Source organism: Saccopteryx leptura, chromosome 3, assembly GCF_036850995.1.
Source record: "Saccopteryx leptura isolate mSacLep1 chromosome 3, mSacLep1_pri_phased_curated, whole genome shotgun sequence".
Lineage (NCBI taxonomy): Eukaryota > Metazoa > Chordata > Mammalia > Chiroptera > Emballonuridae > Saccopteryx > Saccopteryx leptura.
In genome coordinates this window covers 81,099,445-81,241,311 of record NC_089505.1, presented here as the reverse complement: position 1 = coordinate 81,241,311, position 141,867 = coordinate 81,099,445, and the positions used below count along the sequence as shown (strand labels likewise).

General features: G+C 50.2%; 3 protein-coding genes across 8 annotated transcripts; 1 reads left to right on the top strand and 2 right to left on the bottom strand.

Annotated features, from left to right (window-relative positions):
* Positions 1-21,054: 21,054 nt before the first annotated feature.
* On the bottom strand, positions 21,055-33,630 carry ZNF444 (zinc finger protein 444). Of its 3 annotated transcripts, XM_066374717.1 has the most exons (5): positions 33,527-33,619; positions 31,678-31,792; positions 29,259-29,609; positions 24,279-24,363; positions 21,055-22,350 (listed from the first exon to the last, which is right to left on the bottom strand). In XM_066374717.1, the coding sequence occupies exons 3-5, from the start codon at positions 29,568-29,570 to the stop codon at positions 21,746-21,748; spliced, it is 1,002 nt and encodes a 333-aa protein (XP_066230814.1). In that variant the 5' UTR covers positions 29,571-29,609; positions 31,678-31,792; positions 33,527-33,619; the 3' UTR covers positions 21,055-21,745. The 3 variants fall into 3 exon arrangements, with proteins under 3 accessions (XP_066230814.1, XP_066230811.1, XP_066230812.1); XM_066374714.1 differs by lacking the exon at positions 31,678-31,792 and having other exon boundaries at positions 33,527-33,630; XM_066374715.1 differs by lacking the exon at positions 33,527-33,619 and having other exon boundaries at positions 31,686-31,792.
* Positions 33,631-50,223: 16,593 nt separating this feature from the next.
* Positions 50,224-69,733, top strand: ZNF787 (zinc finger protein 787). Of its 4 annotated transcripts, XM_066374693.1 has the most exons (4): positions 50,224-50,490; positions 62,453-62,541; positions 67,359-67,456; positions 68,020-69,733. In XM_066374693.1, exons 1-4 carry the CDS (start codon positions 50,425-50,427, stop codon positions 69,087-69,089), a joined length of 1,323 nt encoding a protein of 440 aa, XP_066230790.1. In that variant the 5' UTR covers positions 50,224-50,424; the 3' UTR covers positions 69,090-69,733. The 4 variants fall into 4 exon arrangements, with proteins under 4 accessions (XP_066230790.1, XP_066230793.1, XP_066230792.1 ...); XM_066374696.1 differs by lacking the exon at positions 67,359-67,456 and having other exon boundaries at positions 50,376-50,490; XM_066374695.1 differs by lacking the exons at positions 50,224-50,490; positions 67,359-67,456 and adding an exon at positions 50,990-51,205.
* Positions 69,734-77,703: 7,970 nt separating this feature from the next.
* On the bottom strand, positions 77,704-125,967 carry NLRP5 (NLR family pyrin domain containing 5). The gene is made up of 13 exons (XM_066372609.1): positions 125,875-125,967; positions 119,659-119,782; positions 107,870-107,947; positions 105,876-105,932; positions 99,976-101,575; positions 96,905-97,075; positions 94,531-94,698; positions 93,664-93,834; positions 90,371-90,541; positions 87,738-87,908; positions 84,547-84,717; positions 80,138-80,308; positions 77,704-78,630 (listed from the first exon to the last, which is right to left on the bottom strand). The coding sequence occupies exons 1-13, from the start codon at positions 125,965-125,967 to the stop codon at positions 78,498-78,500; spliced, it is 3,279 nt and encodes a 1,092-aa protein (XP_066228706.1). The 3' UTR covers positions 77,704-78,497.
* Positions 125,968-141,867: the final 15,900 nt, after the last annotated feature.

Here is a 141,867-nt window from a genome sequence, read left to right as displayed (position 1 = left end):
AACCGTCTGAGGAACTCGCTCAGCTCAGGGTTGATTTCATGTCAGTGCTTAGATTTAATGAGCTGCGTTGTCCTAAGCAAATCCCTTCACGTTCCCAGAATGACAATTGTTCTCATAATGTTGGATGATAAAACCCACCCCTTAAATTGAGGATAAAATAAGAGGGTACAGGGTGCTGATAATACACCTGGCATACCATTATTGAGTATAGTGACTAGTACCTAAAGCAAGGGTTCTCAACCCAGGGGACCCCTAGCCCCAGACACATTGGACAATGTCTGGAGACAATTCTGGTTGTCACAGCTGGAAATGCGGGAGGAGTAGGCAATGCCAAGTACCCTATGATGCACAGGACAGACTCTTACACCACCTTGCCCAAATAAAAAAATCTGGCCAAAAGCGTCAATATCCCTGAGAGTGAGAAACCCTAGTTTAATACCATGAATATATGACCCATCGGTTAAACAAGAAATCAGTCTGACCAGGTGGTGGCACAATGGGTAGAGCGTCAGACTGGGACGCGGAGGACCCAGGTTCGAAGCCCTGAGGTCACCGGCTTGAGTGCAGGGTTGCTGGCATGAGTGTGAGATCATAGACATGACCCCAAAGTCCCTGGCTTGAAGCCTAAGGTCACTGGCTTGAGCCCAAGGTCTCTGGCTGGAGCAAGGGGTCAATCGCTCTGTGGTAGCCTTCCCCACCCCCCCCCCACCCCCGTAAAGGCACATATGAGAAAGCAATCAATGAACAACTAAGGTGCCCCAACAAAGAATTGATGCACCCTGGCCGGTTGGCTCAGTGGTAGAGCATCGTCCTGGCGTGCAGGAGTCCAGGGTTTGATTCACAGCCAGGGCACACAGGAGAAGCGCCCATCTGCTTCTCCACCCCTCCCCCGCTCCTTCCTCTCTGTCTCTCTCTTCCCCTCCCGCAGCCAAGGCTCCATTGGAGCAAAGTTGGACCGGGTGCTGAGGATGACTCCATGGCCTCTGCCTCAGGTGCTAGAATGGCTCTGGTTGCAACAGAGCAACGCCCCAGATGGGCAGAGCATCGCCCCCTGGTGGGTGTGCCGGGTGGATCCCAGTCGGGCACATGCGGGAGTCTGTCTGACTGCCTCCCCGTTTCCAACTTCAGAAAAATACCAAAAAAAAAAAAAAAAAAAAAAAAAAGAATTGATGCTTCTCATCTCTCTGCTTTCCTGTCTGTCCCTCTCTCTCATTCTGCGAAAAGAACGAAGAAAAGCAGTAAAGAAGGAAAGAAAGAGAGAGAAAGAAAGAAAGAAAGAAAATCGAAGAGAATGGGATACAAGAAAGATCCTTTGTTTTCTTCATTTTATTTTTTTTATTAATTTTAGAGAGTGGTAAGGAGAGGGAAGGAGAAGGAGGGAGAGAGAGAGAAAGAGATCGCCTTGATGTTCCACTTATTTAGGCATTGGTTGATTCTTGTATCTGCCCTGACAGGATTGAACCTGAAACCTTGGCGCCTCAGAAGAATGCTCTAACCATCTGAGCTACTACTCTGCTCCACGGTGATCCCTTGTTTTCCCAAGGCCTCAGAAATAATGCACAGTGAACAGCAACCCAGGCCTTTCTGAAACCAAGCTCGATCCATCCTCACTTCCACATCCCCCGGACCTCGCAGCCGTCCCTTACCTTCTCCGCGTCTTCTTACCGTTCGCCTCCCGAGTCCGAGACTGGAGAACTATTGCCTTGAACTGAGATGCGTCTGTTTATATAGCAGCCCCAGTCCTCACTTTCGGTTCCCTGCTGGCCCGGTGATTGGCTTAAAACCGTGGAACCACCCCTTTCTCATGATCCGGGGTTGATTAAATTTCCTACTGAAATTCCACGAAAGAGAAAGACTCATCTTCCATTTGACCCCATGTTGGTTATGTGGTCTAATTATTTATCGTATGTCCGAAGTGTTTGGAGAAATAAAACATAGATCCAGAAGTGGGTTTTTTGTTTGTTTGTTTGTTTTGACAGAGACAGAGGACAGACAGACAGGAAGGGAGAGACATGAGACGCATCAATTATTATTTTTTTTTTTTTTGTATTTTTGTATTTTTTTTCTGAAGCTGGAAACGGGGAGAGACAGACAGACTCCCGCATGCGCCGGACTGGAATCCACCTGGCACGCCCACCAGGGGCGACCCTCTGCCCACCAGGGGGCGATGCTCTGCCGCGACCAGAGCCACTCTAGCACCTGGGGCAGAGGCCAAGGAGCCATCCCCAGCGCCCTGGCCATCTTTGCTCCAATGGAGCCTTGGCTGCGGGAGGGGAAGAGAGAGACAGAGAGGAAGGATGGGGGGGTGGAGAAGCAAATGGGCGCTTCTCCTATGTGCCCTGGCCGGGAATCGAACCCGGGTCCCCCACACGCCAGGCCGACGCTCTACCGCTAAGCCAACCGGCCAGGGCGACACATCAATTCTTCATTGTGGCTCCTTAGTTGTTCATTGATTGCTTTCTTATATGTGCCTTGACCGGGGGGCTACAGCAGACCAAGTGACTCCTTACTCAAGCCAGCAACCCTTGGGCTCAAGCCAGCGACCATGGGGTCATGTCTATGATCGCTCACTCAAGCCGGCAACCCGGAGTTTCAAACCTGGGTCCTCTGCATCCCAGTCCGACGCTCCATCCACTGAGCCATCACCCAGTCAGGCACTAGATCCAGAAGTTTTAACCAGTTTGGGTCACCTACTCTTTTGTTCAATGCAAATGATTTTTTACATTTTTATTTATTGATTTTAGAGAGATGGAGAGGCAAAAATAGAGAGAGAGAGAGATCAATTTGTTGTTGACTTATTTATGCATTCATTGGTTGATTTTGTATGTTACCTAAACTGGGGATTGAACCCACAGTCTTGGTGTATTGAGATGACGCTCTAACCAACTGAGTTATCTGACCAGGGAAAATGTCAATCATTTTTAAATGATTTTATTTAAAATAACATAAAATAACAACCCTTGGCTGGTTAGCTCAGCCAGTTAGAGTGTCGTCCTGAAACACCAAAGTTGCAGGTTTGATCCCTACTCAAGTCACACATGGGAAGCAATCAATGAGTGCACAAGAAATGGGACAATAAATGAATGCTCTCTCTGTCTTCCATTATTCCTCTCTCTCTCTTCCCCCCTTCTTCTCTCTGTCTCTAAAACTAATTGATAAAAAAAATTAAAATAAGACGATAAGTGTAAGAAGAGCATATTTCTGAGCCAACACTTAGAAAACTATGGCTGTGCACAAGTAGGGATAAAAACAACGAACTCACATCAATTCAGCCACCCAAGATAGCAAACAAGTGAAAAGTAATTATTAGTCATCTTAAGAAATTTCACATAAGAAATATTAGTCATTTTAAAAACACGTTTACTTTTTTTTTTTAGTATTTTGAAATGAATATATTAAAGTATGGTTCAATTTTAAGATTAAAGCACTGGTTTGGGATTTGTCAATGACCCTTTTCTAAAAACAATAAAAAATTAAAAAAAAATTTTTTTTTGCAAGACAGAGAGAAGGATAGACAGAGACAAACAGACAGGAATGGAGAGATGAGAAGCATCAATCATTAGTTTTTCATTGTGGGTTGCAACACCTTAGTTGTTCATTGATTGCTTTCTCATATGTGCCTTGACCGCGGGCCTTCAGCAGATCAAGTAACCCCTTGCTCGAGCCAGCTACCTTGGGCTCAAGCTGGTGAGCTTTTGTTCAAACCAGATGAGCCTGCGCTCAAGCTAGCAACCTCGGGGTCTCGAACCTGGGTCTTCCGATCCCAGTCTGACACTCTATCCACTGCGCCACTGCCTGGTCAGGCAAAAAATTAAAATATTAAAAAAATAAATAAGTAATAGAAGCCAGAATAAAGCACATAGACACCACTCTGCATGTCATCCCCTCCTCCTCCCCCCAGGGTTGGAAAAAGTGGATTATAGTAAGGTGACCAACTTGTCTACAATGAAAAGGAGGACAAAAATAAATAGAAGAAAACAATGTCGTAAATAAAAGAAACATTTTATTCATTGCAACAATAATACACTATTATATGATCAATGCATAATAAAAACGTGTCATATTTTATATTGTAATTATGCTTACATGCCTATTAATTTTTAATAATAATTGTAAGAAAAAAGTACTTCTTTAGATACAAATACGTCACATCACACGCAATGGATCAACTCTGGATCGATCAAATACGGACCTTTACAGATTAGTCTTCCAATATCAAAAAGGAGGACAGGTAGGAGGATGCTTTTTGAGGGAGGACAGAACTTACAAAAAAAGGACTGTCCACCCTAAAGGAGGACGATTAGTCACCTTAATTATAGAGACTGAGGTTCTGCACGGACCTTGGTTTTTGTCGCCTCTCCCTGCATTCAGGTCCTATAAATTCCGAAAATGAGGGTCTGAATGCTTCTGCTTGAATCATTGAGAGTCCGGGTTAAATTTTAATCAAGCATTAGCATATAATTAGATCACCGTTTTGGAAGTTCCCAGTGTTGATCAAACCACAACAAATCCATTCAACTGCTGACTTGTGAGTCTCAGGTTCAAAGCAAATGTTTTTCGTTTAACCTCTCCAATGGATTGGAGGGTGGTTGCCCTTGGACTGATTTTGATTAAAACCCATAAGAAAACCTTAAACAAGTCCTCTAAATGTCAAACTCCTTGTGAGTATAATGGCAGGGGTGGAGGGGGGCGTTATTCGATGCCTCGTGTGGAATTTTGAAGAGTATCTGATACAAGGTTGGCCCCTGGAATTGTGATGACTATTTTCTGATACTTTCTGATCTTATTATTATTTTTTTCTCAAAACAATCCGGGCTATGTCAAGAAGAGAGCGTGAGTCATCGTGACACCCAGAATCAACTGCGCTTTGCCCCAAATCACCATCTATCTACCCATCCAACTTGTCCTAATCCTGCATTCTAGATATTCATTCATCTCATTGTTTGGTAGCCTTAAAAAAAAAATGTGTTTAAACTTGATGTTTTTTCGAGTCATTTTAGGGTCACAAAGCCCTGTGGCCTAGATTATTTTCATCTTCAATCTGCTCGTAAATTTCTCAGCGAAGCCAAAAATGTCTAATTTCGGCAGGTCTACAAAACTCTGAGCTGTTGTTTTCTTTCCGCGTAATCCACTCATGTGCTGTTGGCAGGACGATTGGATTTGAGTGTTACCACCGGTGAAATGAGATCCCTACACCAGATAAAATGCCTCGCAAAGGCCTCTAGGGCAAATCGTCCCTGGAAATATTGATTTGTTAGCTTTTCTTATTTTTTTTTATTTTTCTGAAGTTGGAAACGGGGAGGCAGCCAGACAGACTCCCGCATGCGCCCGACTGGGATTCACCCGGCACGCCCACCAGGGGGCGATGCTCCGCCCATCTGGGCCATTGCTCTGTTGCAACTAGAGCCGTTCTAGTGCCTGAGGCAGGGGCCATGGAGCCATCCTCAGCACCCAGGCCAACTTTGCTCCAATGGAGCCTTGGCTGCAGGAGGAGAAGAGAGAGACAGAGAGGAAGGAGAGGGGGAGGGGTGGAGAAGCAGATGGGTGCTTCTCCTGTGTGCCCTGGCTGGGAATCGAACCCGGGACTCCTGCACGCCAGGCCAACGCTCTACCACTGAGTGTTAGCTTTTCTTTATCAGCCAGGACCCCTCAGTCTCTCTGCTCTGAGTATCCTATTGTTGATGGTTCATTCTGTGCCGTGGCCGGTCTTCTTGGTGTTAATCACCTTAGGAGGGTCACAGAAGACTATTCACTAGAACACTGGGGGAAAGGTCACGGAAATTCCCTAATCATCATTTCCCTAATGTGTCTGTCTTCTTCATTTTTATTTTCCCCTCTTTGGGGAAATCCTATTATCTCCTGAATCCTATTAACTCTCTAGATCTTTTTATCCTTTCTTTTTTTAAGAAGAGTCTGCCATATTGTGTGCACCTCTCTATATTTTCTTTTCTTTTGTTTTTTAATTTAGAAATTAAATTTAATGAGGAAACATTGGTCCGCAAGAACACATAGGTTTCAGGTGAACATCTCTATAGCATTTGAACAGTTCATTGCCTGGCGTGCCCATCACCCAAAATCAAATCGTTTTCTGTCGCCATATATTTGTCCCTCTTTACTCCCCTCTCCCTGGTAACCACTTTATTTTTATCTATGTCCATAAGTCTCAGTTTTATAGTCCATCTATGTGTGAAATCATACAGTTCTTAGCTTTCACTGATAGCTTTCACTTATTTCACTTAGCATAATATTCCCAAGATCCATCCACAATGTCATAAATGACAATATGTCATCGTTTTTTCCGGCTGAGGAGTAATCCATTGTATATATGTACCAAATCTTCTTTATCTTCTTATCCTCTATTGAGGGACACTTTGGTTGTTTCCATGTCTTGGCTACTGTGACTAATATACAATGAGCACGGGGGCGCATGTGTCATTCTAATTTTTCTGTTGTGTTCATTCTATCATATGTTTTAGCTAATGTGCTCTTTATTTGCCTACTACACATGTAATATATTAAATAAATATTTTAAAATATTCAACTGCATTGATGTTTTAAAAGTTTTTTATTGACTTTTTTTAGAGAGGAAGGGGAGGAGAGAGAGAGAGAGTGAGAGAGAGAAACATTGATTTGTTGTTTCACTTATTTATGCATTCATAGGTTGATTCTTGCATGTGCCCTGACTGGGGCTAGAACCTGCAACTTTGTTGTATTGGGATGAAGCTTTAACCAACTTAGCTACCCACCCAATACAAAAAAACCTCTTTTTAAAATCTTGCTTCCTGAAAATTTTAGAGAGAGAGAGAGAGAGAGATCAAGGGCTGGGTGGTTCTGTTACATCCCAGCGAGAGAGGCTACAGCAGACACAAAATGATTTTTATAAGTTTTATTGCAGACCTGCACAGGGACTGCAGGCAACCCATGCAAGGGAGCACTGCAGCCCCCCAAACCTGCGCAGGGACTGCAGGCAACCCACACAGGGGAACACTGCAGCCCCCCAAACCTGCACAGGGACTGCAGGCAACCCACGCCTCCAAAGAGACTGGAGCACTGCAGCCAACCAAACCTGCGCAGCCAACAAACTGCGCAGGGACTGCAGCCCCCCAAACCTGCACAGGGACTGCAGCTCCGAGCTTCTAAAATGGCTCCTTTTTATAGGGTGGCTATCTAGGATGAGCAAGCATCATACAGAAGCTGATGTGGCTGTTAGTCATTGGCTAGGGAGGTCGTGCGCAGTTACAGCGGGGGGTATTGCTTAGTGGAGAATTTCAAACATAAACTTCTGATAAGGGTCTCTGACTCAATGCAGGATGTTGCTGAACTCTTTGTTCTCAGTGTCACAGGGACCTTGTACACTCTTGGCAGCCCCAGCATGTCAGTACTCCCTGAATCTAACAGTTCAGTGGATACAGCATCATCCCAGTGGGCTGAGGTCACAGGTTCAATCTCAGGGCAGGTACATATGAAAAGCAAAAAATCAGTGCACAACTAAGTGGAACAATGACTTGATGCTTCTCTTTCTCTCTTTCCCTTCCTCTCTCTCCCAAATCGATGGAGAAATTAAAAGAGAGAGAGCAAGGGAGAAAGAGAAACATCAATTTGTTGTTCCACTTATTCATGCACTCATTGGCTAATTCTTATATGTGCCCTGACGAGGCACATATAAGGGGGATTGAACCGGGACCCTTGATATATGGGGACGATGCTCTAACCAACTGAGCTAACCAGTCAGGTCCTCTACTCACTTTTTGAAGGCTAAGACATGCTCTTGTCCTCATCATTGCTGTTGTCATCTGCCAACACGCCCTCACCTGTGTTGAGGCTGGCCCACAAATTAGGCCTCCCTTGCCACATTGTCTCATGTGGGCCACCAGTGTGGCTGCAACATCAACTTTGGAGATGGAGCAAGACCTTGATGTGATAGTGGCAGGCTGTGTCTTCTTCCTTAATAACTATGGGTCCCGGTTCGAGGATGGCTGGACCTTGAAGGGCTGGTCAGTTGTGATGATGGAAAAAGGGGGGGTTTCTTTCTAAGAGACATATTTGTCTCTTATCATATTTGCATGTCTTCAAATGTTACCCCTCCTGAGCTAGGCAGCTTCTAAAAACCCACTGCCTGAGTGGTCCAGCAACGGGGTGCTCACAGAAATCTTCTAAGATTTAAAGGGGCAAACCCATATTTGTCTCTTCAACTCGACCAAAGACTTCCCCTCATGTACACACAACAAAACTGTGAAAGGGGAGTCCTTGTCCAGTTCACAAACAGTTTGCATGGAAGCTTTATTTCTCTTTTCCCACCTGAGACAGGAGGTTAGAATAGATTTCTTGGGTGTGGGGAGGTCCGAGTTCTTGCCTGTAATTCAGCTTTGAGCAATTGGCCCTGTCCATTGTGCTAAAGATTCAGTAATCTCTCCCCACCAGTTTGTCCTTATTTTATTTTATTTTTAAAGAGTTTGTTCATTTTAGAGAGGGAAGAGGGGGGAAGAGCAGGAAGGAACAACTCCAATATGTGCCTTGACCAGGCAAACTCGGGGTTTTGAACCCACAACCTCAGTGTTCCAGGTTGATGATTTATCCACTGCGCCACCACAGGTGAGACTCGTCCTTATTTTAGACCAAAATGAATGGATTACAGCCCTGCCCAGGTAGCTCAGTTGGTTAGAGCATGGCCCAAATATGCCAAGGTTGTGGGTTCGATCCTCAGTCAGGGCACGTACAAGAATCAACCAATGACTACATAAATCAGTGGAATAACAAGTTGATGTTTCTCTCTCTCCCTTTCTCCCTTCCTCTCTCTCTAAAATCAATCACTATATAAAATTTTGCAAAACGAAGGGGTTACAATTAATTTTCTAGAGGACACAGGTGAGCTATTGTTTGGGTTGGAAATCTCGTTAGAATGAAGACACCCTCCCCCACCCCTTTCCTGCCCATCCCCCACTCCATTGCAAACTGAGTCACCAGCATACAGAGTTCAACATTTCACATGAAAAATCTGGATTTCTGGTTTCTCTCTATATGTCCGGGGGCGGGGGGGGGGGGGTGTCTGTAAACACGGATCCAACTTCCCAACTGGCAGCCACCACCAGCTCTTTTAAACATTATTTATTTATTTATAGATTTTTAGAGAGGAGAGAGGCAGAAACATTGACGTGCTGGTTCACTTGTTGATGCATTCATGGGTTGATCCTTGTCCACACCCTGGCCAGGAACCAAACCTGCCACTTTGGTGAGTTAGGATGATGCTCTAAACCAAATGGGGCTGAGTGACAGCTTTTGAGAGGGCTTGTTCTTTCCAATTCACCGCAGGCCTCACCCGTCCCTATCGTTACCCTGCAGCTCTTGTATGCTTCTCTTGGATTCTCTGCCCTAGAAACCCCCCAATGCTTAAGATTGAAAGACGAATATGAAACTTTTCCTCGAGTTTGGCCACGGGGAGAGGGTGCATGCCATGGTTTTAGTGGGCTCCCTGCCCTGGAATTCAACCCTTCCTCAGTGTCCTGGCAGCTCTCAGTCCCTGGGCTGCTGTCTCATGTCCCGTCTGCCTCATGATTGGCTGTTCTGATTTATTGGAGGGAGAAAGGGACAGGGAAAGAGAACCAACCCTGGAACCACATGTGCCCAGGTTTGAGTCCCAGTCCTGCCTCTGAGTGTCAATTTCACCTTGAAAATAAGAATAATCTGGCCCTGGCCGGTTGGCTCAGTGGTAGAGTGTTGGCCTGGCATGCAGGAGTCCCAGCCAGGGCACACAGGAGAGGCACCCATCTGCTTCTCCACCCTTCCCCCTCTCCTCCTCTCTGTCTCTCTTTTCCCCTCCCGCAGCCAAGGCTCCATTGGAGCAAAGTTGGCCAGGGCGCTGAGGATGGCTCTGTTGCCTCTGCCTCAGGCGCTAGAATGACTCTGGTTGCAATGTTGGAGATGCCTCGCCCCCTGGTGGGCGTGCCAGGTGGATCCTGGTCGGGTGCATGCGGGAGTCTATCTGACAGCCTCCCCGTTTCCAACTTCAGAAAAATACAAAAAAAGAAAAAAAAAGAATAATTAAAAAAATACTTAAAAATAAGAATTAGGAATAGTTTTTAAAAATAAATTTAAGCCTGACCAGGCAGTGGCAGAGTGGATACAGCATTGGACTGGGACGCGGAGGATCCAGGTTCAAAACCCCGAGATCGCCAGCTTGAGTGCGGGCTCATCTGGTTTGAGCAAAGCTGACCAGCTTGAGCCCAAGTGCCGGGGTCCAGCCCCGGGGGGAATCCAGGGGTCCCACAGGAAGAGACGGCATTGGCAAATCGAGTGAGAGAGCCGAATTCTTTATTTTCTCTTTATTCTCTCATTAGCATTTACTGCCAGGCATCTCTGCCAATGGCTGGTCTAACTTTACTTTTATACACACACACTAAGTTACAATCACATGGTATTCAGAATACATTGATTAATCTTTGTTTTTGTTTCACTATGGTTATTACATTTCCTAGGTAACAGTTAATTCATTTCTATAAACTATAAATCAGGTGGTAAGTCATTCAAAGTACAATTATACAATAACTTGAACAGCAATAACAATATTGGTACAAACTTCCAAAAGGTCAGTACTGATTAATAACTCTACCTTGTCTAAGATTCTATTGTCTAGTCAAATTTTATTTATTTACTATATTCATACACTAGTTAAGTTCTAACTTTATTCTTCTCAGAGTGTTCCACCACCTGCAGGTCAGGTATGCAAGAAGAAAGGAAAGTTTCTCTACTCTATCACATGAAAAGGCTAGGGAAGTAAAGTGATGAATTAAGTGAAGGCTGAAAGGTGCTCTGTGTATAGTTACTGTTTCCTACCTATTCATAAGTCACAATCTATTCTTTCTAACATGATTAATAAGAAGAAATTCTCCTACAAACTTAACCCTTTACGAGGGATATCATAGCCAGCCTCTTATGTCTATGAGCCCAGTTCAAGGGGCTTACAGGCTTCTCTGTGGAACTCATACCCTCTGTCTCATTTCCTAAGACATTACTACGAATCTACAGGGAAAGCACGGTACTATTATCCCTGTGCCATAAATGATAGCACACACCCAGAAAAGGGGGGATATAAGGCCAGATTAATTCAAAAGATCAAAGGGGGAAGTATCGTTGTGCCTTTCCTTTGCGGTGACTTTGTCAACCCGCAGCCATTGGTCTTCACTGTGGTGACTTTGTCAATCAGCAGTTTTTGATCTTCTCCTGCTGTGACCTTGTCAGCCAGCAGTTGTGGGTCTTCTGCTGTGACCTTGTCAGCCAGCAGTTGTGGATCTTCTCTGCTGTGACTTTGTCAGCCAGCAGTCGTTGATTGGCTCCGACATCTCCCTCTTTTTTTGTTATTTAAATAAAGCTTTTGTATTTTCACCACTGTTTCCCTGAGACCGTTGTTTAAGAGTCGGAAGATGACTGGAAGGACAAGAAGAGTGATAATTACCACAGCTATTATTATGTCTATATCAGTAGCCAAAGAGGTCAGGCCATGCATAGAAAACATACTTTTAATGTTTTCAACAAATTGATCAGCTACTTCTGAGGCAGAGACTAAAGAGCCTGAATGTTCTAAGTTTTGTATCTGCTGATGTAATTCCCTCAAATCTAAACTAACATCACTATTATTTCATACACCTAACAAATGATTCTATATATTATTCCATGCTATGATAGACTGATTGTATTCTAAAGGAGTCACACATATCCACCTGAATCCTGCATGGCATCTAAGAGTCATCCTGGCCTTCATAGCTAACAGCTCATTACCTATGTGAATAAAAGCCTCCTCTAAAGCATTCACTTTCATTTCTAACTTCCTATCTATAGCCTCCTGTACTGCTAATGCAAGAGATATATTATGAGATAAACTATCTACATGATTTTCAGTGTGAACTGATTGAGCTAAAGCAGTGGTGGAAGCAGCTACAGATCCTATAATAGCAATAAGATCAGTAATTCCCAAAATTAATTCTGCAATAAATCGCTTTCCTCGATGGCGAGCAAGCACTTCAGAAGCAGCCTGTAGTGCATGCAACCCTGGGTCATCATACCAAGGCTGAGACAAACTAACAGGTAACATTACATAAGGTGGCTGCTGCAAAATAAACATGACTTGAGCTTTGGTGTCATAAGATAAACAGTTTGTTAAAACACAGCGAGAGCAGGAAATGCTAAACATAGAATTATAAGTACTAACAGAAAGATTACTGCTCATTGTAGCAATCAAGAGTACATAAGGAGCCTGTACACAAGCCTGAACAAAAATATTCTGAACAGGATAAGGGTGAGGCCTAACCATATATGCTGGTGCAGCAGCTGCAATTAGCTGCCAAAGCTTTGTTTGATACCTGGTGGTTGATTAATCCTGATAAGTCAGCTGTGCAGGTATCCATCCAGTAGACTGCCAACGTGTGACGATTTTATTTAAAGGATTGTATTTATTTGACCAATTGTAAACATCTTTCATTTCCTGCACTAATTTTCTATAATCATATTCAAAATAAGGACTAGACCAATCTTGTACAGTGAAATTAACAGCACATGCAGTATAATTCATATAATTTGAATATGCACATTCTTGCCATGGGGGAAAACCAAGTCTATTCTCTACAGACTACCAGTAAGGCTCTTGAGTTGCCTTTTTTGGAGGATAAAGTTTACATGGGTGAAATCCCTTAGGAGGCAATGTAACAGGATTATACTCATGGGTGTCAGGGCCTCCAGGCATTAAAATTGTGAGAGACCTTAAGTCTCTTGTAATATGTCCAGGTTTATTACTTTTAGGAGAGTCAGTCAAAATAGTCTTAAGTGTAGTAGGAAAACACCCAGAAATCTTGCGAGTATTATTAAACATAAAACATATAGGTACATTATCCGTTTTTCCATGAAATGAGAAATTTGAATCAGTTTTATGCATAATAAAAGAACTAGATGATCCTCCCAAAAACTTAGTATGATTATTAAACACAGGTATATCATCTCCTCCCCAAGTAACAGGCTTAACCAATGGTGGATTTGGAATATAAGCCCAATAAGATTTGTTTTGTCCAATAGCCTCAACATTAAGTACCTGAATTGAAAGTACAGCTAGCATAGCAATAAACATATTAGCAGGGTTACGATGTATGTTTTGTTGATGACAAATTAAATCAGCCCTCTCAGACAATGCCTTCAACTGGTCCCAGGTTGGTGAGTTGACAGTTCAAGTAGAACGAGCCATCCGTTGACCATGATAGGGAGGTCGTCTAGCTTCCTGTAGTGACAATCGCTTCATCACTCGAGTAACAGGATCATACAGAGAGTTCCTTGATGGCCTTTGCTGGGAAGTCACTGGTGATGCGGGTGGCACAGGAATCTCCTCCTGGCTGGGAGGGGGCAGCAGTGGCAGCGGAGGCCTCTGGTGAGACATGGCGAATCAGCCGGTCTGGGATCCAGAGAGGCAAGTCAGCATCCTGTGGAAATATACAAGCATACCCTCTCCCCTGGGTTAGAATTATATCTGGTCCCTTCCATTGACCTGTCAATAAATCCTTCCACTTTGCCATTGGTTTAGGCTTATCCAGATCCGGATTCCAGTGTCTCAGCATGCGAGTGTGGCCTTGACAGTCTGAATTAAGATTGTTAATAACAAACAAAGCATGATTTAAAAGCTGATGTAGGGAACTATATTTTAACTCACCTTCCTGTAGTTTTTGAATCTGCATTTTCAGGGTCTGATGAGTCCTTTCTACTATACCTTATCTCTGTGAATTGTAAGGGATGCCAGTAATATGTGAAATGTTAAAGGTGTTACAAAACCTTTAAAGGCAGGCTTTAGCTCAAATGACCTTTCTTTTCACTCTTGCTCAGATTTTGTTGAGGGGTTTGAGGGTTCTTATTTGTCTACATAAATTTTTTCCGTATATCTGGAGCTATTTGGAAAAAGACAAAACAGTGTTATTAGCTGGATCAAACAAAAGAGGGTAAAAGTTTGCAGAAGAAACAGGTTCAGCATCTCCTGTAGGATTCCAGAGTCTCTCAGCTGTTGAATAATCCTGTATATCAGCATTCAAAAGAAAATTTTTAAAGTAAGAAGCATGATAAAAATTTGCAGGAGTTCCAGTATATGACTTTCCTATATTCATAAAAACATTTCTACTCTATTAGTTAACAGGCAATTTAAAGAACACATTAAAGCTGGAAAATTCTAGTGTGACTTTTATTATTTTTCTATATTAAAAAAAAAATCTAGACCTTTGTTAGGTAAATCTACTCTGCTTCATGCTCTGCAGCCACAGCAAGCAGCCTGAAGCTTGAAGCAGTTTAGTCAAAATCAACAAGTCTTTAGGATTCATATTTCATACTATTTAAATTTAAATGAGCACGCTTTACTTGTTTCAATTAAAATTATAAATTTGTAGGGATGATATTTTTTATAATATTAGAGCCGGCATATTCAATTTTTGCATGCAAGAACTTAAAAAAATCACATTTAGAAAACATTAAACAAAGACCAAACACAAACAAGAATCAGACAAAGTAGACAAATCAGACAGATTAGAGAGAAACCCAGGTTTTTAGAGATTAGAATATGGTTTGCTTGATCTTTACACAGGGCTATTCTGATTGGAACATATTAGATAGAAACTAAACAGAACTCTCTCTCAAAAAGTTTCAAGAACGGCCGTTTATGAGATTCTGTTTAGCCATATCCAAACAGTTGTTCCCTTTGCCCTCTTTTCAGGCATAGAACAGGAAAGAAATAAAATGAGTTGAGAGAAAGAGGAGAACAGAAAAAACTGTAATTTTTCCAAACTTTTAAGTCCTTCTATTTACTAAAGAAAATCAGATAACAAAACAACTTTAAAACTCATCTCAGTCTCTAATCATTCTTTTTTTTTTTTTTTTTTGTATTTTTCTGAAGCTGGAAACGGGGAGAGACAGACAGACTCCCGCATGCGCCCGACCGGGATCCACCCCCGGAATCCCCCCCCCCCCCGGCATGCCCACTAGGGGCGACGTTCTACCCCTCCGGGGCGTCGCTTTGCCGCGACCAGAGCCACTCTAGCACCTGGGGCAGAGGCCAAGGAGCCATCCCCAGCGCCCGGGCCATCCTTGCTCCAATGGAGCCTCGGCTGCGAGAGGGGAAGAGAGAGACAGAGAGGAAGGAGGGGGGGGGGGGGAGTAGAGAAGCAAATGGGCGCCTCTCCTATGTGCCCTGGCCGGGAGTTGAACCCAGGTCCCCCGCACGCCAGGCCGACGCTCCACCGCTGAGCCAACCGGCTAGGGCCTCTAATCATTCTTAAATTCTAATAGCTGCTATAATCGGCAGCCGAAATCTCTTCATTTCAACCCCACAAGAGGCTTGCTTCTCATATTTTGCATTCCAAAGCAGGTAATTTTCTCCAGATAAACAAGCTTTAGCCACCTGTTCCCAATCATAAGGAGTCATCCAATTATGAGAAACTGTTTCCACCAAAGACATAGTATAAGGAAAGGTAGATCCATATTGACTGCAAGCCGTTTTCAACTCTTTCAATAATTTATAAGGAAGTGGCTCCCATGTAGGAACCCACTCATCATCAAATTCACCAGCCACAGCCACAGGAAAACACACTGCCAAATCAGTTTCCCCTTGGTCACAAGAAGCTTGAATTGCCTTCTGCAACCGTGTTAACCCTGATGATTTTTTCTTTTCATTAACATTACATTCTTTTCATTACTGGTAGAGGCAATGACATTTTAATAACCTTATTTTTATCCTTTTTGTCAGTCTTGGGGGGATATAATATGGGCAAGACTGTTTTTGACTTCCAATCCTCATTATTCCTATTATATTTAGCTGCCTCATCTTCTAATTCAGCCTCATCAGATGGAGATAAATGATCTTCACTATCATCCTGATGTTTACTTAATTTTAAAGAGGCCATTCCATAATCTGTACTATCTTGAGACTGCCTTCTATTTCTAATTAATGGAGTCTCTTCTTTTGGAGGAGCAGTTGCCTTAGAAAATTTATGCATCTCATGTTCTGGATCTAAGGCATCTTTAATCAAGCTCCATAAAGCAAATGTATCGACTGGGACCCTTTCTGGTCCGTGTAGCTCATAATAAAGTTTTAGATCTTCTTCAACCTTAGCCCATGTCTCGAGACTAAGCATTCCCTCATCTGGAAACCATGGAGAACATTCTTGTACGAAATGCAGAAAACGAGCTACTTGTTGAGGGGAAACACTAACTCCTTTTAGGGAAAGTGTATACTGAATGACTTCTATACAGTCTTCTTTCTTTAGACTCAGTATGGCCCATGACTTCTCAAAATCTTAAATTCTGTAATCCTCCACCTATTCTCACCCTGTCTTCCTTACAGGGGGGTCTGCAGCACCCTGAGTGGAGTCCTAGCCATCCCAAGACAATGAGGGGGGCCTACCTGTGGGTCCCTGTTCAGGCGCCAAATGCCGGGGTTCAGCCCCGGGGGGAATCCAGGGGTCCCACAGGAAGAGACGGCATTGGCAAATCGAGTGAGAGAGCTGAATTCTTTATTTTCTCTTTATTCTCTCATTAGCATTTACTGCCAGGCATCTCTGCCAATGGCTGGTCTAACTTTACTTTTATACACACACACTAAGTTACAATCACATGGTATTCAGAATACATTGATTAATCATTTTTTTAATTTTTTTTTTAATTTTTTTACGGGGACAGAGAGAGAGTCAGATAGAGGAATAGATAGGGACAGACAGACAGGAACGGAGAGAGATGAGAAGCATCAATCATCAGTTTTTCATTGCGACACCATAGTTGTTCATTGATTACTTTCTCATATGTGCCATGACCACGGGCTTTCAGCAGACTGAGTGACCCCCCCGCTCGAGCCAGTGACCTTGGGTCCATGCTAGTGAGCTTTTTGCTCAAGCCAGATGAGCCCGCGCTCAAGCTGGCAACCCTGGGGTCTCGAACTTGGGTCCTTCCACATCCCAGTTCGACGCTCTATTCACTGCGCTACCGCCTGGTCAGGCTAATCATTGTTTTTGTTTCACTATGGTTACATTTCCTAGGTAACAGTTAATTCATTTCTATAAACTATAAATCAGGTGGTAAATCATTCAAAGTACAATTATACAATAACTTGAACAGCAATAACAATATTGGTACAAACTTCCAAAAGGTCAGTACTGATTAATAACTCTACCTTGTCTAAGATTCTATTGTCTAGTCAAATTTTATTTATTTACTATATTCACACACTAGTTAAGTTCTAACTTTATTCTTCTCAGAGTGTTCCACCACCTGCAGGTCAGGTATGCAAGAAGAAAGGAAAGTTTCTCTACTCTATCACATGAAAAGGCTAGGGAAGTAAAGTGATGAATTAAGTGAAGGCTGAAAGGTGCTCTGTGTATAGTTACTGTTTCCTACCTATTCATAAGTCACAATCTATTCTTTCTAACATGATTAATAAGAAGAAATTCTCCTACAAACTTAACCCTTTACGAGGGATATCATAGCCAGCCTCTTATGTCTATGAGCCCAGTTCAAGGGGCTTACAGGCTTCTCTGTGGAACTCGCACCCTCTGTCTCATTTCCTAAGACATTACTACGAATCTACAGGGAAAGCATGGTACTATTATCCCTGTGCCATAAATGATAGCACACACCCAGAAAAGGGGGGATATAAGGCCAGATTAATTCAAAAGATCAAAGGGGGAAGTATCGTTGTGCCTTTCCTTTGCGGTGACTTTGTCAACCCGCAGCCATTGGTCTTCACTGTGGTGACTTTGTCAATCAGCAGTTTTTGATCTTCTCCTGCTGTGACCTTGTCAGCCAGCAGTTGTGGGTCTTCTGCTGTGACCTTGTCAGCCAGCAGTCGTTGATTGGCTCCCGACACCCAAGGTTGCTGGCTTGAGCCCAAGGTCACTGGCTTGAGCAAGGGGTCACTCAGTCTGCTATAGGCCCCTGGTCAAGGCACATATGAGAAAGCAATCAATGAACAACTAAGGTGCCACAACGAAGAACTGATGCTTCTCATCTCTCTCCCTTCCTGTCTGTCTGTTCCTCTCTGTCCCTCTCTCTGTGTCTGTCACCAAAAATAATAATAGTAATTTTAGAAAATAATAATAATATCCTCACAGAGAGTCATTGTGAGAGCAATTCAGGATGGAGGAGCTTGCATATAAAGCAGACGGAGGAGGGACCCACTCTGGAAAGGGGTCTCCATCAAGGATCACAATCATATTGATAGTGAGCATCGGCACTCACAGCGTTTCCCGGTGGTGACAGGCTCAGGACATGTGCCCTTGACCTCACGGACTCCTCCTGGCACCCTGTGAGATAGGGATGATGCTCACTGAACCAATGACAAACACGGAGAGGCTCAGAGAAGTTAAGTAACTTTCCCAAGATTGCACAGCTTGATAACTCACCGGCTTGATACCCAGACATATTGGACTCTGCTTGCTTAACCATGGTGTCAGCATGCTTCCCAGTAATTGCCAGACCCCTGTTTGCAAGATTAGAGAACAGGGACCATGGTTGACTTCAAGGTCACATGGGAAGGAGCACATGGACGACCATTTGTGCCCAGTTCATGATTCTCTTCCCTGAACTGACTCACACTCACCTACATCTTCTCCCTCCCTCCTCCCACCCTGTTTTCTACTTGGCAGCCAAAATATTGCTTTTAAAGTGTAAATTGGATGACTAACTCCTGCATGAAACCTTCCAATGCCTTCTGGGCATGCCAAATATACAAGTGCCCTCTCACAGACGTGCAGGTCCCCTTTCCTTCCTCTCCCCTCCTTGGTCTGCGGCGCTGGCTTGCTCCTCCTCAGGGCCTGGGTCCCAGCTGGTCCCTCCCTGTATCGCTGTCCCCAGATCTTTGCATGGCTCTCCCAGTGTCATCCAGCCCCCACCCAAGCCCCTCCTCAGAGACCTTCCCCGACTCCTCAGTCTCCACTGTCTTCTTCACCCCACTCCCCTTCTTTATTTTTTTAAAATAGTTTTTAAGACTTTATTTTAAAGAGAAAGACAGAAACAGAGAAAAGGGGAGGAGGAGCAGGAAGCATCAACTCCCATATGTGCCTTGACTGGACAAGCCCAGGGTTTCAAACCGGCGACCTCAGCATTCCAGATCGACGCTTCATCCACTGCGTCACCACACGTCAGGCACCCTCCTTTATTTTTTACACCAAATTTATCACTGTTTAGGCATCTATTCATCCTTCTCCTCTTTCCATGGGCCGCCTGACACCTGGCCACTGCAGGTACTCATTAGCTTGGGGTATAACTTTGGCATTCCAAGCTCCCCGCAAGGTGGTTTTGCAACTCGAGCTTTCCTGACCCTCCAATATGGGCTGGCCCTGAGCTCGTGCTGACCGGTCAAGAATGGTGGCCATGAGCCTTGCAGCTTTGAGAGGCTTGCACACCTGTGCTCCCCCTGTCTCCACGTCGTGGAACCCCACCACAGCCGCGCAAACAAGCTCAGCCCGGTCTGCTGGACAGGGGAGCTCTGGTCTTGGTCAAGGTTGGCTTTGCTTCGTGTTGGCTCCCTGCCCCGTCTCTTCCTGACGCCCAAGGGGATCCCTCACAAGGGCAATCGGAGGCCGTGAGGTAAGTTTGAAGCCGTTTTAAGCAGGTGAACACGCACAGCATGGCCTAGAGGGGTGAGGAAGGTCCGGAAAAGGGCACATATCTTGGAAGTGGGACCAGAATGGATTTAGGGGACCAAGTGGTGAGCAGCCCCCAACGTGTATAAGACACGGTGAAGGTGGCCCGGGCTATTCTTGTCACTCGCCTCCTCACACAGCAAGCACAGCGGGGCTGCACCTGGTGTGCACCCCCTGTGCCCGGGCAAAGGAGAGGGACACAGGGAGGTGGGCACAGCACCCAGAGAGAAGATGGAAATCCCCGGGGGCCAATGGAGCCCCTCTGGAGCAGAGGAAACCTTGGCTGTGACCCAGACTGGAGCCTTTGGCCACCTGCAGGTTCCCTCAAAAACCTATGGGTACCAGCCCGGCTCCTGGTCACTACAGAAGCAGGAATGGGCAGCCCAGGCTATGCCGCCATGACCCAGGCTCTCCATGGCGGGGGTGGTCCAGCTACATCATCTCCGTGCCCGCTTTCTGGCCTGAGTAATGGTCAGTGCTGGCATCCTTTGCTGTGATGACCGACTTGGAGGATTTAAATCTTAGAAAGAGGGTCTGGCCCTCAGAAAACAGCAGTTTGGGCTGTTATCTTTAGAATGCCGTCTTCAGACCCCAGCCTGGCCTCAGCACTCCCACCACTGCCCCTGCCTGTCCATCCCCACGAGTCCCCTCTGGGGGCTTCTCCAAGCTGGTCTCCTCTGCCAGATGGCGGGCACCCGTCACAGGGACACCTCCAGGTGGGAGAGGACCCTAAACAGGAAAGGCACCTGTGGGTGTTCATAGGCAGTGCTGAGCATTTTACCTCTTTCCTTGAAAATGTGCAACCCTGGCCCCTTTCTGGCAGGAGCCTTGTTTGCTATCTCACAAGGCAATGCTGAGGACAGGGGCTTGTCTGGGGCACGCTGGTGGTCACATCATTCCTCGAGACTGGCTGGCACCCCAACCTTGCTTGCTGTCAGAGTGGTGTCCCACTTTATGGGTCTTAAAAAGTGGGTAGCTTCTGCTATACACTCATCAGCTGGTTGCTTTCCCAGACTCCCTTGCAGCTAGGGCATGTCCTGTAGCCTGAGTATAACCAGTCAGACACACCGATGTCTCCCCAAAGAGGACAGGGCCTGGACTCCAGGAGACTTCAAACTGTGGACAAGGGGTGAAATGGTTTGCACTCAGGAGTGGTTCCCCACCACCACCACCAGAGGGCCCCAGACCAAAGGCCCTAGGCTCATACCCCACCTCTAAGAGACAACTCCTCTCTTGGAAAAATGGGCCACCCAAAAGACCTGACAGTGATATTTGGGGGTGGTGTCACCCACAAAATGGGGTGACTTGGTGCTAAGCTGGGTCCCTTCCCCAGCCTTGTACCTGCCTCCGTGAGGTGAACGTGGGCTGACCTGCTCCCGGGGCCCTGGGCAGGTTCAACAGTGTGGGAACATCTCGGGCTGCACAGAAATGGGTAAGAATCCATTTCCCGTCACCTCTCACGGTGTCCCCTCTCTTGATTCAAGGACAAGAACTAGACCCTAGGGCTGAGCCCAGACTCTGAGGGCTTCCTGGAGTGGGCTGGGTTCCAGAGACAGACACAGCTCCTGAGGGCGGGGCGACAACAGAACCTGGGACTACTGTTTGCACACATCAGTGAGTTTATTACTCTGCAGATGCTGGTGAATTCTCGTTTCCTACACACTTCCCAGAGCAGAGATCTCTGTCCATCTTCTGCCTTCCTGGGTCTGAGAGGAGCGAGACCATTACCAGGCCCCTCCTCTGTGCCCCAATCGGTTCTGGGGTGGTTACCTAGGGACAGGACCCAGTCCTCTGCCTTCATTCAGCCTCCTCTGGACCAAGGGGCCGGCCTGCTGCTCCTGCCCAGAGCTCCTCTTCTGGGCTCCGAATACGCTTTGCTGCCCACCCTGGGGGTTTAGAGGGGGTGGGACAGGCTGGGAGGTCAGGAAGGGTGGCCGGAGGGGAGACTCGACCGGGAAGGCGAGGTTTGGGACAGCCCAAGCTGGAAAGGATCAGAAGACGTTAGGGCGCGGGATGGTTTGGGCAAAGGAGGAGGAGAGAGGAGGGCTGCAGCCGGACGACCCGGCCGGCCGGCGGCACAGGGGTGGGTGGCCGCGCGGCTACCCCAGCGGCCAGGGCGGGAAGGCGCCCCCACCCTCGGGGCCGGCCGCGCCAGGCGTGCCCGTGCCGCCGGCTGCGCGGCCGTGGATGCGCTGGTGGCGCAGCACGTGCTCGCGGCGCCCGAAGCCCTTGCCGCACTCCCAGCAGGCGAACGGCCGCGCGCCCGAGTGCGTCTTGCGGTGGCGCACCAGGTGCTCGCGCCAGTAGAAGGTCTTGCCGCACTCGCAGCAGGCGTGCGGCTTCTCGCGGGCCGGCAGCGGGGGCAGAGTCGGCTCCAGGCCGCCCGGATGCAGGCCGGGATGCGTGCCGCGGTGCCGCCGCAGGTGCTCCTTGCGCCGGAACCCTTTGCCGCACTCCGGGCAGGTGTGCGGCTTCTCGGCCGAGTGGCTCTGTCGGTGGCGAGGCAGGTGCGCCGGCTTCAGGGAGTGTTTGCCGCAGTCGGGGCAGGAGGTGGTGCCCGCGGCGGCGGCGGCCAGGAAGGCGGGCAGGTCGGGCGCGGGCAGGGCCGGCGGAGCGAGCGGGGGACTGCTCGGCTCCTGCTTGTAAGGGCGCGCGGCCTCGGCGGCCCCCGCGGCCGGATCCTCAGTGCCCGGGGCTGCGTCTCCTGTTGAGCAAAGGCGCAGTCAGGTCCAGGGCCGCGGCTGCGCACAGCTGGGCTGGGGTGGGCAGGGGATGCGGGCCGGGCCACGTGTAGGAAAGGTGGTGCTGTGGGAGGCGGGTGTCCAACGTCTGGGGGCACTGAGGTGGGCTTCTCGTTCATCCCTGTGACCCCGCACAGCAGCTCCTGGGTGGAGTGAGTGCCCACTACAGAGATAGGCGGGTGGGTGCGTGTATGTGAGGGGTGGGGGTGGGAGTGGGGAAAGGGGTGCAGTACACAGATGGTGGAAGCCGGACTGGTGGGCAGCTCAGCGGGCGGGTGGATGAATGGAGAAAATGGGTAAGTGAATAAATGTCCCAGCAGGGAGGGAGGGATGGGGGATGTATGGATGGGTGAGTGGGTGAATGGATGTATAAATGATGGATGGGTGGGTGGGTGGGTGGATGTATAGGTGGATGGATGGGTGATGGGTGGGTGGGTGGATGAAAGAATGGATGGATGCATAAATGATGGATGGATGGGTGAGTGGATGGATGGATGCATAAATGATGGATGGATGGGTGGGTGGATGGATGGATGCATAAATGATGGATGGATGGGTGGGTGGATGGGTAGATGGGTACCTGGAGAGATGGTGCTGAGAGAGGACAGACGAAGACCGATGACGGGATGAGAGGGTGGACTGGTGGGTGAACGGTGGGTGAGGTGCATATAGGGGTGACAAGTGTCTGACTGGCTTCGTGGTGACAGATGGGAGGGCGGATGAGGGGTGGACGTACGAACCACACGTTTCCTTTCCCCGGGTTTACACAATGCCCCGTGCAACTCCGCAGACAAGCGACCTTGGTTAGTCACACTAGGACTGCCTGATAAAAGTGACAATTGTAACACCTACTCTCTCCGTGCCTTGAGCGAGCTGACCACAATACTTGTAGCATCTCACTTCATCCTCACATGTCCCTAGCGGGAGCAGGTCTGTCATTGTCCCCAACACGGAGGGCACTGAGCTTAGAGGCCTTCTCCGGTGGTCCTCCCCGCCCTGTCCCAGTGCAGCAAGGGCGCTGGGTTCCCACCCTCGGCCCTCTGCCCCCAGGGCCCGCGGTGTCCCAGCACATTAAGGTCCATCCATCTTTGCTTTTCTGATGATGTTCATGGTGTTTTCCCTGAGACTAAGGTATGCCAGGAACCTCCTGTCCCTGTCCTCCATTTCCCCCAGGTCTCTGTCCTCCCTGTGACCTCTGCCCCGTCCTCCCGGGCCCCTCCCTCCTCCTGACCTCCCTCTGCAGCCCCCTCGCTCAACCCTGGGATGACCCTCAAGCGGCTCCGCCCTCTCCCACCTGAGACCCCAGGGTCCCCAGCACAGGGTCCACACCAACCACCAGCATCACCACCCTGCACGCGGTGGACACCCCGGGCCTCTGCCTTCAGTCTGCTTCTCTTCCCTGACCAGGTTCAGCCTGAGCTCCCTTCCTCACCCTCACATGTGTGGTCAGGACAGAGCCAGCCCCGGCCCGACGGGCGGGCACCCACGAACGGGCACGTGTGCAGGCCGGACACTGGGGGAGACCGGGCGCCGTACCCGGGCCACAGGTTCAGATCTAGACAAGAAGGACTCGATCAGAGCCAGTGAGACATGACTCTGGGACTCCGTGCCATAGGTCCAGGGTCAGAGTGCCTGACGCCACCAGCTTGGCCAGCACCGATCTTGGGTGAGTTACTTTGTTTCTGTCTCCGTGTCTGCAGCTCGAGCACAGGGAATGCCATGTCACCTCCAGGGGCTGTCCCTACCCTCTCCCTCCGTTCCCCTCCGGTGCAGGGTCTGGCACACACACAGTCGGGACACTTGCTGAACAAATGAGTGACGGGCAGGAGAGGGACCTCCCCTTGGGCAAGGGGACAAAGCTGGCGGTGTGGGAAAGGGGCCAGTGTCTCACCTAATGGAATCACCCCGCTCTCTTCTTTTCGGGGGCCAACTTCAGAGCCTTCCGTCATGTCCTGAGGGGCTCTCATCGCTGGTCCCTGAAAGGAGACACCACATTCTGAGTTGAGAAACCTGGGTGACCACGGCCTTGATTGTTCTCCCTCTTTCTCCCCCCATCACCTTCAGCCTCTCACCACGTCCCGTCTCTGGCTCTGGGCGAAGCCGGCTGCCATGCAGAGAACGCTCTGCCACCACCCCTGAAGCCCCGCACCAGCCCTTGGGTGACAACAGCCTCAGGTGACATCTTCAAGTGCAACCTCCTCAGACCCAAGCCAGACCCACCGCAAGGTCCTGACCCACAGAAATTGTGTGAGATGCTCAACGTTTTCTGAGCCACTACATTTGGGGTGATTTATTATAAGCACCAGGTCATGGATACCCATGCTTTCAATACTGCCTTAGCTCCTTACCGCCCTCTGTAAACGCCATGACACAATTCAGAAGCAAAACACATAAGCTACTTTAAACTCCGGGAAAAAAAATGAAGCGAGCTCAGAATGAGACTTTTTCCAGCTCACACCCTGGATGGCTTGGAGCAGGACGGCACCAGCCAGGAAGACCCACACAGTTTTCAAGAGAAAGCTTCAGATGAGACTATTTTTGGTTCCTTCACACTCTTGACATGGGTTCCTCAAACCCTTGCTGCACTCGAGGAAAAGACCAGAATTCCCCCTCCCCCCTGTGCCAAGGAAGGGCTGACACGTGAGTCATGCACACCCAAACCGCATCCTCACATTTCACTTGTTTCAGATGCTTCTGGACTAAAGGGATTGTTAGCGTGAAAATCAGCGATGTCTACAATCCTGCCAGATGCTAAGGCTTTGGCAGGAAGCTCCCAGTCCTTCTCAAAAAGCAGCTTGCTTGCGATGTATGGATAACACACACCATCACGGAGGTGGCCCAGGTGCCCTGACCCTGGCCACCCCTCTAGCCCCACCTCTGGTTGGGTCCCCACCCGGAACCTAAGTTCATGTCACAGTATACAGCCTATGGGCTGGGTGTGCCGAGCTCTCTCGGTTCGCCTGGAAACCCCTTTCTGTCCCCCTTTACCATTGACTTCAGGAGCTGACTGAGCCCATCTCTGCCACACACGTGGTTTATAACCCTGTCCTGGTACCCTGTCACAGCACACTTTTTAAGAGGATGATCGTGGCCTCACAGACACACAATGAGTGCATGCATTTAAAACATGTAACCCAATGACTTTCAACAGACGTATGCACTCCAGAAACCACCACGACCATCGAGGTGGTGAGCACGCTGATGGCCTCCTGGAAGTCCCTGCGCACACACCTCCACTGCGCAACTGCTACAGAGTGGATCTCATTTGCTAGAACTTTATATAAACAGAACCACACAGTAAACGCCCTTTCTGGGGGGAGGCTGCGGTCTGGTTTCTTTCACTTGACATAATTACCTTGCCATTAGGATACCGGTCTATGGTTTTGTTTTCCTGTCACGTCTGCGGTATTGGCATCAGGGTAATGCGGGTCCCCCGTGTTCGGTTTCTGGGAAGTCTGTGTGGAGCTGGTGTCCTTTCTACCTGATTACAGTAGGTCAGCTGTCCCTCATGGAGTCACCTGGCCCATCACACTGTGTTCTTACATATCTGCTTGTTGTCTCCTCCAAGAGACGAGGGCTCTGGGGGGCGGGGTGGGGACTGGCCTCGCTGGCTTCTGTGTGGTATCCCTGGTGCTGATCTTTTTCATAAATAACAGCTTTACTGAGATACACTTCACATACCACAGAATCCACCCACTTAAAATAAAATGCAGTGGTTTCAAGTGGATTCAGAATTGGGCAATCATCACCACAATCAATTTTAGAGTATCTTCAGAATAAATCTCCAACCCGTTCACAGTCTCCTCCCCACCCCTGGCCCAGCCACTGGGAACCATTAATCTACTTCCTATCTCGCTGGAAACCACTAATCTACTTCCTGTCTCACTAGGAACCATGAATCTACTCCTTGTCTCTCTGGGAACCATTCATCTACTTCCTGTCTCTCTGGGAACCATTCATCTACTTCCTGTCTCTCTGGGGACAATTCATCTTCGTCCTGTCTACTCCCCCATCTCTGGATTTGCTGAGTCTGGACATTTCAAAGAAATGGAATCACGCAGGATCTTTTCTGGTCAGATTCTTTCCCTTTTCACACAGTATTTCCGAGGTTCCCCCGTGCTGCAGCGTGTCCATCCTTCCGTGCCTCTCAGGGCTGAGAAGCACTCTGTGTGAACATGCCACTGGCGGCTTATCCACTTCCCAGCTGGTGCACACGGGAGCTGTCTCCACTCTTTGCCTCTTACGAGTGATGACATACTCCCGTCATTCACACTGCATGTGTGTGAGTTCTGAGGGCATGTGTGTTCCCATTTCTCTCATGTGTACGCCCAGGAGTGGATGTGCTGGCTCACACGGTCCAGTGGCTCCCCACTTGGCGACGGGTAATGGTAAGGAAACTGGCTTCGCTGTAGGCTGGCTGACACATGACCGCAAAGCTCCTACAGCATCTCACCGATGCCGGCAAGGTGACATCATTTCAGGACAGGGTGCATGCCGTCCCACGTTTGCCCTTCTGAGGGAATGGCCGGACTGTTTTCCACCGTGGCTGCTCCATTTTACCTTCCAGCCACCACGGACGAGGGTTCTAGCTCCTGGCACCTCTTAACGCCGGACTCTGAGCGAGGGAACCGATGGATGAAAGAAGGGCAGACCGTCTGCCTTCACCCCGAAAAAGAAGCTCGGATGCAGGAGTGTGGGGCTGCGGGGCAGGGATTTCCAAGTGGCCGACCGGGTCCCCAGGTGCCTGCAGTAGCAGCAGACCTGCTTGTGGGACTGGGAGCGGAGCGAGTCAGCTCACACCCGGTCAGTTCAGAGGAGGCGGGGCGGCACAGGATCTCACCCCAAGTCCCCACTCGGCCAGTCGGAGGCCTCCCAGTTCCTGGCCTGGTGGCGGGGCAGGTCTGGGGTGCAGGCAGGAAGCCGCACTGCCAGCCTGGTCTCCAGCACGTCCGGGTGCATGCAAACCTGTGCACGCTCCCTTCTCCGGAGGACTCCATGGGCACCCGGGTGCTCTGGTGTGCGGTCAGACACAGACGCTGGGCCGTGCGGATGCTGAGCATCACCCACAGGAAGATATCGGGACAGGGCAGCCAACCGGTGCTCAAAGAATAGAAGCAGGAAATCTACAGCCACAGCACGCGGGTTCCACTCCCCACCATGACCTGCTAATCAGCTGGGTGACTTTGCCCTCTCTGAGTTTTGTATCTTCATCTGTGAAACACAAAGGACAAGAGTACCCAGTCCTGCAGAATGGCACACGGTCAGTCAAGACACACTAGTAGGATTTATGGGGGGCTTGTAGCCGAGCTGTATCAGCTCAACCTCCAGAGGGAGCGGAGACTGGGGTCAGCCATGGACCCTCAGCCGTATCCATGTGGCCGACCCTGGACACCAGGCTTGGGAAGCTGCCCTGGTGGGAGATACTTGGTGCCCTCTGCAAGTCCTTCCTGGAAGCTGCGTGCATGGGGCTCCCTGGGCTGCCTTCCACGGAATAAACCCTAACCGTCTGCACGGTGGCTCTGCGTGAGTTCTGAGTCCTTCTACTGGACTATCACACTGAGGGAGATCTTGGGACCCCCGCTGAGTGTCAGATGGATGGCGGTCTTGGGGGCTGCACCCTCTAAATTGTATCACTAGGATGACACTTCCACCTACAGTATCCTCACTCTCCATCACCCCAATTCCAGCACTGTGGGACCGGTTTTGTATTTTTCTGAAGTGAGAAGCGGGAAAGCAGAGAGACAGACTCCCGCATGCACCCGACCGAAATCCACCTGGCATGTCCACCAGGGGACGATGCTCTGCCCATCTGGGGCATTGCTCCGTTGCAACCGGAGCCATTCTAGTGCCTGAGACAGAGGCCATAGAGCCGTCCTCAGCACACAGGCCAACTTTGCTCCAGTGAAGCCTTGGCTGCGGGAGAGAAAGAGGAAGGAGAGGGGGAAGGGTGGAGAAGCAGATGGACATTTCTCCTGTGTGCCCTAGCCAGGAATCGAACTGGGGACTTCCACACACTGGGCCGATGCTCTACCACTGAGCAAACTGGCCATGGCCCTGTTGGGTTTTTTTGTTTGTTTGTTTTTGTATTTTTCTGAAACTGGAAACAGGGAGGCAGTCAGACAGACTCCCACATGCGCCTGACCGGGATCCACCCGGCACGCCCATCCGGGGCATCGCTCTGCTGCGACCAGAGCCACTGTAGCACCTGGGGCAGAGGCCACGGAGCCATCCCCAGCGCCCGGGCCATCCTTTGCTCCAATGGAGCCTCAGCTGCAAGAGGGGAAGAGAGAGACAGAGAGGAAGGAGAGGGGGAGGGGTGGAGAAGCAAATGGGCGCCTCTCCTGTGTGCCCTGGCTGGGAATCGAGCCTGGGACTTCCACATGCCAGGCCGACGCTCCACCACTGAGCCAACCGGCCAGAGCCCCTGTTGTTTTTTTTTGACAGAGACAGAGAGAGAGACAAACAGGAAGGGAGAGAGAAGAAAAGCATCAATTTTTCCTTGTGGCTTTTTCATATGTGCCTTGACCAGGGGGCTCCAGCAGAGCGAGTGACCACTTGTTCAAGCCAGTCACCTTTGGGCTCAAGCTGGTGAGCCCACACTTAAGCCAGAGACCTTGGGGTTTCAAATTTGGGTCCTCTGAGTTCCAGTCAAATACTCTTATCTATTGCACCACCGCCTGGTCAGGCTAAGGGACCTGTTTTGTTTGTTCACTTATGAGTGAAGTGTGGTGGCCTCACGCTGAGGACCGGGGCCCTCTGGAGAGCAGATGGTAAGGCTGTGAGGGGTGGACCAGCCTGTGATCCCAGGGAGGTGGCCACTGAGGGGCATGGGCATGTGAGGAGCCCCCCTCCCCAGCCCTGCTGCGCTCACCCACAGCTCCTCCAACAGGGCCAGTGCCTCCTCGCCGCTCTGCGGCTGCCGGCTGCACACCCAGGCCTGGATGTCTGCCGGGAAGGCGCTCAGGAACTGGTCCAGCACCAGCAGCTCCAGCATCTGCTCCTTGGTGTGCACCTCGGGCCGCAGCCAGTCCCGGCACAGGGCACGCAGGAGGCCCAGGGCCTCACGCGGGCCAGGCGCGTCGTCCAGGTGGAAGTGGCGGAAACGGTGCCACGGGGAGTCCAGGGCCAGCCCCTCGGCGGCTGGGGCCTCCTGCTTCACGGGGTGGGGGGACAGGACCTCCATGAGGGCCGGCGAGACCTGGGGGGGGGGGGACAGCAGCACCTGTGGGGAGGGAAGTCCAGCAGGGTGAGAGCCCCTTCTTTCCAAAATTCGCCGCCTCCCACCATGTGGGGACGGGAGCGGGGGTGTAGGGTACACACACTGGCGTCGCCGCTCAGGAGCAAAGGACCTGGTGTACGCAATGTTGCCTCACTCTGCCTCAGTTTCCCCACCCCCCATAAAACGAAGTGTTCGCCTGCCTGGTGTGGCCGAGGGAGGGTGTCATCAGAGGGTGGAGGCCAGGGATCCTGCTGGGGACTCTGCAGTGCACAGGACAGCGAGTATGGCAGGGAGTGACCCAGCCCCAAATGTCAGCAGTGCTGAGGCGGAGGAAACCACTGGCCGGAAGGAGTAGTCCTCTCCCTGGGGGCGCTGTGACTCCCCCAGGGACACTGCGAGGTCAGAGTTGTCGTCACCCTAACCCTAAGACGTCATCTGCCTCTCTCCTTCTCCCGTGGGTGTGGTGGGGTCTTCAGAGGCTGATGGTCACGGGCTGAACACAGAGTAAATAGGAAGACCCAGCTATATTTTTTCAAGATACACACTGGAGGCCTTGGCCAGCTGGCTCAGCGGTAGAGCGTCAGTCTGGCATGTGGAAGTCCTGGGTTCAATTCCTGGTCAGGGCACACAGGAGAAGCGCCCATCTGCTTCTCTACCCTTCCCCTCTCCTTCCTCTCTGTCTCTTTCTTCACTTCCCACAGTCAAGGCTCCATTGGAGCAAAGTTGGCCCAGGTTCTAAGGTCAGCTCCATGACCTCCGCCTCAGGCACTAGAATGGCTCCTGTTGCAATGGAGCAACGTCCCAGATGGGCAGAGCATCGCCCCCTGGTGGGCATGCCAGGTGGATCCCGGTCAGGTTCATGCAGGAGTCTGACTCTCTGCCTCCCCATTTCTCACTTCAGAAAAATACACACACACACACACAAATATATATATATATATATATACACACACACACACACACACACACATACACACACACACACACACACACACACACTTTGGAGAAATGTGCAGGTAGGGGGATAAAGAAAAAGCCACGTTTCCAACTCTGTTTTGGAATATATGGTTCTTTCTCATCATAAAAATGTTACATGGCCTGGCCAGTGGTGGCACAGTGGGTAAGAGAATCGACCCAGAATCATGAGGTCACTGGTTCGAAACCCAAGGTTGCGGGCCTGGGGTTGCCAACAGGATCCCAGTCACTGGCTTGAGCCCAAGGTCGCCAGTCTGATCCCCAGACAAGGAATGTAAAAGAAGCAATCAATGCGTAAAGTGGAGCAATGAGCTGATGCTTCTCTCTCTTCCTCCCTCCCTTTCTCTCTCTCTCTCAAAAAACAAAGTTATATGAACGCTTGAATAGCCAATTACTGCTCTTTCTAAATGTATTAATCCTTTGAAATTTGTTTGGCCCTCATTTCTATCATGATACATAACAAAAAGTCTAACGCCCCTACACAAAAGTGCTTTTGGACCTTGAATAATTTTTTTTAAGTGAGAGGAGGGAAGATAGACAGACTTCCGCGTGCACCCAACCAGGGTCCACCTGGCAACACTCGAATCAACTGAGCTATTTTTAGCACCTGAGGCTGATGTTCTAGGACCAACCAGCTATCTTCAGCACCAGGGCCTATGTTCGAACCAATCGAACCACTGGCTGCAGGAGGGGAAGAGAGAGAGAAGAGAGAGGGAGGGGGGAGAAGCAGATGGACGCTTCCTTGTGTGCCCTAACCGGGAAGCAAACCCAGGACATAGATACGCTGGGCCAACGCTCTATCCACTGAGTCAACCGGCCAGGGCCGGACTTTTAATTTTTAAGACTACGAAGAGGCCCTGTGTTCAAATTGAGAACCCCTGGCCTGGGGCTGGGGTCAGCAAGTGGTAGCCTATGGGCCAATTCTGGCCTGCAGGCTGTTTTAAATAAAATGAAAAGAATACCCACTGGATTAAGGGGTTAAGAGTAGGGCTCTGACACTGGGCTGCTTGGACTCTCCACCTGTCACAGAGGACTAACTGCAGCTCCTTCCCCACTGGATACTCAGCAAACACCTGTCTCCTCCAGGTTTCCTAACCTGCACACGCGTGGATGGAATTCGAGCTGAACGGTTCAGTGCGTGGCAGCCATCCTCTGACGTGTAAGATAAATACTGGACTTCTTCCCACCAGATGCCAGTCGTATCTCCCCAGCTGCGACAACCAGAAGCGTCTCCAAGTTTTGCTATGTGTCCCCTGGGGACAAGTATTTAACTCAGAGCACAAGGACCGGCTGACTGTCTTTGGACGAGGTACACCCGCACCTCTGACACAGCGCACCTCCATTCCTGGGCCTAAAATCACACTAACCCAAGAATCACAGTAAAAATTCAAGCTGTGATAAAATGAAGGTGGTGAGGACAGCACGGGGAGCGGGGGTGAGGGGGGTGGGGCGGAGGAGAAGCAAGCCCTCACTCAGCCAGAGTTACCGAGATCCCTGAGGTTGTGAGTGGCAATGAATACCCTATTACCAAAACAAGCAAGTGCATTTAAAATCTAGCTACAGCCTGGCCTGTGGTGGCGCAGTTTGTCAAACTTTGACCGGGAAGGCTGAGGTCGAAGGTTTAAAACCCTGGGCTCACCAGACTTGTGATGGCGCAGTGGATCAAGTGTTGACCTGGAATGCTGAGGTCACTGGTTCAAAACCCTGGGTTTACCTGGTCAGGGCATATATGGGAGTTGATGCTTCCTGTTCCTTCCCCCCCTTTTCTCTCTCTCTCTCTCTCTCTCTCCTCTCTAAAGTGAATAAATAAAATCTTAATATATATAAACAAACCCTGGGCTCGCCCGGTCAAGGCAAGCAATGAACAACTAAAGTGAAATGAGTATGAGTTGATACTTCATGCTACACCCCCTCCTCTCTCTGTAAAATCAATCGATAAAATCTTTTTAAAAAATTTAGCTACAGGCCCTGGCCAATGTGCTCAGTGGATAGAGGTTCAGCCTGGCATTATGGACACCCTGGGGTTTGATTTCCATTCAGGGCACACATGAGAAGCCACCATCTGCTTCTCTCCTCCTCCCTCTCCCCCTTCTCTCTCTCTTCTCCAGCAGCCAGTGGCTGATTGGTTGGATCATAATCCCCACCCCTTGGTCCTAGCTCGGTCAGCCTCAGGTGCTAAAAATAGCTCAACTGATCCCAGCATCAGCCCCAGATGGGAGTTGCCAAGTGGGTCCCAGCGCATGTAAGCGCATGCAGGAGTCTATCTCCCCTCCGTCTGACTTAAAAATAAATAAATAAATAAATAAATAAATAAATAAATAAATCTAGCTACAAATTGGAACAGGCATAAAATAGGAAATAAAAAGAGACTGCCAGTGGTGGGGTGGGGTGGGGTGGGCTGGGGGGATAGATGAAGGGAGTTGGCTGGACAGTCACCACAGAACCCTGTTCATGAATTCAATTCCTTGCAACACAATCTAAGGAGAAGGACCACTTCATCAAGAAAGAAAGAAAGAAAGAAAGGAAGGAAGGAAGAAAAAAAACAGGCAACCCCTGGAATCTCACAACTTATAAAAGTGCGTGAACAGGGCACACAAAAGACCAGCCCCCCTCTGCACCCCATCTAGGTGGGGACCATACCCTGCCCCCCAAAACCTTCCCCATGGGTCCAGGTGTCCCCAGCCCCGTCCTGAGAACCCAGCCCCACACCTCTCTTCCCCCCCCCTTCCCACCCCTCCCCCCAAGCCTCCCCTCCCCCTCCCGCTCGCTCTCCCTCCCCCAGTCCCCTCCCTCCCCTCCCCCTTCACCGCGGCCCTCTTTTCTATCCCCTCCCCCCAACAACTCTCCCCCACCCTCTCCGCTGGCCTCCAGTATTCCCCCCTCTACCCCAAAAAGCTCCAAGCGCCCCCCACCAAGCCTTTCCTGATGTTCCCCCCCTTACTCACCTTACTCTCCCAAGCGCGGCCCCCCCAAGCCCCTCACCGCCTCGCACAGGCGCAGAAAGCTCACCGGGACTCCATGCCCCGGCAGGCTTTGCGCCCAACTCTTCTCATTCCCCCCCCCTCCCTCTCCCCCTCCCCACTCCCCCCCCAAAACTCCCAGAGAACCACCCACAACCCCTCGGACATGCCCCCGCCCCAACACTACATTTCCCAAGAAGCCGCGCGGCCAAAGCGGCTTCCTATTGGCTCTCGCCTTGACGAAACCCGCCCACGCCCGTTCCCGAATGGCTCCGTTAGCGGCGGAACTACACTTCCCAAGATACACCTAGCGGTGCCCACGGCCTTATCGGCCATCGCAACCGTGGCTTCCCCTGGAGCGCCAAGCTTTGTGGACTACATCTCCCAGAATGCAAACCGGGCTAGCCATTGGCCCGCGCGGAACCCGAGCATGCGCAGACGTAAAGATGTGCGTGAGGGGGCTTGGTGGGGGGAGCCAGGCGTGCCAAGGGAAAGAGAAGGAGGAGCCATGGCGGCGTTGTCCTGGAGGCCGGACAAGAGGAGGGGCCTGAACTAGAGCCCGTCTTGGCGTGCGTGGTGCGTCTCCTTGACAACGGGTCGCCTCTCACCACTGCCTCACCCGGCGGAACCGACAAGATTCCAGCTCCGTGAGTGGGGTCTGGATGGGACCCAGGCGCCCTGAGTCGGCTCTGTCTGCCTGAACCTAACACCCAAGCCTCAGTTTCCCCTTCCGTGCACCGGGCGAGGATATTACCCGCCACACGTCCCCCGACGTGTGATCCCGGTCGGACACGGCCACGGCCACTGCCTCAGTTTCCCCATCTGAGAAACGGGAAGAGCAATGTTAGAAATCTGTTAGAAATCGAAGAGAGGCGGGTCCCAGGCAGCGTGGATCCCGAAGAAGAAGTCATCGCCGCGTCCACACCGCGTGTGTCGCTCTGCGCGGTGCGCGTGAGATGCGACCCACGGGTGCGAGACGACAGGTGCTGGTGGCGGGAACGAGCACCGCTTACCCTCCCACCCCATCCCCCGGGGCCGCTGAGTCACAACTTCCCGCCCCAGGCTGGGTGACAGCCAACCCCTGGCTGTGGCCTCGCTTTCCTGCCACCTCTTGGATGGACCCTCTGCCCTCTGGTCCACGAGTTCCAGCACACCAGCTTCTGCGCTCCATGGCCACGCTGGTCCTGTTCCCACTCTCATCCCATGGCCTTCTTGATGTCTCCCGTTTGGACGATTTCTTTTTTTCTTTTTTTTTACAATTGACATTCAATACTATTTGGTATTCATTTTAGGTGTACAGCTTACTGGTCAATCATATACTTTACAAAGTGACTCTACTCTTCCCCACCCCACCCTCATATTTCCCATATTTCCAGTACCCACCTGACACCATACATAGTTATTACAAGACATATTTTTATTTTTGTAATTTTTGTGTGTGTATGTGAAAGAGAGAGCGAGAGACAGAGGGACAGATACAGACAGACAGGAAAGGAGAGAGATGAGAAGCATCAATTTTTCGTTGTGGCACCTTAGTTGTTCATTGATTGCTTTCTCATATGTGCCTAGATGGGGGGGGGGGGGGGCTACAGCAGAGCGAGTGATCCCTTGCTCAAGCCAGCGACCTTCAGCTGAAACTGGTGAGCCTTGCTCAAACCAGATGAGCCTGAGTTCAAGCCTGCGACCTCGGAGTTTTGAACCTGAGTCCCAGTCTGATGCTCTATCCACTGCCGGATCAGGCTAAAATTTACCATTTTAACAATCTCTTTTCTTTTTCTCCTTATTGATTGATTTTAGAGAGACAGACAGAGGGAAGCATTCATTTGTTGTTCCACTTAGTTGTGCATTCATTGGTTGCTTCTTCTATGGGCCCTGACCGAGGTTCAAATCTGCAACCTTGTCATTTCACGACAATGCTCTAACTGACTGTGCTAACTGGCTAGGACCACACTGTAACTATCTTTAAGTAGACAATTCTGTGTTCACATTGTTGTGACACCTTCACCACCATCTAGCGCAGAGTTCTTCTCTGACACTCTGTCCCCATTAAACACCGACTCCCCATTTCTCCCCACCCCTAGCCCCGGCACCCACCCTTCCACTTTCTGTGCCTGAATTTGACGACCCCAGGAACTTCCTGTCAGTGGAGTCACGGTATTTACCTATCTGTGACTGCCGTTTCATGTAGTATAATGTCCTCCAAATTCATCCATGTGTCAGAATGTCCGTCTTTTTATGGCTGAATTATATTCCATTGTTTGGATGAGCCACATTGTGTTTATCCACCACTGGACAGCTCTTCTTAAAAGTGAGATAGGATCATGTCACTCTTCTAGGTAAAGCCCTCCAGGGAAGCCCTGGCCAGATAGCTCGTTGGTTAGAGCATCGTCCTGATATGCAAAGGCTGTGGGTTCTGTCGCCAGTCAGGGCACATACAGGAACGGATTGAGCCATGTTTCTCTCTCTCTCTCTCTCTCTCTTCCCCCCACTTCCTCTCTATCAAAACAAACAAACAAAAGAAAACAAAACAAAGCAAAAAAACAGAAAACCTCCTGTACACACCTTTGACTCGGGTCTGCAAGGTACCGTATAACCTCACGCCTTCCAACCCCAGATTCTGCTAGTTTACGTGGTGCCTTTGTGCAAATGAGAAAAGGGCTGCAGGCCCGAGCCAGGGAGGAGGGGAGGAAGGTGCAGCCCCACATCCTGCTGGGCCAGGTGCCTATAGGGAGGGTCCAAGTTTCACCAAGACCGCCTGACCAGGCAGTGGTGCAGTGGATAGAGCATCAGACTGGGATGCGGAGGACTCAGGTTCAAAACCCCAAGGTTGCCGGCTTGTGCTCAGGCTCATCTGGTTTGAGCAAGGCTCACCAGTTTCAGCTGAAGGTCGCTGGCTTGAGCAAGGGGTCACTCTCTCCGCGGGGTCACTCACTCGGCTATAGCCCCCCCCCCTCCGGTCAAGGCACATATGAAAAAGCAAGCAGTCAATGAACAACTAAGGTGCTGCAACAAGGAATTGATGCTTTTCGTCTCTCTCCCTTCCTGTCTGTCTGTCCTCTTTCTGTCTCTGTCACACACACACAAAAAGGTTCTTCAGGCCTGAGCCCAGCAGCCCCCCACATCCCCATGATCACTGTTCTCCACCAGGTTGGCCCCACAAGCCTCTCTCTGTAAGTCAGATCCCAGAACATCACTTGGAAGCCCGTTAGAAGTTCAAATTCTCAGCCTGCACCCCAAGACCCCTGAGTCAGCAGGGATGCCAGGAGAGAGGAAGGAATCCTGAGAGTTCGCTCTTTTTTTTTTTTTTTTTTTTTTTGTATTTTTCTCAAGTGAGGAGGCAGAGAGACAGATCCCGCATGCACCTAACTGGGATCCACCCTGCATGCCCACCAGGGGGCAATGCTCTGCCCATCTGGGGCGTTGCTCCGTTGCAACTGGAGCCATTCTAGTGCCTGAGGCAGAGGCCATGGAGCCATCCTCAGCGCCTGGGACAACTTTGCTCCAATGGAGCCTTGGCTGCAGGAGGGGATGGAAGAGATAAAGAGAAAGGAGAAGGGGAAGGGTAGAGAAGTAGATGGGTGCTTCTCCTGTGTGCCTTGGCCAGGAGTCAAACCCAGGACTTCCACATGCCGAGCCGACACTCTACTGCTGAGCCAACTGGCCAGGGTGAGCATTCACTCTTCTTTACTTGCTCTTAAGCTCGCTGAGAAATAAGAGCGAGCCCACCCTAGACGCTAAGTTGCATCTCCACTGCCACCCCCACCATGGAACAAAGCCAGTCCGATGCACAGGTACCAGGCACCTCCTCTGAGGCAGGTGCTGGGCCGGCTCCCCAGAAGCTACAGAATCCCTGTCCATCCCGAGTTCAAGGGACCACACAATGGGTGTCAGCGAGACCAGCACCCAACACCCGCCACGCTGGGACATCCTGGGCACAGGGCTGATGGGTGTCTTCCTCTGACAAGGAGATGACACACATGCCCTCAGAGTCCCAGGGGAAGAAGGAGGACCCGACAAGGGGCTGTGCTTTGCTTATTGGCCTTTCCCGAGGGTGATGTTCCTGTTCTTGACCAGGCCCTGGTGGGACACCGTTCTGGCCCATGGAGGCTGAAGGCAAACTTGTGGGGCTGTCCCAGCTCTTCAACAAGGTGTCCTGCACGGTCCCGTCTGTGGGTGACACTGGGGCAGCCACCAGCGTACCAGGAGGGTGACAGTCACAGATTCCATTTAGAATCAGAAGGGGCAGGAGTGACGGAGGATCAGATGGGGGTGCACCTCCCCTCTTCCTTTACCTGAAACAATAAGTCTCCTGAAGTTTGTTCTGTTGCCGAACCTAGAAGTGATGAAAGTCACACACATCTCCAGGGTCCCGTGTGTCACAGGGTTGCCGCCTACACAGTGGCCCAGAGCCCCCATGCTGAGTGGAATGCTCCCTGTGGCCGAACTGCCTTCCTTGTTTCATTCTGCTCTGGGCCCCACACAGCAAGTGGCCCTTCAGGTAACATCACCGGGCTGATTCGTGTGGTGTTGACACACCACCACTGTCTCCAGCATGTTAAGTGTATGTACAATCAATGTTTGTGAGGACTGGAATGAAGGGGTGACTCTCTCCTCTTCTGTACCACCTAATGGGGAAATCCCTCAGAATTCAAATGCCGCCTCTTCCAGGAAGCCTTCCCAGACCACTCCCACCCAAATGAACCTGGACGAAGCTCCTCCTCTGAGCTTCCCCGGTGCCCCTTCTCGCATCATCTCACACCTGGACTCTTTAATTTTGCGTGCCTGGCCCTCCTACCTTCCTGCGAACAGCTCAACAACAGAGACCCAGCTTGTTGCCAGCTGTCAGATGGGGCCCGCTGCTGGGGACCGCTGTGTACACAAGGAAGGAGGAAAAGTGGTTCTCACCGTGGGGGTGGGGGGTGGGGGTGGGGTGCAAGAATTCCTTTGGCAGCCTCTACCCTACCCTAAGCCAGGCAGTTCATTTGTAGCACCCGCTATAATTATTACCCAAAATAATAATTAATGTTGCTCTTTGTGTGCGGGGTTCTAAGGCTGGCGATACTGCACAGAGGAGAAGGGAGACCTGGTCCTGCTTTGTGGCCCGGGAGGCTCTCAGGTCATGTTTCACGGGAAAAAACTGCGTGTGGATGAACAGGTGAACACAGGAGGAGACAGTCCTGGAACAAGAACAGATGGCGTGTTTCCCCACCCCCAGGTCTGTAGCCCACAGGGAGGCCCCTGGGCGGCTGGGTTTGAGCGTGTGAGTCATCTTCACAAGCCTCAGGAAGCACTCAAGAATGAATCATTAAATTATGAATGAATTGCTTAATGATGGGGCTTCCCCCAGATCAAAGCAAGCATCAGCCATGGTTGACAGGCTCAGGGAGGCGAGCACACCTTCCCCACGGGGACACAACAAGAAAGGTAGAGGTGGGTGACAGGCAGCAGCTGTGGGGCCTGGTCTGGTCTTGCCCCCCACCCCTTGGGACCCTGGGCCAGCCCCTGTAACAGGTCTTCAACTGGCTGGGCGTCCACTTCCCTGGACACAGACCACAGGCAGGGCCTAGGACAGGAAGGAGAAACACAGAGGTTGAGGGTCTCACCGGCCTGGGTCTTGGCAGGGAGGGCTCCTCACAGGTCTTAGCACATAGGGGAATTTGTGGAGATGGAATCCACCTATACCGAAGATCAACTTATGCTTCCCAAGTAAGATTTAAGTTTCTTTCGTTGCCTGACCTGTGGTGGCGCAGTGGATAAAGCGTCAACCTGGAACGCTGGGGTCACCGATTCGAAACCCTGGGCTTGCCTAGTCAAGGCACATATGGGAGTTGATGCTTCCTGTTCCTCTCCTCTCTTTCTCTCTCTTTCTCTCTCTCTCTCTCTCTCCTGCCTCTAAAATAAATAAATAAAATCTTAAAAAAAAAAAAAGTTTCTTCCGTTAACAGAGAATCCCAACCAAACCTGAACACAAACAACGTTCTTGTATCAACGTGAACCACTAGTGGCGATTTTCTCAGGACCACTGGTTCTGAAATGCCGAGGACCTGTGGCAAGGTCAGTGTCTTTCTGCTGAGGCCCGGGGCGGGGAGGGCAGGGGACATTCAAAGGCACTCTCTCCACCACATTGTGGAAGGCAGGACGAGATAAAGATAGAGAGATCAACTTAGAGATAGAGACAGCCATAGAGATAGAGACAGACAGAGATAGACACAGAAAGATAAAAAGAGATAGAGACAGAGATAGAGATAGAGACAGAGATAGAGATACAGATAGAGATAGAGACAGAGACAGAGATAGAGAGAGAACCCCAGCGGGGCTGTCTGAGTTCATGCCATGCCCTTCATGTCCCCTGCAGTGACCCTTCTGAGGGCCTGGGGGAGATGTGTGAGCTCAGCTGTGGAACTACCAACCCAACACACCTCATGTCCCGTGAGCGATCAATGTCAGGGAAAGACCACCCGAGATCAATACCTGTTTATTTTTTTTATTTTTTATTTTTTTTTGACCCGCCCACCACCCAATATCTGTTTATTTTTTAAAATGAATTCCTACAGCAAGGAGAGAGAGAGAAAGCGTCCCAGGGCCCATCACCAGCGCTAGGCATTCAGCATGCACCCTTTCTAGCTCTGAGAACAGTTCACTGGCCCCATCCCTCCCCAACCCACCCCGAGCCAAGCAGCAGGTTTTACAGGCTATTTACACCAGACAACACCACTAACAAGCGCTCGTTAATGTTCCCATAACCTTGTGTAATTGCCAGAGCACGTTTCGCCCGACCTGAGCCTGCATCTGAAGGTCTGTCGTCTATTTTTCTTATTAAATAGGATCATAATACCGTGTTTAAATAATTAGAAGCTTATTAAGGTAGCTTTACAGTGAAAGAGGCCTTGGAGGGTGGTTTTCTATTAGTTTGTTTGTTTGCTTTTTATTTTGTTTAGCTTTGTTTTTGGTGATCCTTAGTGGGGTCAGGAGTTTTCTCTTGGGAACCAAACAGAACGTGCCACCAGTTAGCCAGCTCTGTCTCTTTTGGGGATTTTTCTTCTGGAACAGACGTGGCGGGAAAAGCATGCTGGTGAGACCCACCTGTTCATCTCACAGAGAAGCAACGTGTGGTGATGCGGCTGAGGCGGGGGAGGCGGAACCTAGGAAAATTCCTGGGCAAGTGGAATGAGGAAACTGAGACAAAAATAATTAAGCAAGGCCAAATGATTTGACCAATTTCCAGGCAGCGAGGGTATAATAGCAAGAGCTGATCTCCCCTAACCCAGGACGCTTGAGAACAAATGATCTCCCTGCACCATCAGGGTGCTTAAGCCCTTTGGTGACCAGGCAGCAGTCCACAGACCGGTGGTTGAAAAACCCTGGCTTAAAAATCACCCTGGTCAGGGAGAGGAAGAGAGAGAGAGGATAGAGACCCAATGGATGCCGCTGGTGCCAGCCCAACACAAGGACAGAAGGAGCCAGGGGAGGAAGTAACCAAAATCTGATTAGAACTGAACTGACCCAAGATAAAAGAAAAACAGTCAAGCTGACCAGAGAATAACTCCAAACTCCCCTAGATGCTCATTTTTTTTCCCCGAAGTTAGAAGTGGGTTGGCAGACAGACTCCCGCATGCGCCCGACTGGGATCCACCCAGCGTGCCCACCAGGGGGCGATGCTCTGCCCATCTGGGGCCTTGCTCCACTGCAACTGGAGTCATTCTAGCGCCTGAGGCGGAGGCCATGGAGCCGTCCTCAGTGCCTGGGACAATTTTGCTCCCATGGAGCTTTGGCTGCGGGAAGGGAAGAGAGAGACAGAGAGAAAAGAGAGGGGGAGGGGTGGAGAAGCAGATGGGTGCTTCTCCTGTGTGCCCTGGCTGGGAATCGAACCCAGGACTTCCATATGCCGGGCTGATGCTCTACTGCTGAGCCAACTAGCCAGGACCAACGCTCATTTTTGATACATCAGCATATTAAAAATACGCCTGATGCCTTTCTACCAAAGTCTTCCCAGAAGATTCTTGCCCACAGAAGAGAGATAAAGAATCCTTCAGACATTTCTGGCTGGAGAGAGCTCAGTGGGTTAGTGTCGTCCAGAGGCGCGGAGGTTGCTGATTCAATCCCCGGTCGGGGCACATACAGGAACAGATCGCTGTTCCTGCCTGCCTGCCTGTCTGTCTATCTGTCAGTCTGTCTCTCCCTCTGATCAATAAAATTTTTAAAAAGAATACATGAAATCTTCACTAATTAAAAGAAAATCCTGAAGACAGAGGAGGCCAGCATGAGCTCTCTCCAGAGCGCACTGACACTCCTTCTTGGGCATAAACTTTTTCTTCCTTTCTCCGAAGCACTAAGGGTCTTCACGAGACTTTGCAACCCGCGGGGGAGCAGTGGGCAGTGGCAGCTCATCCTGGGCTGACCCCCTGAGCCTGTCCCCAAGGCCCCCTTTTTCTCTGACTTTCCAGTGAGCCTCAAGCAGCCCTGCCCCGGCTCCTTTCTTTCCGATAACGTTTCTGAAGAGCCAAAGCAGATCACACCACCTGGGCTCTCTTCCTGTGGCTTCTTGTAGCCTAAGTAAGCCCTTCCTCTGTGTCACTGTCCCCAGCTTGACTAACTGTATGTTCAACGTCACCTGGACTCCTGTTGTGACATCTTTCCCGCCCAAAGTCAAGAACCCACACGCTGCATACAGGTCAGCCTGAGGCAGAGTTGCTGTAGGCCTGGCCCCCGATCCAGTAACACTTTCCTATTTTCTTCCAAAGGGAGCTACTGTGCGGTCTGAATGCTTACGTTCCCTGTGCCCACCCCCCAGACCCCCATAAATGTATATGTTGAAACCCTAATGCCTTAGGTCATAGCATGAGGACACAGGGCCTTCGGGGAGGTGGTCAGATTATGACGATGGAACTTTTGTCCATGGGGTTGGTGTTCTTATAAAAGACCCCAGAGAATCTTCACCCATGTGAGGACACAGGGGGAAGCTGGTACTGAACCAGGAAGGGAGGGATCCCCACTGGGTGACTGTGCTAGAGTCCTGATTGGGGACATCCAGCCTCTAGAACGGTGAGCATCGAATCTCGGTTGTGTATAAGCCGGACACTTGGTGGTGTTGTTACAGCCGCCCAAATGGACAAAGACAAGAGTGAGTCCTCACATCTCTGTGTGTGTGTGTGTGTGTGTGTGTGTGTCTACATCTCTACCTGCTTATCTCTTCTGTCTGGCACCTGTCTCGTGGGATGTCTCCCAGGATGCAATGAGATCATGTTACAAGGAGGTCAGCAGTGCCAGCGGGCTACATTTCAGTGGATACAGTTACCATCGACTCCTCAAACGGTGACTTACAAGGTCGCTGGGCCTCATCCAAGACTCCTAGCTGACTCCCAGAACTGCTGGCGTGTCTTAAGCGTGGACAGTGACCAGGCTGACTTTGGTGAGGTTCCTGAGGTGACTTTTGGAAGGGGCTGGAATCCTATCTTTTCTGACCTCAAGCCCCCTGGAGAAGAGTGTATGGTTGGAGGATTGAAGCAGTCGCCAGTGGCCAATGATGGAGTCAGCCATGCATGACCACGTTAGGAAGCCTCCACAGCACCCAGGATGCCAACCTTGATCCTTTTTTTTTTTTTGGAGAGCGTCCACAGTTTTGGGAACCGAGCACTTTCTAGTTGTCACCGTGCTGGGCCCAAGCTCCACAGCTCCTTGGATCGGGACCTTGCTCTAGGCATCTCTCCGCCTGGCCTTTGGTTTGTAGCCTTTAATAGCCTTCGTAATAAACCCACAGTCTAGTGAGCAGAGGGGCTGTCTTGAGCTCTCTGAGCCAGCCTGGCAAGTTAATCAAACGCAAGGAGGGGTCATCGCAACTTCCGATGTATCAGCCCAAAGCCAGGCAAAAGGCTGGGGGGCTTGCGGGGGGGGGGGGGGGCGGCTGAAGTGTGTATGTGGGATCTTCAAGGAGGTCCCGAAACGGTGACAAAGGTTTCAGGGTCAGGCAGACCCGGCTGTGCATTTCTACAGCCCTTGCTCGCTGTGGTTTCAGGACAGGAGGGGGTCATTCTACCTAAACTGGTGGGGTCGTGAAGGACAAGTGGGAATCAGAGGCGAGGAGAGAAGTAGGTGCTTGTTATGGGACAGGGACGGGGCCCCCAAGCAGGTTTGCCTCAGGCCGGGCAGTAGCGTGAGGGTTCTTGGCTTCGTGCAGGAAAGATTTTACAACAGGAGTCCAGGTGATTTTGAGAGGACGTTTCATTACAGCTGGGGACAGTGAAACAAAGAAGGGCTTAGGATAGGAGAAATGCACAGGAGAGAGCCTAGGCATGAGCTGCTTTAGCTCACTGGGAAGTCAAGAGAAAAAGGGGGCCTTGGAGACAGGTTCAGGGGGGTCAGCTTGAGACAAGCTGCCGCTGCCCACTGCTCCGCAGGTGCAAGTGTCCTAGGAACATCACAGGAAGAGAGAAGAGTATGGGCAGCTCTAGATAGAGCCTGCCTCTGGGTTCTTTGTCTTGAGGCTTTTTATCCATCTTTAGCTGGCAGGAACCCTAGGGGCGGTCTCAGGGGAGGGACTTAACAGAATATTCATTAGCTTTCCAGGTGTGTCCTTCAATGTGCTGATTCATCAGAATGTGCGTCAAGAGGTGGCAGGGTTCTTTCCTGGTGAGTTTCATTTTTTTTTTTAGAAAAGATTTTATTTATTTGAGAGAGAGAGAGAGAAATGGGATAGGAGTGAGAAGCATCAACTTGTAGTAGTTGCTTCTAAGCATGAACCGGTGACCTCAATGTTCCAGGTCGATGCTTTATCCACTGCGTCACCACAGGTCAGGCTGGTTAGTGCCGTCTTTTAAAATGAATGTCATCAAAGAGGGACCAGATCGAGGCTGGTTTCTCCCCGGATGGTCTGGAAGGCGTAAACCATTTGCTTCCAAGTGTCCTCACTTAGGGAAGATAAAATTCCATGTGATTCGGCCCTGGCCAGCTGGCTCAGCGGTAGAGTGTCAGCCCAGTGTGTGGAGGTCCCGGATTCATTCCTGGCCAGGTCACACAGGAGAAGCACCCATCTGCTTCTCCACCCTTCCCCCTCTCCTTCTTCTCTATCTCTCTCTTTCTCTCCTGCAGCCAAGGCTCCATGGGTGCAAAGTTGGCCTAGGTGCTGAGGATGGTTCCATGGCCTCCGCCTCAGGCACTAGAATGGCTCCTGTTACAATGGAGCAACACCCCAGATGGGCAGAGCATCGCCCCCTGGTGGGCATGCTGGGTGGATCCAAGCCGGGCACATGTGGGAGTCTATTTCTCTGCCTCCCTGCTTCTTACTTCAGAAAAATACAAAAACAACAACAAAAAATGTGTGATTCATTAGTGGGCTGTAAAGTGCTCAAATTGTTAGGCCTTATTTAACTATTGTGCCTTCAGTTTTCCTTATTCCACTTGTTCAGGGATTTCTCGAGCCTCCTACTCTCCTGCCTCGGTGGCAGGTGGAGGGAACATGTCCACCCGGACAGGCAGAACCCATATCAAGGAAACTGTCCAGCAGCACCCTATGGCCATAGTCTGGTGTTGTGACCGTGGAGGTTGGCACGGGGGACTCTGAAACATGAATGGGTCGGTGGCAGGGTCTCTCAGGGTGGTGGGGGCAGCTCTGACTTCCTCCTTGACAGGAGTGTTTTGGGTCGGAGAAGGACACTCATCGTGGGGTGTTCGAGAGCTGTTTCTGGGGCTGATGTTGGGAGAGTTCTGAGGCAGGGAGGGTGGGACAGAGCCCGGAGCAGTGGTTCTGGAGCTGGGGAGGAGCTTGGCAACCTATGTTCAAATCTTACACTTGCTGTGTAGCCATGAGTGTATTACTCAACCTCTCTGAGTCTCAGGGCTTTTATTGTTTGTTTGTTTGGTTTCTTGACTGAAACTCGGACAAGAGTCGCCCCTACCTCCTTCAAGCCACGTCATGAGTTTGAAGATGTTTTGAACACATGAAAGCCTTGGGCGTCTCCCGTAGGAAGGAGCCTCCCCAACTTGTGTGACCAGGGGAATGGCTGTCAGCACGGCCAACAGTGTCAGACAGGAGCAAGAATGAATAAGACGACCACGTGGCGTTGGGGATGTAAGCCCTCCTCTGCCACCCCCCAATCTCCCCCCTCCCCATGAAATAGAATCCACAGTAGCTCCTATCTGTATTAGTTGGGATGTGCTCCATCCTGGGACACTCACCTCCAACCAGCTCAGACATGAGGGAGGATTTATCGGCCAGCAGGTGTCCCAGGCAAAGGACAGCTCCAAGGTCATTTTGATTTATCCAGTCACTCAAAAATGTCACGAAGGGCCTGTGGTGTGGATCTGTCCTCAGGCAGTGGGTACTCCTCATGGTGGCAAAATGACTGACACTGTTTCAAACATTGCATCCTATATTCCCACAATCTGTAGAAGAGAGACGGAGGGAGCTTATGGGCCAGAGCCCTACTCAAAATACTTCTTTGTCACATCGGCATGAATTGGGACCTTGAGAGGGACTCTGGGCTATGATTTTACTTTGCCTAGGTTGGCCCCCAAAGGTAGGTGTTACTCCCACTTCTTAAAATCCAGGGGCGGCCTGACCAGGCGGTGGCGCAGTGGATGGAGCGTCGGACTGGGATGCGGAGGACCCAGGTTCGAGACCCCGAGGTCGCCGGCCTGAGCGTGGGCTCATCTGGTTTGAGCAAAAAGGCTCACCAGCTTGGACCTGGGGTTGCTGGCTCGAGTGGGGGGTCACTCTGTCTGCTGAGGGTCTGCGGTCAAGGCACATGTGAGAGGGCAATCAATGAACAGCTAGGGTGTTGCAACGAAAGGCTGATGATTGGTGCTTCTCATCTCTCTCCGTTCCTGTCTGTCTGTCTCTGTCTGTCCCTTTCTCTGACTCTCTCTGTCCCTGTAGAGAAAAAAAAAATAAAAAGAAAAAAAAATCCAGGGGTGGAGTGGTCCCCCTTCCTCCCATGCACAGAGAAGCACCTGTAGGGTCCGCTCCCTAGGGTGGCCAGATTTAGCAAGTAAAAAATGTACCGTTCTGAGGAAGGAGGGGCAGGCTCTCTCTTCCTCAAGAAGAAAAAAAACAAAGAACAAAAACAAGAAGAATGCAAGGGAAAGGAGCCTCTGCAGAGGCAAATGAGTCAGCCAATTAATGATCAACTACATCCTATAGCTCTCTGAAAGGTGGCCTGGAGCTGGCTGCAACACAAAGCAAGAAAGACAGGACTTGTACAGAGCCACAGCCAGTAGTCCGGAAACCCTTTCCCCCTTGCTAACCCCTCCGAAACTCACCCTCCCCTCCTGGAGTCATCAGAGCAACGTATACCTCCCTCTGGACAAAGGGGTCACGAGCCCCTTGCATGGACAGATGGATTCTGTAAAAGGTATATTTCACCTGTAAGAAAATCGATCTCGGGGAGCACGTGTCTTTTGGGAGCTACCAGCCCCACTGGCTCCCACCAGCTTTTAATAAATTCTCTTTTCCTCTGATCCAATTATCCAAGCGTACTATCTCTGTCAGGTCACTTCCTGCTACTACAGTTCCACCAGCGACCAACAATTATTTTGGATAAGCATCAGGATGATTTCATACTAAAAAAAAAAATTTAGTTAGGGTGGGTCTGGAATTCGAATGTAGCTGGGCGTTCTGGAGTGGAGCTTACCTGGCGCCCACACGTCTCACACTTGCTCGTGGGTAAGAAACGCAAGAGGGGTGGGTAGGAATGCAGCCAGGGACTCTGGGCTACCCCCGTGGGGGGAGGGGGGAGGTGAGGACTAAGGATGTGAATTGAAGGTAAAAACTCGCCCCTGCATCCGGCCCATGAGGAAAACTCAAGAGATGGTTGGTCATTATCGTGATCATGATGATCATGTGTCAAGTGTGATTGTGTGTGTGTGTGTGTGTGTGTGTGTGTGTGTGTATTGGAGGGGCCTTCTCGACAACTTCATTTGACAGCTGCACACTCCCCATCTCCGATCTGCCCACTGCTGTTTCCGCCAGCCACTCAGCGAAGGAAATGTCACAGGAGGGAACCAACCAGGGCCTGGCTTGTAAGTGCTCCTCTGGCCCTGCAGCTGGGATTTTGGTGAATGCAGCCACACTGGAGGCTTCCAGATCACCTTGCTCAACCTGTCTTCACCCCCTCACCTCCATACCGAATGGAGTTTTGGGGGCACAAAGTGCTGTGGGAGACTCGGGACCTCCTGGTTCCATACAAGGGACCGAAATCCGATTGGAATTTTTCTGAGGCCCAAAGGGGGGGTTTCTTGGAAGGAGACTGACTTAAGAGATGAGCTGGACCTCCAAACCTCGGAGAGCTCAGGGGTGTTGGGGGCACTGGAACTCAGTCTGGCACTCTCTCTCTGCATAGCTTCTTCTTTTCCTCCTGCAGGCCGGCTTTCTCCATATCAGCGGGTCTCAACCTGTGGGTTGCAACCCACAGGTTGAGAACCGCTGCTCCATATGGTGGCAGAAGGGCTGCTGTTGCTCCCAAGTCTCACATCCCAGAGAGAAAAATCCCAGGGAAGGCCACAGATGACCACAGATAGAACTCCTTCTCTCTCCACCCTCGTATTTCATGCTCTCTCTTTGCCCCAGGGATCTTAGTCCTGTGGCTTTCAATTCTGTCTAGAAGCTGGTGACTCTCCAAAGGGGAGTCTTGCCATTGTTTTTTACTGCATAGCATCTGAAAACCCCATATTAGTTAGCACAGGAGAAGCTTCCAGAAGAAAGACACCCATGACTGAGTAAGTTGAGGCTGATATAGCGAAATACCACCGACTGGGTGCATTATAGACAACAGAGATTTAATGCTCACAGTTCTGGGGTCTGGAAGTCTGAGGTCAAGGTATCCACACGGTCACCTTTCTGGTTTACAGCCAGTGAGAAGCAATCACAAGGCCACACTGGGATGGTCACTGCAGTCCCTGGGAGGGAGCGGTGTTCTGAGAGTAATTCCCACCTTTGGAAGAGAAGGGTAGATTTTGGTGGTGAATTACACCATCTCTATGGCAACCTCATCCTATGACTGGGAAACATCCTAGTATCGGTTGGGCTGTCTGAAGAGAGATTCTGAATGGTCCACGATTTCAATCAGAAAGTCACACTTGTCGTGTGATATCTCAGCAGGCACAGAAGCCACCAAGGGTCTGTCTTTGTTCCTTGCAGCTTATCAATCTACTCTCCGCCAGCTGGTGATCCGAGATCACACCTGTCAATTCTCAATTTGGCCAGCCAGGAGCAGGTATGGAAAAGAGAGGGATAAAGCTGTCCCCTCCCACCACCAGGTCACTGCAGGCATGTTGTCAAAGATGTGATTCAGAGTAGAGGGGCACAGATGTGTGTTTTTTCTTCCTCCCTCCCTCCCTCCCTTCCTTCTTTCCTCCTTCTGTCTCTCCTTTCCTTTCCCTCCCTCCCTCCCTCCCTCCCTTCCTTCCTTTCTTTCTTTCTTTCTTTCTTTCTTTTTCTGTCTTTCTTTTTTTCTCTTTCTTTTTCTCTTTCTTTTCTTTCTTTCTTTCTTTTCCCTTCCTTCCTTCCTTCCTTCCTTCCTTCCTTCCTTCCTTCCTTCCTTCCCTTTCTTTCTTTCTCTTTTCTCTTGTTTTCTGAGAGCGAGAGACAGATTGACTGGAAGGAAGATGAGAAGTATCAGCTTGTAGCTGTGGTACTTAAGTTGTTTATTGATTGCTTTCTCATTTGTGCCTGGGCCAGGAGGGCGGGGGCTCCAGCCAAGCCAGTGACCCCTTGCTCAAGCCAGTGACCTTGCGGTTTCAAACCTGAGTCCTCTGCATCCCAGATAGACACTTTATCCACTGCACCACTGCCTGGTCAGGCAATGCACTGTTTCTTTCTTTCTTTTTATATTATATTTTATTTTTTTAAGATTTTACTTATTGATTTTTGGAGAGAGAGAGAAGTAGAGTGTGAAAGAGGGAGAAGCAGGAAGCATCTAACTAGTAGTACTTGCTTCCTGTATGTGCCTTGACCTGGTAAGCCCAGGAATTCCAACTGGTGACCTCACGGTTCCAGGTCAGTGCTTTATCTAGGGCTCAGCCACAGGTCAGGCTGTGCCATGTTTCTTATGCACAGGTTTCACCCTGCAAACTTCAGGCCTGCGATCATTGTCACAGCACTGTCCCTCAGTTCTGAGATGCATGGAAACATTTACCTCTGTCACCTTCCAAGAGAGGCATTACTTGCTATTTCCATGCACCTTTAATACATTTCTGGGCTTTTTTCCCCTCCCTCTCTCATGGAATATGTTATGAACTTGACAGTGCACGTCTTACCATTGATGCTGAGAATTCAGGGCACACAGCCATCACACGGGAGTAGAACTCATACTCCTAATGAGCAATGCTAACCAATACCATTTTCAGGGAGAGCTTACTATGAGCCGGTAATGAAATTAAGCAAATTTACACAGATGATCTCGTTCCATCAAGGCTATGAAAGGCGTTCCTCCAGTGAATTGTCCCTCCCCTTCCTTCCAACTCCCAAGGTTGGTGGCTGTGACGACGACAACATGGTTATAAATAACACTAGATTACCAGGCGCTGAGGTGAGAGCGGGCCAGATACAGAACAGGAAAGGACACCCCAGTGCAAACCATAATTTAACAATATATATTTTGTAGAAGAAGGCTCACAAGAGGAGCTAACATCCAGCCGGTGCTCACCTAAGCACTCGCCTTGCATGAAGCGAGCAGGTGGATCCTGGGGGCGGTGACCAATACTCTTTATTTCTTCCAGGGGGCAATCTGATCAGTCACAGTTCAATGGGAGAACTAGCGGCCAGACCACCGGGTTCGAGCCTGGGCCCTGCAAACTCGGCCTGTGACATTCTACAAGTGCCATGACCTCTCTCTGTCCCTCCTTCTCTGCACAGTGGGGACAGATGATCGGTTATTCATAGGACTTGCGGCATGCCAAGCCCTGGGACGAGCACCCTGTTATTATCGACTCCAGAGGGAGGAAACGCAGGCGAAGAGGTTAGACCTGGACACGGGAGGCACCGGAGGCCAGCACGCTCTGTCCGGGATCGAAAGGACCAGGGTCGCAGAGGACAGTCCCGTGGCAGCACGTGGGCGCCGGTCCCGCGGCGAGGAGCGTCGGCCGGGAAGGGGTTATGATGATAGAGACAGCTGGAGGACTCCGGGCGGCACGAGCGGCCCTGGCCACTCTGCACGCACCTCCCGCGCGCGCGTCCGGCTCTGGGAGAGCGGACTGCGCAGGCGCGAGGGCCCAGCTCCGGGAGGGGAGGGCGGGGGGGCACCTCCTTCCCTAGCCACCGGAAGTCTCCGCCTAACGGGCCGAGCCCGCGCCTCCGGTCCTGGGAGGGGGCGGGGCCGCAGCCCCTCGGCGCACGGCGCCATAGAGCGCGGCCGGAGGACCCGCGTCCTAGATGTGCCCGGAAGTGGCTTCCCGAGTGCCGGCTCCGCACCATCGAGCCGGGGGTGGGGGGGGACGGCGGCCAGGGGGGGTCGCGGGCTCACCTTCCTAGAGCGACCAGGACGGGGTGGCGGCCGGACAGGGGTGGGGGGAGGGGGAAAGCGGCGCGGGCGGAAGCGGCCAGGAAGGTCACTTCCGGCCTGGGCGCCCGTCCCCCTGACCCCAGGGTCTGAGTCGCCGCTGCCGCCGCTGCCACCATCCGCGAGGGAGGAGAGAGGAGGAACAGTGCAGCGCGGCGGCCCCGGGACCGAGGAGGTGAGGGGCGGGCGCAGGAGCGGAGGGCGTGCGCCCAAGGCCGGGGGGATGGGGGAGTGGGGGGCGCGCCTGGGCAGCTGGGCTGCGGACGGGGGGCGGGCGGCGAGCGCTACTGGGCGGCGAGTGCGCGTGCGCGCTCTGGGGGGGCGTGAGGGCGCGCGGCCGGCGGGGCGGGGGCGCGCATGAAGGACCGCGGCCGAGCGCGTGCGCGCGGCCGCGGCGGGAAAGGTGCGCGCACGGCCGCACCGGGCAGGGAACGCGCCCGGGAGGAATACGCGTGCGCAGCGCTAGGCGGGGGGCAGTTCTCTGCCCTGGGGCTCAGCTCCGGATGGGGTCGCCGTGTTCCCTCCCACCCCATCCTGCCTGGCTGCTGGTGGCCGGAAGTGGTGGCGACTCCGGGGTGGGGGGGAAGTTGAGGCTCCGATGGGGGCGGGGGAGCCGGCCTGACCGGAATCCTGGCCCCCCCCCCAAAAAAAAACTCCTTCCCTTTTTCAAAGCACCCGGGCCCGTTGCTGCCCGGAGCGGGCCGCGTGCAGCCTTTGATCCGCGCGGCAATTACGGGCGCTCCGGCCGGCGGAGGCTCATTCATTCGCCTGGCGCGGGCGGGGGATGGAAACGTGTGCGCCCCAGGGCGGGGGTGAGGGGGACGCGGCTGAGCCAAGGCCAGGCTCCAAGTGGCCTTCGGAGCAGGGCGCAGACAGGGGCCGGGCCTCCCACTCCCAACTGCAAAGGCGGACAGACACTCCCGTCCGTGCCCTGGAGTGCTCCTCGGACCCGAGGGTTCCTTCTGCAAGTTCAGGAGGGAGTGATCAGACGCGGAAAAGTGACCCATAGGCGTGAGAGCCCACAGCAAGTGTGGACACAGGCTCCTAGGGGCTGGGTACCAAGGACAGCAGGGCCTGGAGCTGAGACGCAGACCTGGAGACACCTGAGTTCCCACCCGCAGAACAGAGCGCTCGTGGAACGGTCCAGGGAGCATGGGAGCCCAGGGAGGGCGCGTAGCCCAGCCCTAGCCAGGGTTTTCCTATGTTTCCGGGCGCCAGGCCCCAGGCTGGGCAGGGCGGAGGACCCAGCGGAGAGCCAGAGCTGGCCTGGGTCCGGAAGCACAGGTGCTGTTGTTGCTGCTCGCTTATCTCCTCTCTTAAGTCTGTAAGCCGCTTTGCTAAATGCAGCGACCTTCGAGGGCTTGCGTCTGCTGCAATCCCCTCGGCCTCCAGAGAACATGCAGATCAGAGTCCTCCTGGAATTATGTCTTCCTCCTCCTCTTCCCCTTGGAAGCCTTCCAGAGCTCACTGCCACCCCCACCCTGGCAATACAGGAAGGGTTTGGCCCGGTGCTGGGACCGTGCTCTGGGGTCAGGCAGACCTTGGAATCCTGGCCCCACCACTCAACTCAGACCTTGGTGACCTTAGGTAACTAATCTGGGTTTTTGCCCAGTGAGACGGGAAGATAGTTACACTGCCGACCTTGGCCTGCTTTCCTTTTAGAGCCAGAGAGGTGGGTGTTGAGCCTGTGGAAGGGCTCTGGAACCAGGCATGCCTAGGCTACCCTCCTTCAGGCCCATGGCCTTGGACCTGGGACTTCCTCTTTCCTGGGCCGTTTCCTCTCCATCCCCTAAGGTGGAGAGCACAGCGCACGTTTCACTAGATGAGTCTTGTCTATCAGGCTGCCACACACACACCCAGCCTGTGCTCGGCCCATGGGCACAGCCCCCTGCTCTGCAGTAGGGAAGAGGAGGTCTTTGGGCACACGTTTTTTAAGGTTTCCACAGGCCAGACCCTGAGGTGGCTGATGCTGGGTGGCATTTTTGTCTTGGAGCAGCTCAGAGACTGGTGGGGAGATACATGCACAGAAGTACCATACAGAGGGTTCAGGGCGTGTGCAGAACAGCCCCCCTGGAGCTATAGGAGCCGGGGTTTGTGTGTATGGGGTGGTGCTGATGTTAGTAGTGATGTGCACTCTGGGTTCTTCATGCAGGAAAGATTTCACAACATCAGTCCAGGTGATTTTGAGAGAACGTTGGTTAAAGCTGGGAACAGTGAGTTCAAGGAATGGCTTAAGACAGGGGTCCCAAACCTAATGCTCGCGAGCCAGATGTGGCTCTTTTGATGGTTGTATCTGGCTCGCAGACAGATCTTTAATAAAAGAAATAATAACGTTAAAAATATAGAACATTCTCATGTATTAGAATCCATTCATTTCCTACCGCTCATGTTCATGGTTGCGGGTGGCTGGAGCCAATCACAGCTGTCCTCCAGGACAACAACAAATTTTTATTGGATAATGCTTAACGTACATGGGTTGTTGTATGACTCTTACAGAATACATTTTAAAATATGTGGCGTTCATGGCTCTCCCAGCCAAAAAGGTTCCTGACCCCTGGCTTAAGAAAAAAGAAGCAAGACCACTGCAACAGGAGCCTGGGCATGGCTGCCCTTGGTTCTTTTTTTTTTTTTTTTAATTTTTATTTATTTTTTTACAGAGACAGAGAGTGAGTCAGAGAGAGGGATAGACAGAGACAGACAGACAGGAACAGAGAGAGATGAGAAGCATCAATCATTAGTATTTCATTGCGCGTTGCAACACCTTAGTTGTTCATTGATTGCTTTCTCATATGTGCCTTGACCGCGGGCCTTCAGCAGACCGAGTAACGCCTTGCTGGAGCCAGCGACCTTGGGTTCAAGCTGGTGGGCTTTTCCTCAAACCTGATAAGCCCGCACTCAAGCTGGCGACCTCGGGGTCTCGAACCTAGGTCCTCTGCATCCCAGTCCGACGCTCTATCCACTGCGCCACCACCTGGTCAGGCTGCCCTTGGTTCTTTAGGAGGAAAATCACCGAGGCAGAAGAAGTGAGCCAGCTGGGCTGCGTGGGCTCAGGAAATGAGAAACAAGAAACAGAGGCAAAAAGAGAGCCCTTGGAGACGGGTTCAGGAGGTTAGCCCTGAACCGCCAGCCAACTGCCTGCTGTTCCCTGGTTGTGAGTCACATGGGGACTTGAAAACTTTTTAACTGATTGACTGACTTGAGAGAGAGAGAGAGAGAAACATTGATTTGTTGTTCCACTTATTTATGCATTCACTGGTGGATTCTTCCATGTGCCCTCACAGGGGATCAAACCTGCAACCTTTTGGCATATTGGGACAGCACTCTTAAGCAATTGGGCTACCTGGCCAGTGTTCTCATGGGGACTTTTACAGCTTAAGAGAAAGAAAGCAAAGATACATACATGCCCTAGGAAAGAAGGGTGGGGGGCTGATGGGTGTGTGCTCTAGAGGGGGCGGGGTAGGTACTGAGTCCTTGGCCTGAAGGGTTCTTACATGTTCTCTGAAGGCAGGCATTTTAGGGGAGGATCCCAATAGGATATTCATCCGCTCTCTAGGTGTGTCCTCTCAGGGTCGAGGTCTCTACAGGTTGGTTGATGCTGCGCTATGGGGGGTCACAGGTCATTGCGTCTGGTCACGAGGCCAGCCATGGCGTCCCTTTGTCTGGCTTTCGCTGCTTTTCTGGGCCCTTAGCTACAACACAAATGAAGCCTAGATGTTATCTCTAGTTTGACCAAAACTCTGGTCTGTGTGGTCAACTGACCTGAAGCTTTTTTGTTCCTGAGATGATGTGATGCAGATCAGAACCACATTGTCCTGATTGCTTAACGATTAAAGGAGTGGACATGGCGAGGAGAAGGAGGCGGGTGAATCCGGGGCTGGATGCAGAGGCCAGGGAGAGTCTGCCTCAGTTTCCCCATTCCACTTGGCAAGGAGTTTTCCTAGCCTCTTCCTGTCCTGCCTCTCTGTCTGACTATGGTCGGGGAAGGATGTCCAAGGGAGGTGGGTTGTCCTGAGTCTCCAAGGGGCAGAGGAATTGGCCAAGAGAACCCTGGACTCCAGGAGGACAGTAGTGAGCTGTGGCCGGGCAGCGGCCGAGGTCTGGCCCTGGCCTCCAGTGACTGCCTGGCTGCCCAGGGTCGTGGGTCGTGGGTCATCACAGCTCCCAGCCATGCTCGGTTCTCCTCAGCCTGCCTGCCCAGAGTCCCTGGGGACTAGCTGTCACCCTGGCCTCCTGCGGGAGGTCACTGAGGTGGAGCTGGTGCCCCCAATGAAGGAATGGGTCCAAGCTCGGGCCCCACGCAGCAGCAGGGCATGGGGCTGCCTGTGGTCCCAGAGCTTAGCCCTTTAGCAAGACGCTGCTGCCTGTGTTGATTTATTTCCCTTGGCCAAGGTTGGCGTCTGGGAGCCAGGATGCTGTTGGGAGGCCCCTCAGGGGTCAGTCTTTGGGCTGGGTTGGGCTGCTGGCTGGCTCAGGGGACTCTGGGACCTCACTGTAGGTGTGACCTTCACAGGAGTCGGGACCCCAGCGATGGGGAGATGGGGTTGTCACACCGCCAGCGTCCGTAGCCCTATTGCAGGAGCACAGAGAGCCGTGGGGTCTTCCTGGTTCTCTATCTGTGCCTGGCCTTTGGATTTGCAGTACATTAGCTTCTCTCTCCTGCCTATGGGGAGTCATAATGGGCAATGCTGGGGACCCAGAGAGGCATGGAGTGTGGTCCCAGCCTCAAAGGTCAGGCTAGTCAGGGACTGTTGGGTTCCTGGGGTTGCCTTGTACGGGGTCAGTGCGGGGAGCTGGTCCCTGCTCTCCAGGAGCTCGGAGCTCACAGTCTGCTGGTGCAGGTGTGGCGTGCAGTCCAGGATGCATCCATGATCATGGGAGGACAGAGAACAAGTGCCTGTGTCCTAAGGGAGAGGGACAGCGGCCACCTCGGAGTCCCGCCAACCTGGCAAGGCCCAACCTTGCTGCTCTGGCTGTAGGCTATAACACTGGCCACTGAGCATGTCTGAGCCCCGGCGGGAGGAGGCTCTGACCCTCCATCAGCAGTCTCGGGCCCTTTTGGAACCCTGGGCTGAGTAGGCATCACCCACATGTCCGCTCGTTGATCCTCATGCGGAGGTCACGTGGTGGAGAGCGAGCTGAGTCCGACTCGGGCAGCCTGCCCCCAGAACTCGTCCTCCGGTCTGGGCGGCAGATGTGGGCTCAGGATTTGGTGCCTGTAGCACCTGTGCCTGGATCTGCATGTGGCCTGTGCTGGATCCATGCATTCTGCTGTCTGAGAAGACGGGACAGTTGAGCTGAGGGGAGTGAATAGTCTGGGAAGGCTTCCTGGCAGAGGTGCCCTTTTCACCGGGCCCTGGCAGCACACCTGGAAGGAAGTACCTGCAGGAAGGGCCAGGACCGGAGAGTGCACCCACCCTGAGGATGCAGGCTGGCCCGGTGGCCCGATTGAGGGTGATGGCCGTAAGATGGCCCATGGGAGTATTCTAGGTTTTTGTTTTTTTAAACAATTTTCGGTTACCAACACTTAAGATCTGTATGTGCTGGATGGGGCAGGTGGGCTGGGCCATGCTCCGGCCCCTCCCAGGTGTACCTGCCACTGTAATGGTCGGCCAAGGTTCTAGGGAGTTCTAGACGCTTCTCTGTCTCATGGAGAAAATGGGGGTTGGTGAGGGCGGCTGCGTGTGCCCACTGTGACCTCACTCATTCTCTGGCCTGGGCCCCTGGGGAGACTGCGCAGGACTGTCGGGGAGGTGGGGGGGGGGTATTGTGAATGACTAGAAGCGAGGGTGTGGGTCCTCAGAGACCTGGGAGGCCTGGGGGTGGTGGGGGAGACAGAACAGAAGCCTGCGATGAACTCTCAAGCATGCGGGAAAACCCGAGAGAGGTGCAGGTCACGTTCCAGGGATGCGTCATCTCCCAGTGGACTGAGTGGGATGGGGGCATGAGGTCTAGATGGTGTCGCAGGGACGGTCCCCCATGTTCTGACGCAGGCCAGGGAAGACGGGGCAGGCAGGTTTCAGGCCCCTGAGTGAGGGGTGAAGTGCTCACAGAAAAGGGAAGTGGGGGGGGCTGATGCCGCGGGGCTTCCCACCATGCGGGCCACCCCGGGGGCAGTGCCCCTGGGCGGAACAGGAGTCTGAGGGTCAGAGGCCGCCTTGCTGAGCCAGCAGGTTGTGGGCAGCAGACCAGACCTGGGAAGGAAATGAGGGCTGTTGTAGACACGGGTGGACGCTGGCAGGAGAGCGGCCTGCGATGTGATAGGGGCCGGCGTGCATGGCCACCAGGGATTGGACACGTGCTCACCCTGAAAAGGTCCGCGGCCAGGTCAGGTGGAAGAGTGGGCGGGCCTTCCAGAGAGACCCAAGGTGGATGGTGGGGGGGGGGGGCCCAAGGGGACAGAATCTTCGCAAGATGACGTGATGGGTTTCGGAGTTGCTGCAGTGGGTTTGGGCAGGGAGTGGCACGAAGTGAGCTGCCTCTAAACACCAGCGTCACTGAGGGACAGTCCCTGTACTGTGCCATCTGCCCCTTCCAAGGATGCTTAGCCCGGCCTGATGTATTCACAGGTTGGTGTGGCCATCGCCACAGTGCTTTTAGGGCATTCTTGTGACCCCGAAAAAGACACCACCCTCGGCTCCGGGAACCTCCATGTAAACATCTCTCCGTGCATCTGCCCATTCTGGACGCGTCGTGTACACTCGTTCACAGCGACGATGTTTCCAGGTCGCTGGTGACGCTGCACAGCTTGGAGCCTCCTTCCTCCGTGTGGGACAGCCCCCGCACCGGAACGTGTCTGCCTTGGGCTCTGTGACGTGCGCTTCTGTGAGCGCGTGTGCTGTGTCCTGTGGACGCACTGTCATTTCTCTGGAGGGCGTGTGCAAAAGTGGGTTGCGGGGACCCACGGCCCCACCCCAGTGCGCGGGTTCCAGTGTCCCCACGTCCTCGCCCACCCCTGCTGTCTCTCCTCCTTGTGTCCACTCTGCGGCGTGCAGCGGGCCCTCACCGGTTTTAGCTGATGCACATGGATGTCCCCAGAGGCAGTGATGTTGACCATCTGGTCACGTGCCCGCTGGCACTGGGCATGTTTTCTTTGGAGACACGGCTGTTCTGATCCTTTGCCCCTTTTTAACTGGGTAGTTTGAACTGAGGGACTTAGAAAGACAAGTTCCTCTGTGTTATGAGGAGGAGTGTGGGCCCGGGTTTGGGAATGAGGGTGGTGGTGGGGGTGGGCAGGGGGAGGGTAGGAGCTGGGGAATACGCATGTGCACGACTTGGTGGGGTGAGGGGAGGGTCAAGGCTGAGAAGTAGCCACTGGATTTGCTGGCCAGAGTGTTAGAGGGGACAGCGGTTCGAGAATGGCCGGGAGGTCGAGCAGGCGGTGCCAGAGAAGCCAGGAGGGGCAGAAAGTGAGTAGGCACCCGGGAGAAGGGTCTGGGGCAGGGTTAGGCATGGTGCGGGCGGCCTATCCTGCCAGGGAGCAGCCTAGCCCCCAGATGTGGGAGAAGGAGGAGGAGGAAAAGGGTTGGCAGCCGAAGAAAGAGCAGGTTAATTGGTGGGCGGGCGTCCAGGGGAGGTGAGTGGGATCTGATAACAACAATAACAATAATTTGTCTCCAGTTTACTAGCCGCGGGGCCCTGCTGCTCCACGCGCTAATTGGATCGTGTGGGCAAAGGCCAGGCTGGGGTGGGCGGGGCACAGGGACTGTGGGTGCGGGGCTTTGCACTGCTGGCTGAGAACTAGGGGAGCTGGGTGGGGAGGTCAAGGCAGGGCGGAGCCCCCTTCACCCACAGGACATGTCCAGTTCCACGCTCAGTCCTACTCTGGAACTGCCCAGACCTTGTCCGGGAAGCCGCTCGCCCCACCAGCCAGGTTGGGGCTGGCCACGCCACAGCCCTGGTTCCCCTCTCTGCAGTCATGCCCCCCCCCCCGTGGGAAGGGGCAGCCCCCAACTCTGCGACCCTGGGGGCAGGGCCGGAGGCCGAGGCAGCTGTGAGAATGAGTGAGTGGATGAATAAGTGAGCCCCTTCATGATGCGCCGTGCCCCCCCCCCCGGCCTTGTGCGCCTGCCCCTGTGGGTACCCGCTCTCCCCCATGCGCTGAGGCCCAGGGCTGCTGGGTGGGTGCAGGGGCACTGAAATGCGCCAGTGGCATCCATTCTTAGATGGAGGGTGCCAACCCCCGCCCCCAGCTTCCAGCTGTCTGTCCCGGAGGGTTTTCTGCCCTCTTAGGCTGGCACAGACTCAGACAGTTAACAGAGAAACCTAAGAGCTGTATTTCCATGCCAGGAGGGCCCGCAGGAGTGACCAGGCTTGCGTGCTTGTACAACAGGTAACTGACAGGCAGGTAGCTGTGTCCCCTGGACACTAAAGGAGAATAGACCCCTTAAAGACATGCTTGTACAGATTTCTCCCTTTGCCCCGACTCCCTACATCTGGAGATCAGACTCTTCCTCTCCTGTAGCGAGGGCACTTTCATGGGTGCTAGGAGGGATCTCATCGGGAAGAAGCCGGTCAAGCACCCATCTTGTACCAGCTGTTGCCCTTTTTTTTTTTCAGATTATTATTTATTGATTTTAGAGGAGAGCGAGAGATGGAGGGGAGGAGCAGGAACCATTAACTCCCATATGTGCCTTGATCAGGCAAGCCCAGGGTTTCGAACCCGTGACCTCAGCGTTCCAGATTGACGCTTTATCCACTGTGCCACTACAGGTCAGGCTGCTGTTGCGTTAAAGTCAAGACGAACTGGAAAATGAGACTGTTCTGCACAGAGTTTTCCTCAGACCAACTTTCCTGCTTCACTCCCCGGTCACTCACTGTCTTCCCCTTTCTGTCCACCACGGAAACTGTGTGTGTGTGTGTGTACGCACGCGCGCATGTGTGTGCTTGTGTATGTTTCCATGTTGATTGGTTCCCTCTGCTGTGTCCTGGCAGTGAGGCTCCTGGCCGTTATTAGTAAGCACCCGCTGAATGCGTGGGGAGCTTGCGTGGCTGCTAGGTCGGTGGCGGACACCTTGAATGCTTCAGACGGGACCAGCGTCCCCGGCTGCCTAGCCCAGGACCACCCCACAGCCCGCCGGTTCCCTAGGGCGGATGAGGGTGGCCCCGGCCGCACACAGCCCTGGGATGCCTGGCCCTGGCTGCAAGAAGCCGGGCCTCAGCTGGAGGCGCCAGCTGGGAAGTCCCTCTTGGCATCCGCACACTCAGCTGCTCCCGGGAGCACGTGGAGTCCCTTGGCAAACAAGTTTGGATGGAGAAGGCAGAGGAGCAGCCTCTCTTATTCCCCCCCCCCCCCCCCCCAGTGCTTGGCGGTTTTCTTCTGTTCATTCTTTCATGCATATTTAATGTTTACAGTGTAAATAGAGGGCCTGTACACTTGTTTAACTTATATTCACTTTTTAATTGCTCCATAATTCACATGCTGTAAAAACTCCTTTATAAACGTGTGCAGATCAGTGTTGTTCACATAGAGTGTCACTGCTATCTGGTCACAGGATGTCACTCCAGAAACACCCCGTGCCCCTAGCCCAGCCTCGGCAGCCATGTAGCTCTGTCCTGGAGATTTATTTTTTTGTATTTTTCTGAAGTGAGAAGCAGGGAGGCAGATAGACAGACTCCTGCATGCTCCCTACTGGGGTCCACACAGCATACCCTCTAGGGTGATGTTCTGTTGTGGCTGGAGCCGTCCTCAGTGCCTGGGCCAACTTTACTCCAATGGAGCCTTGGCTGTGGGAGGGGAAGAGAGAGACAGAGAAGGAGAGGGGGAAGGGTAGAGAAGCAGATGGGTGCCTCTCGTGTGCCCTGGCTGGGAATCGAACCTGGGACTTCCACACGGCAGCTGATGCTCTACTGCTGAGCCAACCGGCCAGGGCCCTGGAGATTTCTTTGTGCCCTTGGTGGCTGTTTCTTCCAGCCTTTGGGTCCTCTCTGCTTTCCAGCCACTGTTATGGATAGTGCTGTGAGAAGCTTTATGCGCAGGTCTGTGTGTGGACACATGCTTTATTTCTTGGGCACCCCTGGAGTGGCAAGTCACCTGGTACCTGCTTCCCCTCCAAGGACCCGCCAGGTTGTTTTCCACAGGTGCTGCCCCATCCACCGCCATGCGTGAGGGCCCCTGTGCTTGCCCTGTGGGACCTGAATACCCGGTTGAGTTTTCATCCCACTTTGCCCCTCAGCACCTCATGACTGTCCCATGTGACACATAGTCCTTGTGGCCATCAAAAAAAAAAAAAAAAGTACCACCTCACAGTCTTTTTCCCTTACCATAGAAGTGTTAACCATTACGGTAAAAATTGGGAAAGAAAGGTAATGGTTAAAATTGCTCTAATTGTCAGCAGGGGTGGCCATGGACTGCACGGTTTCTGAGGCTGTGACACCTGTGGACCACGTCTATACGATGTACTCAGTGTTCCTCCTCCCCCTGCCATGGGGCTGATGGGTTCTTTCCAGTTTTTCCCTGCTCTGAATTTCTTTTTCTCTTTTTCTTTTCTCTTTTTTTGTGCAAGAAGCATTTTTTGGGGTGGGTTTGGGTTTTCCCTTGAGCTAGAGGGATGGGGTTACCAGGCAGGGGCTGCCTGAAATCGTGTCACCTGTCCTGTGTAGATTTCACCTGCCCCAGGCCCACCATGTTGCAGATGCTGGGCGCCCCGTGGTCTCAGGGTCACTGGGACGGGGGCAGTGCAGAGGCTGGGTGTTTCTTTGAGGAGGTAACGCTTGCCACCCTGAAGGGTGATGGCTGCTGACAGGTGTGTCTCCCTCCATGTTCTGACATCACATATATATCCCGGGAGTCTCTGTCCCCTTAGCGCAGCACTGAGTACTCTCACTGCTTGGCTATGGCCACTGCTGTCCAGGTGTCCTTGCTGCATCTCTGAGCCCGTTTCCGCATCTGTAAAATGCGTGGTGGTGCCCACCTCAAAGGGGCCTGCATTTCAAATGACCGCCCAGTCCCCATCTGGCCTGTGAGGCCCGGTGGGAGAATCTGTGCACATTTGTGGCTGGCCTGGGACTGCCCCGGCCCTTTGCACTCGCTACCCTGTCCCTCCCCACATGCCTCCTCCTTGGAGATCCTTCCAGACCTGTTCCTGCTGGTCGTGGCCATGCTCCTAAGCCCGCGAGCACTTGCTACTTGAGCATGTGGGGAAAGGCAGGGGTTTTGTGTCTGCAGGTCTCTGCCCATGTTGGAAAGGGGGCTATCATGGGGGTGGGCCAGTGGTTCTGGGTGGCTGCAGCCTGCTTCTCTGCCTGCCCTCTCCCCCCCCCCCCCACTCCAGGTTGTGTGGCCTCAGGCTGGTCCCACTGTCTGCAGGACGAAGCTGGGCACTCGGATCTCGAGCGCTGATGGGCGCTGAGACGCATCTGCCCACCAGGCTTCCTGTCCTCCAGCATCATGTAAACTATCCTTCCGTCTCATCCCTTCTGGCAGGGACCCACACATGGAGCTGCGGGAAGAGGCCTGGTCTCCGGGGCCGCTGGATTCCGAGGACCAGCAGATGGCCAGTCACGAGAACCCAGGTGAGGCGGCCTCAGCAGTTGTCATCTGACCCTGTGCCCCCACCCTCCAATGCCTCTGGGGTCACCCATCCTTCCTGCAGGCCCCATTAACCCGGCCTCAGCCAGGCTACCCCCTTGGGCTGGGGAGTCTCCAGGTTTCCTCCTGGCTGTCGTCCCTGGGAACCTGCGCGGGCCACCCTCCCACTGTCCCTCATTAGGAGTGGCCCCTGACCCCTCAGCGTCCTGGGGTGCTCTGCCCCTTTTCTAGGGGCCCTTGGTTCTCTCAGGAGCCTGGAGACCCGCATGTTGGTGGGCCGGGTGGTGGGACCGCTCGCAGGGAAGCTGGGCGCCGGGTTTTATTTAATAAAGCATCGTGTGGGCTGAATGCACAGCGCTCACGGGGTGGTGGGGGTGGGGTAAAGTGCGGGACGCATTCACGCAGCTCGCTGGCCTCCAGAAAGGGCCAGAAGGAGACACTTCTAGCCACGCCCCCGGAAGTGAGCTGGTGACCTCCTACCCGTGAAACCTGACTCAAAGCACACAGGCGCAGAGCACAGTGCCGGCACCAGCGCACCCCTGCCCGTTTACCCTGGGCCTCCTGCTTCCTCCTTGTCAGATGTCCTTGGCCCTTTCTGCCTTTTAAAAATTAACTTGAAAATCTAGTTCATTGTGAAACTTGCAAACCTAGATACAGGGTGTAACGACCCTCCCCTTTGCCCCACTGGATTTAGTGATTAGCAACAATACTTGTGTCACACCGTGGCCCTAGTTTTGTGGGTTTGTCCCCCCCCCCCCCCCGCATTATTTTAAAGAAAATCCCATTGTATCATTTCACTTCTAAATCCTCCAATGGATAAGGGTCCAAAAAAAAACACCCCCAAAAACAAAAACCAACTAACTGTAAAAACATGAATCTCACAGAACAAAATGGTATTCCTCAATTATCATCTAATACACAGTCTGTGCTGAAATGTTCAAAATTGTCCCCAAAATGTGTGTTTGCCTTGGAGTAAGTTACGTTTTAATTTTACAAGTTATTCATTGTGTCATTCTCTTAAAAAATCTTTAAGGAGGTCTTGGCTGGTGGCTCAGTGCATAGCATGTGGACCCTGCGTGCAGAAGTCGGGTTCACTTCCCCTCAGGGCACATAGGAAAAGTAACCATCCGCTTCTTCCCCCCCCCCCATCTCTTTTCCCCTCCCACAGCCAGTGGGTCGATTGGTTCGAGCGTGGCCCCAGGAGCTGAGGACAGCTCCGCTGGAACACATCAGCCTCAGGCACTAAAAATAGCTAGGTACTCCAGCACTGGCCCCAGATGGGGTTGCAGGGTAGATCCTGTTTGGGGTGTGTGTGGGAGTCTATCTCCCCTCCTCTCACCAAAAAAATGAAAATAAAAATCTATGGAGTGCAGGTGGCTTCTCACGTCTCACTTGTCCAGCTCACTGTCCCCCACCTCTGCATCTCAGCCAGTGTCTGTTGGAAATCTGTGCTGGGGTGCCACCACTTTGTGACATCCCCTTAGTTCTGCTAGTAAGGTGTGTGGCCTGGATTCTTCCAAGTGCTGCGTGTCCCATTGTCTGCCGAGTTTGTCTCGCTTGTGACGTGCCAGTGCTGGGCTGTCGCCCACCGGGAAGCAGGCTCAGCCAGATTAGCTGCTGTGGTCGGTTTCCCTCTGGCCTGATGGTGAGCGATGTGGGGCTGGGGTAGAGCAGGTGCGTGGGGGTCAAGGCAGCCTCCATGGGGAGGTGGGTGAGCAGACCGTCAACCTCGGGGGCTCCCATCCCCAGCAAGGAGCAGTCTGGCCCTGAGATGGCCCAGTGCCCCCAGGCTGATTAAAATTGGGTTCTACGCTGGTTGCAAGGCCCTGGGGCCATAGAGTAGGGATGGGGGTGGAGGAGAAGAGGGTGCCTGTGGAGAAAAGGCAGCGAATGCGTGCTGACGGCCCCTCGGAGTCCGGATGTCAGGGACCAGGTGCGGCTGCAGCTCCCAGGAGAAAGTGGGTGGTGCCGGGCCCGACTCAGAGCCTGGTGCGGAGGGTCCTGGAGTCTCCCTGTGGGCCACGCCTGCGCACACTGGACCGCTGTACCTCCACACCTACTCTCAAGTCCATCCCGAATGAAACCAGCCAACCCTGCCAGACCCCAACCACTGTGTCTCAACACCCGAATCACCGGCACACCGACCTCCATACATCCCTCCTTGTCCATAGCTGCCGGTGTGTGAGCCTTTTGAAACGGAGGCCGTGTCTTGGCTCATCTCGTACCCTGCTGCGCCCACCTGGACTGTGGCCACCCGGCACATTGTCCCCAGCATGGGTGCCGGGAGACCTAACTGGCTCAGTGTTACCAATGGGATTCCTGCAAAGACTGCCTCTCCTGAGAGGTCAGGGTCAGCACAGGCCTCCCGGAGGAAGGGGCCGCCCACTGACAGAGATGCAGTGACCGAGAGGACAGCGGCTGCCGAAGAGCTAAGGCCCTGTGGAGACTTTGAAGCAGGACACGAGGTGGTGTGGCAGCACCTGCGGGGGCCCTCTCAGCTGTCTGGGGAACCCACCCGCTAGTGGCTGCAGCCCAAAGGACGTTCGTTGAAGGGTCTGGGGCATCTGGCTGGAGGTGGGCCGTTCCAGGGGTGGTTAATTCAGCTGTTCCCCTGTGAGTCACCAACGTCTGGGCCCTGGTGGCTTCCTCGGTGCCATCCTCAGATGGAGCCTGAGCTCCTGTGGTCACTTCCTCCTTGGAAATCACCAAAGGTGGAAGGAAGGGAAGGGTGAGAAGAGGGAGGCAACATCTGCTTCCTGGGGGTGTCTCCCTCCACTTGGGTCTCACTAGCCAGATAGGGACATGTGACATTAAGAGGTGGCCTCAAAGTCACCATGGCTGCTTTTTTCTGGCTCAGCCCCATCGCTTGTGACTTTCTGGTTAAGGAAGAGAAGGGACCGACTGGAGGCACCCAGCACCATTCCCGCACAGGGAACAGCGTTATGTGGGCTCAGGGCGGCTTTGGGGGCTCTCTGTAGCCATTGTGGAGAAGGACACCAAGCCTGGGGGATGTTCTCCTTTCGTGGAAGTGGCTGGCTGTGCAGGAGCTGTGGGCCACCTTTTCTCCCACACGGTCATGGGCCTGGGGCACCATCCGCAAGGCCTGTGGCTTTGCAAACTCGGTTCCTTGGAGACTGTGGGCTGGGAGGTGGGGGCGTCAGAATGAGATGTCTGAAGAAAAGATTCCAGCTCTCTCTGCCCCAGAAGTTTGGACCTGCCCACCCTGAAGACAGGAAAGCACCTTGAGAGACCTGGCAGAGGGGACACAGTCACCTGGGGCAGGCCCCAACTCCCTCTCGGTCTGGCGCAGTGGCCCTGGAACTCCCATAGCATGTTCTTCCGACTGTTGTCAGGACCCGAAATCATTTATGCAGTCGCCTCCCAGGTCTGGACATACCCCAGGCCTGTGTGCTTATGTACTCGGGACAGAGATAGGTTCCCAGAACTGTCCTCTCTGTATTCCCAGCCCATGAGACGTTTCCTTCTCCTGCCCTCTCATTCATTGCGGTGGTGGTGGCCTCGCTGCAGGGTGTGACCCACAGTTGCCACGCTGCTCTGGCCCTGTGCTGCCCGGGTCCGCGACTGGAACTAAGAGAATCGAGGAGTTGGTTTTTCTTTCAGATGGGGTTGGCTTACCAAGGGCATCTGCAGAATAGAACCTCAGGAATGTTACCATTTTTTCCCGGTATTGGCATGTTGGCGGGAAGGATGCTGCATTCCTGTGCTGACGCTGTTGGCAGTGGCTAGTGCTCTGTGAGCTCTTCCCGTGTGCCCTGTGCTTGGCACCAGCCACCCCAGGCCAGCGGGTCATCTCACGGAACTGTCACAGCCTTTGTGGTGGGGATGCTGATCAGACCTGCTGGGGTACAGGACATCAGGGTGCTGCTGCAGTGTCTCCCAGGAAAATCCATGACCGTGAAGGGGGCAGACCCGTGGCCCAGGACTGGGTAGGCCTCCCGACCTGCTGCCTCAGGCCCTGTGCCCTGGTGGTCCCAGCATGGGATGCGAGGGGCATGGGGCCAAGTGGGGGTGGGGTCGCTGGGCCATCCCCGCTCCTCTTGGGGCCTGAGCTACAGGTGTCTAGAGGGGAGGCTATCCAGAAGATGCATAGAAATACAAGATGTCCTGATTCTGAGGAGGGAGCTCTCTCAACCAGAAAGATGACAGCTGGTGTCCTAGGAATCACCTACAGGGGACAGAACACTGATGTCTCTGTCAGCTTACTGTCACAGCTCAGTGTGTGGTCACTGAACTCCTCTGGGAGGTCACCTGGGATGCCACGTCTGAGCCCAGGATTCCCCAAGCCCCACAAAGAACACAGAAAATGCCTTTAGGTGGGAAGGTGTCCCTGTAAGTCCCCAAAATAGCGTTGGATGGGGAAAAATTAGCAGCCACACGCCTGTGTGCTGCCGGTGTCCTCGGTACATCGTAGCTCTCTTCCTATGCTTGCCACCAGCATAGTCTCGGGGACAGTGTCATAGCGCCGTGTCCTGCTGTGCGCAGTGCTGGAACACCTAGGGCAGCTGAACTAGGGGTGCGAGGAGGCCCAGGGGGCATGGCTGTGCTCTGCCGGGGCGCATCAGGTGCCCACCATCACCATCTGACCAGGCCGGGCCCAGGCCATCCAGGGGGCAGAAATTCAGGCGGGTGCACAGAGACCGGTTTGCAGGCAGCGTGAGCCGGGAGCAGGCAGGCTGGTTTATCCCCGCACACTGCGCAGGGCTGGGGTGGTGTGCGCGGGTGGGTGGTGTGCGCGGGTGTGTGGCTTTTCTGGGCAGCCTGTCTGTGTGGGTGTCCTCAGTCTGCAGATGGCAAGACCCAGGGCCCATAGGCAGACACGACCCACAAAACCAGTGACCTGTGTGAGGACATCTGTAATAGTGGATGCATTACTTGAAGGTTCGTGGGGGCCATGGGGGACTGGCCTGTGGTCTGTCACCAGCCCCTTCCCTTTCTTCCTCCAACCTGTGGCCAGAGGCCACATGCTTCCCAGCTTGTGCAACTTCGGGGTCCCTGGGCCCGGGTCATTGTGGTCCTCGGCCCTCTCTCCCTGTGAGCCCTCCCCAGAACACCTGTGCCCCCATCCAGGTGTTCCTACTGTATTCTAGACGTGGGGCGACAGCCCGAAAGACGTCCGGAGGGATGGGCCGTTCAGTGAAATAACAGGACTGGCAGATGCTCTGAGGAAAGTAGGGCCAGGCCAGTCAGGGGTTGGGGGCAGATAGGACACCAGAAGGACCAGGTCTGGGCAGAGAAGTGCGCGGTGCCATGCCCCTTGCCAGGGGGCGGGGCTGGAGGGCGCCCAGAGGTGACGAGGTTTCCCGAGGTGTGCACTAGGTGGGTAGGACAGCCGGGTGGAAGACCCCCAAGCCCTGGCTGGCCTGGCCGCACTTGCACGTGGACGGGTTTTGTATGGAGCTTGACCTCTGACTCTTCTCCCCTCCCACCCTCTCGCCTTCTAGTGGACATCCTCATCATGGATGACGACGATGTCCCCACTTGGCCCCCGACCAAGCTGTCCCCGCCCCAGTCCGCGGCCCCAGCCGGCCCCCCACCCCGGCCGCGACCGCCGGCCCCCTACATCTGCAACGAGTGTGGCAAGAGCTTCAGCCATTGGTCCAAGCTGACGCGGCACCAGCGCACGCACACGGGCGAGCGGCCCAACGCCTGCGCCGACTGCGGCAAGACCTTCTCGCAGAGCTCGCACCTGGTGCAGCACCGGCGCATTCACACTGGCGAGAAGCCGTACGCCTGCTCCGAGTGCGGCAAGCGCTTCAGCTGGAGCTCCAACCTCATGCAGCACCAGCGCATCCACACGGGCGAGAAGCCCTACGCCTGCCCCGACTGCGGCCGCAGCTTCACGCAGAGCAAGAGCTTGGCCAAACACCGGCGCTCGCACAGCGGCCTCAAGCCCTTCGTGTGCCCGCGCTGCGGCCGCGGCTTCAGCCAACCCAAGAGCCTGGCACGCCACCTGCGGCTGCACCCGGAGCTGTCTGGTCCTGGTGTGGCGGCCAAGGTGCTGGCGGCCAGCGTGCGCCGGGCCAAGGCACCCGAGGAGGCAGCGGCGGCCGATGGCGACATCGCCATCCCCGTGGGCGACGGCGATGGCATCATCGTGGTGGGCGCGCCAGGAGAGGGGGCCGCGGCCGGCGCGGCGGTGGCGGGCATAGGCGCCAAGGCTCCGGGGCCCCGCTCGCGGCGCGCGCCAGCCCCCAAGCCCTACGTGTGCGTGGAGTGCGGGCAGGGCTTTGGGCACGCGGCCGGGCTCGGGGCGCACCAGCGTGCCCAGCACGGGGACGGGCTCGGGGCAGCAGGCGGCGAGGAGCCCGCGCACATCTGCGTGGAGTGTGGCGAGGGCTTCGTGCAGGGCGCGGCGCTGCGCAGACACAAGAAGGTCCACGCCGTGGGCGCACCCGCGGTCTGCAGCGGCTGCGGACAGAGCTACTACCGGGCCGGCGAGGACAATGAGGACGACGAGGACGAGGCAGCCGCCGGCCGGTGCAGCGAGTGCCGCGGAGGGGAAGCTCGGTAGGGGCGGGGAGGGGGCCCGGGGGATGGGCCCCTCAGGCTCGGCGGGAGCGACGGCAGCGCAGGACCCCTAGACATGGGGAGAAATGGACCGAGGGGGCCCGGGCGCTGGTCCGCAGCGCCCTCTCAGCGCTTCCCCGCAGTTGTGGTCCAGCAGTGCCGTGGCCTCGGGGATGCTCACCTCCCGCGGCGCCCCGGCGCTGGACCTGGCCTGCCCCTTGTAGGTTCTCGGCGGAGCCCGAGATAGATGATGTGAACTAGAGACCAAGAGATGACAAACCCACGAGCGAAAGACCATGTCCCCACTTTCTCTTCCCCACCGTTGTGGGCGTGGCGAGGAATAAGGCCTTTTCATTTGGGGGGGGCCCAGAGAAGGAAGGGAAAGAGGGGTCCTTTTCCTTTTTTAGAATTTTCTTTTAATCATACCCTCCTGACCTCATCCACCATTATTTTTCTCTTCTCTCGTGGGTCCCATCCTTCTCCTTGCCCAAGCCCCGCCCCCTCCCCCCATCCTGGGTCTGGGGGCGCAGAAATGCGGGAGCAGAACCAGCCCCTATCCAAGGTGCCCCTTGGAGAAGGTCCGTCCCTATTCTGTGGCCTGGGTGCGGTGGAGGAAGGGGGTGGGGGCCAATAAATGGCACTATCCGATTGTGTCTGCTGTGCGTGATTCTTGAGTTAGGGAGGGACAAGGGCTAGAGGCAACAGAGAGGGCCAGCTGCTCGTGAGTTCATGCCCAGCCTGGGTGCAGACTGGGCCATTTCCCTGGGCGAGTGACCTGACCAAGTCACCTGCAGCTGGTCCTGAGCCACAGAGGGCCGGCCACCATGTGTCTAGGCGTGTGAGGATCTGGGGCTGCTTACTGCTGCTTTTTAAAGGAATAGCCAAAAATTAAAAAATAAAAAAAGGCCTGACCTGTGGTGGCGCAGTGGATAAAGCGTCGACCTGGAAATGCTGAGGTCGCCAGTTCGAAACCCTGGGCTTGCCTGGTCAAGGCACATATGGAGTTGATGCTTCCAGCTCCTCTCTCTCTCTCTTTCCCTCTCTCTCTCTCTTTCCCTCTCTCTCTCCTCTCTAAAATGAATAAATAAAAAAAATTAAAGGAATAGCCCGTTAATATCAATTCTGCTCAAAGGACAGACAGTGGCAGGTGGCTTGTGTCTACATGACAGCGAGGAGCCCACCCCCTACCTGACTTCTGCGAGCCCGGGTGCCCCTCCCTGTGTCCAGCTTCTGGGAGGTGTTGGCCTAGAAATGTACCTGTCTCCCCCCTCCTCACATCCCCCTGGGCTGGGGGTCACACCTCACTGCAGAGGAAGCTGGAAGTGTCCCTGCTAGGCTGCTTACGGGGTCCCACTGCAGGGGCTAAGGAGGGGTGCACAGGACGAGGGTATGACATCTGTCCAGTGCCTGACGAGGCCCTTGCCGTCAGGGCCCCAGCCCTGTGAGGTGAGGGCTGCTGGCACGTGGTTCGTTGGGTGGTACCCTCTGATGCCAATTCCAATTCCCAGTCCCCGGGATCTTGGGAGGCTGCTGTGGGCGGTCCTGTGGGGTAGAGAGCCGAGCTGGCCACGGGTTGTTTTCAGCCTGGCAGGAGGCCGAGGAGGCTGGTGGGGGTTGGGGGTAGAGGGTTCCGCGCTCCCCTCACAGCAGCAGAGGAGGGGCTGGAGGAGGAATTGAGGTTTCCCATCTGAGCCCCAAATCTGGCTCCCGGAGGATGTATTTAGGCTATCATGGGAGGGCATGATTTCAGGTCGGAAGGACATGTTTTTAAGTGTCCGTCCATCCCCTCGTGCAAAATCAGTGCACTGGGCTCAGCTTACTTTGAGATCTCAGGTCACTTTAAAGGAGGGAGGGGTGAAACTTGCCGGTCCAAAAGACGGGCATGGGGACTCCAGGACTGAGACAACATTGCCCAATGGGCCTTGGCTACTTTTGGAAGCGGGAGGGGGGGAGGAAGGAGGGAGGAGGGAAAAGAGGAGTTGTGGGCACCTGGGTGGCAGGCAGAAGGTATCCTGTCACTCAAGTATATAGAAGCCAGCAGCTTCTGATTCCTGCAGCAGCTTAGCGTGGCTGGGAGGGTGGGGACTGTGTATCAGCTCTCCTGTCGGCCTCATTGTCTCCTACCCAAGAAGGAGTGGCGGGAGCTCACAGCAGGGCAAGAAAAGTTCAGGGCCAATTTCTACGGCCACAGATAGGCAGCGTGGCCCCGGGCACGTGAACTGATCACTCTCACGTGCTCTGCTTCCTCCTCTGTGCAAAGAAGAGCTTGCCTGACCTGGGAGACTTGTCTCAAGGGCCACCCTGGGGGTGTCTGTAACAGCCTAATGCTCAGTCCCTGACAATTTTTTTTTTTTAAAAGCCTGTAGTGAACCAGCACTGGCTGGGTACCTCTGTTGGTTACAGTGTCAGAGCGATATGCACCAAAGTTGCAGGTTCAATCCCCAGTCAGGGCACATACAAGAGTCAACCAATGAATGCATAAATAAGTAGAACAATAAATCAATCTCTCTCTCTCTCCCCTCCCTCTCTTTCCTTCTCTCTCTCCCCCTCTCTCTTTTACTCCCTCTCTCAAATCAATAATTAAATTTTAAACATTTAGTCTGGTGTGAACCAACCTGAACACATCCATAGCCCATTTTGGTCTAAGGGCCTCCAGTGTCCAATTCTTCAGCGTGAATTCAGGAGAACAAAGTCCTTCCCATAAACAAATGAAATATGTGCAGTGATGGATGTGGCTAATTATCTGGATGTTGGAAACCCTTTCCCATTGTACACACAGGTCAAATCAACACAGGGTACACGTTAACCATCTTTATTTTATCTCTTCATTGTGCTTCGGCAAAGCTAGAAAAAAAAACACAAAGAGAATTAAGGTTCAGAAGCTCACATCAGTAACTTTGGTTTCCTTTTCATGATCTTGAGCCAGAATTGTTCTTAATTTGTTTTTTAAAAAAATTTTACTTATTGGTGTCTTAGAGAGAGGAGAGAGGGGAGGAGGAACAGGGAGCATCAACTCGTACTAGTTGCTCCTTGTGTGTGACTTGGGTTTTGAACCGGCAACCTCAGCATTCCAGGCCGACGCTTTACCCACTGTGCCGCCACAGGCCAGGCATTGAGCTGGAATTTTAAATCAGAAGATATTACAACAACAACAAAAAAAAATCTGTATTCTTGGCTTCTCCTTGGACTGAATCAAGTATGGCAACATCGAGGCTTCATATTGAAGGAGACAATTAGCTGAAGGTGTGTGTGTGTGTTCTTCAGAGTCACACACACCCTGAAGCCCAGAGACTAGGATGTCTATTGCTCTTGGTAACAGGACCCTGAAGCAGGTGTTTTTATGACGTGCAGAACCCAACCCACTTTGGGTTTCCCCTGTATTTGGTAGAGTCAGGTCTGGAGGCCAACAGTTTTGACTCTGGGATAAACACTCGACATTGCAACTGAGGAAGACAAACAGGTTACATGCAAATATTACATCATTTTATACAAAGGACTGGAGTGTCCACGGAGTTTGGTATCCAGTGGGGGTCCTTCAATTAACCAGTCTCCCACGGATACTGAGGGACAACTGTCTGCATCTCTGTGTGTACATTCACATGTGTCTGTTATAACCCATTGATTTTTCTCTTCCACCTACCTCCCAAAGAGGTGGTGGGTTTGAGGGGGTTGTTTCTAGCCTCTTCCATTTCGCCTCCTCTCCCGCCTGCACAGACAAAGCCGTGTCCACGAATTCCCCTGCCTTCCCCCTGCCTCTGGGGCAAGCCCTTCAGCACCGTGGTCAGAGCCCCAGCCCTGGGTTTGGGCCACTGCTCAGCCTGCCCCCTAACACTCCCGTGTCTCAGGAGGAGGCATTCTCCCCAATGCACGGTTGTGGAAACGGAAACGGAGAATGAGGGCGCAGGTGCTCCCAGGTACCGAGCAGCAGAGCTGAAGAGTCTGCACGAAACGCCCACAGTCGCCTTAGTCTGTGCTTCGCCAACGCCGGTGGGATGGGTATAGCCCCCGGTTTGCCAAACAGAGACTGCTTGAATGGATCAAGTCAAGGTGACTGGCAGATAGAGGCTATGCTAAGGGGAATTTGGGTCAGGAATGGATACGTTTAGTTGCAAATGAGACTTAAAAAAAAAAAAAGAGGTATTCGGTGGACAAAGGTTATTTACTGAGACTCTTGAAGACCGATTCCCAGGCCAGGTGCCTCATTCCTTACTGGACGTTATTATCCTTTGAGAGACTTAGTGAATTACAAGAGCCTTTTAGAATAATCTATCAAACAGTAGCATGCCTTCTGTGCTGACGTGTGTGTGTGTCTATCCTCATATCTAGGTATCTGTGTATATGTATCTGTCATCTATCTATGCACATCTATCTACTCATCTCTACTGCTTACAAAAAAATGAGGGATATATAGCTTTATACTCATTTTTTAAATATCCTCTAATTTTTGTGAGCAGTATGTATATCTTTCTACCATCTATCTATAGTCTATATATCTATGTATCTGTACAAATGTCTATTATATCTATCTCTATTCTATCTATATATCTATGTATCGTATGTCTATACAAATGTCTATTATATCTATCTCTATTCTATCTATATATCTATGTATCTATCATATGTCTATACAAATGTCTATTATATCTATCTTTAGTCTATCTATATATCTATGTATCTATGGTATATCAATACAAATGTCTATTATCTATATCCATATCTATATCTATCTACCTAAGATTGTTCCAGAGAGGCCCATATATTAATAATTGTCTTATTTAATATTTTTAAAACATTTTATTGCAGACACATCTTATTTACAGTCCCTGACCAACGCACTGCTAGAACATTTTTTGTCCTCTGCAGCTATAACAAGCTGCAGAAAAGATTCTTAAAAATTTTTTTTCCATTGAAAGAGAAAGAGAAGGCAGAGAGAGAGAAGCACCAACTCGCTATTCCATTTGGTTGTTCCATTTAGTTGTGCACTCACTGATTGTTTCTCCTATGTGCTCTGGCCTGGGACCAAACCCATGACCTCGGTGCACTGGGACGACCCTCTCTGCTCTGAGCCACCCTGCCGGGGCCCAGAAAAAACTCTTTATTCCTATCCTAGCACTCAGGAGCTGCATGAAAGAGGGGGGATGCCTTTCATTCTGACAGACGAGTCCACCCCCTGGAGGTTAGACTGGCCGTGTTCACAACAGTGTACGAGGAGACTGTCCCTGCCTGCCCTCCCCAAGGGACGCATGGGTGAGGATTTTGAGATGGCCGACATCCGAGAGATTCAGGGAAGGGAGGCACGATTTAACACACACCTATCACATGCCCAGCGCTTCATGGACACCATCTTGCCTGACCCTCACACGGACACTATGACTCGTGAACTGTCTCCTCTGTGGGACAGAGGACAAGAGACAGAGGGACGCTGGGTTCAGCTCCTGGAGTCCACACACACACTGGACAGACATGACTGGATTTCATTAAGAAGTGAAGCCACCTGCCTAAGATACGTTGATGTCCTGTCGTCATCAAGGGATAGAAATACTGCCCAGAACCCCAGCTAGCTCAGAAATTTCCTCCATTTGCGTCCCTTGGTCCTGGACCTCAGCGGCCCCTCCCTCTCCTCAGCCACCTTCGCCACTGTGGATGCATCCAGAACAATTTAAAGCCAACAGCCATGGGTCAACTGATTCCTGCAGGGTTGAAACACTTCCTGCAACCCCGTAAGGTAAGGATTCCTCTTCTGGAGCTTTCTGGAAGGGAGGAGAGGAACTTGAGGAATGTGCGGTGGGGGTGGCAGGCTCTAAAAAAATTTTGATCTCTGTTGCCACCATCCGGATTCTTAAGAACAGCCCAGCCTCCGTGAAACGATGAAAATATTCCATTTTTATAACATACACGCTCCGGGATGAAGACAGCAGTGGGTTCCCTGCGTCTATCGTTTCGCCTTTTTCAGTCAGAGTCACATATCGTTGGAATTGTATGGTGTGTGGCCTTTTCACATTGGTCTCTCTCACTTAGCGATACGCATCTGAGGTTCCTCCGTGTCTTTTCCTGGCTTCATAGCTCATTTCTTTCTCTAAGTGCTGAATGATATTGCCTCGTCCAGATGGACCACATCTTGTTGATGCCCTCAGCCCCCTTTTCCATTGAGAGAGAAAGAAGGGAGAGAGAGAGAGAAGCACCAACTCGCTATACAAATGTCTTCACCCTAAAGGGCATCTAGGTAGCTTCCATGTTTTGGCAATGATGGATAATGCAGTCAGTCTTGGGTGTTCACTCAACAGCTGTGCCCTCCCACAGAGGAAACAGGGAGTGGCCCCCAGCCCCACATGCCGACATGGGGTTGCCCGTGAACCCATCCCTCTGGTGGAGCAGTGAGGGGGGCAGCCGCTGGGGGTGCTTCTGAGGAGGGTTTCCCTGCTTCACGAGAGTAAGGATTCTCAGGCCACAGCAACTGTGCCCCCCACAAATAAAACACCTGGTAATGTCTGGAAGTCATTTTTAGTAGCCACGACGGGGGCTGGCGAGGGTGCTACCCCTTAGATGATGGTTTATTCAACAATCGACACTGTGGCTGCATTATCCATCATTGCCCAAACTTGGAAGCATGCAGGAGCTGGGGGGAGTTTAAAGAATCATCAAACCACCCTGGCTGGTTGGCTCAGCGGTAGAGCATCGGCCCAGCATGTGGAAGTCCCAGGTTCGATTCCGAGCCAGGACACACAAGAGAAGCACCCATCTGCTTCTCCACCCTTTCCCCTCTTCTTCCTCTCTTTCTCTCTCTTTCTCTCCCGCAGCCAAAGCTCCATTGAAGCAAAGTTGGCCCAGGCACTGAGGATGGCACTGTGGCCTTTGCCTCAGGTGCTAGAATGGCTCTGGTTGCAAGGGAGCAGTGCCCCAGATAGGCAGAGCATCGCCCCCTGCTGAGCATGCTGGGTGGATCCCAATCAGGCGCATGTGGGAGTCTGTCTCTCTGCCTCCCCGCTTCTCACTTCAGAAAAATAAATAAAAAAAAGAATCATCAAACCCTTGTCCCTTCTTTTTGGGATTTGGAATCAAATGCCAAGTCAGGGATTAGATATAAATCTGGATATCACCTGCGTCACTCAAAAACCTGCCAAGGCTGACTGCCTGCACTGGCCACTTCCTAACCCACAGAGTGGCCTTTTCCCCCACAGGGCCCTGGACAGGTTAAGATGGCCTGTGATCCCTTCCTCCATGGTGTTCATGTCCTTATGGGATCTCTTGCCCCTTTAGCACGGGCAGGACCTGTGACACGTAACCACATAGAATGTGGCAAAGTTGACATTACCCTTCTGTGATGTCATAAAACTGTATGTCTGCTCTGCAAGGAGACTCTTGCAGTCTGCTGCTTTGAAGAAGCCACACAGGAAGGGGCCACGTGGCGAGTCACTGACTGCCCGCAAGGAACCAAGGCCTTCTACCCACGGCTGGCAAAGCTGCCAGGTTCAGGGAATGCTAATAACAGATGCCCAGTAAACTATGGGGCTGACGTGTCTGTCTCCTATGCCTGGCAGACACCTGTCATCAGCCACGTACAGGGACAAGAGAGGCAGACCAGTCACTGTCTAATCTGATCTGTTGGGAGAACAAGCCTCAACCATGTCCGGCTTTGAAAGCCAATGCTCGAATTTGAAGGTCAGAAAAGTTTATTTATAGACAGGTGCTTAGAGCAGGGCCTGGCATATGGGAAGGGATGTGTGATCATCGTTCACCATAGTCATAGATTAGAGAGATAGATTTTTTTCCTTTTTTTTTTTTTTTTTTTTTTTGTATTTTTCTGAAGCTGGAAACGGGGAGAGACAGTCAGACAGACTCCTGCATGCGCCCGACCGGGATCCACCTGGCACGCCCACCAGGGGCGAAGCTCTGCCCCTCTGGGGCGTCGCTCTGCCGCAACCAGAGCCACTCTAGCGCCTGGGGCAGAGGCCAAGGAGCCATCCCCAGTGCCCGGGCCATCTTTGCTCCAATGGAGCCTTGGCTGCGGGAGGGGAAGAGACAGAGAGGAAGAAGGGGGGTGGGGTGGAGAAGCAAATGGGCGCTTCTCCTATGTGCCCTGGCCGGGAATCGAACCCGGGTCCCTCGCACGCCAGGCCGACGCTCTACCGCTGAGCCAACCGGCCAGGGCCAGATTTTTTCCTTTTTAATCATAAAAAGCACCTATTGGTAAGAACCCAAGAATTTTCCACTGTCCTGGGAAGAGACAAATTGTTCTGTTGCTATGGGAACAAATTGCTCCCTAACAGGTCTAAACCCATTCAAGGGATCCAACTGAACAGGCTATTATAAGCCAATCAACAATTCACTTGCCTTGGCTGGTTGGCTCAGCAGTAGAGTGTCGGCCCAGCGTGTGGAAGTCCTGGGTTCAATTCCCAGTCAGGATACACAGAAGTGCCCATCTGCTTCTCCACCCTTCCCCCTTTCCTTTCTCTCTCTCTCTTCCCCTCCGCAGCCAAGGCTCTATTGGAGCAAAGTTGGCCCAGGTGCTGAGGACAGCTGAAGGACCTCTGCCTCATTCACTAGAATGGCTCTGGTTGCAACGGTGCAATGCCCCAGATGGGCAGAGCATCACCTCCTGGTAGGCATGCCAGGTGGATCCCAGTCGAGCGCATGTGGAAGTCTGTCTCTCTGCCTCCTCACTTCTCACTTCAGAAAAATACACACACACACAAAAACAATTCACCTTAACTTCTGAAATTGAGCCAACGAAGAAGGATCCACTTTGATGAACACACCTATGAATGCCAGTCTGACACCTGCGTGACTACATGTCAACTCACCCGGAAGCTCAGCCTATCCCCACATGCCATGTTCCCCCGAATTCCTACCACCAGGACATCAGCAGTCTACTCTGCTCAGAGAGGTGGTAGCCGACCAGTTCCCCTTAACTCCACTAGCCTATAAAATGTGTTTATATATCAGATACTGAGCCAAGAACACATCATTCTTTGACATTGAGATGTGATCCTTTTACAGAGTTATTTAAGACCAGCAGAGTTGTGCTATCGAAATTCAGGGGCCACTTTTAAGGACTGACAGCCGCCACCCTTGCTCTTGAATCCTGTCCCCACCGAGCAAGAAGGACACTTAACACTGTTGCCAAGTGCTCAGTGTTTATTTGACCCCCTCTGTGGGCATCGCAGTAGAACAGACATTTCACAGCGACTCCGGTCTGTGATTTGGTGGCCACAAGCCTATGCCAAAGGCTGATGCCATCACCAAGGGACATTTGGACACCCAGGAAGCACCACCAGTGCGGGCTTGCTCTGTGACAATCAGACATCATTTTCCATCTCCGAGGAGGGAGCCCCCCCAACAGGGCTCACCCCCAAAAAAGCTTTGAAAGTTTCCTCCATCCAAGCGGGTCTAGGCAGGGGAGGGTTTCCCATCTTCAGTTTTTCCACCAATACCGGTCGTCCTTGTCAAAGGCATACCAGTCCTCATCGATCACGAGGTGGGGCTTGCGTAGCTGTACCTCGTCCAGCATCTTCCTCGTGTGACCGGGATACTGCCATTTCCACAGCCTAGGCAAGGCAGCAAGGGGGCTTGTGATGGGGGGGCATTTCTCCTTCCCTCCAAATCCCTGGGAACCCCTCCCCCATCACAGAGCTGAACCCCCTTCTTGTCTGTTGAAGATGGTCCTCAGGGGTGTGTTCTCCATACAATAAAAACAACTCCCGCCCTGGCCGGTTGGCTCAGCGGTAGAGGGTCGGCCTGGCGTGTGGGGGACCCGGGTTCGATTCCCGGCCAGGGCACATAGGAGAAGCGCCCATTTGCTTCTCCACCCCCCTCCTTCCTTCCTCTCTGTCTCTCTCTTCCCCTCCCGCAGCCGAGGCTCCATTGGAGCAGAGATGGCCCGGGCGCTGGGGATGGCTCCTTGGCCTCTGCCCCTGGCGCTAGAGTGGCTCTGGTCACGGCAGAGCGATGCCCCGGAGGGGCAGAGCATCACCCCCTGGTGGGCAGAGCTTCGCCCCTGGTGGGCGTGCCGGGTGGATCCCGGTCGGGTGCATGCGGGAGTCTGTCTGACTGTCTCTCCCGTTTCCAGCTTCAGAAAAAGAAAAAAAAAAAAAAAAAAAGTGACTCCTTCTGTGTAAAGGGACCTTGGATATGTCAGACACCACAGGGAGCTTTTGTAGGGACAGGAACCTAAGAGGCCGGCATGCTTTGTCATTGGTTCATGATCTCTTTCCCAAGAGTCAAAACGGTGCCAGGTCCTGTTTTAGGGTTTTTTGTTTGTTTTTTAACAGAAAGAGACAGACAGATAGCGACAGACAGACAGACAGGAAGGGAGAGAGATGAGAAGCATCGATTCTTCGTTGTGGCACCTTAGTTGTTCACTGGTTGCTCTCACATATGTGCCTTGATCTGGGGGAGAGAGTGACCCCTTGCTCAAGCCAGCAACCTTTGGGCTCAAGCCAGCAACCATGGAGTCAAGTCTATGATCCCACGCTCAAGCTGGCGACCTTGGGCCTCAAACCTGAGTCCTCCACATGCCAGTTCAACACTCTATTCACTGTACCACTGCCTGGTTATGCCTGATATAAGGTTTTCAAGGCTGGACAATATTCCACTGTTAGAATGGACCACCTTTTGTTTATCCATTCGCCTGTCACTGACTAGACACTAGGGTTGCTCCCATTTCGTGGCTATTATGCATAGTGCTGCCATCAACATAGGTGGGCAGATGTCCCTTGGAGACCCTGCTTCCAAGCCTTTTGGTTAGACGCCCATAAATGGGATTGCTGGCTCACATAGCAAGTCTACTCTTAGGGCTTTTTATTGAGGATAAGCATTTCGCTTCTATGTTGTCTTTCCACTCTTTCCAAACCCCACCCCAAAGTCAGCCCTCTGCCTCTCTCTCCCCCACGTCCCTGGATCCCAGCTCCCAGCACAGGGCCCAAAGCACAGAGGGCACTCGTGGTTGGATAAAGATCTGGTCGCTTAGCCATAATAACCTCGCCACCTGTGCCAACCTGCCTGTCAGAGAAGAAGGCTTGTATCTCAGGAGACAATGTACCACCAGGGACTTACCCAATAACGTGCAGGTTGGACGTGGGGTGCGCAAAGGCTGGGCACAGCTCCTGTATCCCTTCTGGGCTGAAGTCATTCTGCGTCAGGTTCAGGCTGTTCAGGTGCTGGTTGCTGCGCAGAGCCGAGGAGAGGACCTCGCAGCAGCCAGACGTCAGTTCACATGCCTGCAACCTGCCGGGCCAGCGCACCCAACAGGTAAGCCCAGAGGCCAACAACCAGTCCTCCTTCCTTCAGCCCACCTGACCGCCATGTTCATTTAGATTTTATTTATTATTTTTAGAGAGAGAGAGAGAGAGAGACAAGGGGAAGAGGAAGAGCAGGAAGCATCAACTTCCATATGTGCCTTGACCCAGGCAAGCCCAGGGTTTTGAACCAGCGACCTCAGTGTTCAGGATCAATGTTATTATCCACTGCGCCACCGCAGGTCAGGCACATGGCTTAGAAATAAAAAGGGAGTGGGCTCCCTTCCTATAGGTTTTGGTTCAGTAGTTCATTGGGAGGGATTCAAAAATGGGCGTTTCTATTTTTTTTCTTTTTTATTGCATTTATTGGGGTGACACTGATTCAAGTTATACAGGTTTCAGGTGCATGATTCTACAGTGCATCACTGCACACTGTGTTGTGTGTTCACCCCCAAGTCAAGTCTCCGTCCATCACTGTTTATTCCTCCATATCCTCCTCCACCCCTACCTGCAACAATCATCACACTGTTGTCCACATCCATTTCATTTTTTTTCTTTTTTGCTCAATCCCTCCACCCCTGTCCACCCAGTCTCCCAACCATCATCCCTGACAGCTGTCAGTCTGTTCTCTGTATCTATGAGTTTGTCTCTTATTTTGCTTGTTAGTTCATTTTGTTCGAGATTCCACATATGAGTGAGATCATACACTACTTGTCCTTCTCTGACCGGCTTATTTCACTTAGCACAATGCTCTCCAGGTCCATCCATCCATGGTGTCGCAAAAGGTAAGATTTCCTTTCTGACGGCTATCTAATATTCCATTGTGCGAACATACCACAGCTTTTCTATCCAATCACCTACTGATGGGCACTTGGGATTATTCCAAATCTTGGTGATTTTAAATCCTGCTGCAATGAACATAGGGGTGCATATATTCTTGTAAATTAGTGTTTTGTGTTTCTTTGGATAAATTCCAAGGAGTGGAATTGCTGGGTCATAAGGCAGTTCCACTTTCAATTCTTTGAGGAACCTCCATACTGTTTTCCACCATGGCTGCACCAGTCTGCATTCCCACCAGCAGTGCAGGAGGGTTCCCTTTTCCCCAGACCCTTGCCAGCGCCTGTTGTTCATTAATTTATTAATGATGGCTGTTCTGACAGGTGTGACATGACATCTCATGGTGGTTTGAATTTGCTTTTTCTTTTTTTGATGATTAGTGACGTTGAGCATCTCTTCACATGTCCATTGGCCATCTGCGTGTCCTCTTTAGAGAAGCATCTATGCAGGTCCTTCGCTCATTGAAAATGTGCGTTTCCCATGAGCTTTCAGATGCTGCTTCCAGTCCTTCAGTTGACAGCTGCTGGACCCCTCAATCACTGTCATGCAAAGAATGGCAGGTGAAGGCTGAGAGGCTCAAACACTAGGGACCAAGGCAAGAGATGTGGAGAAAGAGCTGCTGAGATCGTGACTTCCACCCAAAACTGAGAAAATGTAAGAAGGAAGCCCGGTGAGCAACGGTGGGAAAGAGTGGTGTGCAGAGGGAATCTTGTGTCCGCTGTCCTTGTAGAAGGAGAGAGTGAGCCTGTCTGAGACCCAAACAGCAGCTCCATGTCCAGAGTGGATCAGAGACGGGTGTGAGATGAGGCTGAACATTTTAGGTCATTAAAAGGACTTAGGGTTTTATCCTAAGAGCAGCGGAAAACCGAAGAAGACTGCTTGGTGTGATCATGGCGTTGTAGCAGCGTTCATATCTTTTAGAGGTGCATGTTGGGGTGTATGGGGGAAGAATGTCAAAACCTCTCACTTGCGCCTGACCAGGCAGTGGCACAGCAGACAGAGCATTGACCTGGGATGCTGAGGACACAGGTTCAAAACCCCAAGGTTGCTGGCTTGAGCGTGGGCTCACCAGTTTGAGCATGGGATTATAGGCATGACCCCATGGTCTCTGGCTTGAGCCCAAGGTCGCTGGCTTGAGAAAGGGGATCACTGGCTCAGCTGGAGCCTCACCAATCAAGGTACATATGAGAAAGCAATCAATGAACAACTAAAGTGTCGCAACTATTAGTTGATAATTCTCATCTCTTCCCCTTTCTGTCTGTCTGTCTCTCTCTTACATACAGACAAAAAAACCTCACTTGCTATGGAATAGTTCACCAGGTAGACAGCTGAAACTAGCTGGTGGGTATATATAGATAGAAGATGTCCTAATAATCATTGTAGAGTTTGTTTTTGGAGATTCCTATGAGGACTGTAGACTACATCTAAACAGTGAGACAGGATTGAATGCAGCTTAGTGTTATTATTGGGTTTGCTTCTGCAAAAATAAGCATTTATGGAAACAAAATCTCCAGTAGGGCTGCTGACAGAGTCAAGGGAGAGGGGGAGAGACAGATGACTTTGGGGTCCCCAACATGGGTGAATGTTAACTGTGAACACAATCGTGGCAAAGGATACTTCCTTCCCTGTCTCAGAAAGGAGGAAACATGGGTGTAGATATTGATTGGCTTCCTGGAAGAAGGTCTAAGGCTTTCCTATGACATGGTCTTCTGTTGATTTCAAAGGGGGGTGAGCTCATCTCTTCAGTCACAGGAGGGACAAGGTCAGTTCAAGAGTTTCCAGAGAACGCAATCGGTTTGAAATCACTGTTTCAGGAGGTTAGAGAAAAGCCAGTCAACCAGGAACACGAAAATGCTGTGTGTTGGAGGAAAGCCAAAGCACCGAGTGACTTTCTGTTCCCATCCTGAGGAAGTGAAGGTGGAGACCAAGCACACATGACTGAAGGCAGTCACGCGTCAGGGAAGGTCTCAAGGATGTGATGCTTGGCCCTGCTGGAGCTTTCTGCAGGTCAGGAATCGGACAGCAGTTGGTGTGGTGTTATGTCTCAGAAAGGGCAAGAGCAATCTAATCAGTTTTGCAAAACTAAATAACAAAATTGTACCCTGTATTCTGCTTGTTAGTTTCTCATGCATGATGTCATGTTTCTGCTTAATAAATTGGATAACTAATCTCTCCAAGGCACCTCAATCCTGGAGAGATTGGGGTCCTCCACTTGCCGTATTGTTGCTGCCTTATTCCTTTGTGGCTCCTCTTCATGAGACCCTGAACATTCACAACAGCTGGGAAGACAGAAATCTACATCAATGCCCCCTGACTGCCCTGATGCCCTGGTTTGTCTTTTTCCTTTCTACCCCCTTTCTGCTCCTACATGCCTCTGTTGGAGACTGGGGTTTGCCCAAGCTTGGGGAATTTTCAGGAAGATGCAGCCAAGTACCGAAGATTACAAGGACACAGAAGCCGAGAGGGTTGACAGGCAGGTGGAGACCGGCTGCGGCCACGGAGAGGAAGTGGCGACGAACTTGAAGAATGCCACGTGGTTCCGAGAAGGAAAGGGGTCCTCTGATTAACCCCTTCCCCAACAAAATAGGAATATAGCCCTTCACTCCAGTGTCCCAGGTGCAGGCTGACAGCACACGGTTGACGCTCAGCCATGGCAGCAAACAGCACATTGTAGGGCGGTCTGCTACGTGTATCGGCTCCAACATATTTTTACTCCCTCCATGGGAAATCCACACCCATGAAGCACACACCCTCCGGCCCCTGTCTCTCTATGGATTTACCAATTCTGGACCTTTCATATGAATGGAATCATACAACATGTGGCCTCTTGGGACTGGCTTCTGTCACCCAGCCTCACGTGTCCAAGGACCATCCACGTGGGAGCGTGTGCATCTTGATACTTTCTTCCTTTTTCACAGGTGAATAATATTCCGCCAAATGTACCAGTCCTGCTTTTGAACAAGCCTCCTGGGTGATTCTGAGGCTGACACTAGAGTCTGAGAACCACCAATGTAATCCTGGCCTCTTTGGCCGCCCACCTTTCTCGTTAGATGGTAGGTTACTCTACAACACCAAGACCCAGCCACCCCGGTACGCCCACCACTTGGCACCATGCCCAGCACACACAGCAGTTCCGATAAACATTTCCCGAGCGCTGACTCCCTCCTGACCCTGTTCTCCAGCATCGGCCATTCCAGGAAGGCCGTTCCCCGCACAGCACCCCGGCTGGGACTCAGCCTCGCTCTGCTCCTCTGCCCAGAGCGGCGTCTGCCCCGTGGGAACAGCACTGTGAAAGTCAGGACACTGCCTCGGCCCAAGCGACCTCACGCTCGGGTCCTCCCCTCCTCTGCGCCCGGTGCCCCCTCAGGAGAGGCGACCCCAGGAGCTTACCCGAGTCTCCGAAGGGTGGTGGCCTTCTGCTTCAGTGCCTCGCACAGGGCTGCCACCCCGCTGTCCCCCAGGGCGTTGGCGGCCAGATCCAGGCTCCACAGGTGTTTGCTTCTTGTGATCACGTCAGACAGGTTCTTGCAGCACATGGCGGTGAGGTGGCATTTTGCCAACCTGAAAGAGCAGAGACAGAGATATGAGAGAGATATAGAGATTATATAGAGAGAGGAAAATAAAGCTATATATAGAGATAAGAGAGAGACTGAGGCAGAGAGAAAGAGATAGAGACATATAGAGAGACACATAGATAAGAGAGAGAGAGATAGATGAATGATAGAGATGACAGGACATAGATAGATGATAGACAAATGGATGGATAGAGATAGATATAGATGCATGATAATGATAGATACATATAGATAGATATAGATAGATGATAGATGAATAAATGGATAGATGATAGATATATGATAGAGATAGATGATAGATGATGGATGGATAGATGGATAGATGATAGATATATGATAGATGATAGCTATAGAGATGGATGGATGATAGACATATGATAGAGATAGATAGATAGATAGATAGATAGATAGATAGATAGATAGATAGATAGATAGATGATGGATGGATATATGATAGATATGATAGATAGATAGATAGATAGATAGATAGATAGATAGATAATCCACACCTCTTGAGCAGAGAGCTACAGTTGGAACATGTTCAGAAACATTAGCGGGGATTTCCTTCATTTCTCCTGACTGGTCCTGTGTCCGTCCGCCCCCAGGAAGGATTCAGACATGGCCACAGCCTGCGGCTCAGGAGAGGGATAAGACAGTGGAGAGTAGAAAGACTGTCTGCTGGGACTGGAGGGATCTTTGTAAAAAAAAAATAGAAATAAGCACATCAGCTTCCTTGCTTCCCACCTACAGAAGGGACAGAGATTCTCCACAGTGGAGCAGAGAGAGACAGAAAAAACCAGGTGAGTAGGAGTCTGTATGGTCAGTCCCCGAGAGGAAGAGAAAGGTTACTGAAATCCTAACTTGTGCTCAGGACCCAGACAAAGAGGGATCTTGTCCTTCTGTTTCCGGGACCAGTGGGGGGGAGGTCAGGGTGGAAATGACCCTGCCATAAGGACTGGACGACCCCTCTGCGAAGAGTTGGCAGCAACAGCTCCAAGTCTCACCCCTTCAGGGTAGTGCACTAAGGACACAAGGACCCCACTGGGGGACAAGAGAGTCGTTTTCACGAGGCATTCACGTCCAGAACAGGGGAGCCCCCACGTGAGAGCCCGCACCTGCAGATCGGGGGAGAAATCACCAAGTCTTCTGACGCCAGTGACGACCGGGTTGTCTCTGGGTACTTCAGCGCCACCCCATAGAAATGGCATCTCCGCCGGACAAACTCCCAGTTTCTACGCCCATTTCGTGAGAAGAAATGGAGGACTTCTACGTAGAGGCAGGCAGAGCGTTCGCGGGCTCTGATCTCTGTCTCGTCCCCTTTCTTTTCTGGGGGGAGGGACAGATCTCCAAATGGTCCCACGTCTTGGTCCCTTCCTGCCTTTGTCATGGATCTCGAGAAAAATGTGACCAAGTACACAATGATGGACGAGGTCCATGTGACAGGGACACGGAGCACTCAGCGTCCCGCTGTGGGGGATGTTCAAAGCGGCGACATGCCATGAAACGGGACACCTCAGCAGGCTTTGTTTTCTAGACTGCTCATAAAAATGAGGGGACATTTCAAAACGCACAGAAGTGATAAAATAACCCCTCGTTTTTGTGAGCTGTGTATGATGGTCTGTATACCGTAGTCCCCCTGCCACCCCGATCTGTGGGTTCAATCACCCACAGTCAGCCATGGCCCAGAGGTATTAAGTGGAAGTCTCCACCCATGAACCATTCCCAGAGTTGAAATTCTGAGGGTGATGGACTCTCACGTTGTCCTGCACCATCCTGCCCAGGTGATTAGGTTGACCATCACCACATCACAGTACCTGCGTACGAGTCCGTCTGATTTTTACTAATAATGGCCCTAAAGCCCAAGAAGAGTGATGATGGCAACTTAAATACACCCAAGAGAAGCTGTCAAAGGGTTGCCTTTAAGTGAAAAGGGGAGTCCAGCACAGTAGGCTATTTTGAGGGGGGGTGTTCATGTAACCTGAATTGCTGTCTCTGGTTAAAATTGTTCCATTGGATTATTAGTTGTTGTTAGTCTCCTGCTGTGTCTAATTTATACATTAAACTTTCTCACATGTATGTATCTCTACAAAATAAAACCGAGGCTTTGGTACTATCTTTGGTTTGCAAACATCAACTGTGGGTCCTGGAATATATCCCCCAGCGATGAGGGGGATGAGGGGGTGGACGACTCTCTCTCAGGGTCAGAACGTGAGAGCAAAGGGAAGGTTTTGGTTCCTTGGGGGTTCTGGTTCCTCTGGTGTACGACTGATGAGAGATTATCTCAGATGAGGCATGCAAAATATTTACAGCCCTGTGCCTGCCCTGTGGCAAGAACGTCACCATCCTTTTTTTGGTTTTTTTGGTATGTGTTTTTTTGGTAACACTCTTAAGTGTCACTTAGGTATCCAGGAGATGATCACCAAAATGTGAACAGTGATTCTTGCTTGGCTGTCAGATGAGATTCAGTTCTGCCCGTTGCCATCTTGGTTTTCCAACGGTTTGTTCAATGACGGACTGTTTCTGTTACATAGAAACCTTCCAACAAGGGGTGAAGAAATTCAACCCCAGAGGGGGAAGGGGTTAGGACGTGGACAGCTTCTCTTCCGTCTCCACGCCACGTATAGAATAAACAGCTAAAGACTGAGCTGGGGTTGCCAGGACATGTCCCAAGAAGGGAACAGGGTCCGGAGATTCATACTTGACCTGGAACGCCACGAATCCCTCCAAGGGGCTCCTTCCCATTCAGAATCATTTCTGTCTTTGTCCTTCCCGCACTCACTGTGATATCAACACATCAACAACCTACCTACCTACTGCGTCCCCTGGAGAAAAAGCAGCTCCGTGGACCCTGAAGCTAATTTTTTGGTTCTGGTCGCCCTTACTCTCACATCTCCAGAGCTGCTTCTAGGAACCTCTCAGTCAGACCCTGGTTGACGGGACTCCCCCCCCCCCCCCCCCCCGCCGACCTCCACCCCCCGCCCACCCCTCCAACCATGAGAAACTTACTCCAGGTCCTGGAGGTGACAAGATGTTTCCACCATGACCTCACACAGCAGGTTCACACCATCGTCCCCCAGGGGGTTCATGCTAAGGCTCAGGTGCGTCAGGTGCCGGTTACTCATCAGTCCAAGTGCAAGAAAGCCACAGCCAACGACGTCCAGGCTGCACCCTCTGAGTCTGCAGGGCACACGCAAGGGAAAGAGGACGAGTCACGCTCCAGACGCAGTGTCACCTTGGGTGAGCCACTTCCCACGGCCTTAGTGCGCTGCCTCATAGGGGAGGGGACTGCGCTCATATCTATGTATGGACGAAGGTGGTCAGAAGGCATTGAGGTCCTCGGCATGCTGCCTAGTGCAGGCGTTGGGAGGCTGTGACCCTGTCTTTCCACTTTGCTCTCAGACTCAAGGTATCAGCTGCCTGTTGCCCTATGATCAACAAACCACCAGGGTGATCCCTTAACCGTGCGTGTTCTCCTGCAGCTCTGCAGGGTCGGGGTGTCCCTGGGGCCGTTTCCTTCTGGAGACTCCGGGAGAGACCCGCTTCCCTGCCCTTCCAGCACTTACGGGCCACCCGGCCAGCTTCTTCTGCTCCTGGTCCCCAGCCGGTAACTTCATCACTCTGACCTCGTGGTCACATCCCCTCAGCAACCTCCACCTGAATCCTTCCTTCCCTCCCTTCTAAGGACACCCTGGTGAGGACCCAGGGCCCCTTCCCCCATCTTAAGACCCTTCATCACATGTGCCAAGTCCCCTTAGCCACAGGAGGGCCCATCATCATAGATTCCAAGGATGAGAACACGGACAATCTTGGAGGACGCGGGGTCATCACTCTATCATTTCATCGACCACCCTTCTCAGAATGTCCCTGTTGCTTAGTTTACCGGGGACCCTTAGAAGGCAATGTGCATGCAAGTTCTATTCTTTTTCTTCTAGTTTTATTCATTTTATAGAGAAAGGAAGAGGGGGGGAGGGAGAGGGGGAGGGGGAGAGGGAAACATTGATTTGCAGTTCCACTTAATTATGTGTTCATGGGTTGATTCCTGCCGTGGCGTGGTTCACGGATGAAAAGCGTGCGTCACACCGGCTCAGTCCACACATGTGTGTGACAGTGCTGTTAGGCACAAGCTTGGTATTAGCGAATCGATGCTACATCTTTATTATATGCGGCTTAAGTGTCTGTTTGTCACCGATAGCTTATTGGTTGTTTGCGTAACTGTACTAGCCAATGGGTGAAGTTGCCACGGCATTCAAATAGTCCCGCCTTCTGGCATGCCACCTCACAAATTGAGGTTAAAGATTGGAGCAATTATTATACTGTTAAGAAATCTTAACACCAGAAAGGGTCTTTGCAATGGTACAAGACTAGAGGTTCTCCAATTGAAAAATAATGTCATAATAGCTAAGTCTTTGACTGGCTCCTCTAAAGGTGAAATACATGTCATTCCAAGAATTGATTTGGCTCCATCTCAAACAGGGTTGCCGTTTCAATTGAGACGTAGACAATTTCCTGTAAAACTTGCCTTTGCTATGACCATCAATAAGTCTCAGGGCCAAACGCTTAAGCGTGTTGGCATTTTTTTACCTGAGCCTGCATTTGGACACGGTCAACTTTATGTTGCCTGTTCAAGAGTTCGTGAAAGAACGGACGTAAAATTAAAAATAATTGATGGTCCTCTGCAAGGCGAGCTTAAAAATGATGGAAAGATCTACACAAGAAATGTTGTGTACAAAGAGATCTTTGACATGTGAATTAACATTTTATTATTTAAATCACCTTTATTTATTGAGCTAGCGGTGGCTCTTAAGAAATGTACCACCAGTGGTTTCCTTCATTGCACTCTACTTTAAGCAATTAAGCAAGTAGAAGGGGGAAACCCCGTGGGGCAGTAAGCAAAGGGGTGTCCTCGCCGCCTGCCCTGGGTAATTCAGTTTGAATTAGCAGACACCTTTGCACAAATCATTTTAATTACAATTTATAATATCTAGAACAGCGGTCATTTTGTATGACCGCCGGGCTTTCTAGTCTTACATATGGTGTTTTTAAACAGACCCACGCGACACAAGATGAGATATTGATCCATTGGTAAAAGAGGCTGTGACTGAGACTGGGGGGCCTAACCCCACGTCTCTCCTCAGGGGTCGTGGTTCTGTGCCACTAACTCAGTGTTCTCTGTGGCTTTGATGGAACGTGAATACTGCCCTTCATGAGAATCGGCTGTGTTTGGATGAATCACAAGTCAATATAAATGCCAAACCCTGGGTAGGTGGCTCCATGGGTCAGAGCACCGTCCTAAAAAGGCAACATTGTAAATTCGATCCCCGGCAGTTAAGGGCACGTGCAAGAATCAATCAACAACTATGTGGATAGATGGAACCACAAATCTATTTCTCTCTCTCTCTCTCTCTCTCCCTTTCCCCGCCCCTCCTCTCTATAATCAATTAAAATGACAGCGACTGAACTTTCCGAGAGAGTGTGAACCCTAGGAGGTACGTAATCCATAATCCGTAGGGACAGGATGTGGCCCACGGCAGGTCCCCCCTCCCAAGCTTGTCCATACTCCCTGCTCTGTGAGACGGGCAGACGCCCTTGGTTATAAAGCAGAGATACCAAGATCTCCCAGGGAAGCCAATCCGACTCACAGCAGCCTCTGCAGAGCACAGGTGAACAGCTTCAGGGCCCGACACAGCAGAGCCACGCCTTGAGCCCCCAGGCGGTTGTCGGACAGGTCCAGGTGTGTCAGGCTCGGGTAGCTGATCAGGAGGGAGGCCAGGTCTTGGCAGTCGGCAGCCGCAAGGCCACAGTTCCCCAGGCTGCAAGAGGAGAGCCCAGAAAAGAAACATTGGGGTCTACACGTTGCACATCTCTCATAAGGAAGGGAAAGAAACGTCACCCCCAGAGCAGACGCACCCACACAGCCATACGGCGGGGTCACACTGTGCCTACATTTATCTTATGAACTCAATGCCAGTACTCCAGGCCAGCAATAACTAAGCGTCCTGGACAATCAGGTCTGCGGCGTCCACAAAGGGGAGCACGCCAGCCACGAGGCTCTGCTCTCTGGTCTGGCTGATTATGTTCCCAGACACACAATGGAGCAAGGTTTCACAGAGACAAGCGACCTTCCCATTTAAAAGGAACCTACTTTGAACGCATCGTGACCCTTGGACATGAACGACATCAGCCACCTGTCTCTCAAGGCTTAAGAAGCAATCAGATTTGAGAGTCAGGCTTTAGTAGTCCCTCTCTCATGGGACTATTGGGGTGCAGAGAAATAAACAAACATGGCTAACATGCTTCAAGCGGTGCACTGCATAGAGCAAACACTTTGTGTTACTGATCGTAATCTCTTTCAATAGAGGAATGCTGGCCCTGGCCAGTTGGCTCAGTGGTAGAGTATTAACCTGGCATGTGGATGTCCCAGGTTCAATTCCCAGTGAGGGCACACAGGAGAAGCAACCATCTGCTTCTCCACCCCTTCCCTTTCTCTCTTGCTCTCTCTTTTCCTCCCACAGCCATGGCTCGATTGATTCGAGCATGTCAGCCCCTGGTGCTGAGGATGGCTCCATAGAGCCTCTGCCTTAGGCACTAAAAATAGCTTGGTTGCAAGCATGGCCCAGATGGGGGTTGCCAGGTGTATCCCAGTCAGGGGTACATAGGGGAGTCTGTCTCTCATTTGGAAAAGAAAAAAAAAAGAAGAAATGCTGGTTTGGTTGGACTTGAAGGGGACAGGATAGGCTACCCCTAAATATGCCCCTTTTGGGTTATTTTGAGCTGGTTGCAAATGAAAGAAAGCAAACACAGGAAAAGCACTCAGCCCTCCCTCCCATTTGCCTAAAAGCAGGTCATGAATTTCCCTTTGGCAGAAATCCCTTCTCCTGGACCAAGTGAGGATGATGACCCTTATTACTAGCCATGGGAGATGAGTCTTCATATAGCCCTTACCTACCATCAATTTCCTCATGTACTTCCTTGACTCTTTCCCACAATTTATTTCCCTAGGAGCACCAACCTCCTTTCCTTTATCTATTTACTTACAATGCACTGCCTTTTGTTAAAATGCTAGATAAGCTTCTGAGTCTACCCACACCTTTGGGCTTCACACTTTTCTGTGAAGTCTCCAAGCACTTCAAAAAAAATGAATGTCAGCCCTGGCTGGTTGGCTCAGCGGTAGAGCGTCGGCCTGACGTGCGGGGAACCCAGGTTCGATTCCTGGCCAGGGCACATAGGAGAAGCGCCCATTTGCTTCTCCACCCCCCCCCTCCTTCCTCGCTGTCTCTCTCTTCCCCTCCCGCAGCCAAGGCTCCATTGGAGCAAAGATGGCCCGGGCGCTGGGGATGGCTCCTTGGCCTCTGCCCCAGGCACTAGAGTGGCTCTGGTCGCGGCAGAGCGACGCCCCGGAGGGGCAGAGCATCGCCCCCTGGTGGGCAGAGTGTCGCCCCTGGTGGGCGTGCCGGGTGGATCCTGGTCGGGCGCATGCGGGAGTCTGTCTGACTGTCTCTCCCCGTTTCCAGCTTCAGAAAAATACAAAAAAAAAAAAATGAATGTCAATAAAATCTGTGTGCCTGTCCTCTTGTATCACTGGTCTAGTCTCCCTTTAATTTAAAGGCCCCAGACATGGAACCTAAGAGGGTGGATAAAAAGCATTTTTATTTCCTACAGACTAAGGCATTTCTTTCCTACAGACTAAGGGGGAAAAGGTGTCTCTCATTGTTACTATTACCTTCCACCAAGGGGAACTGGTGTTATTCGGTTCTCCATTTTTACTAGGGCTTTAGAACCAAACTCCCACTACAGGAAGGGCTGCTATGGCCACGGCATGCTTTGGAGGTGTGATGGGGGCCCCAGGGAGAAACCACCTTGTCCGGATTGGAGGACACCAGAGGACACACCCAGGTAACAGGTCAGTTCTTTAGGTATCAAAGAGGAGCTCATGCTTTGGCTGCACCTTTTGCTCTGTGTGACCTTAGACAAGAGAGTTCCTGCCCCAGCCAGTTGGCTCAGCGGTAGAGCATTGGCCTGGTGTGTGGAAGTCCCAGGTTCAATTCCCTCTTGAATCAGGGAACACAGGAGAAGCACCCATCTGCTTCTCCACCCTTCCCTCTCTCCTTCCTCTCTCTCTCTTTCTTCCCCTCCTGCAGCCAAGGTTCCATTGGAGCCAAGTTGGCCTGGGCGCTGAGGATGGCTCCATGGCCTCTGCCTCACATGCGAGAATGGCTCCAGTTGCAACAGAGCAATGCCCCAGATGGGCAGAGCACCGCCCCCTGGTGGGCATGCTGGGTAGATATCGGTTGGGTGCATGTGGGAGTCTGTCTTCTCGCTCTCACTTCAGAAAAATACAAAAAAAAAAAAAAAAGAGAGATTTCCCTTCTTCTGCTGAAATCTGCTTTCTTGCTCAGCAAATGGCATGAAAACAGCTCTTACCTGACAGATGCTTGTAAAGGAGATGGTATTATTGGGAGAACAACACTTAGCTCAGGTGGCAGCTCTAACCACCAGCCTAGGACCCTCTGCAACTTCAGCATTAGGGACATGTTCTAGTACACAATATAGGATCGTTAACTGTTGTCACCAATTGTATATTAGAGACCTAGAACTCACTCATTTTATAACCGGAAGTCTGTGCCCTTTGATGGACATCTATCTCCTCACGTTCCCCATCCCCCCCACCCCCACCCCAGCCCCTGGTAACACCAGCTCCTCTCTGATGCTACAAGTTGCATTCTACTCCATCTTTTATATCAGAGCTCAACAGCACAGACATGGGTATTATTTGTTGGGTCTTGATCATTGAACCTCAACATGGGGGCACCTCCCGTGAGATCACAACTCCTACTTTAACCCTTGGCTCCTGCCTCAGCCGGCCCCCCTCCCCCTTCACTTGGAGGACTCCAGAGAGGACAAGATGACCCCTATGAAAAGAAGGACCACTCACATCAGCTTCTGCACGGTGCACTGCGAGACCTTCAGGGACTCGCAGAGACATGCGACGCCCTGGTTCGCCACCTTATTTCCGGCGAGGCTCAGAGATTTCAGGCTGGTGGATGTCACCAGGATTTGGGCGATCACCGGACAGCAGGTGTGGGTTAAGCCACAGTGATCCAACCTGCAGACATGGAAGGTGAGAAACATACTATCATTTCCAAAGGCAACCCAGTGTCCCTGCTCTGGTTACATCGCTGGTTCTGGGACGCTGTTTGCTGTGGCTCAGAGTCTGAGCGTCTTCTGTTCCTCTGTGACATCCCTGTTCATCCCCCACCCCAGGGTCTCCATTCCGTGTAAGCCTGTCTCGCTACCTTATACTATGCCCACCCCACCCCACGCCCCTTCCTCCAGCACGATGTCATCTATAGCATGGATCACCTGCAAACATTCCACATATTTATATTCACACTGGTTGCTTCCTAAATTGAAATACATTGGACGTACAATGCTGTGGACACCTAACATGAGAACCCGCAGCTCTGAGGCAGGCGGAGACAGTGACACAGGTACCGAGTGCCACTGCCGCAATAGTGAGCACTCTGTCGGATCCCCTGGTTATCATTTCTTTTTTTCTGTGGTGCACAAGTGGGTGACATTCAAGTACACTCACATTGTCATTGTCACATGACCACCATCCATCTCCACACCCTGTCATTTCTCCCAGCCCTCAGCAATATATTTGGCAACTCGCTGTGAACAATTATTTCAAAAAGAAAAATAAAAAGTAAAAGCAACACAACCAAAAATAAAAGAAAAAGAAAAGAGAAAAAACCCCAACTCTACAATTGAATAAGTGAAAGCCATACCCGGGACGTACCTCAAAGACTCCAACATACAGTGTGGGTGCTTCAATGCTTCGTATGCTACCATGATCCCTTCATCGTTCAGATGAGTGCTCTCCAGGTCCAGGTATTTAATGTTAGAGTTGATGATAAGAGTCTTCCATAGATGAGGCAGGCCCAGGGTCATCTGTGTGCCTTGAAGTCTACAGAAGAGAAACAAGAAAGGGTGAAGTGGGCACGGTGACATGCAGGCGTTACCCTAATTTTTCCTTTGCATGCGCCTCCCACTACAACTCTCTCATCTTTGGTTGATTGCATCTATTTCATTTTAAAGGGACAAATACTTCAGCCCCGACAGTGGAGCAGGCAAGGGAAGAGATTATTACCAATGCTAGTATTTGGTGTTCTTGTGGAGCCTAACTTAATGGGGGAGATGGTCAGCAAAGAGATGCACAGAAGGATTATACTTAAGAATGAAGGCCCTGGCCAGTTGGCTCAGTGGTAGAGCGTCGACCAAGTGTGTGGATGTTCTGGGTTTGAGTCCTGGCCAGGGCACACAGGAGAAGCACACATCTGCTTCTCCAACATTCCCCCTCTCCTTCCTCTCTGTCTCTCTCTTCTCCTGCAACCAAGGCTCCACTGGAGCAAAGTTGGCCTGGACACTGAGGATGGCTCCATGGCCTCTGCCTCAGGCACTAAAAAGCGACTCTGGTTGCAACAGAGCAAGGGCCCCAAGTGGGCAGAGCATCGCCCCCTAGTGGGCTTGCTGGGTGGATCCTGGTCAGGGTGCATGTGGGAGTCTGTCTCTGCCTCCCCTCCTTTCACTAAAATAATAATTTAAAAAATGAAATATGTGCCCTGGCCGGTTGGCTCAGCGGTAGAGCGTCGGCCTGGCGTGCAGGGGACCCGGGTTCGATTCCCGGTCAGGGCACATAGGAGAAGCGCCCATTTGCTTCTCCACCCCCTCCTCCTTCCTCTCTGTCTCTCTCTTCCCCTCCTGCAGCCAAGGCTCCATTGGAGCAAAGATGGCCCGGGCGCTGGGGATGGCTTCTTGGCCTCTGCCCCAGGCGCTAGAGTGGCTCTGGTCGCGGCAGAGTGACGCCCCGGAGGGGCAGAGCATCGCCCCCTGGTGGGCAGAGCGTCACCCCTGGTGGGCATGCCGGGTGGATCCCGGTCGGGCGCTTGCGGGAGTCTATCTGACTGTCTCTCCCCGTTTCCAGCTTCAGAAAAATACAAAAAAAAAAAAAAATTACATATGTAGGCCCTGGCCAGTTGGCTCAGTGGATAGTCAGCCTTGCATGCAGACATCCCGGGTTAGATTCCCAGTCAGGGCACACAGGAGAAGTGACCATCAGCTTCTCCTCCCTCCCCCTCTTCTCTCTCTCTCTCTCTCTCTCTCTCTCTCTCTCTTTCTCTGTGTGTGTGTGTGTGTGTGTGTGTGTATGTGTGTCTTCCCTTCCTGCAGCCATGGCTCAATGGGATTACAGTGAGTTGGCCCCAGGCACTGAGGATGGCTCCATGGAGCCTTTGCCTCAGGCACTAAAAATAGCTTGGTTATCAGCATGGCCCAAGATGGGCAGAGCATCAGCCCCAGATGGGGGTTGCCAGGTGGATCCTGGTCGAGGCGCACGTGGGAGTCTGTCTCTCTGCCTCCCCTCCTCTCACTTAAATAGACAAAAAGGGAGGGGGCAGAACCACTGAGGAGGCTTCCCCAGGGAGAAGCTGTTAGCTCACAGCTGGCAGAGCAGTTGGGTTTGGTGACAAGGGCATCATTCATGATTCTGGGATCACCAAGCTCATCAGCTCAGCCCAGGTCAAGAAGAGCCCTTTACAGACAGAAACGGTGGAAAGGGAAAGATGTTCGCAACCAAGAACACGCATGACAGGGTCCCTGGTCTTAGCTGTCATGTGGACTTTGCTTGGTCTTGGAAGGAAAATGAAAGAATAGAGCCTTTGATGAACAACTAGCCCCACATCTCCCACGGCAGGTGCCTGGTGAGTTCCCTGGAGTCTTCTACAACGGACCCAGGAACCTATCGGGTGTTTCAGTATTTGTGACCTTAAGAATCAGCCTGAGACCCTAAGATGCCGACAGAAATAAGGCTTCCATCAATCAGGCACTCGGATCTTGCCATTGCCTCATGTTCTACCACTTGCCTTCCTGCCCCAACTAGCCAACTCCTATTTATCCTTCAAAACCCCAAATAAACAAACCCACCTCAGTCAAGCCCTTCCACCAGGTCTTGCGTCACTCCCCACCCTATGCTTTTGGGAACTCGGTCCCTACACCTCCCGTAGCATCTGTCCCCCTCCAAATATGTTTTATGGATTGATCTTAGCAGGTAGGGGAGGAGGGCTGTGACACAGGCCATGCAAAGATGGCGTGGACCAGGGGCCGGGCGGCCTTACATCAGCCTCTGTATTCTGCAGGTTGGCTGTCTCAGCTGGACGCACAGGGTCTTCATGGCCCCCTCGTTCAGGATGCTGCCACTGAGGTCCAGCTGCTGGAGGGTCGGCAGGGTGCTGAGCACAGAGCAGAGCTGTTCCCACCACTCGCTAACCAGGGGCTTGACCAGCATCCTATGTCGGAGAAGGAAAAAACATTTGCTCCCATGGGATGGATTTCCACACAAGCAGCTCCCATAACCACATCAGAGAAGAGGGATCCAGGCCCTGGCCGATTGGCTCAGCAGTAGAGCGTCAGCCTGGCATGTGGAAGTTCTGGATTTGATTCCCGGCCAGGGCACAGAAGAGAAGTACCCATCTGCTTCTCCACCCTTCCCCCTCTCCTTCCTCTCTATCTCTCTCTTCCCCTCCTGCAGCCAAGGCTCCACTGAAGCAAAGTTGGCTGAGGATGGCTCCATGGCCTCAGCCTCAGGCACTAGAATGGCTCCGGCTTCAATGGAGCAACTCCCAGATGGGCAGAGCATTGTCCCCTGGTGGGTGTGCTGGGTGGATCCTGGTCAGGCGCATGCGGGAGTCTGTTTCTCTGCCTCCCGCTTCTTGCTTCAGAAAAATTTAAAAAAAAAAATAAGAGACCTATCAGGATGAGACAGGGACGGTGTCCTCTGAGGACACATTGGTGACGTCACTTCGTGTTTTGCATGAGCACACTCCCATCCACCCTGCGTCCTGAGTATTTGGTATTCAAGAGTATACAAGGGTGGTTTGGGGCCACTTGCAGTGGTGGGACTCAAGTAATTCAACAACTGGCTCTCTGCCCTAATGACCATTTTAAGTATAAAAAAAATGATATACCAAAAGATAGTTTATTATTTCATACATTTAGTACTTAAATGAGAACAATAAAAGAGGCACACAAAACTAGATTATGTTAGCCTGACCAGGTGGTGGTGCAGGGGATAGAGCATCAGACTGGGATGCAGAGGACCCATGTTCAAAACCCCGAGGTCGCTGGCTTGAGTGTGGGCTAACCAGCTTGAGCATGCTGTCACTGGCTTGAGTGTGGGATCATAGTCATGACCCTATGGTCACTGACTTGAGCTCAAAGGTTGCTGGCCTGAGCCCGAAGACACTGGCTTGAGCAAGGGGTTACTCGCTCTGCTGTAGCCCCTTGGTCAAGGCACATATGATAAAGCAATCAATGAACAACTAAGGTGCCGCAATGAATAATTGATGCTTCTCATCTCTCTCCCTTCCTGTCTGTCCCTATCTGTCCCTCTGTCTCTGTCGCCAAAAAACAAACAAAAACTAGATTATGTTATAAAAAAAGAGTTTTAAAATATTAATGAAAAAAATTAAATAATACCTGACAAAATAAACAATAAAACTGTTATTTAAGATATTTTCATATTACTTTTTGATTGGCATCCTCACTTGCAATTTTTTTCACTTATGGACAGAATGAACATTACTACCAGCATTGAGAACACGCTGTTGCTCAGATGAGCATTAAAAAAGAATAAGGAATGTAAATCTGTGATTTTCACATTGGGTGGCTTCCTGGGCACCCATCTTAGAGAGAACCCTGATGACAAGTGCCATTTTAACAACTGGTTCTCCGAACTCAACAAAAAATTAGGTGTCGGTTCTGCCAAACTGGTGCGAACTGGTGTGAACTGGCTGAATCCCACCCCTGGGCCACCGGCTCTCAAATCACACTGTGCTTAAATTCTAGCACCCCTCTGAATGTAAAATGGTGCAGCCACAATAGAACACCGTATGGCCATTCCTCAAAAAAAAAAAAAAAAAAACTAAAACGGCCACACGGTCCAATAATCCCACTTGTATGAAAGAACTGACCTCAGCATCCTAAGAGATATTTGCACTCTGTTAACTCACAGCAGTGAACATATAGAAATAACCTTGCATGCCTGCTGATGGACAGATGGGTGGAGAAAATGTCACATGCACACCCCATGGAATATGACTCAGCCTTCACCAAGGAGGTCCTGCCATTTGCAACAGCATGGATCAACCCGGAGGACATTAACGCTGAGTGAGCTATTGGCCAAACACAGAAACAGCATGCCCGATCTCACATTCAAAATCTAAAATCACGGAGGCAGAGCGAATGTGGTGGTGGGCAGTATCATGGGGGAGGGAGAGGGGGAGAGATGGGGACATGATAGCCAAAGGGCACAAAAGTTTCAGTTACAGGAGGTAGCCATCTAAGGCACAGCCACGGAACTGTGGTCAACAATTTGGTGTTACGCACTTGAAATTTGCTAGGATGGAAGGTCTTATGTGTTCTCATCCTGCGTGCACAGACGTGCGCACGCGCACACACACACACACACACACACACAAACACAATGGTAGCCAGGTGAGTCACAGATATGCCAAATAGCTTGACTGTGGCGATTATCATCTCAAAACACTGATACCTCGGTCAAGATGGAAAGAATGGCCTGACCTGTGGTGATTCAGTGGGTAAAGCATCGACCTGGAACACTGAGGTTTCTGGTTCAAAACCCTGGGCTTGTCTGGTCAAGGCACATATGGGAGTTGATGCTTCCTGCTCCTCCATCCTTCTCTCTTTCTCTCCCCTCTCTAAAATGAATATATTTTCTTTTTCTTTTTTTTTGTATTTTTCTGAAGTGAGAAGCAGGGAGGCAGTCAGACAGACTCCCGCATGCGCCCAACCGGGATCCACCCAGCATGCCCACTAGGGGGTGATGCTCTGCCCATCTGGGGTGTTGCTCTGTTGCAACCAGAGCCATTCTAGTGCCTGAGGCGGAGGCCATGGAGCCATCCTCAGCACCCAGGCCAACTTTGCTCCAATGAAGCCTTGACTGTAGGAGGGGAAGAGAGAGAGAGGAAGGAAAGGGGGAAGGGGGAAGAAGCAGATAGGCGCTTCTCCTGTGTGCCCTAATTCAAGAGGGAATTGAACCTGGGACTTCCACACACCAGGCTGATGCTCTACTGCTGAGCCAACTGGCCAGGGCCTAAAATGAATATATTTTTAAAATATTTTTTAAAAAGATGGAAAGAATAAAGTGGCAGAGGGGGATGCTCACCCTTGTGGAATTACGGGCCCCGCCTTGGTAGACTCCTCTTCCAGGAAGATCTCCCTGACATCCATCCGGATTTTCTGCAAATGCTGGCAATGCTGGAGGCAGAAGGAAGACACGGCCAGGTCCATGGGCCGGTTCACCATCAGCCTCACTTCCTGGAAGTTGTCCAAAGCCAAACGAACAAACTCTTGGTCTTGGGTCTCAAAAAGGCAGTAGAAGGAATCCAGGAAGTCCAGAGGGGTGGCGGTCTTGGCCCGGCCACCCAACAGAGACACCCACTGGAGAAGCACCTGCCGTATCTTCGGGGCCACGCGACACCCCAGCAGGTGCTCCAGGGCCCTGACCACCTCCCCATTCATGAGGCCGAACAGAAAATGCTTCATCTGGAGCAAGTAGACATTGAGGCTGATCTGTCTGAGCTCCACCAGGTTCTTCATGTTCTCCACACACAGGAGGTGGGGGTCCCACTCTGCTTCCAGCCCTTCCAGGAGGTAGAAGAGGGCAGCACAGAACTCCTGCAGGCTCGGATGCAGGAACGTGTAACACCCCTCAGCACAGTCATCCTGAAGAAGGAGGTTCTTACAAAACAGGGCAGACAGCTCTGGTTCTGTCAGCCCGTGAACGCACAGCTCATCGCCGTAAAACACGAACTTCATGGTCCACACGCCCTGGGCGGCCATCCGGCACAAGCCCTTGAAGACAACCCTCTCCTCTGGACTGAGACAGCCTGCCGGCGCCTGTCGGGGGGCCAGCTGGTGGAAGACAAAGGTGGCGTACAAGCCCGTGAGGGTCTGACAGGTCGGGGGCTGGCTCCTTCCGGCTGCTGCCTGCAGCTCGAGAGCCTGGCAGATGAGGGCGCACACCACGGGTGCCCCACACAGGTCCATCAGCACGTGGTTGCCCACCAGCGAGTGCCAGGCGTGCGTTTCCTGGTCCTCGCTCTTGAGGTGCTCGAGGAACAGCTGCATCCTCCTTTCCACAGTGAGCCCTGCCACCAAGAGGTAACGGGGAGAGATGAGCATGGACGTGAGCTTTTCCATGCCCACGTCGCTGACGGTGACCAGCAGGGAGCACTCGGGCAGCAGGACCTTCTTCAGCAGGCTCCGCATCAGGATGGACACGGGCCGCTTCTCTGCCCAGTCGGCACAGAGAGCCGGGTCAGCATCTCCAGGGGCCATGTCCAGGTCATCGAGACCGTCGACCACAAACAAGAGCTTGGCCGGCTGGGAGAGGATCTTCCTGATGGGGACAAGGGAGTCCGGCCACTCCCTGGAAACGAGCTCCGCGAAACTCTTGTTCCATCTCGACTGGACTTCTCTGGCGATGAAGAGGAAGACGTAGGAGAACAGGCCCGGATAGACCTCCCCGTGGGCCCAGCTCAGTACGATGCTTCTGGCCAAGGCCGACTTCCCGACCCCCGACCTCCCGTGCAGGACCACGGTGAGAGGCCGGAAGCCTGACAGGTCGGGGGTAAAAGCACCAGCCAATGCTTGCATCTGTGGACAATTCAAGGCGAAGTTTTCGAAACCGTGGTGCGTGTCCCACGTCATGGCGAACTTTGTCCTCATGTGACATTTGTAGTCCCATGCATCCCCTCCTTCGCCTACGATGGGCCGGAAAGGGGAGAGAAAAAAATAAACAGGAAACAAAGTTGGAAGGCAGCTTGGATCTCAGACACTCAACATCCACCAGACTTGGTTTCTTCTCCGTAACATGTGATCAATAACAAACCCCGTCCCTCGACCATTCACTCCAAGAACACATCCTCGGGACTTAACATGCTTTCTACCAAAGAGATGAGAAGCATCAATTCTTCATTGCGGCACCTTAGTTGTTCATTGATGCTTTCTTATATGTGCCTTGACTGGGGGCTACAGCAGAGTGAGTGACCCCTTGCTCAAGCCAGTAACCTTTGGGCTCAAGCCAGCGATCATGGGGTCATGTTTATGATCCCATACTCAAGCTGGTGACCCTACACTCAAGCCGGATGAGCCCACGCTCAAGCCGGCAACCTCAGGGATTTGCACGTGGGTTCTCCACGTCCCAGTCCGACCCTCTATCCACTGCACCACCGCCTGGTCAGGCAACAATATTATTGACTATATTCCTTATGCTATACTTTATGTCCTCATGACTATTCTGTAACAACCATTTGTGCTTCTCAGTCCTTTCACTTTTTTCACCCAGTCCCCCAACCCTCCTGCCCTTTGGCAACCCGCACTCTGTTCTCTGTTATCTATAAGTCTGTTCCTGTAATTACTGTCTGACCCCTAGCTCACAATGCACGTCCCATGAGAAAGTGCCTTGTCATTTTATCCCAGTACCTACAGCCTCTTCAACAGTCTCTGACATCCGACAGGAGCTCAGTAACATGGGGTGGGGGTGAAGGGGAAACCCCTCTAATTCTGATTCCTCTCATTGGCTGGCATTACCACAATCTTTTAAAAAAGAACAGCAAGGATTCTTGCATGTGTGCATAATAAGATCCTGACCAGCTCGTACATAAAATCTCTACACCAAAGTTCTAAACCTTATACCTCATTATTCTGTATCTTGTCTGCGCTTAAGGGTTCCAAACCTCTCTCTTGTGCTGACTTCTCCTCAAAAAAACAAACAAACAAAAAACCCCACAAAACAAACAAACAAACCCAGGCTCTGTGTCTAGCTCTCCACCTTATAATGTCACAGAAATCTCAGTCAACACATCAAAACCTCATCTCATCTTTGACCTCCAACCCAAATTGTACTTCTCACGAGTTTTCTGTAAGTGATCATTAGAAAAAAACAAACAAAAAAACCCCCCACTATGCCTGGCCTGTGGTGGCACACTAGATAAAGCATCAACTTGGAATGCTGAGGTTGCTGGTTCAAATCCCCAGGTTTGCCCAGTCAAGGCACACATGAGAAGCAACTATTACTAAAGGTTGATGCTTCCTTCTCTCTCTCTCTCTCTCCTCTCTCTAAAAATCAATAAAATATTTAAAAGAAAAGAAAAAATATATATATATTTGTGAACTTACTTTGGAACAGAGATTTGGTTTAGTGCTTTATACCTAAATCAAACGTTAGCCTCCCACTGACCCTTGGACAGTAGCTGCTTTGTCTATAAACTGGGGGGGGGGGAGACTAATTCTCTCTTTGGGGGATTGGTGTAGGAGGCCACCGCACAGTCATGAAAGGGGAGACCAGCACCTGGCCCGTGGGAAGTCCCCAATATATGCATCCACATTGGTCCTTGCTACTATTCATCCCAAATAAAAATGGACAATACCAGCAGCTGTTAGGTTTCAAGCGTTTGTCCCGTGGAACAATTAAGTAGCTCATACCAGGCCATCACACTGTGCCATACAGGTGGCAAGAAAATCCCAGCTGAATGAAGGTGATTCCAGGGTCTGAAACTTAAACCGCTGAGACTCCCAGCACCACCAGCCACCCAAGCGGAAGGTGGTGGCCAATTCCTGAAGTGTTTTTGTTTCTGAAACCCCAAACCCTGTTATACCGCTCACAAAAAACAGGGGTTATTTCAAAATAAATATGAAGCAATCAAACATCCCGATTTTTGTGAGCAGTCTGTCTCACAGAGAAATCACGCCTTTCCATGATCTCGTCCTTGTATATGAATGTTCCCAGCGGCGTTCTTCATAAAACAGCCACGGAGAATGGAAAGTACCCAAGGGCCCTTTGTCTGGTGAACAGACGAAGAAAATGCCATCTGTTCGTTTGATGGAATATTACTCAGCCGTAACAAGTCATTACATGCCAGTATGTGCTATGACAGGGATGAACTTGGAAAATATTCTACTAAAACCAAAAGCGACAGTTATGAAAGGCTCCCTATTGGCCCTGGCCGGTTGGCTCAGTGGTAGAGTGTCGGCCCAGCATGTGGAAGTCCTGGGTTTGATTCCCAGTCAGGGCACACAGGAGAAAAGACCATCTGCTTCTCCATCCATCCCCCTCTCCTTTCTCTCTCTCTGTCTCTCTTTCTCTCTTCTCCTCCTGCAGCCATAGCTCAAATGGTTCAAGCAAGTTGGCCCCAGGTGCTGAGGATGGCTCCATGGCTTCTGCCTCAGGTGCTAAAGTAGCTCAGTTGCTGAGCAACAGAGCAGCAGCCCCAGATGGGCAGAGCATCACCTCCTAGTGGGCATGCCGGGTGGATCCCGGTCGGGCTCATGCAGGAGTCTGTGTGCCCTGACTGCCTCCCTGCTTCTCACTTCAGAAAAATACAAAAAAAAAACATGAAAAAGAAAATATATTCATTTTAGAGATGGGAGAGAGAGAGAGAGAAGGAGGGAGGAGCAGGAAGCATCAACTCCCATATGTGCCTTGACCAGGCAAGCCCAGGGTTTTGAACCAGAGAGCTCAGTTGGGGCGCATGCAGGAGTCTGTCTCTGCCTCCCCGCTTCTCGCTTACAAAAAAAAGAAAAAGAAAGGCTCCAATTGTATGGTTCTATGTCTATGAAATGTCTAGAATGGGAAAATTCATAGAGACAGAAAACAGATTAGGGGATTTTCAGGACTTTGGGGAAGAGGAAATTGGGAATGACCACTAGTGGGTTTGGGGCCTCTTTTTTGGGAAAGGAAAACATTCGGGAATTAGGTTGTGATAATGGTCGTACAACCTTCTGAACATGTTAAAAAACACTGATCGTGCACTCAAAAAAGGATGAGTTTGCTGGTAAATTATTTGTCAATATAAAACAAGTCTTGGCCCTGGCTGGTTGGCTCAGCGGTAGAGCGTCGGCCTGGTGTGTGGGGGACCCGGGTTTGATTCTCGGCCAGGGCACATAGGAGAAGCGCCCATTTGCTTCTCCACCCCCCCTCCTTCCTCTGTGTCTCTCTCTTCCCCTCCCGCAACCAAGGCTCCATTAGAGCAAAGATGGCCCGGGCGCTGGGGATGGCTCCTTAGCCTCTGCCCTGGGCGCTAGAGTGGCTCTGGTCGCGGCAGAGCGACGCCCCGGAGGGGCAGAGCATCGCCCCCTGGTGGGCAGAGCGTCGCCCCTGGTGGGCGTGCCGGGTGGATCCCGGTCGGGCGCATGCGGGAGTCTGTCTGACTGTCTCTCCCCGTTTCCAGCTTCATAAAAATAAAAAATAAAATAAAACAAGTCTTAAGTGACATTTCCTCAGGGAAACCAGCTGTGACGTCCTGGACTGGTCAATTGTCATTTCACACAATCATCACCCCTGGGGTCTCGTCTTCATTTTATATCGTTGAGTTTAATTAATGTGTAACTCTGAACTGTCACCAGTATGAAGGCAAGAAATATATATATTGCCAATAAATCCTCCTCACAGTTCTTCAAATGGCAGGTATTCACTAATGGAAGGTGGAAAGGGGGAATTAAGAACTTTCTTAAAAGAAACAAAATTTTGCCTGACCAGGTGGTGACACAGTGGATAGAATGTTGGACTGGGACGTTGAGGACCTAGGTTCGAAACCCCAAGGTTGCTGGCTTGAGCACAGGCTCACAAACTTGAGCCCAAGGTCACTGGCTTGAGCAAGGGGTCACTTGCTCTGCTGTAGCCCCCTGGTCAAGGCACATATGAGAAAGCAATCAATGAACAACTAAGGTGCCGCAACAAAGAACTGATGCTTCTCATCTCTCTCCCTTCTTGTCTGTCTGTCACTCTGTCACACACACACAGAAAAGCAGAGACTGCTGATAATGACCATGAACTTCTGTGACCTTGCCCATAGTGACGATTCCAGGAACTCGGAGGGAAGGGACTGACGCACCAGAGAGAAATGAGAATGGAGAAAGGAAGAGTGGATTCCTCGCCGTCTACACTCCACAGATGATGCGTCCCCCAACTTCATTCCAAGATGGCGCGTGCGCGCGCGCGCACACACACACACACACACACACACACACACACACACACACCCCTAAATCAGAATTCTTTACCTTGGTCTTTTGTCTCTACTGCTGTGGTATCATCTTGTTCCACAGCTTGTGACATTTCTGTAAAAAAAAAAAAAAATAGGGGAGAAGAATAAATTCCCCACACACTTAGGAAAATTATCTGGGGCAGATCCACAGAACCTCCAAGACGTGGTTTGCGATGCCAGATTTCACCTGTGGACCCATGTGGAATCACGGGCTCAGGTGGAGGAGCAGAGTGTATGGAAAACAGACCTTTGGGCAAGTTATTAAAATGGAAGATCAGCCTGACCTGCAGTGGCACAGTGGATAAAGTGTCGACCTGGAATGCTGAGGTCTCCAGTTCAAAACCCTGGGCTTGCCTGGTCAAGGCACATGTGGGAGTTGATGCTTCCTACTCCTCCCCCCTTCTCTCTCTCTCTCTCTCTCTCTCTCTCTCTCTCCTTTCTCAAATCAATAAATAAAAATTTAAAAATTTGTCAGAAAATTGAGAGGTCAAACCTAGTGGGTTAAGAACTAAGGTCTGCATCACTAAGGTCTGCATCAGACACTCAATTGATTGATCCATTTATTCATTCATTTAGTGAGGAAGAGAGATACAGAGACAGACTCCCACATGCATCCTGACCAGAATCCACCTGTCAACCTCCACCTGGGGCTGATGTTCTGCCTAACTGGGGCCATGCTGGCAACCGACCTATTTTTAGCACCTGACTTGGAGGCTCCACAGAGCCATCCTCAGCACCCAGGAAAATGCTTTTGAACCAATCGAGCCATGGTTGCAGGTGGGGAAGAGAGAGAGAGATAAAGAAAGAGACAGAGAAGGGGGAAAGGGTGGAGAAGCAGATGGTTGCTTCTCCTGTGTGTCCTGACCAGGAATTGAACCCAGGACTTCCACATTGCCAGGCCAACGCTCTACCACTGAACCAACCAGCCAGGGCCCAGAGAGTCAATTTAAATGTGAATTCCGTCTCTATTTGTGAGGACTCGGACAACTCCAGGGGCTTATGTGCTTCTGTATGTCTGTCTACATAGCCAGGGTAACAGGTCCTATGCTCTGAAGTCATTCTGAAGGATTAACAAGGAGACTTTAGAAAGAACAAAACAGTCTCTGGCTCTCACAGCTGACACTTGAGTGACCATGATGGGTTCCCATCAGGACATCACTTCCTGGTGTGTCTCTGTACCAGTCTGAGGGAAGTATAGGGAATGACTTGCTCTGCTTATACAGCTGTCACAAGGGTGGGATTAGTCTTGCCTGCTGCAGAAAATCGCATGTTTTATCACAAGTGCCATGGAAAACCCCTTCAGGATTGTTAAAGCTGAGGCATGAAATGATCAGATGGAAAGTTTTTAAAAGATCACCTTGGTTGTCACTGTGGGGAAAACAGAGGTCGTGTAACCAGAGTGGAGACCGATTGAGAGGTGCAAGTGAGATAATTCCGATGTACAGGCTGTGGTGAGAAATGTGTAGGAGTGAATCACACGTCAGAGGTCAGTCTCATGATTTCCTGACTAATTACGTAGAGAGGAAGAAAAAGAATCACTCACTCCCTCAATCAGAAAGAACAGACTGGCCTGACCAGGCAGTGGCGCAGTGGCTAGAGCATCAGCCTGGGATGCAAAGGATCCAAGTTCGAAACCCTGAGGTTGCCATCTTGAGTGTGGGATCATAGACATGACCCCATGATCGCTGGCTTGAAGCCCAAGGTTGCTGGCTTGAGCAAGGGGTCACTGCTCAAGCCCCTGATCAAGGCACACAATGAGAAAGCAATGAAAAACTAAGAAACTAAGTTGCCGCAACAGAAAATTGATGCTTTTCATCTCTCTCCCTTCCTGTCTGTCTGTCCCTATCTGTCCCTCTGTCTCTGTCTCTGTCTCTGTCACACACACACACACACACACACACACACACACACACACACACACACTGACCAGGCTTTCGGTGTGAATAGCTCAGTGGCTGGCAGTGCTGTTGACCAAGATAGAAAATGTTTTACCCGCCACCCCACACTGACCTGGAAGTTGCTCCATGCCTGTTTCTTGGTCAGTCTTCGCGAGTGTAGAATCTCCTTGTGTTTCAGCCAGTGAGGAATCTGCAACATGGAACAGATGACCGAACGAATGGTCTCCATGATGTCCCAGCAATAATGACCCAGACAGACCACAGGGGAGAGCACCCTCTGCCCAGATAACTGAGGGGAACCAACACCAGCTGCCTCAGGATCGCACAGTGTGTATCCCACAGCTGGCCCAGAATGGAGACGGTGGACCCAGAGCCACAACGGCCACCGTCACAGAGAGACAACAGAGATGTGTGTGAAGATCACTCTGATGTGGAACTTGGAAACAAATCTCCGCCCCTTATTTTGCTGGATAAGCCTTGGGTAAGTCATATAACAAGGCAGCATATTGTGATTATTAAGACTTTATCTTTGAAAGCCATCCGAGACACTGCTGTTGAATTCCGATGAGTGAACCACTCAGTAGACACCTGCGAGTTATCCAAACAGAGGTATCGCCAACTTGTGAGGTCTCCCATTGGCCACTCTTCCCTGGGCTACTTGCTGCAAAACATCTCTCCCAGCATCTCTTGGGAGGAGGCAATGGGACCCTGTCCACTCAGGATATTGTCCTTGGTACCATCTCCTCTCTCTGCACATAGCCCTCAAAAACTGAAACTGCTGTGTCTGCCTCTGAAACATGTTCTGGTCTCATTTCTTTTTTTTTCTTTTTTTTTAAATTTTTCTGAAGTGAGAAGCAGGGAGGCAGAGAGACAAAGTCCCACATGTGCCCGACTGGGATCCACCCGGCATGCCCACCAGGGGGCAATGCTCTGCCCATCTGGAGCATTGCTCCATTGCAACCAGAGCCATTCTAGTGCTTGAGGCAGAGGCCATGGAGCCGTCCTCAGCACCTGGGGCCAACTTTGCTCCCATAGAGCCTTGGCTGTGGGAGGAGAAGAGAGAGACAGAGAAGGAGGAGAGAGAGAGGGTGGAGAAGCAGATGGGCGCTTCTCCTGTGTGCCCTAGCCAGGAATTGAACCCGGGACTTCCACACACTGGGTCAACACTCTATCACAGTCAACGCTCTACCACTGAGTCAACCAGCCAGGGCCCTTCTGGTCTCATTTCTGCTTCTTTCTCTAGATGCCACTGTCATTCTAGCCTTCTTCCCATGGCCTCCTAGTGGGTCAACACCCATCTATCTACTCGTGACTCTTCCTGGACCACTCAACCCAACAGTAATGACTCTGGAATGCCAATTTGATGATTTGTACCCCCACCCATTTAAAATGATTTAATTTCTTCCTCTTTGCTATTAAATTTATCTTCAGTCCTGACCAGTTAGCTCAGTTGGTTAAGAGCATCATCCTGAAACAAGCTTGTTGGTTCAATCCTCAGTCACGGCATACGTGTGAAGCAACCAATGAATATACGACTGAGCAAGACAACAAATGAATGCTTCCCTTCCCCCTGCCCTCTCTCTCTCTTCTTCTATCTCTAATAAAAATAAAGAATTAAAAATTAAAATAAAGATTAAGCTCTGGCTGGAAAGCTCAATTATTTGGAACATCCTCATGTAGAGGGGAGGTTGCAGGTTCAATTCCCCGATCAGGGAACATACAAGAGCAGCTCCGTGTTCCTGTCTCTCTCTCTCTCTCTCTCTCTCTCTTTCTCTCTGCCTATCTCCACCCCCCAAAAATGTATTTTCAAGATGCTGTGTTGTCCAACTTCTAGTCTATCTCTCCGTCACCATCTCCCGCCCCCTGCCCTCCAACTCTTCCTGGTCTACCTGGGCTCGCTCTTTGTTGAATTCTTCACAGAGCTGTTATCTTTGGCTCAGAACTTCTTCTCTACCATGCCCATGGCACTCGGCGAACTCCTTCATTTTTATTTATCGTCTCAGCTTAAATCTTACTTCTTCTAGGGAGTGATTCTAATGTTCACTTCCCTCTTGTCTAAAGTAAAAACCTCCCGTTTTTCTATGCCATCCATTTAAAAAGTCACTCCTCTGTCCCTCTCCCCCACCTCACCAAAATCTAGAGCTTCCTGGCACCTGACACGTGAGATAGTCAAGGTAGGTGCCCAGTGGTGGGAATGCACACTGGTGGCTGTACCAATAACCGTAGGGAGTTCTATCAAAAAATTAAAAATGGGCCTGACCAGGCAGTGGCACAGTGGATAGAGCATTGGACTGGGACACAGAGGACCCAGGTTCGAAACCCTGAGGTCACCGGCTTGAGTGCGAGCTCATCCGGCTTGAGCACAGATCGGGTCATTGGCTTGAGCCCAAGGTCACTGGCTTGAGCAAAGGGTCACTCGGTCTGCTGTAGCCCCCCCACCCCAGTCAAGGCACATATGAGAAAGCAATCAATGAACAACTAAGGAACCACAACAAAGAATTGATGCTTCTCATCTCTCTCTCTTCCTGTCTGCCTATCCCTATCTATCTTTCTCTCTGTCTCTCTCTCTCTCTCACAAAAAAATTAAAAATTAAAAATAGAGCTGCCTGGTGACCCAGCAATCCCACTTCTGGGAATATAGCTGAAGAAACTTGAAAGACTTATTAGAATAAAAAAATATACATGAACCGCTATGTTCATTGCAGCCTCCTTTAAAATAGCCAAGATTTGGAAACTGCCCAAGTGCCCATCGGTGGCCGAGTGGAGAGAAAAGCTGTGGTACATATACACAACAGAATACAGTGGTCCCTCATTGACCGTGGGGGGTTAGGTTCCAGAAGCCCCCAGATAGGCGAAATTCCACAAAGTAGCGACCTTATATCTATTCTATTATTTATATATACAGAACACAGTGCTCTGGTGGGTGGCCTCCCATCCACCATCCAGCAGTGTGCCGTGTACGAGCTCACGTGGGCCAACTAGCTCAAGCAGAAGCAGCTGTAGCTGCGCTTTCCATACGTGCGAGTCTTTGTCTACTCATCTGCTGTCCACTTACTTGTATTTCATTTTGAATTAATATTCTTTTAATTAATATTTTTAACTTTTTATATTGTTTTCAATGTTTTAGGCTAGAAAATGCCTATTTTACCACAGAAATAATTAAAATAATAAATATATAATAACACCTATATACCGCCCAATCCTGCAACATAGCAAAACATCCTCGATACAAAATTAGATCTATAGAATTTTAAAAATCCATGATACAGTGAGACCACGTAAAGTGAACCACGGTACAGCAAGGGACAACCGTACCACTCAGCCCTGAAAAGAGAAGGAAATCTTACCTTGCGCAACAGCATGGGTAGAGCTGGAGTATTATGCTGAGTGCAATAAGATGTGGACCCCAAGGGTCAGGGTCACAAGGGGTAGTAGCTCTGTGTGACTCCAGATCCCGCCTATGAATAAATTCTGCCCAGGTAGAGCATCCTGCTGTACATTTCTTCCCCTTCATTCTCTCCCAGGCTAGAGACCACGCTCACTTACAGACAGGGAGGATGACTGATGAGCTACTTCTCAAGAGTTTAGACTCAACTGTAGAGGCAGACCCAGTGAGAGAGACCCATGGTAGCCTCCCTGTTCCCCATGGGACCTTGAGACCCCCACCCCCCCACCCCACCCACCCCAGCTTCTCTCTCCTACCCTTAGGTCGGCCCCACGTCTTTCTGACTTGTCGGGAGCTGATCAACGACTGCTGGCTGACAAGGTCACAGCAGGAGAAGACCCACAACTGCTGGCTGACAAGGTCACAGCAGGAGAAGACCCACAACTGCTGGCTGACAAGGTCACAGCAGAAGAAGATCAAAAACTGCTGACTGACAAAGTCACAGCAGAGAAGACCAACGGCTGCGGGTTGACAAAGTCACCGCAAAGGAAAGGCACAACGATACTTCCCCCTTTGACTTTTTGAATTAATCTGGCCTTATATCCCCCCTTTTTCTGGGTGTGTGCTATTATTTGTGGCACAGGGATAATAGTACCGTGCTTTCCCTGTAGATTTGTAGTAATTTCTTTGGAAATGAGACAGAAGGTGTAAGTTCCACAGAAAAGCTTGTAAGCCCCTTGAACTGGGCTCATAAATATAGAGGCTGGTCATAATATCCCTCATAAAGGGTTAAGTTTATAGGAGAATTTCTTCTTATTAATCATGTTAGAAAGAATAGATTGTGACTTGTGAATGGGTAGGAGGCAGTGGCTGTGCACAGAACACCTTTCGGCCTTCACTTAATTCATCATTTTTCCTCCCTAGCCTTTTCATGTGATAGAGTAGAGAAACTCTCCTTTCTTCTTGCTTACCTGACCTGCAGATGGTGGAACACTCTAAAAAGAATATAGTTAGAACTTAACTAGTGTGTGAATATAGTAAATAAATAAAATTTGACTAGACAATAGAATCTTAGGAAAGGAGTAATGGAATGGCCTGTTGCGTGGCCTGGGATGGGAATGCAGTCAGCAAGAAAAGAATGTTTTGCTAAGAGGCTTGTTTTATGACTGAAGGCAGTTGCTGGGCTTTCTCAATGAGATGTTCTCTTGAGATTTATATACTTTCCAAGATTCTTTAATAATGAGAGGTATGGGGGGGGCATCCATAGAAGCAATAGCAATTAATGTCTTCTGAAATTATGTTGCTACTAAGCTATCTTGTGAGTGCACTCTATATATCTTTAAGTAAAAGTTACTCTTAATGTTATGTCAATTTCTTAATGGGCAAGCCTTTTGTTATCTTGTGAGAAAAGTTAGGACACTGCATAAACTCAAGGCCATTTGCCTGAGCAAGCGGTGGTCCTTTGCTAGTCCTTAATGATTTCGTCTGTTAATCTCTCTCTGCCCCTTGACTCACAACAACAGTAAAGTTGAGTTATTAGTTAGTACTAATCCTTTAAAAGCTTTTACCAATGTTGTTATCGCTATTCAAGTTATTTTTTAGTTGTACTTTGAGTGAATTGCCACCTGATTTGTAGTTTATAGATATAAATTAACTGTTATCTGGAAACATGTAAACATAGTGAAACAGAAGCAATGATTAATACCATGTAATTGTAACTTGGTGTGTGTGTATAAAAAAGGAGCTGTACTAGCATTTGGCAGAGATGCCTGGCAGTAAATGCTAACTAGAGAATAAAGAGAAAGAAAAGAATTCGGCTCTCTCACTCGGATTTTGCCGACGCCGTCTCCTTCTGTGGGACCCCTGGATCCCCCCCGGGGCAGGACCCCGGCACTGACTCACTTTCCATCTCGTCCCTGGCCTTCTGAGAGAGCACTGGCAGATTCATCTCCTGAAAGATGCCTGCGGCTACCTTCCAGACAAGGGGTCCTGGACAGTGCTCCTGCACGAGGGAGGCCAGCCGTTCCATGTCAGCATCATCCACTTTGGCGCGTGGAGAAGAGCCCGCTCCCAGCTCGGGGATGCGGTCCTTCAGGAACTCTTTAAACGTCTGAAACTCCTCTTTGGTCAGCTGCCGGAAGTACCATGGCAGCCCATAGTGGGGAGAGGAGGGTATGTGGGCTTCTCCCATCTTCACACAGGGCAGAGGGTGGCGGTGTGGATGGAAAAGTCAATTCTCTGGTTGCAGGGAGCAGATGAGACCTGGGGGTGGGGTGGTAGAGACAGTGACAAGACTCAGAGGAGACTCTTGCATCCAACGAGCACGTTCATTTTTTTTCATGGCCAAGTAGTATTCCTGAGTAGGGGGCGAACCTCCCTTCTACCTTGAGAGGAGAGAATCCAGAAGAATTCAAGGGAAAGGAGCTAGCAGGGGTAACTGAGTCAGCCAGTGATAAACTAACTACATCCCATAGTTCTCTAAATGGGTGCTTATAGCCACTGGCAACACAAAGCAAGAAAAGCAGGATCTGTCTGTAGCTACGACCAGTGATGTGGAAACCCCTTCTCCCTTGCTGACCCTACCAAAACTTCCCCTCCCCTCTCTTTGAATCCTGGGAAACCTTAAAGGAATCACATGCCCATTGCTAGAATACTATATAATCCGGGGAGCATGTGTCTTTGGTGCTACTATCTGCATATGCTCCACCAGTTACTAATAAATTCTCCTTCCTCTATTAACTAAGTTGTCTGAGTGTCTATCCTCCATTGGGGTTGCTCTTGCCAGCTGTGTAAACATACCACAGCTGGAAATCATACCCTTTGTGAGGGCATGGATGACCTGGAGAGCATGATGCTCAGTGAAATAAGCCAGTCAGTGGCCTCACTTGTACGTGAAATCTAACCAACCAAATAAATGGAGAAACAACCTAGAAACAGAGTGGACACCAGGAACAGGCTGACAGCCGTCAGGGGGTAACTAGATGAAAGAAAGTGGAGGATTTAGCCAAAAACAAAAACAAAAACACAACTAACAAGAAAAATATATTGTCACAGACACAGCCCACAGGGTGGTGACAGCCGGGGAGAAAGGGGGGTGGAGGGAGGGGAATGGAGACAGAAAGAGACTTCACTTGGGGCGGTGAGCACACGATGCCATGTGCAGAGGATGTTTTGGTGAGCTGTACACCTGAAACCTGTGCGGTTTGGCATACTCATGTCACCAAAAAAATGCAATTAATAAAAAAAAGATTATATATGGAAGACAACTTCTAGGGGGTGACAAAAAAAGGAACAGAGAGACACCCATGGGACAAAATATTAGATTTCTATGTCAGACTATTCCCAACACCACATAAAGAGATGATGGGGTGTGCACGGGCGTGACTTTCTCCTAGGACCTAGGAAAGAGATTATTTATCACAAATGCTCTGTCCACAGGAAGTGTCCCTCAAAACAGTCCCGGGGTAGTGCTCTCTAAACGCCTGTGGTGGGCTGATCAGCCTCCCGGAGAAGTTCATGTTGTTTTTCCCCCTTGCATCCTTCTGTTTTTCTCTTTCGACCCCAGAGAGTTTTCTGCCAAAGGAAATGCTAATGGCAGCAACACCGTGGCCAACGGCTACCACGTCTGCATCCTCGTGGTGCCAAGTCTGAAGGTTCAGACTCCACAGAGGTGGAATCCCAGAAAATTGAACTCACAGAAACAGAGAGGAGATTGGTGGCTGCCAGGGACTGGGGTGGGGCTGGGGGAGATACCGCTGAAAGGGTACAGAGTTTCCTTCTAAGATGAGTAATTCCTGGGGCTCCCATGCAGAGTGGGGTGGAGATACACTGCTCACACAATTATGGGATGTTTTATCGCTTCCTATTCATTCTGAAATATCCCCTAATTTGTGTGAGCAGTATAATTTAGCAGCACTGTATTGTGCAGGTGACATCTGCTTAGTAGATCTTAAATGTTCTCACCATATATGCAAAAAAATAGAAAGAAAGAAAGAAAGAAAAAGAGAGAGAGAAAGAAAGAAAGGTAACTGAGGTGATGGATGAGTGAACTCAATGGTGGTGATTTTGTCACAATGCATACATGTGTTAAAATGTCACACTGTACACCTTGAACATGGACAAATTTAAAAAAATTATTCAGTGAGAGGAGGGGAGGCAGAGACAGACTCCCGCATGTGCCTCGACTGAGATCCACCCAGCAAGCCCACTGGGGGGTGATGCTGTACCCATCTGGGCATTGCTCTGTTGCTCAGCATCTTAGCTCTTCTTAGCACCTGAGGTGGAGGCCATGGAGCCATCCTCAGCGCCCAGGGCCAACTTGCTCCAATCGAGCCTTGGCTGTGGGAGGGGAGAAGAAAGAGGGGGGAGGGGTGGAGAAGCAGATAGACACTTCTCCTGTGTGCCCCAGCCAGGAATCGAACCTGGAACATCCACATGCCAGGCCGATGCTCTACCACTGAGCCAACTGGCCAGGGCCAAACATATACAACTTTTATTTGTCCATCATCACTCAATAAAGCTGGGGAGAAATGTCCCCCATAGGTAATTCTGGCATGACAAGGGCTCCCAAAATAACAGTGACAGCTTGAAGTCCTGTTCCTGCTCCCATAACCTTTAGGATACGTCCTCTGGGGCCAGGTAACCAAATACCCCTGAGTTTGGGGAGACCTCTCCTCTAGAAGGTGGGGGTCAGACACCTCCATTTCCCAGAGATCTTGTGAGGTTTCAGGGAAGCAACACATACAAACACTGAAATTCTGAAAATTAACTTCTGCTCTAATAATTACACGATGAGAATGAGACTTCCCAAGCACAGTAAGTAAACGGACTTGTAAACAGACCCAGGGTTCATTCTAATTGGGACGGAACCTTCAGTCTGTGGTGTGTGGGTGAGGCTGGGGCACTCTTACATCTTGGTAGCTCTGGAATGTCTGAAGATTAAGAGTTGGGACATTTAAGGTCAATAATCTAGCCTTTATCCAGCCTTTGAAATTTATAATTAATTGTGTCACAAGAGGCAAGATTTCCACAAATCTTCCGACCTTTTGGGGAAAAAAATCCTTTTTATGTTACCATTTTGTTATTTACATGATTGAAACAGTTGTAAGAATAAATAATTTCTTCACCTTTTTTCCACCCAGAATCTCAACCACCTACATGCCTAACCACTGTGCTACACCTGAAACTAATATGATATTAAACATCAACTGTCACTGAAAAAAATTATAAATGTTAAAACTCTGCAGAAAGCATTATCATAATCATCAACAACAACAAAGAGTAGCTAATAATAGCCTTTTCCCCTCAATGTGGGTCAGAAACCTCCACGGGTTGATAAACGTAGAACAACTATGTTTTTATACTCAAAGCAGTTTCAAGTCTTCTTGTGTCTGTGAATGACCACAAATTTGAAGTATCTCTAGCCCCTCTACACCGTCATCAGTTTTTAACCAATATTTCGTCACACGAATGGAGCGTTTCCTAGAGGGAGATGGAGTGTAACCCCCCTGGAGACTGGCTGTGTGAAGTCAACGGGCGGGTACCAGTGGTGAGAATGAAGGCTCAGAGGAGAGATAGCTAACTGCACGCACGAACACGCGCACACACAGAGGCGAAGATTCTATTTAAGGTAGAGTCACAACCCTACACATCGTCTAGGGAAACTGCGGAACTGAAGGCTGTCGGTTTAAGAACGGGAACACACTGATGATTAATGAGAATTACCAGCGTCTGGGTACAGAGAGCCAATAACAGACCACAACCCGCTGGGAGGGAATAGTTCGGTTTTCTAAAATCCGTCAGTTGGTGTCAAGTTGGGTATCCCAAGCCGACCACCTCCATCACATCTGATCACTTCCTATTTTGCTCCCGGATGAGAAAAAGATGCTTCCTGTACTTTTGGGTGGACGTGCCACATGGGGGGCGATTGGAAAGGTCAGTGTACTTGAATTGCAACTGTTATCAGCCTCAGGCTTTTGATTGCAACCACAAGACTGAAGGGCGTTTGGGTGTTGGTGAGTAACAGGTGTGTTCATTCATTCACGCTCTAAAGTGCTGTCTCCTTAAAAAAAAATGCCCCAATGGGTCAGCACAGGATGGTACCTCGCCTGTAAGGTATAAACATTCCCACCCAAAATACACTATTGGGGGGTGGTAGGGATGAGAAGGAAATGGATTGAGTGGGGGAGAGAGAACTGAAGGTTGTATTTTACTTTCTACCTTCACAGACGGTTTGGTTCTAAAACACGAAAAGGTATCCCCCCTTGAAAACATCATGTTCATGGAAGCTCGTAGAAATAGATGAGTTTTACTAAAATGATTGAGTTATTGCCATTGCCTGGCTATGAGTGATAAAGGGAGGAGAGAGAGGGAGAAAGAGAGGGAGGGAGAGAGGGAGGAAAAGAGGGAGGGAGAGAAAGGGAGAGGGAGAGAGAAGGAGAGAGAAGGAGAGAGAAGGAGAGAGAAGGGGAGAGAGGGAGAGAGAGGGAAGGAGAGAGAGGGAAGGAGAGAGACATATTACTGATGCTGGACAGATGATCAAGTTTATGTGCTGTGCACAGAACTCTAGCAAGAAGTTAAGTGTTTCTGCACATTCTCATATACTATCTAGGAAATATATTGACCCTATTGGTGGTTAAAAGGAAAAAAAAAAACCACTTATATCTAAGAACAAGTTAAAAAGGTTGCATCCTAGCCATGGAACAATTGGTTTCCTACTAGGTGAAAATTAAACTTACGATTTACACTTTGGGTGTTGGGCACACAACACAATCAATAGTTCAAATGCTGCGGAGTTGTTCACCTGAAACCCATGTCCTCTTGTTGACCAATGTCATCCCATTACATTTAATTTCTAAAGAAAAAAGTTTGCTAAAAAAGTTAATAAATTCCTCATTTTTCCAAACTTCTAATGTAAAAGAAAATTGAACACACACACACACACACACACACACACACACACACACACAAAACCCCTCTCAATTATTTAGTTAAGTGATTAAATTAATGAGAGGAGTTGATTTAAAAGAGAATGAATTTCAAATGGTTACCCCTAAACCCTTTCACACACACACACACACACACACACACACACACACACAATTTTGAAGGAAGCACTGGAATTAAACCCCCAGCACAGAAACTCACTCGAAGGTTTAGAGCCCGGGCCATAAAAAGCTACAAGCCCTGCATGGGAGTCAGAAAACCAGCACAGGGCAGGGAGGGTCCCTCTCAGGACGGGATAATTGAGAAGGTCGACACGCTGGCTCCCCGCTAAGAACATGTTAAGGCAGAGGCAGAAAAGGAACAACAACAAAAATAAACGAATGCATGTTCTTGTCTAAATTCTCCATCCACGCTTTTCATACAACCTCAGGATAGAAAGATTATCGAAAGATTATGGTCCTCAGTTCACAGAGTTGAAAGACAGAGTTCTGACCACTTGGATAGCTTGCTGTGTTTTAGTGAAAAGCATTAAAAAAAATTTTTTTTTAATTTTATTGATTTTAGAGAGAGGAAGGGAAAGGAAGGGAAAGGGGGAGAGAAAGAGGAAAGGGAGAGAGAGGGGCAGAGAGGGGGAGAGAAGGAGGGAGGGAGGGAGAGTGACTTGTTGTTCCACTTATCTGTGCGTTCTCTGGTTGATTGTTTTATGTGCCCTGACCAGGGATCGAACCCACAACCTTGGTAAATTGGGACATTGTTCTAAACCATTGAGCTACCTGGGCCAGGGCACCAGAAGCATTTGAAGGCACATCTGAGGTTAATCCTATAGCTTTCCCCCTTCGTCCCAGAGAGGAAGCTGGTACACTGAACCGAGAGACAGACAGGTGAATGAGGTTAGAGCTCAGGGGAAGCATAAACTTGGGTTTGCACACAAACTCTTCCTGGAAAAGTGGGGCCGGATGGAGGGATAGAGATACAGAGAGACGGAGTCGAGCAGGAGTGGAGGTCAGAGGGAGGTGAGTTAAGATGGGCGGGGAAGGCTATTTTTTCAGGACAAATGACTTCCCAGTGCTTCACTTTGGCCACGTCCTTTCTCTGCTCCCTGCCACTCCTGTGATGTCACAGGTGTCTTCAGTGATTCCCGCAGAAGCAGTCCCCATGACAGAGCCCAGTTCTGAAGGTGGGTTCGACCCCCACCCCAGGCAAAAGCCGTTTAACTCATCTGTGACTCAGTTTCCTCCCTTGACACAGAGCCCCCTGAGGATGGATGACCGTGAACAAAGAACCATTCCCAGACATTCGTTGACCTTGACTTTGAGTGGCGGTGCCCCAGCCCGGTCCTCTGTCCTAGACACAGAAACCGGAAAGAGTGAGCGAGGCTCGCACCTAAATCCCACCTCCAAACAAGCGTGTTTTGTTTGGGAAATTGGATGTGTCATCCTTTCAAAGGGTCCCTGGGCTCCCACTGGTCTCAGCGGAGAGGGTGGGGCCGCATGCTAGGGTTCAGCAAGCCAGTTTCCATCAGTAAGAGAGCAAGAAGGGAGGCTGGGAACAAGACAGGAGGAGACACTCACCGACTGGACTCCTCACCTCCACGGCCAGCTGCCAGCCAGCAGCCACAAGCTGTCTATTGGCCTTTGGGGAATCTGGGACGTGACGTGTTCCTGGACCATTGGCTGCCACGGGAAGGGCCAGCCCCTGTGGAGGAGGGAGGGGCAGCTGGTTTACCTGTTCTCCTGGGGGGGGGGGGGCCTCCGGTGAGCACAGCCTTCACCTGTCCTTCGCTTTGAAACAACTGGGAGTATCACCTGGCATTCACTGACCACTCGCTCAGGATGCTGTGTGTTGACTCAGCTTTCTCTGGGAAATGCTCTGACCTGAGTTCCCCGTTGAACCTCTTGTAAGCACACCTGTCTGCCATCAGAAGATTCTTCTCCAACATTCTAAAGCGTCTACCTTGGGGAGCAGACATACCAGTTACCTGATGCCTCCAGGCTCTCTGTAACTGGTTATTTCCTGAAGTCTTCTATTTATTTCTTTTAAAAATTGATTTGAGAGAGAGAGAGAGAGAGAGAGAGAGAGAATGTCGATTTGTTGCTCTACTTAGTTGAGTATTCACTGGTTGATTCCCGTATGCGCCCTGATGGGAGAATCAACCCCACAATTTTGGCATATGGGGATGATGCTCTAACCAATTGGGCTACCCAGTCAGAACTGAAGTCCTTTTCTTTTTTTTTTTTCTTGTCCTTTGGCTTGATGGAGATATATTAACCGGCAACATTGTGTATAGGTTTAAGCTTGATGTGATACATTTATATATTGCAAGATGTAAGGCTATCGCCTACTGAGTCCTTCCCACACTTCACTGCAGGTTAGACCCACCTGAGGGTGAGACCCACCTGGGGGTACTTTTCAAATCCCCAACGCCTGAGCCCCACCCCGTTCCCATGGTCAGTGTGGCTGGGCCAGGAGCTACCCTATGCCCTTTTAAAGGTCCCCTGTGGAATACAGTGTATTACCGAAATCGGTGAGCACCATCTTACATTTTGCCCCAGTCTTCCGAAGGCATGTTCCCTTAGGGCTTGAGGAGATGGGGTGTCTCCTAGGCCGTTTGGGGGAGCACCTCAGTGGGTGGGTCTCTGGTTTTGCAGGGCCCACCTCTGAGCCCAGGGACCCCAGCAAGGCCCTCAGAGTAGCCACAACTATTCATGCGGTGCGGTGGGGCACGGGGGTCATCCCAGGCATGTGATCAGCAGCAGCTGTTCAATTCTGGGCTCTGGAGAATGAATGAGAAAACAAATTGATAAAAGACCTTGACTTTGCCTGACCTGGCGGTGGCGCAGTGGATAGAGCATCAGACTGGGATGCGGAAGGCCCAGGTTCGGGACCCTGAGCTCACCAGCTTGAGCATGGGCTCATCTGGCTTGAGCAAAAAGCTCACCAGCTTGGACCCAAGGTTGCTGGCTCCAGCAAAGGGTTACTCGGTCTGCTGAAGGCCCGCAGTCAAGGCACATATGAGAGGGCAGACAATGAACAACTAAGGTGTCGCAACGAAAAACTGATGATTGATGCTTCTCATCTCTCTCTGTTCCTGTCTGCCCCTATCTATCCCTCTTTCTGACTCTCTCTCTGTCCCTGTAAAAAAAAAAAAAAAAAAAAAAGACCTTGACTTTGCACGGGTCTTTCTTTATTGTCTACCCCTCGAGAACGAGCTGGGGTTCCTCTGGAAGTATTATAAAATAATATTGAATGTCAATGAAAATTGAAAAATAAAAATAAATTTTAAAAAAGAAAGAAAAAGAGCCCCTGGCCAGATAGCTCTGTTGGTTAGAGCATTGCCCCAAAGCACAGAGGCTACCCGTTGATGTTCCTGTGTTTCTCTTTCTTTCTTTCTCACTCTCTCTAGAATCTAAATAAATAAATAAATAAAATTTTATTTTGCCCCAGTCTGTATGAATTTATTTACTTATTTATTGAAAAGAGAGGAGGTAGAGACAGACTTCCACATGTGCCCCCACCGGGATCCACCTGGCATGCCCACTAGGGGGCAATGCTTTGCCCAGCGGGGCCATTGCTCAGCAACCGAGCTCTTCTTAGCACCTGAGGCTAAGGCCATGGAGCCTTTCTCAGCACTGGGTGGAGGGGTGGGGGTAACTCGCTCCAATCAAGCCATGGCTGCAGGAGGGGAAGAAAGAAACAGAGGGAGAGACAGAGAGAGAGAGAGAAGCAAGAGGAAGTGGGGTGGAGAAGCAGATGGCCGTTTCTTCTACGTGCCCTGATCGGGAATCAAACCCCAGACATCCATATGCCAGGCTGACGCTCTACCACTGAGCCAACCGGCCAGGGCCAATAAATAAAAATTTAAAATAAATAAAGCTCACAAAGAGTGGGGTTGAGGATCTCCCCTACTCTGACTTTTGCAACGAAAACACCTTCTGAGGGTTAAGAAACCATCCTGATACCGGATTGTTACTTTGTGTAGAAAAAGATGAGCATTTCCAAAGGAAAATAAAACAGCTCTCTGATTGCTTTCTGGGTCACTGAGTGACGGATGTTGTCCTAACCCTTTTAATGATGTCCTGGGTAGGTGGGACCTGAAAAACTTCAGGGTCTGCCCCAGGACTCAAAGCCCCTCCCTCATACTCATCCCGACAACTTCTCAGGGTCCTGTGGCTGACGCTCAGGAGACAGAGAACGTGGGTCCCCCCCCCCAAGATCCACCTGGGGCTGCGTTCAGTCCACCGCATGCCCGAGAAAACTTGCGTTAGTTGCTTTTACACTATGAATGGATGAAACTCGCTTTTAAAAAAGATGAGTCACATTTCTTTTTTTTTTTTTAAAGAGCCCATTCAACATGACATGATTCCTTTTTCCATCACTTACTTGCTGGGGTCAGGGCTCAGGGCAAGCCACCCCCAAGATACTTCACCACAGCACATCCTGTATTTCCCCATGTATAAGGTGCACCTTTTTGGGGAAAAATCTGGGATCTAAAAACTGGGTGCATATTCTACAAGTGGTTGTAGATTTTTTTAAATTTGCATTTCCCGCTTTTTCATGTGGATGAGGAGTTGTATGAATGTTATGATAAATAAAACTTGAGTTCAATAACTTGATGGAATATGTTTTGTCTTTTTTTCAAATTTCGGGCCTCAAAATTAAGGTGTGTCTTATATACATGGGAGCGTCTTCTATATGGGGAGATACAGTAGGTTATTTTGAGAAGACGGTTTGGGGGGGTTTTTTACTCGTTTTTATTTATTTACTTATTTTTATTCATTTTTAGAGAGATCGAGAGAGAGAGAGAGAGAGAGAGAGAGAGAGAGAGAAGGGGGGAGGAGCAGGAAGCATCAACTCCCATATGTGCCTTGACCAGGCAAACCCAGGGTTTCGAACCAGTGACCTCAGCGTTCCAGGTCGATGCTTTATCCACTGCACCTGCACAGGCACCACAGGTCAGGCCTACGGTAGGTTGGTTTTTTTATTTTATTTTATTTTCCTGAAGTTGTTAATGGGGTGGCAGTCAGACAGACTCCCGCATGTGCCTGACCAGGATCCACCCGGCATGCCCACCAGGGGGCGATGCTCTGCCCATCTGGGGTGTTGCTCTGTTGTATCCAGAGCCATTCTAGCGCCTGAGGCAGAGGCCATAGAGCCATCCTCAGCGCCCGGGCCAACTTTGCTCCAATGGAGCCTTGGCTACAGGAGGGGAAGAGAGAGACAGAGAGGAAGGAAAGGGGGAGGGGTGGAGAAGTAGATGGGCCTGGCTGTGTGCCCTGGCTGGGAATCGAACCCAGGACTCCTGCACACCAGGCCGACGCTCTACCACTGAGCCAACCAGCCAGGGCCCGGTAGGTTATTTTGAATTAAAATCATTGAAGAAGCTTCTTGTACCTAGAGGGGTTATGCTGAGTGAAATAGGTCAGGCAGAGAAAGACACATACTTTGTGGCTTCAGTTATGTGTAGAAACTGAAAAACAAAATAAACAAAACAGAAACAGACTCATAGAAAGAGGACAAACTGATGGTCACCAGAGGGAGGGAGTTGAGGGGGTTGGGGGACAGTTGATAAAGGGGAGGGATGGAGAGTACAGATTGGCAGTTACAGAACAGTCACAGGGATGTAAAACATGGCACAGGGAATGCAGTCAGTAATATGGTAATCACTATGGATGGTGCCAGGTGGGCGCTAGTCTTACCAGGGGGAATGCTTCATACATTATATGAATGTCTAACCACAATGCTGCATGCCTAAATTTGATATAAAGGAATAGCAAGTGTTGGCCTTGGCCGGTTGGCTCAGTGGTGGAGTGTCGGCCTGGTGTGCAGGAGTCCCGGGTTTGATTCCTGGCCAGGGCACACAGAAGAAGCGCCCATCTGCTTCTCCTCCCCTCCCCCACTCCTTCCTCTCTGTCTCTCTCTTCCCCTCCCGCAGCCAAGGCTCCATTGGAGCAAAGTTTGCCCGGCGCTGAAGATGGCTCTGTGGCCTCTGCCTCAGGCATTAGAGTGGCTCTGATTGCGGCAAAGCGACGCCCCAAGATGGGCAGAGCATCACCCCCTGGTGGGCATGCCGGGTGGATCCCGGTCGGGGGCATGCGGGAGTCTGACTGCCTCCCTGTTTCCAACTTCAGAAAAAAAAAAAAAAAAGGAATAGCAAGTGTTAACTGTAATTGCAAAGTTGAAAATGGTTTTTAAAAGGAAAGATGACCATGCATGAAAAAAATCCTGACCTCTCTGTCCCCCTAAAAGCAGGACAGGCCCCACCCATGTCCCTGCGGGCTGCCTGACAACCTTGTGACAAGAATGAAAAGAATCAAGTTGAAAGCTTGTAGAAAGGAACCTGGCAACACTCAAGCCCTCACTTTGACTGGAGTCCCCACGGACCAAGGCCCTCCAATATGCCTACCAAATGGGCACAGACTTTCTTGGTTAAAAGCTACACAGGTATTGACCAGGTGGTGGCACAGTGGATAGAGCATAGGACTGGGACACGTAGGACCCAGGTTCAAAACCCTAGGATCGCAGGCTTGAGCATGGGCTCATCTGGCTTGAGCATGGGTTTGCTGGTTGCTGGCTTGAGTGTGGGATCATAGACATGACCCTATGGTCGCTGGCTTGAGCCCAAAGGTCGCTCTCTAGCTTGAAGCCCAAAGTCGCTGTCTTGAAGCCCAAGGTCACTGGCTTGAGCAAGGGGTCACTGACTATGCTGTAGCCCTCCAGTCAAGGCACATCTGAGAGAACAATCAATGAACAACTAAAGTACAGCAAATACGAGTTGATGCTTCTCATCTCTCTCCCTTCCTGTCATCTGTCCCTATCTGTCCCTCTCTCTCTGTCTCTGTTAAAAAAAAAAAAGCTACACAGGTTCTCACAAATGTATTGTTTCTTTGTCTAAAAAGTACAAAAAGCTGCCTAGTTCCATTGTTTCTCTGAGCCCTGTTTTACGATATAAGCATCATGTTTTAATTTCCCATGAGCACATAGTAAATTGGTCTTTCCAAGTGTTCGTCTAATATGGTGTCAATTTTCTTTCTTTTTTTAAAAAAAATTTTTATTTATTGATTGATTTTAGAGAGAGGGCAGAAGGGAGGGAGAGAGAAAGAGAGAGAGAGAGAGAGACATTGATTTGTTATTCCACTTATTCATGCATTCATTGGTGATTCTAGTATGTGTCCAGACTGGGGATCGAACCCACAACCTCAGTGTAGCAGGATGACACGGTAACCAACTGAGCCACCCAGCCAGGGTCAATTTTCCTATTTCATTATTAGTTCAGATGTATAAAGTAAACAAAGGCACTGGGGGAGTTCTCCCTCCCGGACACGGAATTATCTCTCTTGGAATTGTTTTCCTTTCTAACAGGTGATGCACGCGTCGACGGGTCAATGAACAGCACTCCAACCATTTTCAAGTTGCCTTCGTGCACGTTTTTAATTAAATTCTCTCAGCACTTTTTAACAGGTGAGACAGACGTTTGTTTCCCAGAGACAGCGTTGACATGATCTATCCAAAGACATCAGAACCAGGGGTGGCAGTGAGCCTGATCCTCCTCACTGTGGTGTCCCCAAATCACTGTCTAATCTGAACTGCTCCCTGGGAGGTACTGTTGAAGACAGGACCATCGGTACCTCCCAGGGAGCAGTTTGGGGTGAGAGGGTTATACCCAACACCATTTTCCAGAACTAACTGAGCCATTCCAGACACAGAATGGCCCACAGAGCACGCAGCAGTTTCCCCCATTTCTTCACCAGGGACAAAGCTACGCAAAGGAGGTCGCCGGCTCAGTCCACCCACGCCGCCTGGTCCGAGCCCTCCGCACTCCAGTCCTGGGCTATCTTCAGGGTGTCTAAGGTCACTCTGGGGCCCTCCAGCCTGTCCATCATGTCTACTTCGTGACTCTGTTTCCTCTCCCTGTGAAGTAGAGAAACGAGGTATTTTGGGGTTTTTTCTTTCTGTCCTGGAAAAAGTAGGCAAGATCTCTAGGACACACATGCACCACCCAGGAGACCCCTTCAGTCTGTCCCATGGACAGATCAAGACCAGTGGGGATGCTCTCCAGAGCTCAGGGATGGAGTCCAAGTTTTGCTTCCACCAGGCACTAGTTGTGGTAGGCAGCCTTCCCATTGGCCCTCAATGGTCCTCCCTCCATTATTCAAGCTCTGATGCAGTTCTCTCTCTCACTGACCCACAGGATAGGGAAGAAGGGATGGCACATCACCTTCTTGATGCAGTAATAAAAGACCCTGGCTCAGGCCCTGGCCAGCTGGCTCAATGGTAGAGCATTGGCCCAGCATGTGGAAGTCCCAGGTACGATTCCTGGTCAGGGCACACGAGAAGCGTCCATCTGCTTCTCCACTTCTCTCCCTCTTTTTTCTCTCTGTCCCTCTCTTCCCCTCCTGCAGCCAAGGCTCCATTGGAGCAAAGTTGGCCCGGGTGCTGAGGACGGCTCCATGGCCTCTGCCTCAGGCCCTAGAATGGCTCCAGTTGCAACAGAGCAACAGCCTAGATGGGCTGAGCATCGCCCCCTGGTGGGCATGCCGGGTGAATCCCAGTCAGGCGCATGTGGGAATCTGACTGCCTCCTCGCTTCTCACTTCAGAAAAATACAAAAAAGAAAAAGAAAAAAAAAAAAAACCCTGGCTCTACTTTGGGCTCTCTCTTTCTCTCTCTTTCTCTCTCTCTCTCTCTCTCTCTCTCTCTCTTTATCTCTCATTCCAGAGGAAGCCGGCAGCTTCCCCACAAAGAGCACATGAGGTCTCCTGCCAATAGCCACCTGGGTGCCCTTGAAAGTGGACCCTTCAGTCCCCAGCAAACTCCAGTCAGTAGGTCGACTGAGACCTCCCAGAACACCATGAGGTGGAAGCACCTGGCTAACCCCTCCTGTATATCTGACCCTCAGAAATTTTATATGAAAATTAGCGTAGCCCTGGCCAAGTGGCTCAGTGGATAGAGCATTGACCCAATGCCCCAGAGGTCATGGGTCCGACCCCTGGGCAGGGCAGGTATGAGAAGCAACCCGTGAACACACAACTGAATGGAGCCATTAGTGAAACAACAAATTAACGCTTCTCTCTTTCTCTCTCTCTCAAATCAACAAAAAACAATTTTAGATGATTTTTTTCTTTATTTTCCTTTTTTTTTTTTTTTGAGAGAGAGAGAGAAAGACAGGAAGGGAGAGAGGATGAGAAGCATGAACTTGTAGGTGCATTCACTTTCGTTATCCATTGAGCTTCTCATATGTGCCTTGACCGGGGTGGAGCCAGTGACCCCTTGCTCAAGCCAGTGACCTTGCGCTCAAACTGGCGAGCTTTGGGATTCTGTGGACGATCCCCCTGTTCAAGCCGGTGACCCTGCACTGACAAGCCTGTGCTCAGAGCCAGCGACCTTGGGGCTTCCAACTAGTGACTTCAGCGTCCCAGGTCAACGCTCTGTCCACTGAGCCATACCACGATTATTTTGAAGACTCAGTTGGAATTTATAAAAAGTTCCTAGAGTTGAAGATATGTGACTCCCCTCTCTCCATTCCCTCTCCATTAGTTCTTCTTTCTTTGTCTTCTTCTCTCACATTTATTGTGGACAGGAGTGGATTGTGGAGAGGAAGGGACAGAAGAATGAAATCACTGGTCAGAGAGAAGGGCCATCTTCCTTGTCCACCTGCTACTCATACACTGCTGCTTCTCTGAGTTGTTTTTTATGATTATGTTTTTAATTCTCATCCCTGCCATCTGAGAACTTTCTGGATGCTTTCCTCAAGTCATCATGGGTTGGCCACCAACTCAAACTTTTATTTCCTTTGATTCACAGTGTTGGGCCATGGCCAGCTCCCTCCGATGACCACCACTCCTTAGGTCAGCACTCAAACTCCACCACTCCTTTTGAATTCTGATATCTTTGATCTCTGAGCCAAAAATATCCAAACAAAGATGTCAAATAAACAACCCAAGTGGACACCTTAAGGAACTAGAAAAAGAAGAACAGATCAAGCCCAAAGTTAGCAGAGGACAGGAAATAATAACAATTAGAGCAGAAACAAGTAAAACAGAGACCAGGCAGACCATAGAAAAGATCAGTGAAACCAAGAGCTGCTTTTTTAAAAAGATCAACAAAATGGACAAAGCTTTAGCCCCACACTGACTATGAAAAAGAGAGAGAGAGGACTCTAATAAAATCAGAAATCAAAGAGGAGACGTCAGAACTGATACCACAGAAATATACAGGATCGTGAGAGACTGTTATAAAATATACCTCACCAAATTGGGCCTCTGAGTAGGAATCGGTCAACTCCTAGAAATATACAACCTGCCAAGACTGAATCAGGAAGAAATAGAAAAACTGAACAGACCACTAACAAGTCAGGAGACAGAAGCAGTAATCAATAACTTCTCTACCAAGACAAGCCCAGGACCAGATCATTTCCCAGAAAAACCCTCGTGTACTGTTGGTGAAAACGCACATTGGTGCGGCCACTGTGGAAAACAATATGGAATTTCCTCAAGAAATTAAAAATTAGAACTTCCATTTGATCCTGCCAGTCCACTTCTGGGAAGATATCCAAAGGCAACAAAACCAGGATCTTAAAGCGATCTCTTTACCCTCATGTTCACCATTGTAGTGGCTATTGTAGTGTTTCAATAGCCAACTATGAAAACAATTGGTATTTGTCAATGAATGAAGAACATGTGGTGTAGACACACGGTGGAAAAGTATACAGCCACTAAAGAGAAAGAAAGTTCTGCCGTTTGCAACAATATGGTTAAATGTGGAAGGGCATCATGCTAAGTAAAATCAGCCTGAAACAGAAAGACAAACACTGCGTGATCTCATGTACATGTGAAATCTAAAAAAGTTGAATTCATAAAACCAGAGAGTAGAAAGGTAAGTACTGCTCAGGGTACAAACTTTCAGTTATACGCTGAGTCACTTTCAACGGTCTCATGTATAATACGATGGTTATGCTTTTATAAAATTGTATGGTGTACTTGAAGTTTGCTAAGAGGAGACAGCATAGGTTTCCTCACCACAAGAAAAAAAAAGGCAACCACATGAGGGGACGCTTGCGTTAATTCACTGAATTGTGGTGATCATTTCACAATGGGCATATATTAAATCATTACTTTGCATACCTAAGAAAATCATGTTGTTCAACCTAAATATATACAATTTTTATTTTTCCATCACGACTCTATAAAGATGAAAGAATTAGCCTGACCAGGTGTGGGCACGGTGGATAGAGTGTCAGCCCAGGATGCTGAGGACCCAAGTTTGAAACCCTGAGGTTGTCGGCTTGAGCATGGGCTCACCAACTTGAGTGTGGGTCACCAGCTTGAGCGTGGGATCATAGACATGACCCCACAGTCATGGCTTGAAGCCCAAAGGTCACTGGCTTAAACCCACAGTCACTGGCTTGAGCAAGGGTTCACTGGCTCAGCCGGAGCCCCCAGTCAAGGCACATATGAGAAGCAATCAATTAACAACTAAAGTGTCATAACGATGAGTTGATGCTTCTCATCTCTCTCCCTGTCTGCCTCTGTCCTTGTCTCTCTCTTGCTAAAAAACAACCCACCGGCCCTGGCCGGTTGGCTCAGTGGTAGAGCGTCGGCCTGGCGTGCGGGGAACCCGGGTTCAATTCCCGGCCAGGGCACATAGGAGAGGCGCCCATTTGCTTCTCCACCCCCCACCCCCCCCCTCCTTCCTCTCTGTCTCTCTCTTCCCCTCCTGCAGCCAAGGCTCCATTGGAGCAAAGATGGCCCGGGTGCTGGGGATGGCTCCTTGGCCTCTGCCCCAGGTGCTAGAGTGGCTCTGGTCACAGCAGAGCGACGCCCCGGAGGGGCAGAGCATCGCCTCCTGGTGGGCAGAGCATCGCCCCTGGTGGGCGTGCCGGGTGGATCCCGGTCGGGCGCATGCGGGAGTCTGTCTGACTGTCTCTCCCCGTTTCCAGCTTCAGAAAAAATACAAAAAAAAAAACAAAACAAAAAACCCACAACCCACCATTATTTAAATTAAAAAATTTTAACTTATACTTAAAGTATAAACAAATGTAATCTACAATAAATACGTAAGTACATCAATATAATAAATTACATAACTTATTTTCAATGATTCCATTTCAAACACTGTTATCGACATAGAATACAAAATTTACCATTTCGACCATTTGTAAGCACAATTCAGCGGCATTAAGTATGTTCGCGGTGTTGTACAATCACCCCCATCCACCCCTTTTCCATCACTTTCCATGATCCACAACAGAAACTCTACCCATTGAACGATACCATCTCCTTCCCCATCACCCTCTCTGCCTTGTCCACAGTAACCCCTTCCGCGTTGTACTCTACCCATTCAGCGATACCATCTCCTTCCCCATCACCCTCTCTGCCTTGTCCACAGTAACCCCTTCCGCGTTGTCCCTGTGAATTTGTTTCCTGTAGCTACATCATCGAACTGGAATCATAATGTTGTTGTCCTGCTGTGACTTCCGTTACTCCCATAATGTTGTCAAGGTTCATCCGTGTTGTAGCCTGTTTGTCAGAACAGAATTTCCTTGCTTTCTGAGGCTGAGTAATAGACCACCGTGTGTCTAGACCACGTTTAGTTAACACATTCATCTGTCGCTGGGCACCCAACTAGTGTCTGCCCTTTGGCTGCTGCAGAGAACGCAGCTCTGCCCATCGGGGTGAACTAGCTGGGTCCCCACTTGCAGCCTCTCTGGGAATATACCCGGTGGAGATGCTGGCTTACCAGGGTGTGATTGCACGACGTACATCCCCACCAGCTGTGCACTAGAATTCTCTCCACATCTTTACCATCGCTCACTGATGATTTTCCATTCAAGAGAAAATACCCAGCTCTGGCAAAGTAGCTCAATGGATAGAGCTCATCCCAGTGCACTGAGGTCACAGGTTTGATCCCCCAGTCAGGACACATACAAGAAGCTGCCAACGAGGGCACAACTAAATGGAACAACTTTAGTAAAACAAAGAGTTGATGCTTCTCTTTCTCTCTCTCTCTCTCTCTTTCTCTCTCTCTCTCACACACACAAATCAATGGAAAAATATTTTTGAAAAGAAAATACCCATTCTAATGGGTAACCACTTTTAAAAGGTAAAAAGCACTCATTTCTAGGTCAGTGGTGCAATCTGGACCACCCTAGGGTCCACGTAACCTCACATTCTCACAAGGATTCATGAAAGCAAACTGAGAAAGACGAGGTTTATGTAGGTTAAGTTCAGCTAGAACCATGCATGGCACACACCAGTAGTTGGCACCATGCCCGACACCCAAACCCGGAAGCCATGCAGCTGCACTGAGCATTCTCCTTACTGAACAGGGAAGCTTGGTGGGCAGGGTGGGGTCCAAGCCAGTAGTGCTGACCCCTGCCTGCTTGCTACCCTACTCCCTGCCTGATTCTTTCTCTTTCGTGAATATAGCTTTCTTGATTTTTAAAAATTGCCTGACCTGTGCTGGTGCAGTGGATAAAGCCTCAACCTGGAACGCTGAGGTCACCGGTTCAAAACTCTGGGCTTACCTGGTCAAGGCACATATGGGAGTTGATGTTTCCTGCTCCTCCCTCCTTTCTCTCTCTCTCTCTCTCTCTCTCTCTCTCTCCTCTCTACAATGAATACATTTTTAAAAAATAGAATTAAAAATTTTATCTGCTAATGGCCACCGTAGACCTCCGAACACCAGGAGGCCCTGCGACATCTCTTCCAGGCATTCGGATTTTGCTAGATCGCACGGTCCCTTGGCCCTCACACTCTGAGATCTGGAAGGGGGGGAATGGGAATTTAAGACTTCACTTGGGGATAGAAAAACGGGGTTCCAGAGACTGGTGAGGATTTTACCAATGGACACTCCAAGGTGCTGACGTGGGCCAATGGGACTTAGTGAACTCCAGTGTCTTTTATTGTAACTGTCTGAAAGGAGAGAGAGAAAAAACAACAAAGAAATAAACCCCTCTCCTCACTCACCCCTGAAGGGAATTAGGTTTCTGGGTCCTTCCTGTCAAAAACATCTCCCAAAGCAGAAAGAGACAGCAGTTGGAGGGCCGGCCCCATCCCTGATATATTGGCTCAGAGATCCCTTCCCATTGGCTGAGACTGGGCAGTGTTCTTTCTCCGAGTGCTGCCCACGGATTTGAAAGCTTAGGGGAGACTCGGGGGTGGGGGTGGGGGGGTAATGGAGGGAGACCCAGCTGCTCCCACAGGTGCTCCTGCGGGAAGGCCCCTCTCTCCTCTCAGACGCAGAGCAAGCAATGTCGTAGGCAAATGGCAGGTTTGGAGAGCGCCCCAAACTCCTGGAGACCCTCTGAACCTTCTCCTTCCCACATGGAAATGTGAAGAGCCATCTTCACTGGGTGATCTCCTTTACTTGTCTGGTCTCCTGGACTTGGAGTGCCATTCCCCTGAGCCAAGTGAGGGTCTCAAATTCCCGGGACCCAACCCCGGCCCAAGGCAGCAGAGGTCGGGTCAACGGGAGATGTGCAAGACAGAGTGTGGAGGACACACACACACACACACACACACACACACACGACACACATCACTAGTCGTTTTTGCTCTGTTTCTTCTGACCTGTGCGACAAGCAAAAACAAGTGCCCGTACATATTCACCTGTTCCTTTCCAGTTCTTTATTAATTCATAATGAACAGAAAGAACCTAAGCCCATGCTTTTAATCGAAGCCATGGTTCAGGGTTCATGGGTTCAGCATCCCTGATGACTTGATAGGACGCCACCGTGTTGACTCATGTGGATGGACTGTGCGTACAACAGCAAATGAATTCAATATTGTATTGAATTCATGTACTGACATGCAATATTGTATTAGTGATCATATATATATATATATATGATCATATATATATATTTCTTTTTTTTCTTTTTTTTTTCTTTTTTTGTATTTTTCTGAAGCTGGAAATGGGGAGAGACAGACAGACTCCTGCATGCGCCTGACCGGGATCCACCCAGCACGCCCACCAGGGGGCGACGCTCTGCCCACCAGGGGGCGATGCTCTGCCCCTCCGGGGCGTAGCTCTGTTGCCGACCAGAGCCACTCTAATGCCTGGGGCAGTGGCCAAGGAGCCATCCCCAGCGCCTGGGCCATCTTTGCTCCAATGGAGCCTCGGCTGCAGGAGGGGAAGAGAGAGACAGAGAGGAAGGAGAGGGGGAGGGGTGGAGAAGCAGATGGGTGCTTCTCCTGTGTGCCCTGGCCGGGAATCGAACCTGGGACTTCTGCACGCCAGGCCAACGCTCTACCACTGAGCCAACCGGCCAGGGCCTATATATTTCTTAAGAAGTGATCTCCCTGATAAGTCTAGTCCCCACCTGGCACGACACATAGTTATTACAATTTTATTGACTGTATTCCTTGTGCAGGACTTTATATCTCTGTGACTATTTTTATAACTGGCAATTTGTACTTCTTAATCCTTTCCCCCTTTTTAACCCATTTTTTTTTTCATCCTTTCTTTTTTAATCAGTCAATGACAGTTGAAATTGAATACTTTATTGGTTTCAGGTGTTCAGCATTATGTTTAGACAACCATACCCTTTACCAGGAGATTCCCCCTCCAGAAGTCCATTGCCCACCTGATGTCATCTATTGTTATTCAAATATTATTGACTGTGTTCCCTGGAACACAGTATGGAGATTCCTCAAAAAAAAAATTTAAATGTTATGACCCAGTGACTCCTCTTCTGGGTATTTTATCCGAAGGACTCCAAACCACGACTTCGAAAAGGTTCATGCATTCTTTCTCATTCTTATGCCTTTCCTGGATGGCTTGCTAATGGCCAGTTTCAAATGGCTTCTTTTCCTCTCCCTGTCTATCTGAAACAATAAATCGAAAGAAATCAAGCCCTGGCCAGATAGCTCTGTCCATCGGAGTGTTGTCCTGGAGCATGGAGGTTACTGGTTCGATTACCCAGTCGGGGCACATACAGGCAGCTCGATGTTCCTGCCCTGCCTCTAAACACACAGGCACACACACACAACCCTGCTCATTTAAGTTAAAAATTGTGGATGTCCTCAGTTAATACCTTCTATGCATCTAGTAGCGGCTTTCAGACTAGTCTGCCTCGTTTCTGACTTCAGAAGGGAAGGTTTGACTTGAGTGATTTATGTAGATTGGTTGATTGATTTCAGAGAGAGAGGAAAGGAGAGAGAGAGAGAGAGAGAGAGAAACATTGGTTTGTTGCTCCACTTACTTAAGCACTTATTGGTTGCTTCCTGTATGTGCCCTGACCCGGGATCAAACCCTCAACCTTGGTGCATCAGGACAATGCTCTAACCCACTGAGCTACCTGGCCGATGCCTTATTGACTTATGTTTTCATTTTCTTTTTCGATTAGTTTCCATTCAGTGGAGTTGCTGCCTCTGATCTTACAGCCTTCCGCACACGTCCTCTCATCTCTCTGTTGTGTGGTCTTCCAGGTGCTCGGAGAGCAGTAGTCACACTGAGGGCTTTCTGCTGGGAGAGAGGACTTCATTTACATCAGAATAGTGTGGGTTTTATGTAATTAGAAGCCATCTCTGCACCCCACCCCCTCCCACTAACGATTTACACCTGGATCAGAAGGGAGTCAAAGACTAAATGCAGCAGTTGGGTCTTGGTGGCTTCTGGACCTGGCAGGAGTTATTTCTGACCTTTCGGAGGGGGTGGAGGGGTGAGAAGAGAACCCTCAACCAGAACGCCCAGGGACAGACCTTCAGGCGGCTGAGGTTGACGAGTCTCAGGCTGGGGAGGGAACGGAGTTGACTTTTTCTCTGAGGTCTCCTGCATGGGGACACTTGTACCAGATTAGAAGTCTGAGTGGTAAGTGATGTGTCCTTTCTTTATTTGTGACAGAGACAGAGAGAGGGACAGATAGGGACAGACAGACAGAAAGAGAGAGAGAGAGGAGAAGCATCAATTCTTTTTTTTTAATAAATAAATTTTTATTAATTTTAATGGGGTGACATCAATAAATCAGGGTACATATATTCAAAGAAAACATGTCCAGATTATCTTGTCATTCAATTATGTTGCATACTCATCATCCAAAGTCAGATGTCCTCCGTCACCTTCTATCTAGTTTTCTTTGTGCCCCTCCCCCTCTCCCCCTCTCCCTCCTTCCCTCTCCCCCCCCCCGCCCCCCCTATTCACCACACTCTTGTCCATGTCTCTTAGTCTCGTTTTTATGTCCCACCAATGTGTGGAATCCTGCAGTTCTTGTTTTTTTCTGATTTACTTATTTCAGTCCGTATAATGTTATCAAGATCCCACCATTTTGTTGTAAGTGATCCGATGTCATCATTTCTTATGGCTGAATAGCATACCATGGTGTATATGTGCCACATCTTCTTTGTCCAGTCTTCTATTTTTTTTTTACAGTAATTAAAGCCTTTAAGCAAACTCTTGGCCAATACAGCAAGAATCCAAAAAAGAGTAGTGTCCTTAACATGTTCACCAAGTCCACCCAACACTGTTGTCCATGTCTCTGAGTCTCATTTTTATGTCCCACCTATGTATGGAATCATATTGATTTTAGTTTTTTCTGATTTAGTTTATCAAGGTCCTTAGTTTATCAAGGTCCATCCATGTTGTTGTAAAAGATCCGACGTCATCATTTCTTATGGCTGAGTAGTATTCCATAGTATATATATACCAAAGCTTTTTAATCCACTCGTCCTCTGACGGACACTTGGGCTGTTTCCAGATCTTTACTATTGTGAACAATGCTGCCATAAACATTGGGTTGCATTTCTTCTTTTCAAACAGTGCTATGGTGTTCTTGGGGTATATTCCTAACAGTGGTATAGCTGGGTCAAAAGGCAGTTTGATTTTTAATTTCTTGAGGAATCTCCATACTGTTTTCCACAGTGGCTGCACCAGACTGCATTCCCACCAGCAGTGCAGGAGGGTTCCCTTTTCTCCACATCCTCGCCAGCACTTATTCTGTGTTGTTTTGTTGATGAGCGCCATTCTGGCTGGTGTGAGGTGATATCTCATTGTGGTTTTAATTTGCATTTCTTTAATGATTAGTGATGTTGAGCATTTTTTCATATGCCTATTGGCCATCTATATGTCCTCTTTGGAGAAGTGTCTCTTCATTTCTTTTGCCCATTTTTGGATTGGATTGTTTGTCTTCCTGTATTAAGTTTTACAAGTTCTTTATAAATTTTGGTTATTAACCCCTTATCAGACGCATTGTCAAATATATTCTCCCATTGTGTAGTTTGTCTTTCTTTTTATTCTGTTCTTATTGTCTTTAGCTGTGCAGAAGCTTTTTAGTTTGATAAAGTCCCATTTGTTTATCCTGTCTTTTGTTTCACTTGCCTGTGGAGACAAATCGGCAAATATATTGCTGTGACAGATGTCAGAGAGCTTACTGCCTATGTTTTCTTCAAGATGCTTATGGTTTTACAGCTTACATTTAAGTCTTTTATCCATTTTGAGTTTATTTTTGTGGATGGTGTAAGTTGGTCTAGTTTCATTTTTTTGCAGGTAGCTGTCCAATTTTCCCAACAACATTTGTTGAAGAGGCTGTCTTTACTCCAATGTATGCTCTTACCTCCTTTGTCAAATATCAGTTGTCCATAAAAGTGTAGGTTTATTTCTGGGTTCTCAGTCTGTTCCATTGATCTATATGCCTGTTCTTATGCCAGTATCAGGCTGTTTTGAGTACAATGGCCTTGTAATATAACTTGATATCCAGAAGTGTGATACCTCCTGCTTTATTCTTCCTTTTCAAGATTGCTGAGGCTGTGTTCTCTTTTGGTTCCATATAAACTTTTGGAATATGTGTTCTATATCTTTGAAGTAAGTCATTGGTATTTTAATCGGTATTGCATTGAATTTATAAATTGCTTTGGGTAATATAGACATTTTAATGATGTTTATTCTTCCTAACCATGAGCACGGTATATGCCTCCACTTGTTTATATCTTCCCTGATTTCTTTTATCAATGCTTTATAATTTTCCGAGTATAAGTCTTTAATCTCCCTGGTTAAATTTATTTCTAGGTACTTTATTTTTTTGGTTGCAATGGTAAAGGGGATTGATTCCTTAATTTCTCTTTCTGATGTTCATTGTCAGTGTATAAAAATGCCTCTGATTTCTGAGTATTGATTTTATATCCTGCCACCTTGCTGAATTCATTTATCAGGTCTAGTAGTTTTTTTACTGCGACTTAAGGATTTTCTATATACAATATCATATCATCTGCAAATAATAATAGTTTTACTTCTTCTTTTCCAATTTGGATGCCTTTTATTTCTTTTTCTTGTCTGATTGCTGTGGCTAGGACTTCCAGAACTATGTTGAATAAGAGTGGTGAAAGGGGGCACCCCTGCCTTGTTCCTGATCTTAAGGGGATTGCTTTTAATTTTTGCCCATTGAGTATGATGTTGGCTGTGGGTTTGTCATAGATGGCCTTTATCATGTTGAGGTATGTTCCCTGTATTCCCACTTTGTTGAGAGTTTTGACCATGAATGGGTGCTGGATTTTATCAAATGCTTTTTCTGCATCTATTGAAATTATCATGTGGTTTTTCTCCTTCCTTTTGTTTATGTGATGAATCACATTGATTGATTTGCAAATATTGTAACAGCCTTGCCTCCCCAGAATAAATCCCACTTGATCATGGTGTATGATTTTTTTCATATATTGCTGGATCCAGTTTGCTAATATTTTGTTGAGGATTTTAGCATCTAAATTCATCAGGGATATTGGCCTATAATTTTATTTTTTTGTGTTGTCTTTGCCTGGTTTTGGAATCAGAATTATGCTTGCCTCATAAAAGGAGCTTGGAAGTCTTCCTTCCTCTTGAATTTTTTGAAATAGCTTAAGAAAGATAGGAGTTATTTCTTCTTTGAATATTTGGTAGAATTCACTTGTGAAGCCATCAGGCCCAGGACTTTCCTTTTTGGGGAGTTTTTTGATAACTATTTCAATCTCATTTGTTGTAATTGGTCTGTTTAGGTTTTCTGATTTTTCCAGATTAATTTTTGGAAGATTATATGTTTCAAGGAATTTGTCCATTTCATCTAGGTTGTCTAGTTTTTTGGCGTACAGTTCTTCATAGTATTTTCTTACAATATTTTGTATTTCTGTTGTGTCAGTTGTTATTTCTCCACTCTCGTTTCTAATTTTATTTATTTGAGTCCTCTCTCTTTTTTTCTTGGTGAGTCTGGTTAAATCGATCTTGTTTACCTTTTCAAAGAACAAGCTCCTGGTTTCATTGATCCTCTGTATTGTTTCTTTAGCCTCTATGTCATTTATTTCTGCTCTGATCTTTATTATTTCCTTCCTTCTACTAGCTCTGGGCTTTACTTGCTATTCTTTTTCTAGTTCTTTTAGATGTAGGGTCAAGTTGTTTATTTGAGCTTTTTCTAGCTTCTTGAGGTATGCCTATAGTGCTATAAACTTCCCTCTCAGGACTGCTTTTGCTGTGTCCCATAAATTTTGAGTTGATGTATGCTCATTATCATTTGTTTCTAGGAATTTTTAAATTTCTTCTTTGATCTCATTGTTTACCCATTCGTTATTTAATAACATGCTATTTAGTTTTCAAGTGTTTGAGTATTTTTCAGTTTTTCTGTTGTGGTTGATTTCTAGTTTAATGCCATTGTGATCAGAGAAAGTGCTCGATATAATTTCAATCTTCTTAAATTTGTTGAGACCGCTTTTGTGCCCTAACATGTGGTCTATTCTAGAGAATGTACCATGAGCACTTGAAAAGAATGTATATTCTGCTGCTTTAGGGTGAAAGGTTCTGAAGATATCTATTAAATCGAGTTGATCTAATATGTCCTTTAAGTCTGCTGTTTCTTTGTTAATTTTCTTTCTTGAGGATCTATCTAATGATGTTAATGGGGTATTGAAATTCCCTACTATTATAGTATTGCTGTTGATCTTGCCCTTTAAATCCATCAAAGTCTGCTTTATATATTTAGGTGCTCCTATATTAGGTGCGTAGATATTTATAATGGTTATATCTTCCTTTTGGATTGCTCCCTTTATCATTATGTAGTGACCTTCTTTATCTCTAACTATAGCTTTTGTTTTAAAGTCCATTTTGTCTGATATAAGTATTGCTACCCCAGCTTTTTTTTCATTTCCATTTGCGTGAAATATTTTTTTTTCCATCCTTTTATCTTCAGTCTATGTGCATCTTTTGATTTAAGGTGTGTCTCTTGTAGACAGCATATGTATGTGTCCTGTTTTCTTATCCATGCAACTACCCTATGTCTTTTGATCGGATCTTTTTTTTTTTTTGAATTTTTTTACTTTTATTAATTTTTAGAGAGGAGAGAGAATGAGAGAGAGAGAGAGAAGGGGGAGGGAGGAGCAGGAAGCATCAACTCCCATATGTGCCTTGACCAGGCAAGCCCAGGGTTTTGAACCGGCGACCTCAGCATTCCAGGTTGACGCTTTATCCACTGTGCCACCACAGGTCAGACTTGATCGGATCATTTAATCCATTGACATTTAAGGTTATTATTGATATGTAATTGTTTATTGCCATTTTATTCTTTAAAACTGTATTCCTCTTTTGCTATATTCTTTGATCTGTTTACAACAGGTCCCTTAGCATTTCTTGCAGCCTTGGTTTGGTTGTAGTGAATTCCTTGAGGTTTTTTTTGTTTGTTTGTTTGTTTGTTTGTTTGTTTTTTGTCTGTAAAGCTTTTTATTTCTCCTTCAATTTTAAATGATAGCCTTGCTGGATAAAGTAGTCTTGGTTGTAGGCTCTTGTTCTGCATTACTTTGACTATTTCTTGCCATTCCCTTCTGGCCTCAAGTGTTTCTGTTGAGAAGTCAGAAGTCATCCTTATGGGGGCTCCTTTGTAGGTGATAGTCTTTTTTTGTCTAGCAGCTTTTAATATTTTCTCTTTATCACTTAGCTTTGGTATTTTAATTATGGTGTGTCTTGGTGTTGATTTCTTTGGGTTTCTCCTTAATGGAGTTCTCTGTGCTTCCTGAACATGTGAGATGTTTTCCTGCCTTAATTGAGGGAAGTTTTCAGCTATGATATGCTTGAACAAAGTCTCTATCCCTTGTTCTTTCTTTTCTTCTTCAGGAACCCCTATGATGCGGATGTTATTTCTCTTCATGTTGTCACAGAGCTCTCTTAGAGTTTTTTCAGAGTTTTTGAGTCTCTTTTCTTTTTTCTGCTCTGCTTCCATGCCTTTATTTATCATGTCCTCTAACTCGTTGATTTGATTCTCTGCTTCATCCATCCTACTTTTAATTCCTTCCATTGTGTTCTTTATTTCAGATACTGTATCTCTCATTTCTGACTGATTCTTTTTTTATTATTTCAATGTCCTTTTTTATATTTGCTATTTCTTTATTTAGGTGTTTGTAATGACCATCTATTGTTGTTCTAATATCTTTGAGCATCCTAACAATTGTTATTTTAAACTCTGCATCTGGTAATTTGGTTATATCTGATTCATTTAGGTCCTTTTCTGGGGATTTCTCTTGGTTCATTTGTGTTGCATTTCTTTGCCTTCACATTTTCTCTGTGTAAAGGAAGGTTTTGGTCACTGGAGTCCACTGGGTATGGCCTCTGTTCCCTAGATATGGTCTGTCTGCAGGCCCGCCACCCCCTCTTCTTTTGCTGCCTAGGGCTTTTGGGTTTGGGTGTTGCCGGTGCCTGCCCACTGGGGCTGTTGCTGTGGTTTCCACCTCTCCTTCATGGGAGTGGCTCAAAGCATCAATTCTTTGTTGCAGTACCTTAGTTGTTCATTGATTGCTTTCTCATATGTGCCTTGGGGGGGGGGGGCTACAGCAGACCGAGTGACCCCTTGCTCAAGCCAGTGACCATGGGGTCATGTCTATGATCCCACACTCAAGCCAGTGACCCTGAACTCAAGCTGGTGAGCCCCTGCTCAAGCCAGATGAGCCCACACTTAAAAGTTTTATAGCTGTATAAAAATGGCGCCAGCTAAAGTATACAGGTTGACAAGTTTGGGCACAGATGAGCACTTGTGAAACCATCACCACCATTAAGGCAACAATAATTAGACATCTCTATGGCCTCCGAAAGATCCTTGGAGTCTTTTTGTGCTTGGGGTATATGTACACACTTAACATGGGATCTACCTGTTAGAATTAATCAGAGTCTGTAAAGACCAGTGTAACAGGCTTCATTGAAAAGAAACCTGCCAGGCTGGCTAGCAAGGGGAGTCACACCTGGGACCTGGTTTTAAGGGTTTGGGGGAGAAGGAGTGAGATGTGTCTTGGGCATCATTTAATTGGCTGCTGGAAAAAGGATTGTCTTTTATTGTAGTTTGCCAGGACTTCTCGGCTTGTGACATCAGACATTCCTCTGTAGTTGGTCATCTACTGCAAGCCCTGAAACAGACTTACTAACAGGGTTAAAGAAACGAAACCTAAGACTACCCTCTTTGCAACATTTTAAGGAACAACACAGTCTTGTCGACAGGAGGGGGTGGGGGCAGGGGGGTATCAGCCGCACCTTGCTGCGCATTAGACCTCCCCAGCATGTGCCTTCTGCAGGTGCCGCGAAACAGACAGACAAGGCATGTGGCTCAGCCTATAAATGAAGCAAAGCTGAAAGACAGGATGCCCAGGGATGTCAGCCGGTCCCCAAAGGACAAATGCCTGCTGCCATTTCCATGTGGCACCCCGAAAGGGTCCACTTCCCAGAAGAAGCTGGGAAATCCAGTGATGGTTAGTTACCGGGACCAGGGAGAAGCAGGACGCACTGGGCGCCTCCCGTGTTCACTGCAGGAATTTTCTTAGGTCCTTTCTGGTCTCCTTGGAAGCTCCCCACTTT

Coding starts and splice junctions, on each gene's coding strand:
- ZNF444 (XM_066374714.1), bottom strand. CDS start 29,570: ATGGAGGTCCTGTCCCCCCACCCCGTGAAGCAGGAGGCCCCAGCCGCC. Junction 24,364..29,258: donor CCCTGTTGGAGGAGCTGTGG/GTGAGCGCAGCA, acceptor GTCTCCTTTCAG/GGACCAGCGATGAGAGCCCC. Junction 22,351..24,278: donor GAGCGGGGTGATTCCATTAG/GTGAGACACTGG, acceptor TTTGCTCAACAG/GAGACGCAGCCCCGGGCACT.
- NLRP5 (XM_066372609.1), bottom strand. CDS start 125,967: ATGATGGACAGGCTGGAGGGCCCCAGAGTGACCTTAGACACCCTGAAG. Junction 105,933..107,869: donor AGGCATGGAGCAACTTCCAG/GTCAGTGTGGGG, acceptor TTTTTTTTACAG/AAATGTCACAAGCTGTGGAA. Junction 93,835..94,530: donor TGTATGTTGGAGTCTTTGAG/GTACGTCCCGGG, acceptor CCATGTCTGCAG/GTTGGATCACTGTGGCTTAA.
- ZNF787 (XM_066374693.1), top strand. CDS start 50,425: ATGCCAAGCCCTGGGACGAGCACCCTGTTATTATCGACTCCAGAGGGA. Junction 62,542..67,358: donor GGCCAGTCACGAGAACCCAG/GTGAGGCGGCCT, acceptor GGGTGTCCTCAG/TCTGCAGATGGCAAGACCCA. Junction 67,457..68,019: donor AGTGGATGCATTACTTGAAG/GTTCGTGGGGGC, acceptor CTCGCCTTCTAG/TGGACATCCTCATCATGGAT.